Source organism: Vombatus ursinus, unplaced genomic scaffold (genome assembly GCF_900497805.2).
Source record: "Vombatus ursinus unplaced genomic scaffold, bare-nosed wombat genome assembly UNPS02014798.1, whole genome shotgun sequence".
NCBI lineage: Eukaryota > Metazoa > Chordata > Mammalia > Diprotodontia > Vombatidae > Vombatus > Vombatus ursinus.
In genome coordinates, this window is record NW_020954576.1 from 45,818,275 (window position 1) to 45,962,453 (window position 144,179).

At 41.5% G+C, this 144,179-nt stretch overlaps 2 protein-coding genes and 1 long non-coding RNA gene across 12 annotated transcripts; 1 reads left to right on the forward strand and 2 right to left on the reverse strand.

Annotated features, from left to right (window-relative positions):
- Positions 1-34,225: 34,225 nt before the first annotated feature.
- LOC114050004 lies at positions 34,226-44,383 on the forward strand. Of its 5 annotated transcripts, XM_027871511.1 has the most exons (5): positions 35,411-35,423; positions 35,948-36,054; positions 36,691-36,786; positions 38,204-38,314; positions 44,059-44,383. In XM_027871511.1, exons 2-5 carry the CDS (start codon positions 35,995-35,997, stop codon positions 44,158-44,160), a joined length of 369 nt encoding a protein of 122 aa, XP_027727312.1. In that variant the 5' UTR covers positions 35,411-35,423; positions 35,948-35,994; the 3' UTR covers positions 44,161-44,383. The 5 variants fall into 5 exon arrangements, with proteins under 5 accessions (XP_027727311.1, XP_027727310.1, XP_027727312.1 ...); XM_027871510.1 differs by lacking the exons at positions 35,411-35,423; positions 35,948-36,054; positions 38,204-38,314 and adding an exon at positions 34,226-34,615; XM_027871509.1 differs by lacking the exons at positions 35,411-35,423; positions 35,948-36,054; positions 44,059-44,383 and adding an exon at positions 34,226-34,615 and having other exon boundaries at positions 38,204-38,355.
- Positions 44,384-57,198: 12,815 nt separating this feature from the next.
- Positions 57,199-60,388, reverse strand: LOC114049962. Of its 3 annotated transcripts, none has more exons than XR_003569921.1 (4): positions 60,233-60,388; positions 59,958-60,050; positions 59,588-59,676; positions 57,199-59,240 (listed from the first exon to the last, which is right to left on the reverse strand). It is a non-coding gene; the product is annotated as an uncharacterized LOC114049962 (long non-coding RNA). The 3 variants fall into 3 exon arrangements; XR_003569920.1 differs by having other exon boundaries at positions 59,958-60,146; XR_003569919.1 differs by having other exon boundaries at positions 59,958-60,388.
- A 5,744-nt stretch (positions 60,389-66,132) lies between these two features.
- On the reverse strand, positions 66,133-116,789 carry LOC114050102 (membrane cofactor protein-like). Of its 4 annotated transcripts, XM_027871662.1 has the most exons (14): positions 116,481-116,789; positions 114,704-114,895; positions 102,512-102,703; positions 98,693-98,792; positions 96,588-96,673; positions 93,182-93,376; positions 88,333-88,515; positions 84,798-84,842; positions 83,019-83,066; positions 79,223-79,261; positions 77,680-77,715; positions 75,259-75,313; positions 71,037-71,141; positions 69,431-69,518 (listed from the first exon to the last, which is right to left on the reverse strand). In XM_027871662.1, exons 1-13 carry the CDS (start codon positions 116,617-116,619, stop codon positions 71,048-71,050), a joined length of 1,404 nt encoding a protein of 467 aa, XP_027727463.1. In that variant the 5' UTR covers positions 116,620-116,789; the 3' UTR covers positions 69,431-69,518; positions 71,037-71,047. The 4 variants fall into 4 exon arrangements, with proteins under 4 accessions (XP_027727466.1, XP_027727463.1, XP_027727467.1 ...); XM_027871665.1 differs by lacking the exon at positions 71,037-71,141 and having other exon boundaries at positions 66,133-69,518; XM_027871666.1 differs by lacking the exon at positions 83,019-83,066.
- Between the last annotated feature and the right edge of the window lie 27,390 nt (positions 116,790-144,179).

Here is a 144,179-nt window from a genome sequence, read left to right on the forward strand (position 1 = left end):
TTCCCCTCTTTAGCGCTGGTCTCCAACTCTGTGCCACTCAGTCAGTCAGTCAGCATTTACCAGGTGCCTCCTGTGTGCCAGGCATGCCTGGCTCCCATGTGACTTTTCCTGAGGGGAGTTTGGGAAGCAGCAGTTTGGTTTGTGAGGGGGCCCTGCAGCCACCGCCCAGCAGGACTGAGCAGAGGAGGAAAGGCAGGTTGGCCCTCCTTGTTCAGGTTGCTGGGGCAGTGCCACTGTGCTGCCCTTTGGCAGGCCGTGGCTCACGTCCATCCTGCTGATTAATGCCCGCTCTGGAGCTGTCTCCATTCCGGCTCCATTTCTGATCTCCTGCCTCGTTCTGTCTGCCCAGACTCCTGCAGGGGCGGGGGTGTGCTTTGATTGGATTGGCTCCCCTCGCGCAGAGTTCGTGTTCCGTCTACATGGATCCTTCATTTACATTCCGCCTGGGATTGTGCTTGGGCACTTTCCTGGAGATAAACAGCAGCTAGGCACACTGGGATGTAGTTAGCCAAAAAAAATTTTTTTAAAGTCTCTTTCCAGTGCTTCCTAGAGATTGCCATCCTACTTTTAAAAAATCTATTTATCTGTCATCTATCTATCCATCCTCATCTGTCATTTATCTGAGTTTTTGTCTGTTTGTCCATCTGTCTGTTCATCCATGTATGTATGTAGGCATCCACATATGTCTCTTATGTATCCCTGCATCTATCCGTCCATCTGTATATATGTGTGTGTATCCATGTATGTATCTGTCTGTCCACGTATCCATCTATCCATGTGTCCTACATATGTCCATGTTTCTGTCTACCTGTCCATGCATGTATGCATGTATATATGTTTCTGTCCATGTATGTATCCATCTATCTATCCATGTATGTATGTGTCTATCCATGTATCTATCCATCCATGTATCTAGATATGTATGCCCATGTATCTATCCACCTGTCCGTGTATATTTGAATGCGTATATGTATCTGGCTGTCTGTCCATGTATGTGTATATCCATCAGTCGGTCTATGTCTATGTATGTCCATGTATGCAGCCACCTGTCAATGTATTTCTACATGTATGTATGTATCTGTCCATGTATATATGTATCCATCTATCCATCTATCTGTCTCTCTGTCCGTCTGTCTGTCACTCTATGTATCCATCCATCTATCCATCACAGTGTGAGAGAAAGAGAGAGAAGAGAGAAAGGGGAAGACAGAGAGAGAGGGAGCATGCACAAATGTCACAGCTGTTTCTGTTCCAGGTTTTTGTTCTCTTCGCGTTCGAGTGGGAGACTGCTGAGGAGAAGGGATGGCGGTGGAAACAGGAGTGGCAGCCACCCACGAGTCCTCTGCACTGACCCTCCCTGCAGTTCCAGGGGGCAGTCCTAGGACAGTTTGTTCTTAATTTTCCAGGAACTGATTGTCCAGCACAGGCATCAGTGGGACTCAGATGACGCCTCAAGCCACGCGCATCTCTTTCTCATCCAGCTCAGCTTAGCAAATACCTGCTGCGTAGTAGCCTAGCGTGGGGAAAGGAGCACTTGATTCGTTTGTAGCCAGGAACCTGGGTTTGAATCTCAGCTCTGACCTTTATCTCCTTTGTGACTTTGGTCAAGTGTCAGTATACTTCTTTAAAATGGAGATCATAGTCCTTGGGGGGGGTTGTATGTGGGGAGGGTAGTGTTCCTAACAGGAATGTGGGCGGGCAGGGGGTATCCAGGAAGGCCTTGGGCAGGAGGTTGCCCTTGAGCCAATGAAGCTAGGGATTCCGAGAGGCAGAAAGAGTACTGTTTTGGAATCAGAAGACCTGGATTCAGATTCTGGCTGTTATTTACTCTCTGTGTGACACTGGGTAAATCACTTAACTTCTGTTTGCCTTAGTTTCCTCTTCTGTAAAATGGTAGGGCTAATAAAATAAGGAGGTTGAGCTAGGGCCCCTCTTCAGCCCTAAGTGCCATGGTCCTATATTATAATGTTTATTGAGTGAGTGAATGAGCATTACCTTGGAATTAGGGTGGGTGGGTCATGATAAAAAGGAGACTTGTCAGAGGGGGATGTCACGAGGTCTGAGGGTAAGAAACAGGAACGTGTGTGGCTGTGCAGGGGACAGTGAGGAGACTGGATGACTTTACCTGACGCAGTGTTTGGGCTGGAAATGTAAATTGGGGTCAGAATGGAGAGGGTCTCCAGAGAGTGTGGATCTTACCTCCAGAGACCACACCCCCCTAAGGGAGTTCACCTGATCTGCTCAGTTTGGGAGCTGTGCCCTGGGACTGAGCTGCCATGATTGGTGAGTGAGTGCAAACTCATCTAACCCACTGTATTTGGCCAGCGTCAGGCCATGCTTCACATCCCACCCATCCGTCCACCAGGAAGCTGGGGCCTCCCTTGGCATCTTGCCCTGGGCTCTGATGCAGCCTGAATATCCTTCCCATCCCCCACCCTCACCTCTTGTTCTGGGAACAGTAATTAGATCGATATTACTATTGCTTCTGGAAAGGGTGTAACAATTGACTGCCCTCTGGCTTCACCCTCAGTCTAAACAAAAGCTCCCTTCCCTGGTCACCATTTTTCCTTCTCTGTGTTGTCTCTCTCCGTCAGAACATGAGCTTCTGGAGGTCAGTCTATTTCCTTCTTACTGTTGTATCCTCAGCACCTAATGTAGTGCCTGGCACTTAGGACATGGTTGTTGTTTGGTTAATACATGCCTTCCATTCATTAATTTCGTTCATTTATCTTGTAGACAGTGGGAACCATGGACAGTTTTTGATCAGGACAGCGATGGGATGGGTGCATCGTTTGGGGAGAAGATCTGGCCGTGGTTTTCAGAAGGGTATAGAGTGGGATGCCCTTGGTAGGTCACAAATCTGGGAGCCAGGAGCCTGGGGATCAGCAGCATCATAGCTGCATTCATCCCTCCAGCACCCCAAGTAACCAGATGAGCTTGTTGTGACCTTCCCCTGGTCCGACCCCAACTGTTCCCAACCCTGGTACTTGTCTCTTGGCGTCGTCCTCACTCTGACACACCTTCCTGGGTTGCCAGGTAACGACAGCCCTGGGCTGCGAATCAGAGTGTCCATGCCACTTACTTTCTTTCCATCCTGGTTTCCTTTCTTTCTTTACCCGCCTCCCACCCTGCCTCCCCCTCGCCCCCCCTTTTAAAATGAGAAACAGTAAACGCTGCTGGAAATAGGCCGTGTGCTTTCATTTGTTCTCCTCACCAAGGACAAGTGGGTTCCCCAGGCAGGAGAGCAGGGGCTTGAGGCTGGGGGAGGGGTGTGTGAGACAGAAGGGGAGTGGATGCTCATGCCACCCCCGCACTGGCATGTGCGCTGAGGCTGACATGCGCCGCCAGCTGCTGGTGGCCATTTTAACTGTGGCCTCGAGGGCGGGCAGCCTCGGCAGGGGAAAGAGCCCCCTCTCCACAAGCCCTCTTGTCCTGGCATCCCGCCCCACCTCAGCCCCCAAGACAACACACATTGGGGTCAGTGAGAGGGTGGTGCAGGCTGGGGCTGGTCGTTGATGTTTGACCTGATACCATTGGATTTGACATCCATCAGGGAGATCTAGGTTCAAATCCTGCTTGAGACATTTATTACCTGTGAAATCCTGGGCAATAAAAAATTAATGATGGTAATTTATAATCATATATTGCACTATAATTATATTTTATAATTAACTACCTTTTAAAATTATAATTTATGATGATAAACTATAATTAATCATATAATTTTACTAATTATGACATTAATTATATCATATTATATACAATTGCATATGTTATATATAATATATTACATATGTTAATAACGATTAATTAATAGTAATGGTTATTATCATAGCTAGCATTTAGATAGCACTTTAAGATTTGCAAAGTGCTTTACATAAGTCACTTCATTTCATTATATAACAACCCTGTGAAATAAGTGCTGTTGTTATATTTGTTTTACAAATGAGGAAACAGACTAAAATAAATTAAATGACTCGCTCAGGGTCACATAGCTAATTGGTGTCTCAGGCAGCTTTTGAGTGTAGGTCTTCCTGACTATTCAGTCTGTCATTTAGCTACCCTAAGTGACCCTCGGAAAGTGACTTAACTTCTCTGGCCTCAGTTTCCTCATGGACTCTACCTCTAAAGGTCCCTTCCAGCTCTAAATGTGTGCGATCTTAGGAACTTCAATTCCAACCTCCAGGCGCTGTTGTACTGCGCCCCGAATCTTGAAGGGGCTTTCATTTCATCTATGGGATGGGGTGGGGTGGCATTGTTAGGTACAGAGTTCTGTAGTCATCACTATGGGAAGATGCAGAGTTAAGGAAAGGACAGTCCCTGCCCCATGGAGCCTCCTGCTTTTGCTTTACTTTGATTTCCCGGTGCTTTGCACAGTGCCAGGCACATAGTACTGACTGACTGTTGAGGAGAAAGGGCAAACACATGAGAAAGAGGCATAAATGTGTTTGTAGTGAGGAAGTGTGAAAATACACATACACCGACATATACACACATATATATTTAGCACAGAGTGCATGTGCTTAGTAAAGCAGAGGATTCAGCGCTAGAAAGGGTTAATTAGGGACAGCCTTTCAGAGGCAGAGTTTTGAAGGGGAGGAGAGATGGTTTGCCAGACAAGAGGGTAAGGGCATCCTCGTTTGGCAGGTTGGTGAGGAGGGAAGGATAGACGGATGGTGGCAGAGGATGATTTTGTGAAAGCATAGAGAGAGAAATCAGCACAGCCTGCTGGGGCAGAATGGGGTAAGGGATGGGAGGCTGGTGTGCCAATCTGGAACGGAAGTTCTGTTAGCAGCTTGACTTCCATGCGAGGTGATTCTAGCCTTCTCTGAGGAGGGAGCACCACCAGCTGGGGACCTCTTTCCCTTCCTCTCCCCCTTCTCCCCCTCCTCCACCCCCCATATCCCCTCATCAGCCAGAGCCACTTGGGGAACAACAGGACCCTGCCATTGCTCTGCCAAGAGCCCTTCTGCTAAGCAGGCGCTGTAGAAGGCACCTACCAGTCTCCAGGGAAATGGCTCCATCCTAGGAGCCAGCTGGCCAAGATCCAGTCCCGGCTATGAATCAGCAGAAGGGATTTCTGTGCAGGATTTAGAGTTAGAGGAATTGGGTTTAAATCTTGGCTCTGGTGCCTGTTAGCTGTAGGATCCTGGAGAATATCAGTTTCTTATTCTGTGAAATGGGGGCAATAATCAGTGCCCCCTTATCTCAATAGGTTTTTTGTGAGAAAAGTGTTTTGGAGACTTAAAAACACTATAGAAATGTGAGCTATTATTGTTCATTTATTTAGTCCCTATATTTCTTTAGACGCAGGTAGGTGGCTAAGTGGAGAGAGTGCCAGACCTGGAGTCAGGAAGACCTAAGTTCAAATCCAGGCTCAGACACTTACTAGCTGTGTGACCCTGGGCAAGTCACTTACTCCTGTTTGCCTCAGTTTTCTCATGTGTAAAATGAGCGGGAGAAGGAAGTGGCAAACCACTCCAGTATCTCTGCCAAGAAAAACCCATGGACAGTATGGTCTGTGGGATCACGAAGAGTCAGACATGACTGAACAGCAATAACAACCCTTTCTTTAAAAAAAAAAAAGTCTCCCTACTCATAGAGAAAATGCTTGCATGAGCTGATTTATTAATTTTATAATCAAGTGAATTCACTAATATCTTTGGTTTATAGCTGGAAAGCCAGAAGTCATCCATCTCCCTCATTTGGGTATTTTATGACAGGGAAAACCCCCAACAAAAAAAAACAAAAGGTCCAATACCCAGGAAATAGGGATCCTGTTCTATCCTGTACGTGTTGAAAGATTGCTCTGCAGTTCTGTCTGTTGTCGTACGTAGCTAACAGCTTTTCTCTTAGATGGTCAGCTCCTTGAAAAGGAGGACGATTTCTAAAACATCTTTTTATCCCCCAGAGCCCAGCACAGTGTTCCGTGTCTAGCAGGCACCTGTCTCTTGAGTTCAGAGGACCTGAGTTTGAATCCCAGCTCTGATACATATTACCTGTATGAATTTAAGCAAGTCATTTAACCTTTCTGGGTCTGTTTCCTCATCAGTAAATCAAGGTGGTTGGATTAGGCCATCCCTGTATTTCCTTTTCTTTCTAAAATTCTGTGATCCTACTTAAATCCCCTCTGGTTATAGACAGTCTCCCTCCTTTCTTCCCTGCCCTCTGTCTTTGGCTTTCCTCCTATGATCTTGTCTTTCTCCTGACTCTAGAACTCCTCCTCAGGGTCACAGGCAGGCATTTCTAGAGCGCCTACTGTGGGTCAGGCACAGTGCTGGCCTTGGGGGAGAACCTCTCAATAAGGCTTTGTTAACTAACCACATTAGAGCCAGCTCCTGGAACAGACCTCTGAGGACTTTGGTCCAGGCTGCCAAACGATGACCCATCCTTCCCATGCACAGGTGCAATTTCCTGTTTCTTAGTGCTCCCAGGAGCACTGGGTGGATGGAATCCATGTATAAAAACTCCAGAGAGGCAACAAGCTACATTTGGGCGTTTCTCTTTCTTATTTTTTTCATTGACATTTGGAGTAACCAAGAGAATTGTAGTTCACATGTAGCTCATGGTCCTGATGAAAGTTTGGGAGATGACTTTCTCTCTCTCCAGTCACCTTTGTCAGGCTTACTGTGAGCGTGCAGCAGAATCCTGTCCCATTGCATTTTCTTAGCTCAGATCCAGATGTCTGATGGGCAGTAAAGAACCTTTGACAACTATTTGGTGTGGGTGTGTGTGTGTGTGTGTGTGTGTGTTTGTGTGTGTTTGCAGTGTAAGGGTCTTGGACTCTCTCTTCTGCCTCAGCTCTTGAGAAGGAACAGGGTCAGGTGAGCATCTGGGGGTGCTGGTGGAGGAGCATTTCTTACATGGTGTGGGAGAGTCATTGTTTATTGTGGTTGTTGAGTTGTTTTGGTCATGTCTGACTCTTCATGACCCCATTTGGGGTTTTCTTGGCAAAGCTACTGGTGTGGTTTGCCACTTCCTTCTCGAGCTCATTTTACGAATGAGGAAACTGAGGCAAACAGCGTGAAGTGACTTGCCCAAGGTCACACAGCTAATAAATGTCTGAGGCCAGATTTGAACTCACGTCTTCCTGACTCCAGCCCCAGCACTCTATCCACTGCACCACTTAGCTGCCCCTTGAGTCATCGTTAAGCATATTTATTAAGCACTTACTGTGTACAGTGCCTTGCACATAGCAGGTGCTTAATAAATGTTTATGATTTATTGATTGATATAGACCTCAGTAGTAGCACTATAGGCAAATGTAAGGTTAAGGAAAATTGTGTGTGTTTGTGGTGGCGGGGGCGGGGGGGATACCTTAGTGGAGAGAGGTCAGTACTTTCCATTCACAGATTTACCAGTGAAAGACACAAACTTGATATGTACTTGGTTTAGGAGTAGGCTTTTGTGAGTTATGCATCCCTGCACCTATCTCCCTCCTATTGGCATTTTAACAGGTGATAAGGAGACCCTCCCTCTTATAATGGAAAGTGTACTAGATTGGAAAGTCAGGATATTTGGGCCAGTCACGTCCCTCAGCCTCAGTTTCTTGATCTGTAAAGTTACGCAGATTATACTAGGTGATCCCTCGGGTCTCTGTCCAGCTCCAGCATTCTATGATTCTGGACATTTATTGAAGAAATTCCAGGTACAGGGGAGAATATTGGAATAGGATGAAATAAGGCCTTTATCCTCAAGTAACTTACAGACTAGTTGGAAAGATGAGTCTCCTAACACGTAAACCATCAAAGAACAATGCAAGGCAATATATAATCAAGTGCCGAGCTGCATGTTATGGATAATACGTACCATAAGGAGAGATCAATATTGGCAGAGGCCCAGCTCACTGTCAGCACTCACTGGGAAAGATCAGATCCTTAGGATGGTTTATCTGAGACCACAGGATTCAGGTTTCAGTGCAGGTTCTGCCATAAATTAAACCAAGTCCCTTTCCCTTGCGGGCCACATTTTTCCCGTCCAAACAACAGAAAGGATGGTCCCAGCATTTTCGTCCACTGAGGAGTCTGAAGGGGATGCCACAGGAGGTTAAGGGAGGGACGTTCTGGGACAGCTGGCTCCATGTGTGATGATACTGGTGAGGAAGGGGAGCATGCCCTTCATGGAGGGTGGACCTGGGGAGGTAAAGATGTTAGGATTCAAGGGAGGTGATAGTACCATGTACTCTGCATTAGTCAGCACACTCTTGGAATGTTGTGTTCTGTTCTGAGTGTTATATTCTAAAAAAGGTATTGATTAGCTCAAGTGTCCTCAGGGGGGTGGCCAGTCTGATGAAAGGCCTAGAAACTTCTTATGTGAAGAACTGAAGAAACTGGAGATGTTAAGCCTGAATATGAGAAGGCTTGGGGGAAAGGCAAGGAGTCATGATTTTTTTTTTGTCATTCATTTTTGGTTGTGTTTGACTCTTCATGACCCCATTAGGGATTTTCTTGGTAAAGATCCTGGACTGGTTTGTCATTCCCTTCTCCAGCTCATTTTACAGATGAGGAAACTGAGGCGTACAGAGTTAAGCTCAGTATATCTGTCTTCAAACGCTTGAGGGACTTTGGTGTGAAAGACCGTTTAGGTTTACTCTGCAACTCCAGAGGGTGGAAGTTATGAGATAGTATGTTTCAAGAAGAACATTCTCATAATGCTATTTTTTTTTCATAATACTGTCTTTTTGTTTTTCTGTTTTTTGGCAAGGCAGTTGGGGTTAAATGACTTGCCCAGGGTCACACAGCTAGTGAGTATCACGTGTCTGGGACCGGATTTGAACTTGGGTCCTTCTGACTCCAGGGCTGGTGCTCCATCCACTGTGCCACCTAGCTGCCCCTTCATGATACTATCTTAAAGTGGAAGGGAATGCCTTATTAGGTAGTGAGTCCCCTGTCATTAGAAACCATAATAAATGAGAATTGTAAAATTTTTCAGAACTGGAAGGAACCTGAGAAGTCATCAGCTATGGTTGTATGTGTTGTGTTGTATTGTGTCGTGTTATTTTTGTGTAGAAGACAGACTTTATTTTAACCTTTTGAAAAATAGAGGTCACAAAGGATCGTGGGAGTTCATAATCAGATACAGAATACATTAAACACAGTGGTATAAGTTCCCCTTGGGAAAAAACCAAACTTGGATTTGTCAGTGGGCCACACCCTGACGTTCCAATGAAATAGTGCTCACCCAGTGTCCTACACAGTTCTTCTGAGACTCATATTGCTCCAGTGTGGTTTGGACTCCTCCCCAGAAAACAAATAGATTTTGGGGGCTGCTGGATAGCCAGTTCTTTTCCTTTGGCCCTGCGCTGTCTTTGTAACTTCACAGCAGCTGCGGCAAAGTACAGGTTTTCTCACGTCCCCTTTGTTGTGACTGTAAGCCCCTTACTGCTCTCCAGCAGGTCCCAGAACTCAGAAGTTCTCTTCTTCCTAAGAGATCAAACGTGCCAGTCATAACTCTTGGACTCGGGGTTATTCTTGAGGCAACCTGGCCCCTCCCAAGAAACTTTCCTGTTCCACTAGAAGGCGAGATTCTGAAATCACACTGCCTAGGAAATTAGGATTTCCTCCCTCACCCCCACCTACATAGGAAAGTGGGGTTCAGGAGCCTTGTCCATGAACTCTCTGCCTGGTTTCGTTTAAAAAAATTGAAGCCCTAGCCCCTAGCACGCTGCCTGGCACCTAGTAGATATTTAATGAATCCTGTTTTGAATGGGTGAATATGCTCCCCTCTCAGGCCATGTGGGCGAGCATGTGTCTGCTTCTTCCCATATCCTTCTTTAAGAATTTTTGATGCTCCCCCACTGTCCCGGTTTTTGCTTCCATCTCTTGGGCTGGGAATGTCCAGTCCTAGGGGTCTGGCTCCTGACTTGGTTCAGAAAGCCATGGGTGAGCAAATACAACTCTGGTGTTTTTCTGTCCCCAAGGGAATCACACATAAGGCCTAGATTAGAGGAGAAGGAGGTGCCCCTTTCCCTCCTATTGCTCTCTGGAAGGAAGGTGCAAGGGGAAAAGGTGCTTTGTTTTACAGATGAGGCAACTGAGGCCTGGAGCTCAGAAATGACTTGCCCAAAGTAATATTAGTTAATGACAAAGTGGGGATAGATCAGTGTTTCAGAGTTGGAAGAGTCCTTAGAAGTCATCTGATCTGGTCCAAACAGACCCAAACAGGAATCTCTTCTATAATGTTTCAGACGGTTGGTCGTTCAGCCTTCACTTGAAGACTTCAAAAAAATAGTGAACTCACTATTTCCCTCCTATCTAGTCAGTTGCCCCAGTCTTGTTCTGTGCCTTGCCCCCAACATCTCTCAGATCTGTCCCCTTCCATGACCATCCCCCTAGTTCAGACTTTATCACCTCTCTCCTGGACTACTGCAATAATTGGGCTGCCTGTATCCCATCCTTCCCTCTCCTGTCCGTCCTGCACATTGCTGCCAGATTGATGGTTCCCGAAGCATGCAAATGACCATGTCACTTCCCTGCTCAATAAGCTTCACTGGCTCCCTATCGCTTCTGGAAAAAAAAAACAAACAGACAACAACAACAAACTCTTTTATTTGGCATTTAAAGTCTGTCACAGTCTGACTCCAGTCCTGTATTTCAGTGAATCAACCAAGCATTTATTACATGCTTGCTCTGTCAGGCACTGTTAGAAGCTCTGGATATGATTTTGAAAATTCTATTCTGTAGGGAAGGCATGTACATATATAAGGATATATAGGGATATACAGGATAAAGACAAAGTAAATTCAAGGTCATTAGGGAGGGAGGGGGATCAGAAAAGACTCCATGGAGAAGATGGTGCTTGGGCTGAGTCTTAAATGGAATGAGAGATTGCTTGAGGAGGAAAGTACATCTCGGATGTGGAGTGTGGCCAGCACAAAGACATGAATACCAGTGATGGAGTTTTCCATGTGTGAGGGACACAAGGCCAGCTTGGCTGAACTGCAGAGTATGGGAAAGGGAGTAATGTATCATGGAACTGCCCAGGTAGCAAAGGGCTTTAAAAGCCAGGCATGGGAATTTCTATCTTATCCTAGAGGCAATAGGATGCCGTTGGGATTTACTGAATAGGGAGTATCGTGGGTAGTCCTAGAGCAGAAGAAAGAGAGGTACCCCTCTAATTTAGGACAATCACTTTGGCAGCCATCTAGAAGATGGATTGGGAGAGTCTGGGGTAAGGAGGCAAATTGGGAGACCATGGCAGTAGTGCTGGGAAGGGATGATGGCCCAGGCCAAGGTGGTAGCTGTGTGGGTGAGCATCCTTATTCCTTCTAAGGCACTCAATGCTTTGGCCAAACCAAGCCCATTTGCTCCTTCCCCATAAGCACCAATCCATAACTGGCATGTTCTCTCTCATCCCTAACACTCTTCAAGGCTCAGCTCAAGAGCCATTTACTTCAAGAGACTTTTTTCTAATTCTCTTAATTATTTAGTGCCCTCTCCATCACTTCATATTTTTGTATGTTTACCTCCTGCATTTTTGTAGCGATACTTGTCTGTGCCTAGCTCAATGCCTGGTACTTTATAGGCGCTTAATAAATGCTTGGTGATTGAATCCCAGCGTAACCCATTCTACTGTTGAAAAACTCAACCTAGTGGTTCACGTTATTAAAAAGTACAGAGAAGTCAAGGGGGTTAAGGACTGAGAAAAACAAATTTTTTTTAAAAGCACTGTAAGTTTACCCTGCCCTCTTCTTAGACTCTTGTTGTAAAGAGATCTCCCCTTTATTATTCTTAGGAAGAATTGCCCACCGTTTACTCCTGGAATCTGACTGCTCACCAGTCCATTCTATAGAGACCCTTCTCTCCGAGGCTGCCAATGATTTCTTAACAGTTTCAATCTCTTCATCCCCTCCTGCTGTCTCTGCAGCTTTAAGCCCTGGGGACCCCCTTCTCCTCGATCCCTTAACTTTCTTGACACGGCACTGTCCCTGGTTTTTCTCCTACCTGTCTGACCACGTCGTCTTAGTCTGCTCTGCTGAGTCATGCTGCCTGTCCAACTCCCTAATAACGAGTGTACCCACAAGGCTCTTTTCTGGGCCTCTTGCTGACTTCATTATTTCCCATGGGTTCAATTATCACTACAGAGATGATTCCCAAATCTATATATCTAATTTCTCTCCTGGATTTATTTTTTAAATTGTCTCTTGCCTTTTTAGACATCTCCTCCTTGTTGGTCTGGCATCCCTTAAAAATCGGTGTCCAAAACAGTGTTTTCTTTATTCCTAAATAATAACAATAGCAACGACATTATGTTCATGTAATACTTTGAAGGACAAAGTGTCTTCTTATTAAAAACAACCCTTTGAGATAGGGAGCAAATACTATTATCCCCATTTTAAAGATGAGGAAACTAAGGTGCTGAGTTGCTATGTGAACTGGCCATTATCACACAGCTGGGAAATGTCTAAGTCAAGAACTGAATCCAGTTTTCAAACTTCATATGTAGTGCTTTATCGCTTTAAATTTTGTGCCTAAAATGATATTGTATAATTTCAATTATATCCAAATATTTTCATCAACTTACAGTAAAACATTTTTAGCATGGAAAAAAAATTTTGTGCCTTTAAATTTTCTTTTTTCCATATTGTCTTTAAATTTTCCCCTTCTTCCAATGCCCTGTTTCTGCCATCTTACCAGTAACCCAGGTTCATAACCTTGGAGATATCCTTGGCTGTTCTCTCATCGCCATCCCCTTACTCTCCAGTCGTTTGCTATATCTTGTCAATTCTATTACCACACTCTCTTTGATCTCTTCCCTTCCATCCACATAGCTGCTGTTAGGCCCTCACCACCTCTTGTGGGACTCTTGGTGATAGCTGATTGGTCTCCCTGTTTCTAGAGCAGTGGTATCAAACTCAAATAAACTCAAATAGATACCATACCATACATAAGGATCCCTGTGGGCTGGATGTTGACTTAGTTATAAAGTGTAATATTATCTTTGTTTTATTATATTTTTATTTATCTTGTTAAATATTTCCCAATTGCATTTGAATGTGGTTCAGGCCCACTTGAGATGCAGCTGGTGGGCTGCATGTTTTGATACCTCTGTTCTAGTCTTCCCTCTGCAATCCATCCTCCACACATCCATCACTGTAATCTTCCTAAGACCTATGTCTGACTGTTACTTCCCTCCTCAGAAACCTTCAGTGAACTCCTAATTGCACATAAGGTAAAATAGAAACTTCTCAGCCTGGCATTCAAAGCCCTGCACAATTTGGGTCAGGCCTTTTTTCATATAATTCCCCTTTCCTGCTCTCCATATTTAGACAACCCAGTCTATTAGCTATTCTCTGAAACCACCATCCATCTGCTTCCCACCTCTGTGCATTCATAAAGCATGCCTTCCTCATCTCTGTCTCATCCCTTAAAGGGTTGGTCTGAAGACCAAGTGATATAATAAAATATAAAGCCCTTTGCAAACCATAAAGTACTATATAAATAATAAATATTATTATTACTATCACTGCTATTATTTGTATGCCTATATACATGTCATATCCTCTGATGGAATCAAAGTTTCTTGAAGTCGAAGATGGTTTTATTTTTGTCTTTGTATCTCCAGTGCCTACCACAGTGATTTGTATATGGTAGGAGCTTAATAAATGTTTGAGTTGGCACAATAATTTGTATATGATAGGAACTTAATAAATGTTTGAGTTGGCATAATAATTTGTACATGATAGGAACTTAATAAATGAGTTGGCACAATGATTTATATATGGTAGGAGCTTAATAAATGTTTGAGTTGGCACAGTGATTTGTATATGGTAGGAGCTTAAGAAATGAGTTGGCACAGTGATTTGTATATATAGGAGCTTAAGAAATGAGTTGGTACAGTGATTTGTATATAGTAGGAGCTTAACAAATGTTTTGAGTTTGGCACAATAATTTGTGTATGATAGGAGCTTAATAAATGTTTGAGTTGGCACAGTGATTTGTATGTAGTAGGAGCTTAATAAATGTTTGAGTTGGTACAATAATTTGTATATGGTAGGAGTTTAATAAATGAGTTGGTACAATAATTTGTATAGGATAAGAACTTAATAAATGAGTTGGCACAGTGATTTGTATATGGGAGGAGCTTAAGAAATGTTTGAGTTGGTGCAATGATTTGTATATGGTAGGAGCTTAATAAATGTTTGAGTTGTTATGGTAGGAGCTTAATAAATGTTTGAGGTAAGTTGACTCAGTGCCTCAAGTTTTAGGAGTTTTTTTTCCTCAGTATTAAGCTGAAATCTCTCTCTGAAGCTTCTACTCCTCGATCTGTGTTCTACCCTCCGAGGACAGATAACGTCAGCTCGATCCTCTCCAGCTTGAGCAATTCAACATTTATTAAATGCTTACTGTGTTTACTGGGAGCAGATGTAAAGTTTAGCCACGACCTGGGCCCCCTTCTTCCTCTAGGGGAGTAAAACCTATAGTGAGCTGGAATACATGTGTACATTATATTTCTGGATATCCTTTCCATCTGTGTCTGCCCCATACCCTGCATGCTGTCTCATCCTGTGTCAGCATTATCTCTGGCTTTCCATAAATCTTTCATAGAGGAGCTAGCCAGCATCTCTGAGTCCTTCCTTTGGGGCTTGTAATAGTTCCGGATACCAGGGCGGCACTCAGGCTATCCTGCTGTTACCTCCCACTCATCCTCCGTGACTAGCCTACCTTTCACACATGCCCTGGGTGATGCTTTTTATGCTTAGAGGCAGCCAGGTGGCCCAGTGGATAGAACGCCGGATGTGGAGTCAGGAGGACTCGGGCCTTGCCAGATCCCTGTTCTGAGCCTGTTCAATTTGCTAGGACCTGCTGGACCTGGACCTCTGCAACCTTTTCTTTCCAATCCAGTAAACATTTATGAAGTGCCTCCTATGTGCCAGGCACTGTGCTAAGCTAAGAAAGGCAAAAGGCTACGCCTGCCTTCAAGGAGCTTACAATCTGATGGGCTTTAAAGAAGCCTTGTCACTAACATTGTACTGATTGGAGGTGTGGCATCCTTTCAGTATTCACCAAGAGCCATCCTCTTGTCCCACCTCTTTCACCAGAGCCAAGGTGCTCTCTCTTCTATCCCATTGCAAGTATTCAGGCAGAGACTGAATAGATTGCATGGTGATAGGCTAGCTGGGATTTTTCCACTGCTTGGAGAGGTTGGATGAGATGACCTCCAAGGTCCCTTTCATTTTTAAATTTTGTAAGATTCCCCATCTGGTGGATCATTTCAGGCTATCAGGCTGGGGTCACTAGGTGTGAGGAATAGGGCTGGAAGGGGGAGAGGACGAGGAAGGAATATGTGCCGTCATAGGAAGGAAATACCTCTGGGGATACAGGTGGGAGAGGCAGGTCCAAAGGGAGGGCTGTTCTGCTGCCCCCAGGGTCTCGTAGCGCCCCTTCTCCTGCTCTTCCATTCTCTTCTCTCTGGCATTCTGGTGACTCATAGTGACGGGAAGCACCGTGTGGCACGAGGCTATTTCTGGGCTCTTAGGCTCCCAGGAAGCACCGCGGCCCGGACTACCTCCAACTGTGCTGTCAGTGTGCACCTCAGCCTGCCCGTGCTCCCCCACACACTCTATTCTTAGCGCTGACGCTCTGGGAGACAGTCGATCTGGGTGTCTTGGACTTCAGGAGAGCGAGCTGTCAGATTTGGGGACTGACTGCCTCGTGGCTCTATTCCTCCCCTTTTCCCCATCCCTTTACCCTCCCCACTTCACTCCCCTTCATTCCCAAGTTCATCACATTATGGGATAAAGCTTTAGTGTTTGGGAGCAGGGAAGGTGCCGCAGGACAGGGACAGGCAAAGAACAGTGGCTGTCTCCATCAATTGGACCGTCCTACTGTCTTAAAGAGACTAGCTCCAGTATCTACCTGGCTTTTGATAGAGGATTGGTAGATGTGAACTCTTAGCATGCGTCTGATTTGCATGGTGTTTGGAGAAAACTTTTCCCAGAATGATTTTTAGAGCAAAAGTATCAAAAGGGCAGCCCTGCTCCCTAAAGAAGGACGCTCGAAACAAGAGGCCTGGGCCCACTTCTCTCTCCCAGAGAGAGTGGGTTTTCATGGATCGTGGAACTGCATGGAAAATGACCCTCTGACGATCATCATGTCCCATTTCCTGCTGTAGGCAAGACTAGCCGTCCTTTGTAACCTAGATGGGTCAGCCAGGGATTGGAGAGGTAAAAGGGAGAGTAGGAACATGGGATCATAGATTTTGAGGCGGAAGAGAGAGATGGTAGGGGCTCTCCATCCCGAACCTCTAATTTTTACAGATGAGGAAACTGAAGGCCAACGAGGCTTATTAATTGCCTAGGCTCACATAGACTGTAAGAGTAGGAGAAGGCAGGACTAGAAGAGCTACAACATGGGGTCCCTCTGACTGGAGCACAGAGTATGGGAAGGAGGAGGATGTGAAATGAAGACTAAAAAGTGAAACTGGAGCCAGAGTTTGGAGGGCTTTGAATGCCAGAATAAGAGGTTTTTAATTTCATTTAGCAGCGGCATGGTGTAGCTGGCTCTCGGAGTGAGGAGGGACCAGGTTCCAGGCCTCCCTTTGTCACATACTGTCTTGGTGACCCAGGGAAATTTCTCAGCACGACTGGCAATTCTCTAGGATGGTAGATCGCAGAGAAGATACAAGAGAGTTCCTCAGTCAGAGCTCCGGTTTTTGTTTTTGATTTTTTGGCTAGGCGATGGGGTTAAGTGAGAGAGCTCCTTTTACTGATGAAATCACATGCCTAGTTAAAAACAAAACAAAACAAAGAAACAAAAAAAAAAAGTCATATTAAGCCACGGGGAGATGTTAATCATGGGGTGTGACATGGTTTTGTGAGTCACAGTGGCCAAAAAATTCATCATTGAAAGGTCAACTTTGTGATACCCTTCACAACCTAGTCTCCTTCTACCTGCCTAGTCCTTACTCCCTGACAAGTGGGCAGTTAGGTGGTGCAGTGGAGAGCGACGGGCCTGGAATCAGGAAGACTCATCCTCCTGAGTTCAGATCTGGCTTCAGACACTTACTAGCAGCATGACCCTGGGCAAGTCACTTAACCCCAGTTGCCTCGCCAAAAAAAAAAAAAAAGAAAATCCTACAGGATCCTTCCCCAACCCCTCTTTAATCTAGTGTCTTCTATCTCTTAATTATTTCCTGTTTATCCTGTCTCCATTTGTTTGTTGTCTCCACTATTAGATTGTAAGCTCCTTGAGGGCAGGGACTATCTTTGGCTTCTTTGTATTTCCAGCACTTAGCACAGTGCCTGGCACATAGTAGGTGCTTAATAAATGTTGATTGATCGACTGACTGACTGGTGATAAGTATGTCTACATTAACCCAGGCTGATGATACTGGAACAGCAGAATCTGTTACTACTAGGATTATATTGGCAGCTTCTCCAACCTACCAGAGCTTGCACACCATTAGGGTAGTCTTCCATCAGACCTATGCGTGCATCAGGAAAATCAGGCAGGCAGTATTCTGAAAGACAGCTTGGAGAAGGGAGAGACTGGTGACAGGAAGGTCAGAGAGGAGGGAGGCGATTGTAGGCCAGGCAAGATGTAGGCCAAGAGCTGGGGTGTGAGCTGTGAGAAGGGAAAGGAGAGGCATTTCTTTGTGCTGCTTTCATCTTTCCTCTCTGTGCCTGTGATTGCACACATCTGAGGAGGAGACGGTGTGGGTTTGAAAAATAAAGTACGTGAGATGACCCATGAAGAAATGTTAGTCAATCAGTAAACATTTTTGAAGCGCCTACTATGTGCTGGGCAGTCTGCTAAGCTCTGGGGTTACAAAGAAAGGCAAAACACAAGTGGCTCCTGCCCTTCTTGACATGTTAATTCCAGAGGTTTAGGGCTTTTTGAGGTTTAGGCCTTTGACTTGTCTAAGCAAATGCCATGTATTTTTGTTCCATTGTCTACAACAGAGCCTGGTGAATTATAGTAGGCTCCGACTAAAAACCTATTGAATTTAAGATGTCTCATTGGTAAAGCACATGGTAACCTGGTGCATCTACCCAGACCAATAATAATAATTAATAATAATAATAATAATAATAATAATATTTGTATAGCATTTACTTATATGGCCAGACATTGTGTTAAGCTCTTTACAATTATTATCTCATTTGATCCACATAGCAACCCTGGGAGGCAGATGCTGTTATTATCTCCATTTTACAGATGAGGATACTGAGGCAAACAGAGGTTAAGTGACTTGCCCAGGGTTACATGGCTAGTGTCTGTCTGAGGCTGAATTTGAACTCATGTCTTCCTGATGCCAGGCCTGGTCACTGTACCACCTAGCTAGCTGTTCCTTCTGAGCTCTGAGAGACACATCTCCCATGCTTTTACTCTCTGGGGATGGTGTGGGGAACCTTTTTCTTTGAAGAAAGAAAGAGGAATGGGCACAAGGAGGAGCCCTTGGGAAATCATAGACTAAAGCTGGACACAGCAGAGTTATATATACTTAAATCACCAGTGGGCCTCTCTCCAGGATACCACTGCCACACCTGGCTGACATTCCTTCTCTTGTCTGGCTATGGGTTGTGGGCATCTGTGCTTGGGGAGGGGGCAGCCCTTCCTTTCAGATCCCACTCATGTGGCACAGCAGTGCTCCCATCCCTCTGAAAATTATTTTGGTTACTGTTGACGAGGCCAGGGTTTAGAGAGCACAGGTTAAGAACCATGTTGAGTTATTCCGTGCTTCCAAGAAGACTCTGTCCTGCTGCTGCCCCTCGTAGTACTAGAGCCCCTAGGCCAGGCAGCTCTGGAAAGTAGCTTGTTCATCTAGCTCCCGCCCATCAGCAGGGCAGCAGGTGCTGAACCCGTCGCCAGCCAGGGTTTTGCTTGAGGCTGAGCAGTAAGCCATCTGGGGTGGGAGCACACATTTAATGATCCATGGCCTCAGAAGAGAGGGATATTTTGGCCTCCCCTGCTTTCCCAGGGAGACAATGGGATCCAGTTGGGGCAGGGCACTTTGAAGCCTTGAATTCTGACACCAAAGATCCTTCCTTCCTCCCCTTTCCTCTCTTCCTCCCCTTTCCTCTCTTCCTCTCTTCTCTCATCAGCCTGAGGCAACAGATGGGATAACTTAGAGACTGCTAGCCAGGCTACCCTGGGGAAACTTCTGTTCTTGAAGAGGGAGACAGAGGAGAGGTCATCCCAGGGAGATGTCCTCTTAGGGGGGAAAGCATTGGATTTAAAGGTGCAAAAGCCCAGGCTTGTTCTTGCTTAGTTCACTGTTTGACCTTGGACAAGCCATAGAGTCATAGATTTTCAGTGTTTAAAGGGGCCGTCTAATCAAGCATCCTCTTTACAACAGCCACAGTAAGTGGCCAGACAGTCTTTTCCTTGAAGTTTCCTAGGAACCTCCACCTTCAGACAGCTCAGATGGTAAGGAAGCATTGTTTTCTTTATATCAAGTCTTCAGTCTGATCCCTTCTACCTTCACTTGTTCTTAGTTCTGCCCTTCAAGGCCACGCCTTCTCCTCATGACAGCTAGTCTATACTTGAATAGGTAGCATTTCTCCTCTAGGTCGAGGAGAAATGCTAGCTTCTCCAGGCTTAATATCCTCACTTCCTTCAGCTAGTCTTCAAGGGGCATCATCTCAAGGGCCATTACCATCCTAGCTGTCCTCTTCAGGATGTCCATCAGCCTATTCATGTCCTTGAAGTTTCACTGTCTCTGGGCTTCAGGTTGCCCATCCAGAAAATGAGAAGGTTCCCCTCCCCTGGCCTAAACTATGGTAGTGACTTTGTGAATAAAGAAAAGAGAACTACGTAAGAAGTGTTGTGGAAATAGGACTGTTAAGATATTGGGAGAGGAAAGTGAGTTAAGGATGATTCCAAAGTTGTGAATCTGGGTGAATGGAAGGATAGTGGAGCCATCAGCAGAATATTTGGAAGATGAGTAGATTTAGGGTAGGAGATAAAGAATTTTGTTTTGGACATACTGAGTTTCATATTAAGCCATGACAAGCACAGGCTTTTGTGCCTCTCAATTCACTGCTTTCCTCCCCCTAATAGGTCACCTCATTAGGATGACCTGTCCTCTCCCTCCTTCATGAATAGAAGTTTCCCTAGGGTGGACTGGTTGGCAAGTCTTTCAGCTATTCCATCTGTTGGGACATCTAGGGGAGATAGCAAGAGTTCAGGAGAGATAATAGGTCTGGATATATAGAGTGGAAAGCCATCTGTGGAAAGAGAGTGATTGAATCCACAGGAGTTGTTGAGATTGCCAAGAGAGTATAAAGAGAGAATAAGGCATAGCCATGTTTAGTAGACGGGAGATGAAGATGCTCCAAAGATAACTGAGAAGGATGGGTCCTCTAGGTAGGAGGAGAAGCAGGAGAGAACAATGTCATAGACAGAAGAAGGAGGAGGAGGAGTTGGCAGTGTCAGAAATGGCAGAAAAATCAAGACATGAGGACTGAGAAAGGTCATTGGCTTTAGCAGGTAGGAGATCATTGGTGCCTTGCAGAGAATAGAACCCTTTCAATTGAGTAGTGGGCTGGAAAGCCAATCTATCAGTAACCATTTGTTAAACATGTTATGCCCTAAGTTCCAGGCTTATGGAGACAAAAACAGAACAATCCCTGTCCTAAGGGAGCTTACATCTTTTCAAGGGACAGCATGTACACATTGAAGTAGATAAAATTTGTTGCTGTTGTTTTTGCAGAAGACTTGTGAGTTTATTGTCGTAGGGAGCTCCAGGTGGAGAAATTCCTCTAGCAGTACAGATCAGCCCCTTCTCTGCAATTTAGGGCTTTGGAGAGTTGCCTAAGGCAGTAGTGTCAAACTTAAATAGAAATTGGGGGCCACTGATCAGTACATAAGGATCCCTGCTGGCCTCCTCTTGACTTAGTTTAGAATGTCATCTATGCTTTATTGTTTTGTTTTGCTTTTTAAAGTTTGCTAAATATTTCCAAATTCCATTTTAATCTGGTTCAGGCTGTACTCTAGAGCCAGGTGTTTGATACCAATGGCCTAAGACACTGAGAGGCTAAGTAATTTATGGGAGTGACACAGCCAGTATAGGGCAGAACTTGAACCCAGGACTTCTTGATTAGGAAGCCAGCTCTCTATCCATTATGCCAGACTGTCTCATGATATGGACTCTATGCAAAATAAATGCAAGATAATTTATCAGGGGAAGGGAGTAGAGGCTGGAGACACTGGGAAAGGCCTCATGGAGGAGCTGGTAGTTGATCTGAGCTTTGAAGACCCTAGGGATCTAAGAGGCCAGAGGTGAAGAGCGAATGTATTCTAGGCACGGAGAGAACAGCCTGTGCAGAGATGCAGAGACTGGAGACAGAATGTCCTTTTGTAAGTGACAGCAAAGAGTTAGTTCTGTTTGGCTGGACTATAGAGTGCCTGAAGGAGAGAAGGGTTTTTTTTTCTCTGTTTTTTTCTTTTTCTTTTTCTTTTTCTTTTTAGGGAGTGGTAGCAAAGACCAGGGATCTAGATGATTTTTCCTGGTAGTTTGACTGTGAAAGCAAAAAGAATTATAGCATGATAGCTTGAGAGATGGTAGAGTCAAGTGAAGGTTTTCCTAGGGTAGTGGGGAGGCCTGGACAAATTCATAGACATCTGGGAAGGAGCCAGCAGATAAGGAGAGATTGAAAATGGGAGAAAGGCAATGTCTGTGGGGGTGAGTTCCCTTAGAAGGCCATTCTAGCTCTGACATTCTGAGTCAGTGACTCTAAAAAATAAATGACTCTCACCACGAGCACTCTTCTGTCTGGTTTATGCTGTCCTGAGATCTTTTCTGTCATCTTTTAGTTTATGTACCATTTTTAAATTAACTTACTGTGAAGTCACTACCCTTTCCTCGACTTTTTCTTCTCCGCTCTTCCCTAGTGGCTGTATCTCAGGGACCCATCCCAGCCTGCTCCTCCTCATGCCCCATGTGTGCCTGGGTTCCTTGTGCTTTGCCCTGACAACAGTGTTAACTTCCCCTACCAAGCTGAGAAGGCCAGTGTTTGCCCTCCATGGGTATGGCAACCTCACCTCCTAAACCCCACAGTTAAGAGGTGTGTGTGTGTTCTGGGCTCTACAACCTGCTGGCCTCGTGCTGTTTGCTGCTTAACTTTGTTGCCTCAGCTGTTACGATCAGGGTCTTTCTCTGCCAAGGGTTTTCCTCCAGCACAGGCTGTCCTCAGCCCTCGTCCCTCCATTTTCACTTGGCTGGTAGGGCCGCAGCCTGTCCTCAGACCATGTGTTTTCCCTGTGATCCTCCTTAGCTCAGAGACTTGTTTCAACAGTCCCTTCATCTTGGTCCTTTGATGATGAGGAAACGTAACACCTAGAGGTTACCTGACTTGGATCTTCCAAAAACAAAACAAAACAAAACCAGATGAGATATACGTCTTCAAGGATCAAGTCTCCCTCCTGATCTCAGTCTTATTTTAATTGATTAAGTTATTTTTACAGCAGCTAGGTGCCATAGAGAATGAGAGCACTGGACTTGGAGTCAGAAAGACGCAAGTTCAAATCTTGTATCAGAAACTTACTAGTTGTATGAGCATGAGCAAGTCAACTTCAGTTTCCTCATCTGTAAAATGGGGATAATAATTGCACGTGCCTCACAGGGTATTGTGAGGAACAAATGAAATGAGTTACGTAAAGCACTTTGTAAACTTTAAAAGTTCTATATAAATGTTAGCTAGTATTATTGTTGCCAATAATGGTATTATTGTCTTCTGGAACACTGCCTTCATGAATGCTCCTCATTCTTTGGTCCACCAGCATGATTTGAGGCAACAAGGTAGCATGAGAGATAGACTAATGCTCTCGGAGTCAGTCCATCAATTAGAAGGCATTCATTAAGCACTTACTATGTGCCAGGCACTGTGCTAAGTGTTGGAGATGCAAAGAAAAGCAAATACATGGCCTCTGCCCTCGAGAAGCTCATATTCCAATGCCAGAGACAACATGCCATGACTGTATTACTAGATATGGAGACATTCAGTAGGAGGTAATTTTAAAGAACGGGCACTAGCATATGGGGGTGGAGAAAGGGGAAAACTGGGAGAAGAAGCCTTCTATAGAAGGTGGAATTTTTTTTTTAAGGCAAATGGGGTTAAGTGACTTGCCCAGGGTCAGCCAGCTAGTAAGTGTCAAGTGTTTGATCTGAGGCCAGATTTGAACTCAGGTCCTCCTGACTTCAGGGCTGGTGCTCTATCCACTGCGTCATCTAGCTACCCCTAGAAGGTGGGATTCGAACTGAGTCTTGTAGGAACCCGAGAAAGGGAGGTGCGGAGAGAGAGCATTCCAGGCACAGGGATGTCAGTGAAAGGCGTGGAATTGAGAGATGGCTGGTGGGCAAGGAATGAGGCTGGTATCACTGGATCATCAAACTTGGGAAGAGAAATCAGGAGTACATAGGTTAGTAGGGTAGGAAGGGCTCACATTGTGATGGGCTTTAAAAGCCAAAGCATTTAAAGTTTATGCTGGAGGTAACAGGAAACCATTGGGATTCATTGAGTCACACCTATGCTTTTTGATGCTAGTGCCTTGACTCTGAGAATGCCTCCCAAGTAATCCAATATTGATAATATTTTACATAGCCTTTTTCATGCTGTCTTCCTTATTAGGTTGTGAGCTTCTAGAGGGCAGGGTCTATTTTCACCTTTCTTTATATATCCAGGACTGAGCACAGTGCCTGGAACATATTAAATGCTTGTTGATTTGACTGAATGAAAGATGGTTTTCAACTTGGAGGGCTTTGAGTCAGAGAAACCAACCAAAAGGCAGTTGCAGTAGTCGAGGCATGAGATGATGAGGGTCTGCATCCTTGTCTGTGTGAGTGGACAGAAGAGGACCTATATGAGCATTTTGTGTCGGTCAAAGCAACGTGACTTGACAACAGATTGGATGTGTGGAAGTGAAGAGTTGAGGATGACATTGAGGTTTTGAACCTGAGTGATTCCAAAGGTGTAGAAGAGCTCATTATTACCAAAAATAAAAGACAAACGAACCCAAGGAAACCAAGAAGGTATCAGTGACTACCAATCTCTAGGCCTATTTTCCCATCAATATAATTTTTAATGAAAAAATCTACACGTGCATTAAGTATATCCTTGTCAAAGGTATGAAAAGGAAATAGGCAGGCTTTTGCAAACAATATTCTATAGTAAACCACATCTTTGCAGTCATAAAGTTGATTGAAAGGTATAAAGAATTAAAATTAAAGGACACGAGATCCCTCAGTGCTTATTGTTTGATGACAATTTAAAAAAAGCCTTTGATTAACTACAACAAAATGCCATCTAAAAGGGTATCTTCCAGCAAGTTCATTCATCAGAATTATACCAGACTCTTTAGTAGACAGAACAACAAAGATGATTTTGTTCAGTCCTTTGATTTTTAATATTAATCAGGCATGAAACATAAAGATATGTATTCCCCAAAGTGTTCGCCACTGTCATGCAGGATCTCTAGCAAAGACTTCGAAATGAAGAGACATTCTCTATAGATGATAATGTATTCCAGATGAACTTGGTTCTATCAAACCTAGGAAAATGGCGGAGTCTCACAAATGATACCCAGGATCACTCTAACAGTTTGGCCTACCCTTTCCACATAGGGAAAAAAAAGTAGATGAAGTTGTGTCAACTGTCCCAAGTATCACTTCTCAAAGAGTAGTCTGGATTCTTGAGACCCTTTCAGGGGCCCATGAGGTCAAAAACTATTTTCATAATACTAAGATGATTAAATTTTGAATATAGTAAATATCACTAAACATAAATCGCATAAACAAAAGCTCAATAATTTTTATGAGTATGAAGGGGTCCTGAGACCAAAAAGTTTGAGAACCATTGGTCCAGATGTATAATCAAATGTACAACTCATAGAGCTATTTCACCAAGACACATGTGTTAGATGCTACAGATAGACAGTGAACTGGGCTCAGAGTTGAACAGGAGGACAGTGGGCTGAATTGCTATTGGGAAACTGTATAGTTCTTTTAATGACCCCAAGCTTCTCCCTGAAACAAAGGCCCATCTTTATGCATTTATTTTCAGTTAAAGAGCAATTACTTTACCACCCTCCATTTAAAAAAATAAAAAAAAAACCTTGTAACAGATACTCATAGTCAAGCAAAATAAATGCCTATGTTGCCCATGTTAAAGAAATGTGCTTCCTTCTGCAGGATTACATTTAATCCCTCAGAATCATGGTTGATCATTGCATTGATCAGAGTTCTTAAGGCTTTCAAAGTTGTTTGTCTTTACAGAGTTGTTGGTTTTGTCATATTTCTCTTGGTTCTGGTCATTTCACTATGCATCAATTCATATTGATCTTCCCAGGTTTCTCTGAAAGCCCACCCTTTTTAAAACCACTAATCTTATTGGGATCTTGTATAGCTTTAAGTCATGGACCATTCCTGTCTTTAGAAGACTGGAGTTGAGAATCCACCAAAGGGCGAAGGAGAAGTGATATGTGGTAGAAGTGAGTAGGCTTATGAATGTGAAGAGGTATAAAGATTGTCATCAGAGAAAAGTATAATTGGAAACAAGAAGAGTCTGGTCACATAGAAATAGAGAGGGGATGATCAGTAGATAAGAGAACATGAAGATTGCCGCTAGCACATTGGGTGACACCCCATTCTATGGAGGGCAAGGACAATGACCCTTTCTTAGTATCGAGTGTAGTGAGCAGGAATCCTCCACATTCTGGCCTCACTTTACCTCCCCCAGATTATTTGCCACTCCCCCCCAACATGATCCCACTACTCCATTCAGGATGTTGGTTACGTATACCTTGCTCATTCTTACCTCCAAGTCTCTTTGCTCATGCTGCCCCACCTGGAATGCCATTCTCCTCTGCCCTGCCTAGGCTCAGTCATGCCTCCCTCCTCACTGAGGCCCAGTTCAAATCCTGTCTCCTCCAGGAAGTTTTCAACCCACTTCATACCTTAAGCACTTTATTATGTTCTTGTCATCTAATTAATTTCTAGCGTTCCTTATGTTTCAAACACCTTACTGAACATTCCATACTTAAAAATGACAAGTTGTTCATTGCTTTCCCATCTCTCCTCTCCTTATCCCAACCTCCTGCCCCCAACTCCCCTAGACAACAACCAGACCTTCTTGGACTAATGGTATAAACTGTTGGGGAGCCTGGAGACCTACCTGACTCAGGCCCAGCTGCCCTTCTCTATTCTTCATTAAGGAAATTATGCATTATTTGTATTATTTGTGCATCATTATTTGGATGTCGTCTCCCCCATTAGAGTGTGAGATCTTGGAGAGCAGGGACTGTCTTCTACCTTTCTTTGTATACCCACCTTAGCACAGTGCCTGACAGATAGTAGGCAATTGATTTATTGTCTGTCTCCTTTGTCTTTAATCACTCACAGATCAATTAATGCTCCCTTGGGCAACCTTTGACTCCTTCTACCAGTTTTTGACCACAGAAAAATTTTTCTCTTTTCCCGTCAGAGTCCCGGTCAAATGCCCTATTACAAATCCTTTGATGTCTTAAGGAGATGAATCAGAGGATCTTGAGAACACTTAGGCCCAATGAAAGCTCCCTACTCAGTCAACACGCATTAATTAAGTGTTCACCAGGCGTTGTGCCATCCTCTGGTGAAAGGCAAAAACAGTACCTGTCCTCATGGAGCTCACATTTTCGTTGGGGGACAAAATATGTAAATATTTAAATATAAATAAGATAGATGCAATAGAGAAGATTGAAGGTTATCTCAAAGGGGAAAGCCTTTGGAAAAGTGGAATCTGGACTAAGACTTCAGGGAAGCCAGAGAAGCTAGGAAGTAGAGGTGCTGAGGCATGGGAGGCAGCCAGTATCAAGACTCTGAGATGGAAATGGTGTCATGTTCAAACATGATAGGCCAGTTCGACTCACAGTAGAGTGCATGGGTGGGGAATAAAGTGTAAGAGGACTGGACAGATAGGGAGATCCCAGATTATATAAGAAGAACTTTAAATATCAAAGAGAGGAGGATTTTATATTTGGTCTTGAATGTAATGGGGAGCCACTGGAGTTTAAAGGGGGGTGACATGGTCAGACCTAGATTTTAGGAAAATCGCTGGCAGCTGAATGGCAGCTGGATGGAACTAGGAAGAGCTGGGAACTAGGTAGGAAGTAATGAGGACCTGCACAAACGTGATTACGTGGATGGAGAGAATGGGACAAATGGGGGGATGCTGTGAAGGTCAAAACAGCAAGATTTGGCAACAGATTGGATATTTTGGATTTTTAGAGTTGAGGATGGCATAGAGGTTTTGAGCTTGAGTGACCGAGAGGATGGCGGTATTCTGGACAGTAATAGGAAAATCTTCCTGAGAATAGAGTAACTGTATCTTAAGTCAGGCTCTGAGGATTCCTAGACTGAGTCTATTGGTGTGGCAAAGCTAGACCCCTTATGTGATCCAATCCCCTTTAAAATTGACTTTTTTTTACATCATCTACATTTCTTCCTGTATCCCTCTCCCTCCAGAGAGCCATGCATTATAATGAAAGGATAAAAAAGGGAGGGAGGGAAGGGGAGGAGGAGGAAGAGAGAGAAAGAGAGGGTGCAAGCTGAGCAAAAGTGACCAATTGACATGACCAAAAAAAGTCTAACTTGAAATACAGTGTTCCATACCCAGGGATTCTCATCTCTGCAAAGGAACAGGGCAGGGTGGGGAAGGGGGAGGTATCTTCTTATTGCTTCTTTGCGGCCAGGTGTGCTCTTTGTGATTTTTTTTCAATAATTCACTTTTGCTTTTGTTGTTGTTCTTTCCATTTACATTGTTTTAATCATTTTGTCTATCATTTACCTGGCTCTGCTTATTTTATTTTACATCAGTTCATATAAGTCTTTCCACCCTTCTCTGTTTGTTGTTTCTTACAGCACAGTAATATTCCATTACATTCATACACCACAATTTGTTTAGTCATTCCCCAATCAATGGGCATCTGCTTTGTTTCTGGTTCTTTGCTACCACAAAAAGTGCTGCTATAAATATTTTGGTGAATGCCTTTTTTTTGGTTTTGTTATTGGCATCCTTGGGGTATATGCCTAGCAGTAGGAACTCTGGGTCAGAGGGTTTGGAGGACATTTTAGTTATATTATTAGCGTAATTCCAGATTGCCTTGCAGTATGGTTGTAGCAGTTTGCAGCTCTACCAACAATGCATTAGTGTGCCTTTTTTCCCCCACAACTCCCCCCAACATTGACCATTCCCATCTTCTGTCATCTTTGCCTATGTCTGTATCTAGGAGAAGTGAAATTCGATATAACAAAAACCATTACCATTGACCTCTAATGTCCTTGAAAGTGCTCACAAATCTTCAGAATCTACATTAAAAAAAGATTCAGTCTACTGTATATTGACCATCCTCTTTTTAAAAAAAAAATTGAGACAGCATATACAAAACACTCTACAGGCCTTAAAGTGCATTATAAATGCTAGTTATTTTTGTTATTTATAATTTCTAAATATGTTCCTCTCCCTAGTGATCCTTCCCCTGTGACAAAGAAAAAGTTGAGCAAAACTAATGCAGCGGTAACCTGACAGTGTATGCAGTGTTCCGTACCAGTAGCCCCCTACTCTGAAATGCAAGATGAGATGCATTTTTCATGTCTTATCTAGGACCATGATTTAGCTTTTAATTACATAGTGTTTGGCTTTGTTTTATTGGGATCTTTTGTTTACATTTTTATAGTCATTGTTTATGTTGTTTTCCTGGTTCTGCTTACCTCAGTCCACATTAGTTCATACAGATCTTATTCATTTTTCTTTTGAATTTCTTATATTCATCATTTCTTATATGGCAATAATATTATTTTATTCATGTACTGCAATTTGTTCAATCATTCTCAAATTTATGGGCACTCACTTTATTCCTTGTTTTAGGTTTTTGGTTTTTTGCTATCAGGTCAACTGTTAATACTTTGACATATATGGGAATTTTCTTTGACCTCCTCTGGGTGTAGGTCAGACTGTGGGAACACTGGGTCAAAGAGTATGAATGGTTTAGTCACTTATCTAGCATAATTCCAAATTGTATTCCAGAATAAGTGGGCCAATCCACAGCTCCACAGTTTTTCAGTTAAGCAAAACTAGCTTCCCATAGTCCTACAACATTGACTGTTTTCATCTTTTGTCAGCTTCACCCGTTTTTCTGTGTGAGGTGAAACTCAGAGTTGTTTTAATTTGTATTTCTCTTATTTTTATTTGAAGCATTTTTTCATGTAGTTGTTAAGTTTGTAATTATTTTGAAATTTCTTTTGCTCCTATCTTTTGGTAATCTATTGGGAAATAACATATTCATTTTCTTCTGACCTATTTGATAGATAAATTTTTAGTGGTTCGATTTTTTTTTCTCCTTTCCTTAATCACAAACTTTTCAATGAACTTTTTTTTCCTACTGTTTTATCAGTTGACATGTACCCTTGCTTCAAAGCTACAGGTTAAATGTGCTTTTGAGGTCTAGCCAGGGACCTAGCCTTCATTTGTAACATTGTTTCTTTGGGAAAATATGTCCTAAATTTCAAATAACTGGCTCAGTAAACAACTTTTGGACTACTTGTTTGCAAATTGGGAGAATGCTTATATTTTAGAGGGCTTATGATGGAACACCTACGTGAATTAAATCATAGATCTATTAAAGTGTCAAAGTCAGTCTCTTCTCTTGTCTTCCCAGCTAGAATATAAAGTTTCTTATTGGATAGGCAGGGGCCATGTCTGATATTTCCCATGTATCTTCTGCAAATACTAGGCTTGCATTAGGTCACAATAATAATAATAATAATAATAAATAATTGTTGTTGTTATTCAGTCATGTTTGACTCTTCCTTTTTGTAACCCCATGGACTGTTTCACGCCAATGCTGTCCATGGGATTTTCTTGGCAAAGACACTGGAGTGGTTTGCCATTTCCTTCTCCAGCTCATTTTACAGATGAGGAAACTGAAGCAAAGAGGTTTAAGTGACCTGCCCGGGATCACACAGCTAGTAAGTGTCAGAAACCAGATTTGAACTCAGGCCTGGCACTGTATTCTCTGAGCCACCTAGCTGCCATAATATATGCAGTGCTTTAGTAGTTTAAGTTTTGCAAAACTTAGTAGTTTAAGGTTTGCAAAGTATTTCATATAGGTCACCTCATTTGATCTCATTTCCAGTGTGTTGAGAAATGATTGGTAATTGAGGTATTACCTCATGATATCATGTTTTAGTGGGTAGAGTGTTGGCCTTGGAGTCAGGAAGCCCTACATGTGAAACCCTTTCATATGCTCAACTAGCTGTGTGACTCAGAGCAAGCCATTTTTATCCTCTCTGAGCCTCAGTTTCTTCATCTGTCAAATAAGGGGGTTAGATGATCACTTGATGATCACTGAGGTCCCTTCCATCTCTAAATCTATGAGCCTATGATCCAAGGTTGTTCATTAGATGAGTTTACTAAATACTTATGGCCTCCCTTTTTCCCACAGAAGGTCAAGAGCAGTGATTCTTAACCTGGCCTTCCAAAGAGTTCATGGGTTAATGTCAGGCAGGGCCCATGAATCGGGATAAGAAAAATTGACATTTTTTACTTTCACTAACCGAAATTTAGCATTTTCTTCAGTTGCCTAAAAATACTACTCTGAGAAGGTGTCCACAGACTTCTCCAGACTCCCAGAGAGCCCCGTGACGGCACAGTTAAACCCTCCTCCTCTAGAGCCTGTTGTCTCCCAGTCAAGACTCCCCACTCCTTCAGCCGCACTGGCTTGCCAGCCACCGTTACTTAGCGTTTTGTCCATATTCTCCACCACTGCATTAGCTTTGGGGAAACAGCCTCACCCACCATTTAAAGATTCTTAAGCAAGAAGGCATTGAAGTAGTGATAACTTTGCTTTCCAAATTTGATGGGTACCATAGTTGGAGTTACAATTACACGCAGCCTGCAGTCCAGACCCAGAGTGGGGGGTGGGTGAAAGTTCAGCTAATACCCTTAAAAATATTCCTTGTCTTTCGCCCTTCCAAGTTTTGACCCAGATCAGTCAGAGGCCATTGAGTGCTTGCAATGTCTGAAAAGTTTGTTTAGTTCCCCGGGCCTCTCAATGCAGAGAAGCCGAGAGGAGCCAGTGACCTCATCAACTTGAGCTCCAGCCCAGCCTTTTCAAGTTAGCCTGACCCGGGTCTTACCAGCCCTCCTAGGACGAATATAAGGAGCCAAGTTCCTTCCCCTTCACACTGTGGTTATCGCTACCCCCCTGAAATCAAACAGTGTACACGGCACCCTGTAAAACTGCTTCCTTGTGGGCTTGAGTGTGCTTGCTAAGTAAACATCCTCCTGTGTTTTTGGAACTAAATTCATTTCTGTTTCCTGGTCATCCCATTTGTCGCTGGGTTTTTTTTTTCCTCCCCCCTCTGATGTCAGCTCCAAGCAAAAAAGTGAGATTAATGGAAGAGAAACCCAAATTTGGGAATCGGTACATGACATGAGCATTTTTATCTTACCAAAAATTGCCAGGAGAAAGCAAAAAGGGCATGGGAAAAGCACCGTATGTGTTTGTATCTATTTTTGGTTGGAACCTGTGATCTCCTTGGTATAAGTAACTTCCAGTGTAGAAACTCACTCCATCAAACAAGCAACCAGTATTTATTAAGCATAGTCACTCTGGATAGCAAGACAGAAATGAAAGCATCCTGAGCAGAGCATCAGCTTCTTCAAGGCTGAAGAGACTGAGAGGATAACCCCGGGGGTACCGAGAAGTTAGTGACTTGCTTATGGTAACACTCTCAGAGTCCCAGTTTCCTCATCTGTAAAATGAGGCATCTCAAAGGCCCTTTTTCCAGTTTAAAATAGAAGGCATCAAAGTTATCAGAGGTTGATACTAGTGGTTAGCCCACTAGCCACTCTACTCTCACTGTGCATATTTAGATTAAAAAAAAACCCCCAAAACTAAATTCTTCCATACTGTCATTATAACACCTTGCAAGTCACGGCTCATTTGATAGAGTCTGGGAACCTGATTCAACATCTCTAATAATTTTTCTTTTTGCTAATTTGTAAACGTTCGTGCTTGCTCCTGGCATCGTGAGATGTGCCTGGGTCTGTCTGCCTGCATCTCTTTTTGCCTCTGTGTCTGTAGTTTTCTCTGCTGTATCCTGCCCTGCTCCATCCCCATCTCTTGTGAGCTATTTGCCTTTTCTCTTTCTTGGTCTTTTCCTGTTATTTCCTCCCACCTATGACATACGTATCACTGGCAATAAGGCCGCCACATCCCTGAGGTTGGGAGGGGGGTGATGGCTATAGTATGATAGTTGACCCTTTCTCCCTCCAATGCCCCCTACCCTCATTTTCCAGCCTTTAGTTTTCCCTCCTAAAACAGGAGGCTCCCTGGCAGAGCTAAAAGTCTTTTGTTTATTTGATCCTAGGCTCTTGGATAAATCAGGAATGTCCTGATGTGAACTCAGGCATGTTTTTCTTCCATGGAGGAGGAAGCAAAAACATATGGGATTTAAATGGGCAGGCGACCACTCAGGGGGCACTGGTTTTGCTGCCATCAAGGCCTTACTCACTTTGATAGTCAGATCAGTAGGTGACTCCTTTATTGGCCACCTCTACCCTGGAGCCCAGAAGGTGCTAATTTGGAGCATTTCCCCCCCCACTGAGGACCTGGCACAGAGTACCTGGGCTTCTCTTGGAACCCTGTGGGGCTGAGATTAATTTCCATGTGGTCCTTGTTTCTGCTAGAGTGAGAGTCCCGTGCTCCTCAAACCCCCCCCCCCCCAAAGGATGATTGCTTAGGCCGGAGTAGTTGCCAGGAGAAGATTCTGACTGGAATTGGACGTGGGGTGCATTGGGGGCAACAGCTGGTCTTTCTGTTTCTTTGACTCTCCGATAGCTACAGTATAGGGAAACTCTCCCTTAGGAACAGACCCACTCTCGGTTCCCCCTCCATCTCCTGTTCCAAACACTTTTCCTAATTTCACACAGTATCTCTGAAGCCATTTTGCAATAGTGAGTTAAGCAGAGAGGCCAAGTGTGCTTGTCCGTGATTACTGCGGCCGACTTACTGGTCCATAGGAGATTCTCGTGACTTCAAGTTAGCATTTTGGCCTTCAGGTCAGGAAAATGGCAAACTGTTTAGTTGCCCATCTAGAAAGGGTTCCTTTCATATACCTAGGTGGGGGCCAGAAGGCTAGAAACTATCGCAAGATTGTGGCATTATCCAGGACCGGGTTTGGGACATATTCAGGCAAGCAGGGGTTAAGGTGCTTGATTAAGCATATTAATCAATGTGATGTTCTTTTTTTATTGGGGGTGGGGTGGGGAAAATGTCAGAGGGAAGTCCTGGAGTGGGGAGAGGGGCACTTGGTTTCTGCTAATTTTTTATAGCTGCCGCTCGCTCGTAGAGAGGAGAACCTAACAGAAGCCTAATTCTAACTTGAACCTGCTTGTTGTGCCGCTTTGCTGCCCCTCAGGCCTTCCGGAGAACTTTTCTCAGGAGCATATGACTCAGCAGTTGAATTCCCTGGGGGATGGAGGCCCCTGAAGTCCTCCCAGTTATGGTTGGAGTCCACACCTCTGGAACTTGGCACCTGATCCTGGAAGGACAGAGGGGTGAGTCTTTTTTATTTTGGATTCCTCAGGCTACAATTCAACCTGGCTCTCCGGGTCCCTGGCAGAAGCCCCTATGGTGGGGAGTGAGGGGGTGATCCCAGACACCAGACAGTCAGGTTGGGTTCTCAGTTCTTACCACGCCAGGCCTAACCTAACCCTGAGAAATCCAGAATGGGGTGGAGAGGAACCTGGGATTAGGGAAAAGCCAGCCCCAGACATCACGCCTGACCCCTCCAGAGCAGAAATAGTTAATGTGATGGTGGTCATAGGGTGGTGACTACTTGTGTGTTAGGGACTCCAGAAGATGAGGTGAGATGACATTTGGCTGAGCTCTGGGGACCGTCACTCAGAGTTAAGCAAGGTTCTGCCGAGGGGCCTCAGGGGAAGAGGTGAGCCTGCTGACACTAGGGGGAATCCCCTCAGCATCCAAGGTGGTGGGGTAGTGATGGACCACCCAAAAAGTGTGGCCAAGGAGGCAAAGTGTAGGCCCAACTTTTTTTTTTTGGTCTTGTTTGACCAGCCTTGGCACTGCCCCCCCCCCCCCAGCTCTCCAGGGGAAAGCTGCAATTCTGCTATTGCAACACAGGGAGCAGACTGGAGAATTTAGATCTGCGTCACACAGCTGAGAGAGAGAGGGAGAGGGGGAGAGGGAGAGAGAGAGAGAGAAAGAGAAAGAGAGAGAGAGAGAGAGAGAGAGAGAGAGAGAGAGAGAGCTCCGTCGATAGGTCTGTTAGCAACAGCCCTGCTGCAGCAGAGGGAGAGAGAGAGAGAAACAAGTAATATCAACATTGGGTACTAGGTTCTGCCAACCCACTTGTGAAGCTTCAGAGATGTATTGGGGACATCGCAGCCCATGGGAGCTCAGGCAGAGAAGATGCAAAGGTGGCTTGGGTGGCTCGGGGGGGGGGGGTGGCAGAGGTTGCGATGGTGGCAGGCTTCACCGGGGACAAAATTCTGGAACGTTCTGTCCTGCGACACCATACGGCAGGTTGGATGGAGAGCCGGGACTGCGCAGGAGGCGACAGGCAGTTGTGACGGGCTTCCAGACTTGGTGGTGTGTACCCCTTCTTCCCCCACGTACGTATATTCTGGGATTGGGGGCGATTCTTCTGTGGAGGGGGGTGCTTTCTCTCCCAAAACGTCTTTTCTCTTGCTTTTGGCTGTTTCCCTTTCCCGGAGAGAATTTTTCCACTTTAATTTTCATTCTCCTTAGTGTTAGTCCAAACTGACATGGGTCATGAGGAAGAGAACAGACCTGCCCCCCTGGTGTCCTATCTCCATATAGATCTTTAGCCCAGAAAGAGGTCCCTTTCTTTAGGATGGACGGATGACCCAGGCTGTTTTGGTGTCTGTCTGTCTGTAAGTCAGTAGAGTTGCGATGTAGAAATGTTGGGGGGGGGGGGAGTCAGGGAAAGAAAAGGTAAGGAACAAGTTACTTAGGGGCTCCCTCTCTCAAGGTTTGGCCATGATGGGTATCATTGGGGTTTGGGTGGAGTTGGAAAGTGGGGTGGGACCTGGGTGCCCTGGGTGGGGGCTGAGGCTGTGGAAGGTTTGTCACTGCGTAGTTGGGGGAACAAAGTGGTGAGTGGTGACGCAGTCATGGGTACATCTGAGGGGGGCAGGGGACCGAGGCTCCCCGAGCCTACCAAGCCTGGCTGAGAGGGTTAAGGATGAGCTGAGAAGGGGAAGCCAGCATTTAGAGATTAAATGTCATCCTTCTGGCGTTGCAAAGTTGTTTACCTTGCATTCTCTGTGTCTCCATGTTGGCATCTCTCCAGTTCCCATGTGATGGCCTTCCCTGTACTGCTGCATCATTAACTAAGTGGCAGGGCTGGCCCTTCATTGGCCAGGGGAGGGCTCAGGCTCCAGACACTTCCTCCCATTGGTGAGAAGGGTGATGGCAGGTGAAAAGCTCTTTTGGATTGGCCGAGGACTGGGTATCAAATCTGAATTTCCATTTCACTGGAGAAAGAAAGGGGGGTAGGGTGGTGATGATGGTTGGAGCGTGGAGTGGGGGGGAGCTGAGCAGTTCTGATCTCTAAAAGCTCTTCAGGGGTGTGTGTGCGTGCAACAGTGCCTGGGGGTGCTGTGGGCCGGATGCTTCCGGGCATTCGAGGGACTGACATTTGCTCCATAGGTGTAAGAAGAGCTTGCAGCTGTACAAACTTTTTTTTAAAAAAATTTTTTTTTGGAGGGGGGAGAAGAGTTGATTTTAGGCATGAGGGCGTCAGAAGAGTTGACAGCCTCTGAAAGAAAGCTGCCTGGGCTATTTGATTTCAAAAGAGGGAGTTTCCAGCTGTCACTGGCCGCACCTTGGTGTTGCAGCAAAATAATTCCCAACTCTCCTGGAAATGCGTGGGCAAGGTAGGGCTGCGGCTGCTGACTCCCAGGGCTTCCTGCTACCTCCAGACTGCTCCCCGGGGACCAGAGATTTGCATTGACGTCCAGAGATAGCCATGGTCCAGAGGGGCCAGCGGTGGGCCAGCCTCTGGGCTGAAAGGACTTGCCTTCCTCAGGTCAGTCCTTGGGTGGGTGGGAGGGTAGGAAGAGGAAGGATATGAGTGAGGAATGACCCATGGATGTTAGCCCATGCACTTGCCCACTTGGGTGGGCTTTTTATAAGAGTTGATAGAGGAAAGAGCTTTCTGACCTGTATCTTCCCATCTAAAAGGAGGAGGATTGGGAGAGAGAAACTAGGACAGCAGCTGTTGGCTTTTGGGGGAAGCAGGAGTTGGTAGGGGGGGAGACCTGAAAAAGAAATGTTTATAAGGATCTCCATCCTTCATTTAAATGGAGGGCCCGAGTTTGCCGTAGATATTCAGGTAAGAAATGGGTCCCTGGAGACCAGGTCTCCTCCCTCACCACACCATCCAAGTGTGTCACAAAAGCTCTACCTTCTCATCCACCCTGGCACCGCACTGCACCCCAGTTCTTTGGCTGAGGGCTCATGCCACGCCATGTCTTACGTAACTGTTAAATGCCTCTTCTCATCCTCTGGCATACCCCCTCGGGGTCCAGAAAGCACAGAAGAAGGGTCCTGGCCGAGGGAGAGACTACCAAACTGTGTTGCTGACCAGCCCCCGAGTGGTTGCGCAGTTAGCAACCACCCGACGGACGTGAGGGCAGACTCTGTCTTCCATCTTCGTCACCAGTGGTTTCTTGGGAACATCTGCCCTGGAGATAGAACAGTGCCTCTCAGCTTCCTTCTGTCACTCAGCTCGCTTGGGGAGATCTTTCCAAAGGAAAAGGTATGATGACTAAGAAAGTAAGATTTTTTTTTTTTTTGGATGGGATGGGATGGCCCAAAGTTGTCTGGCCCTCTTTCTTTCCCTTGTCCTTTTCTGTTGTTTGTGTCTGGGTCCCCAGAGTTCTTGAATTGGGATTCTTAACTGTTGCTCCTCTTTGGGGGCTTCCATCGGCCCCTGCCTTGGTGGAGTGGGCTTCTCTGGTCCTGCCGAGCCAATTGCGCAGAACGGGCGGGGGCCGGTGGGGGGAGGGGGAGGAGGTGGAGAGCCCGGAGAGCTGCAGAAACTGCCGCAGAGGATGTAGTGGAGATTGCGGCAGTGATGGAAGGTTCTCGGAGACAGAGCCGGGAAAGTTTTGTTGTGCCCACCCTTACCCAAAAGACCCAGACTTAGAGAAACATGTTTATTGCCCTTGGACCCGGGACCCTGCCTGGGACTTCTAGCTGTGTTGGGTAGGGCCCTCCCAAGACAGAAAGTATTTGGAGGCATAGACTGTAGTAATCCCCTCATCAGAGAAAGTCCTGAAGCAGTTTGGGGTGGGGTTGTGAAGACCTTTGGGGTGAGTGACGTAGCACATAACAGAAGGATCAGCCCTGGGGGCTGGTGTTCCCAGCAGCCCATTCTCCTGTGCCTGGCAGGGATGGTATGTGAATGAGTGTTTGCCGGTTTCCATGATGTTTTTTGTATGTCAAGAATCACTGAATCTTAGATCTAGAAGGGACTTTGAAGGTCACCCCCTCATTTTACAGATGAGGAAATTGAAGCCGAGGGTGGTTGAGTCTCTTCTGTGGTGACGTAGGTAGTAGTAAATACCAGAACCAGGAATCAGACTTGGGTCCTCTGACTCCAAACAGAGCTCTTTCTCTGCTACACCATGTAGACTCCTATGTTATGGCTATGGTTCTGGATAGCTCTTGATTCTTCTCTCTGCATCCTCCCATAATGGAAAATTGGGAGAGTTGTTGGGAGTGAGGAGAAAGAAGCTAGAATAAAAGGGCATCTGTAATACAAGGATCGGTGGGTCGATTCTTCTCATGGGGACCCCCTCCTGAGATCCCCCTTTGTTTGCTACATCATCTCTTTTTTCCATCGTCCCTGAAATTTATTACCCATTGTTTGCTACATCATCTATTTCTTCCATCGTCCCTGAAATTTATCATCCTTTCTCCCCGAAGAGCCTCTAGGGGGCCACCTCTCCCCCTGCACCTTGGTTCACAGCTTTGAGGACTGGCCCCCAGGTGGTCTCTTTTGGTACTGTGGCCGCCCGATGATCCCTTCCCCCACCTTTGCTCCTCCTCCCAAGACTTCTCATGGAGTGGATGAGATCCTGGGTCCTCAGAGCCTATGCCCTGACAGAGTCTATGGGGAGGAGCCCATCAGCAGATTGCGTGTCTGCTAAGACCAGCCTGTCTTAATGCAGAGATGCACGTCACCAGAAGAGCGCTCACCAGGTGATGGTTTGCCGCAGGAAACTGGGGAGATCATCTCCGAAGGGTTGATACCCGTGTCAGTGGAGGGAGACTACCCAGGTGTAAGGACAGCCTCTTGGTAATGTTAAACTAAGGGTGATGATCAAGGGTGGTTCAGTTTCCCCTGAGGCTCTTTCTGCAGAAAGAACAACAATGCCTCAGAATTCTGAGTCTTCACGTGCCCTCTCCTGTTTTCATTTAACCAATATTTATTAAACAACCTGCCATGCGCAAGGCCCTGGGGGAGGGGGCATCGTGCTGCCTTTGACCTTGAGAAGTTTACAGTCTAGTTGGTAAATGATGTAGGGGGATCGGATGGAAGGGGGACCTCTCCTGCTACCCATGAATGCACATCAGCACCTGTTTTGGCACTTTGAGAGCCTCCTGTAACCCCAAGAAGTTCAGGGACTTGTGTGGGATCATACTGCTAGTATGCGTCAGGCAAGACTTGAACTCAGCTCTTCTTGTATCTTTCCACTGGCCACCTTATCTGTAATGTAAGACATGTACACAGATAATTCTACAACTTAGAAAAGGCACACAAAGTACCATGAGATCTAATGAGGGAAGGATTGCTTCTAGAGGTAGATGGTGGGAACTGATCCTATTTGGCAGCTGGGTGGTGCCTCTTCAAATCCAAAAAAGAGGATAGACCTCTTCAAATCCTGCCTCAGACACTGCTGGCTAGGTGGACCCCTGGGCAAGTCGTCGAACATCTCTGTGCCTCAGTTTCCTCATCTGTAAAGCAGGGAGAATAGTAGCATGTACCTCCCAGCGTGATTGAAAGACTCCAGTGAAATGCTAATTGTAAAGCCCATTGCAAACCTGAAAGTGTTCAAAACCTGAATGCTAGCTACCGCTCCTTGACTGGGACATAGAATACAGGAGAAGCAGGAGGGGCAGATGAGGCTGGAAAGGGTGGGTTGGGGGCCTTTTCCTTCCCAACTCAGAGGAAGAACTGTCCCTCCTCCTTTCCACCTGCATTCTTGATGACATGGGTATTGTGCCTTGGGATCAAAAAGCGCTTGACCCACATGGTTTTGTTTGATCCTGCCCTGAGAGGTAGACAGGGCAGAGCATTGTTACTGCTGTCCTGCAGATGAGGAAACCAAGGTTCCAAAAAAGACTGACTAGCTTACCAAGGTCACAGAGCAGGACTTAAATCCAGGTCTTCTGACTCTGAATCCTGTTTTCTTTCCACTGTTTCATGAGGCTGCCCTTTCCCTTCCGAGTCTTCCAGGACTTCACTCCATTCATTATTTCTTTCCTCTCTTACCTCTTCAATCTTTCTGTTCAGTGACTCCTTTCCTGTTTCCTTGGCCTGCATTTTCAGGCTGCCTGTATTCTTAAAAAAAGAAAACAAAAAATTTTCCTTCGACCCTGAAACCTTCTTTTGCTATTGGTCTATCTCTTCCCTTCCTTTTGGTGCCAAGTTTTTAGAAAGATCTGTCCACACTGGCTGGTCCACTTCACCACCCACTCACACCTTAATCCCTCGCAATCTCTATTTTAGCCCTACCACTCTACTTAAAATGCTCTCTCAAAGGTCACCAATGACCCACCAAATCCAATGGCCTTTTTCAGTCCTTATCCTACTTAAGCTTTCCATGACATCTGATGCTTTGCCAGCCCCTCCCTCCTGAAATGCTCTCCTCCTTTGGCTAACGTGGCACTGTCATCTCTTGGTTCTCCTCCTACCTCTTTGATCCCAACCACTCTGCCTGCTGCAGTGACATCTCTTCCTTCTCCCAACCCTCTTAATCTAGGTATTATTTCCTAAGGTTCTGTCTTTATCTCTCTTCTCTTCCATCACTACACTCTCCCCCTCAGACCATCTGTCTCCCTTAGATTCACCACAAACACTTCCATAAAGATAACTCTCAAATCTTTATCTCCAACCCTGGCATTTTATGGCTATTCTTCCAAAATCCATTTATCTTTTGGTAACTATCTGCCGGAGACATATAGCAAGATGTAATGGATAGAGAGTCATGAAGACCTAGACTCAGGTCCTTCCAGACCGTATGACCCTGGAAAAGTCAGTGCCCTAAGCAACTTTCTAAAACAGACTATAAATGGTCGAGAAAGTGCTGCCCTGCATTTGTAGAGGAAGTTTCCTCGTAAGATATTCCTTATACCAGTGTAATCAAAGGTGGTGTTTAAAAAAAAAAAAAATAGATAGCCGGTGGACCTCTCCACTTGGGAGTCCCACTGCTACCACAGATTCAACACAGCCAAAATTGAACTGGTCATCTCTCTCCTCCCCTACTCGTACATCAGATTTTCTTATTCCCACTAATGGCCCCGTTGGCCTTCTGGTTACCTAGGCTTGAAATCTCGTCGTCCCTCCTCAAGCTTCTTTACCTCTATGTACAGTCAATGACCAAGTTTTTTTCTAGTCTCTCTTCATAATATCTTATCCCTTCCTATACCCGCCATGTATTTTAGGATCATAGGTTTAGTATAAAAAGAGACCTTCCAGGCCATCCAGTCCAGCCCCCCTCTTTTTACAGATGGAGAAAGTGAGGCCCAGAGAGCAGCCTGTAAGTGTGGAAGGAGTTAGGTAATCTAAAAGGCAGAAGTTAAGACTCTACCCTGCTCAGACATTTATAACAGTTCCTGATTACTTGCAAGATCAAGTCTAAGGCATTCTAGTTTCTCTGGTTCCAGTTCTCTTTCCAGCCTTGGTTCTTATTGGTTCCCCCTAAATATATCTGACAGCATAGTCCTCAGGGTATGAGACTCTAGGCCCGCAAGAGTCAGCTTTTTGTTTGTTTGTTTGTGTTTGTTTTTGTTTTTAGGCAATTTGGGGTTAAGTGACTTGCCCAGGGTCACACAGCTATAAGTGTCAAGTGTTTGGTCTGAGGCCAGATTTGAACTCAGGTCCTCCTGACTTCAAGGCCGGTGCTCTATCCACTGCACCACTAGATGCCTCTGTAGAGAATTTTGGTGAAAGAAAATAGTTCCATCAATTATTGTTGGCACTTTAGTTTTAAGAGTACTTTGCATGTGTTGTTTCACTTGATCCTCATGACACCCTTTTTATAGATGAGGAAATTGAGGCTCAGAGATCTTAAGTGACTTGTCCATAGTTGAGCAGTTAGTAAGTGTTTGAGACAGGATTCAGAGCCAGGTCTCTTGACTGCCATGTTGCCTCTCACTTCCGTGTTGCCTGATTTCATCTAGTAGACCTTTGGGGGCCAGGAAATGGCGTTCCGCAAGCATTCTTGGTAGAAACAGAGGAGATGAGAGCTTGTGTGTGGTACTCAGTCCTGCTGATGGGGAAAAAAAATTCTGAGAGGGGACCCACTTACCTTGAACCCCTTTGAAGTTGAAGGCACATGCTCCAAGCCTGTCCCATGTGTCTTTATCACCAGGTGTAGTGGAAAGAGCATTACATACAGTCTGAAGACCAGCATTTGAGTCCGGATACTCCAGTACTAACTGCCTCAGTTTCCTTACATGTAAAATGGTCATAGGCCTATTGGTGCTACTTGTCTCACAGCCCCTGAGGCACTATATTACATGCGTGCTTGGGTTTCTACGTCAGGTGGCTAAAGCAGCATTAGGGTACAAAGGCAAGGCGGGGGTTCACAAAGGCAGGGCATAGAGAATTAGGGAGAGTTAGTCAGTTCTGTAAAAGTCCCATTGGGAGCCAAATTAGTTTTCCCTCTAAAATCTCCCCTCCCAAAGTGTCAATAATGACTGTCTGGTTCCTGAAGACATTGAGCCCTGTGGATGGAGAGAGTCCAGGGCTCCTCCCTTTCATTTCTGGGGCTTCAGGAGCAGAGATTGACAAACAGCTGTTGGTAATTGTGGGAAAGGAGAGAGGCGCACTGGTGATGGATGCTGGGTTTTTGTTTTTTTTTTATCCCCCTTGGAAGATGACTCATTATGTCATGAGCCCTGAGAGGGAGCTTTCAGCCTTATGTCTGATGCTCCGTCAACGTGAAAATTAGCTTGTCTGGGGTCAGACTGAAGAAGGGGCTGGACCTAGAGTCTCAGGGTCAGACAGCACAATAGCCCAGTGTATACCTCAGAGGAGAAAATGCCAGCCCTTGGGGCTTAGAAGTGAAACCTGCCAAGCAGTGTTTTTTCCCCTAGATCTTCACATTCCCTCCCCCAAATGTCAGGAGTGTTCCTTGGGCTAGAAATCCTCTGAGGAATTTTCCTGTGGCCCTGTTGGCCAGTCCTTGAGCAGGGGGCATCTTGCAGACATCTGTCTTGGGCAGTGGGCCTTTCTGGGAGTCATCCATGTCACCTTCTGTCAGGGTCGGGGTGGAGCAAAGCAGCAGCTGGGGAGGCACACCAGTGTCCCTGTATCCATCTATGTTTCATTGAGGCACTGAGATGTGGCCTCTGAGTATGTCAGGGCTTGAGTCACTGGCTTCTGTTGGAGGGGAAACCAGGGCTAGGCTAATGGTCGCTTTACTGGTTAAAACCAGTCTTGGGCTCCCATTTTCCTTCTTTGTCCAAATTTGGAGCAAGATTCCACTCGGTCATTCCTCTGCTACTTCTCTCATGATGTAAAGGGTTCTCAACAGGCTGTTTTTTTTTTCTTCTGCATATTGTCAATAAATATTTATCTGTTAAGCACCTACTATGTGCCAGGCACTGTGTTAGGCGCTTCAGCCATAGGATTCTAGCTCTTTCTAGAGCTGGCTGTGCTGGACAGAATTTTGTTTCTAGTTCCTTTTATCCATCAGCCCAGTCATCCCAAGGGTATGGGAGAGGATGGGTAGCCCACTGCCCCTGAACCCTGGCCAAACCATTACCCAGGCAGCTGGGGCCCTCTGTTTTCTCCATTGCTTCCCGGAGTATTGGATAAGGGTGGTTCATTTGTGGCATGAGCAAGCATCTTCTGCTTGGGGACTGAGGAAAAGAACCAGATCAGGCTTTATTTAGCTTGGTAGCACCCATCTTTCTCTGTCCCCCTTCCACACACACTGTTTTTGCCATGCCCTGAAAGTGAAAGTTAGAATCAGGTCTCTTGCCTCCTTGCCCCGTGGAGCATCCAGAAGGTTCATTCAAAGTTTCGTCTAGAATTTGGAGAGGATATATATGTGCAGAGCATAAACTTTGAAATCTGACCAAGATGGCATTCACTGCAGGAAACCAGGGACAATTCAGTTTAGCTCAACAAGCTATGTGCGAGGTACAGTGCTAGGCACCAAGGGTATAGGGTCAAGAGCGAATGGTTCCTGTCCTCAAGGAGTTCACAAGTCATGGCCCAGGAGGGACTGGGTTGGTCTCTTTTGGCTTTAACAGCAACAGCAACAACATCCACTGGATCCTTTCCTGTTTCTTCCCTGTCCTTCAAAGCAAGCCTCCATGGCGTGCATACTAGCCCCCAGATGTTGTGGGGGGCTTTTTAAACACAGCAGGAGCCATCAGGGAGACTCTTTGATTTGCTGGATTGGGACACCTTTAGCAGAGCTGAATATACTTTCTGATCTTTGTTGAGGATTCCCCTGATCATTCCCTCTCTACAAAGTATTTACCAGGGGTGCTTTCAATCCTGTTGCTCAGGTCTGTGTAGCATGATACGAGCATCTTTGCATTTCAGAAGGCTCTGCAGTCCGACTGACCAGTTCTTATCAAGAGAAAGAAATGGGCCCCCTCAAATGTAGACCTGCTTCAGATGGCGTAGTAGGAACCAATCACAGAGCAGCTAAGGCTGTGAGAATTCTGGTTCCAGTACCACCGCTCTGCCCTTAGTTATAGGTCCTCACTTGGATCGTGAACGGTCAGTCCGGGGTCAACTGCACAAACCCGAGCTCACTTCTCTCCCTTCCCCTCCTTGCAGGGATGCAGGATTCATTCATCTCAGAAGATCCAGAACCTCCCCACCTCCATGATGGATACCAGTCCGCACAAGCATTGCTGGAGAAGCTTGCTGGTGAGGTGAAGCCGTCATGGCCCAGGAGGGACTGGGTTGGTCTCTTTTGGCTTTAACAGCAACACCAACAATTATAACTAGCATTTGTGTAGTGCTTTAATGTTTACGATGCATTTTACACACGTTATCTCGTTTGATTTCATTAGAGGAGATATCCTGCAGGCCTTCTGTGGTTTTGACTTGTCTGCGGTCCGTGTGTTTGCCAGATTCTTTTAGGCCTTCAGAAATACACCTTCATCACTCTTTCATCCTTTCCTGCCTGTGTGTGGGCTAGATTTGCTATCGTGCTGTCGTAGGTTTAAATACATGGAAGAAGGCTTGACCTTTGATCCTCAGTCCATTCCTTCAGCTTTCAGAAGCTTCTTACTTTTTCTTGCTACTCTTGCTGTAAGAGTAGATGCCCATTACCCACCTTGGGGGAGAGGGGTCAGGACACATTGTTTTCCACCATGGTCTCGAAGATCCTGTCTATCCTTACTGTCTTCGGGTCTGGGACTGTGAAAGAGTTTGTCTGTTAATCCAGGCTAATGCCCCAAATATGGCTTCTTGCCAAGTTCTAGTATCATGCTATAGTCTTGCTGGGAACCTTCCATGTATATGTGGCCTGATGTTAAGTTGCTGTTATCTAATGTGGCTGTCCCTCTCTCCATCCCGAGGTGGACCCTCACAGGTGATATTATCAGTAAACTGGTAACTAAGAGGGAATTGCAGCCTTTATCTTGGTTGGATTATGTGGCTAAGAGACCTCGTGTCTTCTTTCACATAACCTCCCTTACGGCAGATGCTGATGTAGTGGAATCATGGTTCCCCTTGGGAGCGAATGGGTTAGTCTCTTTTGGCTCAAACAGGAGAGAGAATATCCCACGGGCACCTCGTGGCTTTGACTGTCTGTGATCAGTGTTCACCTACAAAGCCGGTTAGATAGCATCTCTCTGAGGCTCTGATCTTGGGGGCCCAGTGCGTTGTGGAAAGTGCTGGGGGTCAGAAGACAGCTTGAGTGCCCGTGATGTGAACAAAGACCCAGCTGTATTCCATGAGGGATCTCAGCTTCCAGTTTCTCCATTTCCTGTTTGCCCAGGGAGCCTTCTGACCTGCCTCCTCATATTATGACCCACTGGGTCCCCTCGCTTTCCTTCTTCTTCTCCCTTTTATTTTTCATTTCGATGCCTACGCCTCTTAGGAGAAGCACAGAGGGGTATGAGCAGAGAAGCTGCTGGTTGGAGATCAGAATAGCCTTCGATAAAAGCCTTGTTAAACACTGTCCCCGGTCTCCCTCTACTCATTTTTTTGAGTTTCTGAAACTAGTTTTCCTAGAACAGAGAACAGAGGGCTGCCCACAGAAGGAAGCTGGACGTTTGGACGAGCATGTCCTGCTCCAGGTTTGGATGGGGTGGGCAGTCTACTGTCCTCTGTTGCTCTCCCTTTATGGCTCCCCTGTCCAACTGGCCCCAGCCTCACCCTCAAGCTGAGCTGTTTAGCCCAGGACCTTGTATGTCTGTGCAGAGGGAACTTTTTTAATGTGACACGAGCTGACCAGTGGGTCATTGGGCTGCTTATTAGAAAACTAGCCCTGGTCAGACTACATGGGCCTTCACTCCTTGCATTCCTCCCAAATGAGTGAAGCCTGCTGTCACTGTTTTCCCCCTCACCAGATTTTGACCAGTTAGCTCATTTGGTGGGGTATGGTATTCAGTGGAGGATATTCTAGAAAGGGAGGGACAGTATGGTACAGTAGGAAAAAAAAAAAAAAAAACACTGACAGTGATGCAGATGAGGGAAAAGCAAGAGATAGCAATTTAAAAAAATTTTTTAAAGGAAAAATGAAAAATGGGCCTGGCTCTGGCGTCAAATGTCTTGGGTTCAAATCCCGCCCTGATGCGTCTGATTTTGAGAAGGATCCTGCTCAGGCCCAGTTATCTTATCTGTGCCTAGCTGGCCTCGGGGGTCTTCCACAGGATGATAAATAATTGCCCTCCTTTCTTTACCCATGCTTTTGCGGAAAGGGGGTCAGAAGGGCTGTTGAGGCGGGTGGTGGGGTAGGCTGAAGGGGGTTCCGAGGAGGGGAAAACCCCGCTGCAGTCTCCTAGAACAGGCAGGGTGGGGAGGTCTGGGCGTCGTTGCTGGGTGTGTCGGTTTGTAACTAGAACTATAATGGGAAGAGGGTGGTTGGAGGAGGTAACTGGAGGACTCGGAATTCTCCTGAGTAACTGAATGGAAACTTTGCCCCACCCCATCCCTTTTCCCCAAAGTTTAGGACTTCAGGCTAGTTTTAATAGCCCAGTGGTCCTTACAGCCCACTTGGGGAGATGGGCATTAAGGAATGCGATGCCAGGAGCACAGAGCATCCTTCTTTGATGCTTTTTGCTGGTTTTCTGCCTGAAAAATGAATGACCTTTGTCCTAGTCTACAGCATAGCTGGGGGTTGTGGTCTGTAGGTTAAACCGTGGACATGAATGACCGGACCCTGGGCTTCCATCCCTAAATTGCTGGGTTACTGCCTGAGTCACCCTGACTCCCAAGACCCTGATTGCCCTCTCTTTAAAAAAAAAATTGAACCCTGTCCAGCAGGCCGATTACAAAACATTTCCGAGCAGTTGACACAGAAGTAATACCAGTAACAATAATAGCAACAATAATAAAAATAATGACAATTGGCAGAGCTGGGGGTGGTGGTGGTGGTGGGGTTTATCGGTCATGTTATGGTGACAGTTGAGAAAGCAGTCCTTTTGAGTGCTGGCCACGTCACAAGGAAATCTCTACCCCACTAATAAATCACTGTAATGTAGTTGGCCAATAGGACCTGTTTTAATTAGCCACACCAAATCCGTCTGCGTCAAGAAAATAAACATGCCTTGTATTTTGATAGTGCTTTTGGATACTGTGAGAGGACGGAGCCCTTGATCGGATGGCTCCCCCCACCCCAGGCACTCCCCAGCTTCTGTCGGACTGATCTGGCCCAACTTTGTCTGCCTTGGAACATTTTCCCCTCTGACATAGCTTGTCTGAGACCTTAGTCTTTGTGGGGTCTGAGCTCTGTGTGGGGCTTTGAGATCCTCCCAGGAGGAGGATTAGGAATAGGTTTCAGGAACCCTGCTTTTTATATTCACTCTTATTCCTTTCTTCATCCACTCCCCCCACCTCCACTGCCCCTGCTTCTCTCCCCGTTACCCAACACGCACATAGACAAAGAACTTGGCAGAAAGGAGTTTCTCCTAGATCTAGGTGGTTGGGGCTTTTTGGAATGAAATTCTCTCTGTGAATAACTGTGCCTTAGCTGGGAACATGCGAACGTGGAAGCTGACCAAGCCCCTGAAGATGGCTCCAGTGGGGCCTGCCCTTGGCTAGGTAGGAACCGGGGAGCCGGGGGTGGGGCTGAAGCCAGATGTGTCTGAAGCTCCCAGTGGGGAATGGCGCTTTTTGGGATGCCTGGGTTAGCCCAGTGGGCAGCTGGCTATCCCTGTGGACAGGGCCTCACCCTGGGCAGAGTTGGCCATTGTCTCTGCTGGAGTTTCTGATGTCGCCCTGGTGTTTCTACGTTTTTTCCTCTAATCATACCCCCATCACTCCACTCTATCTTTATCTCGCCCCAGTCTTCCACCTCCAGACCGATGACTTCCCCTTCCCCCACTTCTGTTATGGGATCCCAGAGTATGGAGCTGTCTTACGTTGCATCTTTCTTGGAGCACATTGATAAGGGAAGAGTCAGCATTGACTGAGGTTGACCCCAGAAAGATCTGGCACTTTCCTTTTGTTCTTGTCGCCTCGAAGGCTGGCAGCCTTGGAGACATTGTTTGGGTTTCCTCCGGGGTCTGGCTGAGGGCATATGGATCCACGAGATGCTAGTTGGAGGAAGAAGGGAGGGAAATGGTGTCTGAGCCTGGGGTTTGGCTCAAAAGAGGAAGGAATGTCTGTGCATTGTGGACTTGACTGGTCAGCCCCATCTTGAGGGTTAGTCACGGTTCTAGGCAACCACAGGCTGGAGGGTATTGTGAAATGTTCAGGAGGGATCTTGGCCCTGGCCAGGGCAGAGGCCACCTTGGCAAGATTGAGCCTCGGTTCAGCGGCAACTGCAAGACACACTCTGTCTGGTTGATGCTGATTGCTTTCTCCTTTGTGCTGTGTTTCCCAGAGATGCAGCGGCCACCTCTTGCCATTTGCATATGGGTGACCGTGGGGTCCCTTCATTTTGCTTTTCTTTTCTTGGGCTTCAGGAGTCTGCAGAAAATGATGTTTGGGCCTGGTTGGGTTTCCTCCTCAAAGAATTGTACAAAGAGGGGTCCGTAGGGTCCTGAGGAATGATGTGGTCTCTAGCCCTAGGGCCTGTGCAGGGCTGATGGTGAGGTGTAGGGGACCCAAAGCAAATGTCTAGCAGGGAGATAGAGTGGGTGAATCTGGGGGACCAGCCTGTCTCCCAGCTGCCCCAACACAGTAGAGGGGAGAGGGTATGTGGTGAGTGTGTCCAGTACCAACAGTGTGGCCACTGCTGAGAGAGAAAAACAGAGGCAGAGACAGAGAGAGAGAGAGAGAGGAGGGGGAGAAGAGAGATGGGGAGAGACAAAAGAAAGATAGGGGAGAGAAGAGAGGAAAAAGGAGAAAGGGAGAGGGAGAGGGAGATAGAGGGAGACAAGTAGGGATGAGAGATAAAGGGGAGAGAGAGAAGAAAGGGAGAGACAATTTGTCTTTCTGAAGCAATAAGGAAATGCAGATATAGGGTCCATAAACAAGGCATGAAACTCTGAAATGGGGGTGGGGATTTCGAGGTTTGGAGAGGAAAGACAGAGGAACAGAGGCCAGGAAAGCCTCAAAATAGGACGTGTAGACCTGGCATGGGCTGAAGCGAAGGAAATCTCAGGCTAGATTACAATCTGGGGAAAACTTTCCAGCTTCTAAGGGCTGAGACGTTGCCCAGAGGGAGGAGAGCTGTCACCTGAAGGACATTTAGCTGTGAGTCAGGTCCCCAAGGACAGAGTAGCATGACCACGGAGAAGAGGCACATAAACTGTCCAGGAACCCCCAGAGTGAGAGAGGGGCCCAGGTGGTCGCCGAGACACGGGATCGATTATGTAGGGAGTTGCTAGCCTGGGCCGGGGGGGGGGGGGGCGCGGTGCTGTGGTGATGCCTGCACCCTCGTTTCTGCTCCAGAATACAAAGCAGGATCATAAGACTTTGCCCTGAAAGAGGCTTTAGGACTCATCTAGTCCCAAGATAATAGGATTATAGATTTAAGACCGAAAGGCTCCAGCCCCCTCGTTTTCACACAAGGAAACTGAGGTCCAGAGAAGTTAATTGACCTGCCCAAGATGACACACAATGAGGGTTCTTACCAATGTCCTCTAACTCCAAACCGCAGGGTTCTTTGCACCACCCCACACTGCACTCATGGGACTTATTATTTGCAACAGGAAGGGTGGAGCTGATTCTTTTCATGTCCTAGTCAGGAATGCCAGGCCTACAGGGGTGAAATGACTTATTCAAGGTCGCGCAGTGAATCAAGGACAGCCGCGGCTGCCTCTGTTAGATTTTTAAGGCCCCACCCCCAGACACCCCAGCCATTCCCCACCCCCCCCAGTGTCAGCATGGCCAGTAAGAACTTTGCACTTGTCAGGGCAGGGAAACATTTGGGTTTGGTCTTTGCCAAGTCATTGGTGAAAAATGCACCCACAGGCCACAGGCCTCACAGCTCAGCTCTGGCTGACCCAGATGGCTGTGGATTGATTATCCTGATAGCACAGGTGCCAAGGGATTAGCAGGTGGGGGAGGTAGCATTGGGAGGACTGTGCCCATTATCCTGACATTTTGGGGGGGGTCATAAAGGTCAAGGTAGGACGGTGTCTTGGTGATTGAGGGTGGGACGTGTCATGTGTGGGTGGTTCGGGGTGTAGGCCGCTAGCTCGGGAGTTATTTCCTCCAAGGCGGAGGCAGGTCAGGCTGAACTTGAGTTGAGCCTTGAATTGTTTCATTTCTGGGATCCCCATCCCTGACAAACTGGCTGCCCACTCAGGCCAGGACGGCTGACGTCAGAGGTTGGCATTGTGGCTGGGGAAGGGTCACAGGGGCAGTCGAGGGCTAGGGCAGCCTTGGCAACTTTTTATGGAGTAAGGCATGACTTATCTGAAATACAGAACAAGGGGAAATGGACCTAGGTCATAGCATGTGAAATTTGGGCTGGCTGAAAGGAAGGACTCCCAGATGAGGGGGGATTGGGGCCACCAGGCTGAGGGACCCTGGGGAACTCTCTGAATAAAACCCTCCAGCTCTCTGGGCTAGGGCAAGGATAGTTCTACCTGGTAATGGAGATGGAGGGGAGAAGCCTCCTTAAAGGAGTCTTTCAGGATGCAGCAGGGGAAGGGCCAGAATGGGGTTGGCACAGTCCCTAGAACTGGGGGGCAGGTTACTAGTTCATGAGTACAGCTGGGGTCACAGGAGCATAGGGTATAGAGATGAAAGAGACCTTAGAGATCAGCTAGTCTGCCCCCCCTCCACTTTACAGAGGTGGAACCTGAGGCCCAGGGAGACTAAAGACCGCTGAAAAGTGTTCATTAAGGAGTAAGTGCTAGGGACTAGGATTCAAATCCCAGTTTGCCACTTGCTACCCAGTAGCCCTGAGTAGCCTCCATATTCACACAATTTAGCAGCTGAGTATATAGCCTTTCATAGAACAGAGGATGATTTCATTGGTACAGGGAACTCTCAGGTAGGGAAAAATCCTCCTCCTTTCTCAAGAGAATGGCCTAGAGCAGAGGTATCAAATATGTGACCCGCCACAGTGCTCTCCAGTTGGGGAACATTTGACAAAATAAATTAAAAAATACAACAAAAATAATATTGCATTTTAAAACTAAGTCAGTATGCAGCCTGCAGGGATCCTTCTGAAAGGTTTAGTGGCCCCTGTTTTCTGCCAGAGAGTTTGACACCACTGAGCTAGAACCCTGAGAAAGTAAATAATTTTCCCGGGATCACACGGCCCATATATGTAGGAGACAGAAACTGGAACCCAGGTCTTTTTGGCTTCAAGACAAGCTCATCTCGACTGTACCTCCTTTCCTTTATGGTCCCTTACATTGTTGCCCAGTTGCTTGATTTATTAGGAGTCTCATTTTTCATGATGAAGACCTTATTTCATGGTTCTCACATATAACTCATGGTACCATTTAGATGCTCAGTAAAGAATAAAAATGATAATAATTAGCATTTATATCATGTTTTAAAGTTTATAAAGCACTTTACACATCCTCTCAAAAACCCTAGGAGGTTGGTGCTATCATTATCTATATTTTGCAGGTAAGGAAACTGAGGCTGTAAAAAGACCCCAGGGTCACACAGCTAGTGTCTAAGGTAAGATTCAAACTCAGGTCTTCCTGAAATTGCAGAATCAGAGACTCTCAAGACTGGAAAATGCTTGTTTAATTCACTTAATAGAGGCCACCCACCACTTTTCATGACACCCTCCTGGGTGGTGAGTTTAGGGAAAAGGAGATGGCTAGGGAGTACCAGTTGCCTGGGAAGATGGGTCTTTTTTAGGGCCCATGGAAGAGACTGTTGGGTTGTTGGATAGAGATTCCTGTGGATGCTGGACAGAGAGTTCAGAGAAGGCATTTTTGACTCTTTATTCCCAGAGAGGATTTGCCTCCTTGCAGAGTCACCATCTTCTACCGCATCCCTGCCCTACTCTCAGGAAGTTCTCTCTTTTAGCCCAACTTCAGAATGCATCTATGATCCCATCCATGGGGGAGAAACAAACCAACCAACAGCCACCATAGCCGCTTCATTTTTTTGGTTTTAAACCATTCTTGGAAAGTATGGAAAGGTCCATTGACTGGTCTTTCCCAAGTGGTGTCTTGGAAGGTGGGAGAGTGTGGCCCCCTAGTGGTGTACTTCTGTCACTGCCCTGCCATCTCAAAGGTTGCGTGGGCAGGAGCCCCTGGGGGTCAGGGGGCCTGCAAGAGCTTCTCTTAAGAGTGAATGTAGTATTTCAAAAGCCATACCTCCAGCTGCCACCGTTAAAGCTCTCCTCTAACAGTAATAATAATAACTCACCTTTCTATAATAATAATAGTTAACATAGATGTTTCTACAGGTACATGTATGAGATTATATGCATGTGAGATATACATACGTGATAACTTATGTAAAATACTTTGAAAACCTTAAAGATATATATATGTATATATACACACATACATACTATATGATTACTTTGAAAACTTTAAATATATAATATATATGTGATGATAGGTGATGATGTCATGATGATGATGATGTGTGTGAGAGATGGGGAGGGGGGAGGTGAGGCAGGCCGTCCTTTTTCATTCTGTCTTTTTATCTCCAGGACCAGCACAGTTCTTTGCACATATTAGCCACTGACTAAATGCTTATTGGATTGGAATGAACTGATTAAATCACTGATCTTTTGAATTCCTGAAGTAAATTTCTGCAGAAGCCATCTGTCAGCCTGTATTGGAGACATTTACCAGGTAATGATTGTAACCTGTGAGTTTCTCTTCTAACTGAGAGGAGCTGTACTGGATTGGGCCAGGGTCAGGAGAACTGTGTTCTAGTTACCATTTTGGCCACAAACTAGCTGCATGACCTTGGACAAGTCCCTCTCTGCTCCCCCCAGACTTTGGTTTTCTCGTTTGCAGATCAAGGATTTAGACTAATTCTCTCTAAATTAGCCCTTCCAGCTTGGACATTCTGCACTGCTCTGACCATCTGGGCAGGTTAGAACTGGAATTTTATTTCTTGGCTGGGGGAGCCAGGTTGTAATATTATTTCCCTCCAGTGGTTTTGCCTTTTCCCTACTCAGCTAAGTTGCACAGTTGGCACGAGGCAAAGTTAAGATGCATTTTAGCTTTGCACATTTAATACTGGGAGGATTGGCTGGGTTTCTTCTCACCACTGAGAGACGGTGCTCACTGCTGAAGCTCCTGAAGACACGGAGTTAGCCCAAGCTCATTCCCATTAGGAAAAGATTCCATTCATTGGGTGTTTATTTATTAAATGCCTATTTAAAACATCGTAGCGGGGTCCTTTGAGATATGCATCTTCCCCTTAAGTGAGGTAAGTGATGCTATGAATCTCCCCTAACATACTTCCAAGTTGTGGGTTATTGGAGTTAGCCAGCAAATGTCTGACCTTAGTCTGAGGAGCTGGCTAATGTATCACAGGAAGACAGGAGGGTGGGGGGAGTGAATGCACCACCTTCAATATCACAATTATATTTTTGAGAGTGCTTCAGTTTATTAAATTAAACTACATACCTGAAGGGGATATTTTCTTTTTAAAAATTTCCTTTTAATTTAATTTTCTTACGTTCATTTTTAAAATTTTGAGTTCCAAATTCTCTCCCTATTGAGAAGGCAAGCAGTAAAATGCTAAAGGGGATATTTTCTTGTACTTTCATTTTCCCTGAAAAAGGAACAGTATACTAACACACCATAAAGGAGGCACTATCTCTGAAATCTTCAGGCCTCTGGTGGATTTTGCTTTTCTGAACTTTTTAGGAATAGGCTCATAGAATCATAGATGTAGATCTTGGAAGGCTTGTTGGGGGTCTTTGAGTTCAATCCTCATAGTTTATAGATGATGATGCAGAGACTCAGAGAGGTTGTGACTTGCTCAGGGCTCCACAGCCAATAAGTGTCTGAGGCAGGATTTGATCTCATCGCTCTATCTACTCTACCACCTGACATAGATACCCATTAGTCCCCGACAGTTAGGTCCCATACTCAGGTTTGCAAATGATCTATGTGGCCTCTTGACCACTTTTACCACTACAACTGGCATTAATTTAAATATGCTCTGTTCAGGTCAATAGTGTTTCCATAATGATGGGGAAGGGCATTTGCTTTCATTGATTTGCTCTTTAAGAGAATGTACACTGTTATTTACGGGTTTGAATGGATTTATAGGCTTGATGGGTCTGAAACAAAGGCCTCTTCTAACAACAGTTTTCCAAGGATGCCATGTGGCCATGAGTCATGGAACACCAAGTCTCTGTAGAGTGAAAGTTGTGGGTCATGCAAAGGGCAATGGAGAAGTGATGGTGGGCGACTTGAGTTGGCTGCAACGTGTCACCAGACATGAGTTGTGCATAGAGAAGTGGCATAAAGAATGTTGTCGGGAAGATGTCTAACCAGGGAAAGTGGGCCAATCATGTGGAGAGTGAGAGAGAACCAGTGTGCAGTCTGCTGGCTCTGTTGGTATCCATCTGAAGGTAAGCAATCCCTGTGAAAGATTTCTGGTCCAAACCAATAAGCATTTGTTAGGCACCTGCTGTGTGCATGGACACTGACTGGTGCTGAGGATGCAAAGCCAAAATGGAAAATGGTCCCCATCCTCAAGAAACATAACTTTCTACTGAGGTGGGGGTAGGATACAACATGTAAAGATAAATATATAGATGATCATTTGGGATGAAGGGAGAAGAGAAAATCAACAGTTAAAGAGATCAAGAAAAGTTTCTTATAGAAAAGGGTCAGTGAGCTGAACCTCAAAGGAAGCTAGAGATTCTAACAAGTGGCGGTAAAGAGGGGGAAGTCACAAAGACATGGAGGTGAGAGATGGAAGGGCCCACTTCAGGGAACAGTAGTTAGGCCAGTTTGGCCGGAACCAAGAGGGTGTGAAGGAGAGTAAAGTACACCCATCCTGAAAAGGTAGATGGGAGCCGTATTGGAGAGGACGTTAAATACCTAGGGGAAGAATTTGTGTTTCATCCTAGGGATAATAAGGAGTCCCTGACAGTTTTTGCGCAAGGGAGTCACATGATCAGTCTTAGGGTTTGAAGAATTTATTTTGGCAACTATGTAGAGAATGGATTAGAGAGGAGAGAGATTGGAAACTGCAAGTTCCATTAGGAGACTGTTGCAATAGTCTAGGCTGAAAATGATGACTGCCTGAACTAGGGTGGTGATCTAATCTTGGAGAGTAAGAAACAGATGCAAGAAATGTAAAAGAAGTAGAATCAAGAGACTTTGCAACTGATTTGAGTGTAGGGAGTGAAGGAAGAGGAGGAGTCATGGGTGACTCCAAAGTTGTGAAGAGATAGAGAGGATGGCTAGGTGTGAGGGTTAATGAGTTCTGTTTGGGGCATGTTGAGTTTGAGAGGCCTATGAAACATCCACTTGGAGGTGTCCAACAAGCAGTTAGTAGAACAAGCTTGGAGCTCAGAAGAGAGGTTAGGGCTGGATATACAGATCTGAGAGGCTTCTGCAGAGGAATGATATTGGATTCCAGGGGAGCTGATAAGCTCACCAATATAGTACATAAAGAGAGAAAAGAAGAGGGCATGCAATAGAGCCTTAAGATATACTAGGCAAAGTTGGTGGAGCAAAGTGATTTAAAAGGAGTGGTTTGACAGGTAGGAGAACAAGGAGAGAACATTATCATCAAAACCCATGGAGAGGAAATGATTTCCAAGAAGAGGAGAATGGACCAAGTTTTGAAACATAGAATAGGGGGGAAAGGGAGCTCATGAGGAATGGGCTCTTTTTTTCTTGGCAAGTAATAATCAAGATCTTCTTTGGGAAGGTAAGGGTGAGGGAGATTTATGGGGATGACATGGGTTACGAGAAAGAGATGGCATGCGTAGTTGTGGGAAGTAACCACATTGATGAGGTCACAGGTCCATTAAAGATTATCTAAAGGTTATTTCCAGTTCATTGGCTGGATCTTCCTTGAATGACTTGGAAAGACAATGAGAATGAATGACACAGGAGGAAGAGGCATGGAGGGTTCATCAGTCTGCCCTGATGAGAGAGTTATACTGTCGAGCTCAGAGATCCATCCAAGTCTCAAAATGTTATATTTAATTGGGCCCTGTGAAGGCCTGTATGGCTGTCTTCCAAAGATCAGCTTGGAGAAGTGCTGAGAGGCTCATCAACCAGAAGGCTGGTCACTAGGTGATGAATTCTTTTGGCTACAGAAGCAAATAGACTATGTCTGCTAAGGTGTGGAGAGGCTGCCATCTGCTTCCTTGGAGGGTGCAACCACGCCAATTAAATCATAGATCCCTGAAGCACTGGAAGAATTATTATTTAACAATTCTGGTTTGGGGCTCATTTAAAGATGGATTTTGAGTGACGGAATCCCTGCTTTTTGGGCCTGGGCTTGGTGGGGGGAGGAGAGAGAGAGACAGAGAGAGATAGAGAGAAAGAGTTTATAAAGTCCTACTTCTTGTCAACTCGCATTCCTTGACCAGTAGGCTTTGGGTGGTAGAAGAACTCTGAGCTGGTGGGATGCTCATGGGGATGGAGTGAAAGAAAGAACTGCTGTGGAAGGAGTATTGCTTTGCTGAATCTTTGGGATGACCCAGACTGAAGAGTTGTATTTGGTTCCTATTGTCTGAGGTCCCTGGTGAGGTTTTGTTTTCAAATGTGCGGAAAGAAGTTGGGCTAAAGCAAGTCCACTTTCAGTGGTGGTGCTCAGTGACTCTGTGAGGCTGGGGAGAGTGAGAGGGGAGAGGTGGGGCTTCGAAGTGACCTCTTTGGGAATCTCTTGAAATATTGTTCTTATCTGCTGAGCAGCAACCTCCAGTCTCTGAGGGGATGCTCCATGAGGGACAAGGAACAGCTCATGGAGCTGGATAGGCAGAAGGCTGCACTGTAGTGGATTTCGGTTAGACATTGGGCAGAACTTCCTGATCAGATCAGGAGAAACTAGATCAGTAGACAGTAGCTTGGGTTTTCTAGAAGAAGGGGCTGATTTATCAGAGTTGACTTCAGGATAGGGATTTGTGGAAGTGGAGTGCTAGGTGTAAGCGGCCTTTCAAGAACCTTTTTTGGCCCTGGCGTGGTTATATGACTGCCATATTTTCAGATAGCTCTAAGACTATAGGGGTACCGTGGCACTCACCCCCTTTCTGGTTCTGGGCTTCTCTGTAGCTGCTAAGCCAAGAGGCTTGAGCTGTGTTGTACTAAAGTAAATAGCTTTGTCCTGGCAACCCACCCCCTAACCTGACTGTGTGGGCTCCTGGAACTTGCCCCAGAAATAGCATTTTTTATGAGGGCAAAAAAAAAAAAAAAGAAAGAAAAGAAAAAGGCCCAAGAGGGCATGTTCCCACCAATCCCTCCCAGGGAGGAGCCTCAGGCTGGGTGGGAACCTGTAGCCACAGGCCTGGGCACTGCCCACCTGCCCCACAGCCAGGGATTCTGAAAATGTGTGGGAGGGAGCTCTGTGGTCTGACACGGTGGAAGGTGTGAGCCTGGCACCATTGAAAGGGGAAGGGACAGAGGTAGAATCGTTTGCGTCCCCCGCCTGCCTTGTAGCCCTACCTGCGGATAAGGTAGAGATCTACAGGAAAATGACAGTCTCTCTGGCTGAAATGGCTTGGGTAGTGGTAGATGAGTATTAGCGTTTGAAGGTGAGGCCTCACCTGGGGAACATAAGTGTGTGGGCATGTTTCTTAGATATGACTGGAGGGTCCAGAGACTGAAAAAATAAATAAGGCTACAGGTAAGTATAGATTTTAATAAAAGAGCAAAATCTGCTGTTTGTGTGAACTACTTGAAAGCAGGAACTGTCTTTGCTTTTTTATGTTTACCATAATGCACAACACATTGTAAAGGCCTAATAGATGCTTCTCCATTGCATTCCATCACCCGAGGATCAAGGGGCGGCGCAGTGGCATGAGTCTCTCTCTGTCTTTGGTGTTTCCCTCCTGGGCTCCTGGAAAGTGTAGGAAAGGAGCCAGCAGCGTTTTAGTGGACAGTGATCAGGATAGCTCACGGTTCTGGTATGCTGTAAAGTTTCCAAAAGTGCTTTCCTTCCTAACCATTTTAAAAATGAGAAGATTGAGGCTCAGGGAGGTCATGGCTTGCCCAAGTAGCAGAGCCGGACCTAAAACCCAGCTCTTTGGGCTCAAAATCTAAAGTTCTTCCCATAGTCTGTCTTTCCTGACTCTTTATTTTTCTTCCGCTCCATTCATAGACCACACCCACACCCATATGAACTTCCTCTGACATGTGCATGTAAGTTGATAGAGGTATATGGATAGGGCCAGGCTGTGTGTGGATAGATATGTGGATGAGTTTGGGGGCAGTGATATCATTGTTCTAGAGAACGTTCAGTCTCTAGGTCTTCAGGTGTGGCCTTGAGGCCTCTTCTGTACTGAGGCAGTGAAGGGTTGAGTGACCTGCCAAGCATCACACCAGTATGTGTCAGAGGCAAGAGCTGAATCTAGGTTTTCCTGACTGAGGCCAGTGTTCTGTCCCCCAGCCCTTGCTTCCCCTCATGTTTGTGTGTAGAGAACTGCTCACACGTGCACTTCCCCTAATTCATTCATCATCTATCCAGTATATTGCATTATACTGATTAATGTGCATTAGGGCACATTTTTATGAAAATGTCTTGGGTCACTTAACCTTTAAAAAAAAGTTTTACATATAAGCCAGAGCTCATTTCAGAAGCTAACCATCTGCCCAGACTGAGCTCCAAGGAGCTGCCCATAGGACCCCAGGATGGTCCAGGACCAAGGTGGCAAACCCTTGGGGAGGATGAGCAATCACATCCTAATGATAGGAGGGCCTGGGGCATTTTCACAGGGTTCAGTGATCTTCAGCTGGTCATGGGGAAGTGGGGGAGGGACAAGTCGGTTTCTCCACTCCTATTCTCCTCTTCAGTTGCTTTCATTTTGTCTTGAACCCTGGCTCATTGACTGTTAAAGCTCCAGCCCTTGATCACGCAGCCAGGCACGTCCTTGTCAGACTCAGGGTGCCTCCCCAGGACAGGACGAGAAGGAGGGCGTGAGGGTAGAGGGCAGAGAGAGAGAGAACATGTGTTCCTGGCCACTGGTCCCTTTCCAAGACAGGTGAACTCTGTGTTCAGAAAGGGGCTAATTTAATCTCTTGGCTTCAGTAGACTTTCTCACTCTTCTCCAGCCCCCCCCCCCCAACCTCTAAAGAATTTAATCTGCTCAACAACAAACAATACTGTTATAAAACTTTGAAAACAAGAGGGCGAGGTCTCCCGAAAGAGGCAGAAGTGCATGTTGGGTAACGGCCAGAGGGAGAGTGCCAGGCCTGGGATAGAGCCGGGCGAGAGCCCAGTTGGCTTGGTACCTGGGCTCCCGCCCCCACCAGCAAGCGTCATTCCTGACAGGAGGGGAAGAAATGAAAGGGGAGACATCAGAGTTCATTGAAGAGAAGTGTCTATGTATGTTTCTCTCTTTCTCTCCCCCCCCTCTTCCCTTCTTCCTTCTTTCTCTCTCTCTCTCTCCCTCTCTCTCTCCCCCTCCCTCCCTCTCCCTTTCCCTCTCCCTTTCCCTCTCCCTCCCTCCCCTTCCCTCTTTCTCTCCTTCCTTCCCTTCCTTCCCCCTCCCCCTTCTCTCCCTCCTCTCTTTCCTCTCTCTCTCTCCCCCCCTTCCTCTCTCTCCCGCCCCCCCCATGGGAATGCACCAGACTGTGAAACTTCCTCCTCCACCCCTCCCTCCCCCACTCACTGTTCCTGGTCATAAGACTGGCAGAGACAGGTCCCGATAACAAAGTGGGGCTGGTGGGCAGCCCGGGTCCAGCTTCTATCCATATCATGCTATAGGGGAAGCAGGCAAGAGGGAGTGCTTGAAAGTTGGCGCTGAGCTCAGAACCTACCCCATGACTGGCCCAGCCCTGTCCCTTCTTCCCCCCAAAGAGGAAAGTGGAACAGCGTCACTGGGCGTGCCCAGCTTCGTATGCTGTCTTCCAGGTGTGTGCCCAGGCAGTGGGCAGAACTGCCAGTCTGAGGTTAGTTAACATGCCCAGTACCTCCCAGTACAAGAAAGAAGGTGGGCAGGAGGGGATTGTATTAGAGAGACAGTGGGGAGAACATCTGACCTGTCAGAATGCCCTTTCCTTCAAGACACAGGGTTCTGGAGTTGTCCGGAAGAAGTTGAAGCTGTGCTGGGGACATTGACACCTGGCCGACTCCTGAGAACGTAAGGGTAAAGGGGAGGCAAAGACATGGGCTCCTTCAAGCAGTTCCCCCCAGCTCTTCTGGTGAGCCGGTACCCAGCAGTAGAGGCCCTGGTAGGAGACAGAGCCTGCTGGCCATCTCTCGGCAGTGGATGGGGGCAGGGGGATGGGGGTGGAGGGAAGGAAAGGGTGCTCACCCAGCTCAGGGGCCATTAAGGACCAAGCATAAGCACATGGAGGTGGAGGATGGCTGAGATGAGGGCCTCGTTATTCTCCTCCCTTCGGTGCTTCTCCTGACATCACCCCCAACCCCTCAACTGTTAGATTTCACCCACAGCCAGTTTCACTTTTGAATCTACCTTCCCCAAACTGAAATAGCCTACCCCAGAGAGGATGTTGGTGATTCTTTGGTGTATGTTTGAGAATTTGGACCTGAACTTTGAAGAAAAAACGTGTTTGGGGAGCGTGTGTGTATGTGTGTGTGTGTGTGTGCGCGCACAAGAAATGGCTATGGTGAACTTATGCATGCATGCACACACACATGCCTGTTCTCTTCTGGGAATGGCGCCTCAGGAAGGGGTCACTTAGCTTGGTCTGTTAGAACCAAGCCATCCCCCTAGGAGAGCCTGCCTCACATCATCTTAAGGAGTTGGGGGCACCAACTTAGACAGCTAAGAATTCCAAAATTACTTCCATATCCCCCGTATTTGAGTCTGATGTTAATTAAGGGCCTACCATGGCGCTCTAACAGTTTGTTTACCATCCTGGGGGGAAAAAAAAAACCCAGTGAAAACCTGTTTAGGAACTAGTGTCCTAGAAGTGTAGGCTTTCCCCCTTGCTGCCCTTAGGGAAACCAAAAAAAAAAGCTGGTTTTAGGGATCCTCACTTAGTAATTTCATGAGTGTGGGATCTTCTGCTGATTTAGCCTGCAGCTCCTCCTATATTTTATAATTGGTCTTTGTGAGTTGTTGTGGCCTATGACCAGCCTGCACGAGGGCTCCTTGCGCACCGATGGAGGCCTTGGCAGTCACTGCTTCCTAGAAAAGGCAAGCATGACTTCTCTCTGTATGGTTCCTATGGTAGGTGAAAGCCACATAAAAGCTTTCTTAGGGTAATATGCCAGTGCAAAATGGTTTGTTTCCCATTGAGTCACAGTCCAAAGCAAGCTAGCTGTGAGTGCCAAATGAAATGTCTGGGCCTCCTCTTCTTCAGAAGGAGAACTTGGGGTGAATGGCAGTGTGTATTCTGAATTGGTAGCGGGGGCCCGAAGCCAGGGTGTGCTGCAAAGCAGACCCTGGTCCTCTGGTTTTGGCCCCTTATTTCATCCTTCCTATTCACAACCAGGAATGCCGAAAGCCTCTCTGTCAGTGGCGAGAAGCAGGGTTTCCTGCCTGGCCTCCTGATGGACTGGCCAGAAGCAAGACTTTTTTGTTTTGTTTTGCTTTTTGCATCAATCACGTTAAGTAGCTGTGACTCAGCACTAGAGGCAAGAGCCTGATGGAAAAGCTGCTGCCTGGGTGAGAGCCTCCATAATGAACTAGGTCAAAGTCTCCTGTTTCGGCCCAGGGAGGATGGCCACGGTATGGGCACATGTAGCTTGCTGTAGTGGGTGGCTAGCCAGATGTGCCCAATACACATCTGCACTGTGTATTTGGTTTTGCATTCATGTGTAAGGATTCCTCCACCTCCCTTTCCTCCCTCCCCACATTTCCCACAATGTCTCCATTTTCTTCTTAACCAAGTATTTATCAAGGACTTGCTGTGTGCCTGGCACTGTGCTTGGCACTCTGAGGAGGCACAAGAACTGTGGAAAGCACAGTCCCTACTTGAAGGGCCATATCATGAGCAAAGACACTAGACCGCATTGATTCTACAGCGAGGGGGTCCACCCTTTTAGTCTGGTTGAGATATCCAAACCTACTCTTTGTCCCAACCCTGACTTGGCTTTTCCTCAAAGACAATACAGATAAAACCCCTCTCCTCCCTATTCCTGCCCACTCACTTTTCTTATTATTTTGGTTGACATCACCTAGGAGGATGGTTTGAGAGAGCCCACCACCTCCTTGGTCAGTATGTTGCCAAGTTGGTTGGTTTGGTTAATCCTTGGAATGCCCCCTCCCAGCCCAGGTCATTTCTTCTTGGCCATATTCTAAGGCATTGGGGAAAAAAGCCCAACTATTTGAGTAAGATGTAAAGTTCGTGAGATCAGGGGCTACTGTTTTGGTCCTTGTATCCACAGTGCCTTTAGTGCCTTGCACATAGTAGGCACGTAAATAACTGTTAAATTTAAGGGGGTGAGAGTATAGCTTGGTTGGCTGTGGCTCTAGGAAGGCCGGAGTCAATGACAACTTTGTGATAGGATGGTAATATTGAAGAGGTTAGTGTCAGCTGCACCTCAACCATGGGCAGAGAAGGCTTTATAAAGCAGGGAGCCCAGGCTGTGCAGTCTCCATAATCCCTGTGTGAAGGGAACATGTTTAATCTTGCATGCCACCGGGAAGATTTTTTTTTCTTTCGTTGTTGTTGCCTGCCAATTAGGAGATTAGTAGAGAGATTCAGGCTTGATGGAAGCAATGCCACTGCCTTCTCGAAACAAAAAATTTTTGCAGAGGTGAGATTCTGATCAACAAATTGTTTCCAAAATGTAAGATGGTATTTCCCAGCAGTGACAAGGTCCCTTAGGCCCTTAGCCTAATGAGAATTAGCAAACATATTTTCCCTCCTCTTCTGTTCCCTTTGGATTTGGTGTCACGAAAGTGACTCTGAATAAGCCTGTGTGTGTCTGTTTTCTTAGCCTGGTGATTCGAGAGTGACAGAGAAGTTCATTTGGGTGAAGGGTTCTTAATCCTTTCTGTGTCATGGACTCTTGGTGGTTGGGTGAAGCTTATGAACCCTTTTTCAGAATCGCATTTTTAAATGCTTAACTTGAAATTAAAATAGGATTAAAAAAGAAACAAATTCTATTTAATTATCAAAATAGTTTTGTTTTTTTTTAAAGTTCACAGAGCACAGGTTAAGAACCCCTGATCTAGGTAGAAAGGGGAAGGAAGGGAAAGTATGGGGAGAATTAATACATGGCATATGACCTGATATAGAAAAATCCTTTGGGAGGCCCATTTACAGGCAAACCAGGAAAATCCCCCCATCTATGTTATACATGAGATGGACTCCTCAACTAAAACTGTCAATGGTTTCTGCACAGACTGGAGAAGAAACCACAGGTGGGTGCTAAATCTCCTTCAATGAAAGGAGGCAAAATGGTGGTGTAGGTGGGGAAAATGTCCTTGTCATGTGAGAGCTAATGGTGCATTGCAGTAAGAGCTTTTAACTCCTGTTTATATCTTCAATAACATGATTAATCTGATCTCATTTGGCCTGATAGTATAAAGTTAATACAGACAGGCTTTTGTGTTCCTGCCTCTTAGAAAATAGGAGGGTGGTTTCTGCATTGTTTTAGTCTCCATTATGCTAACTCTTTCTCCTTCTGTGCCATCATCATAACTGCACCTTTTGTCACCAGTGGAAGAGCAAGAAGACCCTCCATCTCAGAACAGACTGAGGCTTCCCCCTCTTCAGGATGTTCCTCTTCTTCTGGAAGCTGGTTTCACATGGTGGCTTAGATTTTTCCATCTCTGTATCTAGCACCATTTGAAATCAGTGTTTTAGGAGTAAGAATTGCGGCAAGGGAAGGACATACGAAGACGTTTCAGTGGCTCACCTGCTTTTTAGATTTGCCATTTGAACTGGGAAAAGACTCCCTCCACAAGAGGATGATTGTCGTAAAAATCAAATTAAGGGGTAGGATCACGTTCAAGGTGTTAGCTCCAATGATAATGCTGTAAGGAACTGAGACCAGTTTTGCATAACTCAATTGAAAAAAACAAAACACTGGATTGAGGATCTCAAGACCTGAGGTTCTAATCTCAACCAGTTACTAGCTGTACGAGCTTGGCCTAGTCAAAGGCTCTGAGGCTTGGTTTTTTCTTCAAAATGGAAATTATACTCACCACCTACCTACCTCACAGGGTTGTTGTGAGAATGTATGACAGTATTTTATAAATATGATAATACTCTTATTGAATGTTAGTTAACAGTCCTGCCCAAGCATGGTAGGGTCCTAATAGTTTCATAAAATAAACACTTCCTGGTTAATGAATGTCATGATTTTAGTCTTCAATTGAGTGGTGATGTGTTTTTCTGGAATAATGAGAAGGGTAGCTATAGCACCCCCCCGGGGAAAAACTGTTCTATTACTTGCTTGAAAATTTGAGGTTATTTGTACATGCAAAGATGTCAGCCATTGTTATAATACAGCAGAATTCCACAAACCCTACTGGACCTCTCTCTTACACAGGCTGACCGATTTCTCTTGGTGTTCAGAGTCTGTTTTTGTCTAGCACCATTTGAAATCGGTTATGATGTAGGGGGAAAAGCAGCAGTCCTGGAACCCTATGCAAGGCTGGTTGATTAGTCGTAGCATGAATCATGGGGGAACAAAAAAGACCACAGTTCTTACTAACCAACTGCAACTGCATTGAAGCTTCTGAAACTCAGAGGTAAGAGACAACATAATGGATAAATGCTCTCTGGACACATGAATGAATCCTGGTGATTTGATTCCAGTCCTCTTTTGCCTTTTCTTTGTAATTTTGAGGTGCTATAAAACGATTAAATCTATATAATAAGGTTAAATACACTAATAAATTTTTTTCCGCATTGCTTGTCATGTCTATTTTTCAACTCCTCCTTCCCATTCAATTCCATGAGGTTGAGAATAAGAAGGCATAAAGGACAGGACGAACAAAACTGGGAAAGTAAACTAGTTTAACCTTGCTATATACATTGTATATATGGCTAAGGGGTGTAGTGGATAAAAGCACTGGACTTGAAATTGGGAAGACCTGGATTCACATTCCACCTTGGACATTATGTGACTCTGGGTAACTCATTGAAACTTCTCTGGCCCTCAGGTTCCTCATCTATAAAATGAGGCTTTAAACTTACGATTTTTCTGTTAGTTTAACATATGAGGCCAATTTCCCAATTAATTTCTTCCTCCCTTTTCCTGGCAGTCTGGGGAGTTGACCATTTAAAGTCACTCACACTGTGATGTCCACATGGTTTGTGGCGACCTCACCACTAGGGGGGCCCAAGATAGGAAGATTTTCACAGAATCCTACATAGAAAAGAACCTCAAGCAACAATATAGACGGAGGGGTGGGGAGTGAAGTGTTCACCTTTTTGTGCTCGCCATGGACCCCTTTTCTGAAGTATTTTTAAATGTATAAAATACATAGGATTGCAAAGGAAACCAATCAAAATATCAAAATGCAGATGTAATTTTTTTTTTTCCATATCCAAGTTTACAGGCCTTCCTTAAATTATCCAGGTCTGTGAACACCAGGTTAAGAATTCCTGATCGAGATGAACCTGTACCTAAACAAAACTCCTCCAAACCTGACAAGTGGGTCTCCAACCTTTGCTTGAAAATCTGTCTTAAGTCTTCATTCCAGATACTTGAGTAATTACTGTCTTTTTAACTTAACAATTGTCAGTGGCTGCTTTGCAGAAGTAAATACACTGACAAGTAATATAGAATATTCCCAAATTAAGGTAAGGCATGGAGGGGGAGGTTACCAACTTTATGGAAGAAATGATAATTGTTTTAAAGTAAAATGCTGTGACACCATAAATATTCAATTACCAAGTAGTTGTTGTCAAGTTTTAAAAGGGTTGCAGACATAAATCTAGAAAACTGTTAAAAAAAATTTTAAGCCTCACTGAACACATGTAAAGGGATCAGCCAGTAGGCCTTTTAAAAAGAATCTTTAAGAAATACAATGAAACTATAGGAATTCTGAATAGTAGTGTATATCAACTTTGGGAGCAGCCTTCATTCATGCCATATTTGAATTGTCTGGAATTTGAGGTTTGCACAGCTTATCACTTATTCTTAATGAAACAGAAGTCATGGCTAATCCTGGCTTTTCTTCACCCATCCTATGTGTCCTGATACTGGAGAAAATCCAATTCAGCAAAAAAAAACAAAACAAACAAAAAAAAAAACCCCAAAAAACAAAAAAAAAGGCTGTTCAGATAAAGATACAACTTTGTTTTTATTCAGTTTAGAACCACCCTTTTCAAGGACATCATCCGTAGTTTTTATTCAAGTAGGAAGACCTTCCTTTTCCCACAAAATCTTAACAGAGAAGGCACAAGTTGTTGATGAATAGCCAATGTTCATATAAAACTGATTTTCCTAGCTATTTCAAAGCACATGTGTACAAGGAAAATTACATTTAATCCTAAGTTAGATTTAAAGATATCCAAGAAGCTTAACAAAGATATATATTACACATACAGTAGAGAACTTAGTAAGTGCCTGCATAAGAGAATATACTTAAACACCAAAATTATGTTTAAAGAAACCTCCATAGAAATCAGTTTATTTTGCAGAAAAATCTGTTTCGAGAGTCATCTACCCAGTTTCAAATAGATATCTCCCCCTTCACTTTAATAAGGCATTTCTAAAAACCTGAATGTGAAAGAGTCAGTTCCTGACATCACAAATGCAAAACTCTCAAATTCTTCATAAATAGCACAAACAAGATTACAAGAAATACTGAAGCACTCCTTTACATACAAGTTATGCTTATTGATACATAACAGCACTATTTCCTAGCTTAGCTGGAGCTACTAATTGTCCTTCAAAACAGAACTGTTATATATTTATTTGTAATTCAAAAGGAAACTCCTCCCTTCTGTGCACTGGTCCAAATTGGAGAGGTATATATTGAATTGTGTCCCCACTTATTTCTTTGAAAGTATATGTGTATATGTTTGTAACGTTATGTAACTCTTGCATAGACTCTGGATATAGTTACTGAGCTTTTAACAAAAACAACCTTAAGTCAGACAAATTAATGGTTATCTTAGAAGGAGTCTTTGAGAGGCACCAAGAGCCAAAATTCATTTCTGAAGAGACTTGGGACAGTCAATTGTCACGAAAGAATGCACCTGTGAAAGGCTTGTAGTCTAGAGAGACACTTTGAGGGAACTGACTTAACTGGATTCTCATGTCCACAAAGCTGTTCTATTCTGAGGAGAGATGATCAGTTAATAGAATTTTCAGAACGGAGTAAAATGTCACTCTGAGAAATTTGTTACTAAGATCTGGGAGAGCTTGGAGAAGCCAGCAGTTACTCCTGAGAGTCTCAGTCAGCAACTTCTCTGTTCTGCTGTTCCAGTACAGAGGGGTCTCTGGCTGGGACACTGAGATATTGCTTAAATATTCATATATTGTATTCTTTGTTACTGTTATTAAATTATATAGGCAGCAACTGATGTTCCTCTAAGCCTTTAAGTTTGGGGTCTGAGACAAAGGAAAGAATTTTACAGGAAAAGAGATTTCCTCTAGTTTACCACCTCACTCCCCCCTGGGGTATGGGCTCAAAGCTAGTGAATTAGTAGTGAATGTTTGTATTTTATGTAATTTGGGAGGTGATTTTATTTACAACCTTGGAATCTAAAGAGAGAGAAAGAATTAAGGTCAGTAGTAACAGACTGAAGAGTGAGAATGGTGTATTTGTTCCCTAGAAGACTTAAGAGGTATTTCTCACACACCAATTACAACCCCAAAGGAGTGCCATTTACGGGATTATGGCATGGGGGCGTTGACCAAAACCTGATGGGTTTATTCCTACATATGTGTACACACACAGACACATTCTGTACCACACCAAAATTTTTAAAAATCATGCATCCCAAGTGTGTGTACACTTCAAATATATATAGGTAGATACACATGTATATACACACACATACATGAAAATATATAACACAAAATCCATTTTTTCATGACCAAACATTGATACCCAAATATTCACACTCAATTAGGGATTGTAATCTGCAGGCTGGGCTTTCTAGTTAGGAAGAGTAAGGCAGGTGATAAAGGATCTATATAATTTTCTGAAGTTCACAGCCTCCCTCCTCCAGATACCTTTAGAAAATGTACAAACTATATTTTTCATTCTCCTGGCCCAGCTTAAGTCCTGAAAGAAGACTTTGTCTTTTTTTAAAAAAAAAAAAAAGCACTGAGGGGCAAGATGGCATCATGGATGAGGGTATGCCCCTAGAGAGTATATTCTAAGGCTTTTAGTCCTTGTTTGAGCTTATTCCCTGATGTTAAAAACTAGCTACATGGTGGGGGAGTCTGAAGTGCCGGGAACTCCTGGTGTGGAAATTTTCCCCTTATGGATACGTACTGGTAACATTTTGCTTATAGACTGCATTTTAGAGAACAGCCTAGAGCAGAAATGTTGCACTCAGGCCTGAGGGCTGCCTAAAAAGCTCCTTTGCGTTGTCCAAACCAGACTAAAATTAAGAAGAAAACTATAAAACAACATGGATATTAATTTGTGGTTTCCTAAGTTTCTATATAAGTGTGACAACACTGGCCTAGAGCAAGACCAGGTTAGTTAGGGGTTCTGCCCAAGATCACACAGCTAAGTATGTGTCATGCTGTACTCCCTTCTATACTGCCTCTCAGGCTTTAATAGGCTTTAAACATGGGTACATTCAGACCACAAAACACCAGCCCTATTTGAAATAAGCCAGATCTAAACCTTAGTACATTTCCACCCCCATGACTCTAGAATTCTCTGTGAAAAAGATGGTAAGGCCCCAAGTATTATTCATTGTGTACATTGTGCTGAAATTCTTGGCTGGAGACTAATGTCCCTTACTTACTTTCACAGAAATAGCTTTTTTTTTTTTTTTTTGTATTTTGCTTAAATTAAAACCATTTCCCATTGACTGGTGAAAATAAATGTCACCTTCACAGCCATATGCACAAGCTGGTTTCTCAACTTTGTCCTGAATTAGTATATTGGTTACCAAAAGAAATGGTTATAAATAGGATAAAGTACCACTGTTTGACAAGAACGTTCCTTACAAAACTTTTCTTTAGTGATCCATGAAGTTGATCGTAAGCAACCTCCCTCGTTTTCAGTCACTTAATTTCTTAAACTACTCAGTGAAAATATTGCATGTTTCTTATTCCTATAAGTGCATTTGCAAAACTTTTTTTCTTAAAATAGTATTTTGCCATCATCCTTCTGACAGCCTACACAAAATGCAGTGATGACCTGGGCAGATCCACAATGTGTGTATTATCTTCATTTACATTTTAAGCACCATACAGGTGTAAGGGTGTACGTATTATCTTCATTTACATTTTAAGCACCATACAGGTGTAAGGGTGTACGTAAGGATGACTAATAAGCCTTATCTTAACAGCTTTGTTTTCAGCTGGCAAAGGAGCTACATTGAAAGTAACAAGAAAAATACTTATTATTAAAACTAAAATATAGGCCAGATTGGTGGTTACATTAATTTACTGAAACCATACACTTGCTTTCCTCAGAACGGTTCCCTTGTTCCAGGCAAGCTTTGTAATCAGCACTAACAGGGATCGTATTTTTCCTGTAAGACAAAACAAGAAAAAGAGGATCACAGTCAAACAAGATTACCTAACGGTAATAAGTTAAACTATAAAAGAATTTCTAAAATGGGTATTATATAGAAAAGAACTCTTTCTAAATGATTCCTAATTCTTTTTAGAGATTCCCCACCCCAACCACCAAAGAAGAAAATCTGTTAAAAAATAATTCTGGCTCTGAGCAATTCTCTTCTCACCCTAAGTAGTAGTATGTATTACTTTACACAAAGTTCGTAACCAATCCACACGTGTTGAAACTGAGTTAATTTTCATTTAGCTGCAATACAAAAACAACTCAGAGGGACAGCTGAATAAAATGATAAAATTCAGAAATCTGTGACTCAACTGAAGCTTTTAAAAAGATAATTCATTCAGAAGACAGGAGTCCTTGAGGAATGTCAGTTTATCTAGCACGGATGGGAGAACAAAACATTCTGTATAAGTGAATTCTGTGGCTAATTAATGCCTAACATTTTAAACAATAACTACTATGAAACACAAACCATCTTAATGGCAGTCTTTCTGGCATATATTACAGATTTCCATTTCATAAATAAGTTGGATATAAACCAATTATTTACCAAGAAGTTTTTTTCTTGGAAGGTACAATATTCCTGACAACCAACAGCAGCACAGGAGCACCCACCAAATGTTGTAATTCCTTCTTTGGAAGGAACTTTTTTTTGAAAGTAAACTTTTAAGCTCAGGTTCAAACTTCCTGGTAAATAAATGTTTTATATTTCTAAGACAGGAAAAGATGTAATCTATTTCATAAAGACTGAAATAAAAAATGTTTTACTGATGCCCCCAGGCTGTGATGCTGTTCTAGTGTCTCCTGCTTCAATGAAGCCCTCAGATGGGGGAGGTTCTTGACTTCTCCCTAATTCCCACCCCATTCAATACAATCACTTCCGTTTTATTCTTCTGTTCATTGAACTTGTATTAACTGGAGGTTTCCAGAGAAATTAAGATAACTATGCTTTCTGTAAAATAAACAGTAAACATAAGCTTCCTGAGGGCAGAAACTCTTTTTTATCTCTATCTCCCTAGCAGCTAGCACAATGCCTGGCACATAGTAAGTGCTTACTAAATGCTGTCAACTGATGAATTGCCTAGGAAGGGACACTACTACCACTATTAATAGGCTTGGAAGCAGATAACTGACCCAGGATTTTTCAGTTCTGGATCTGTACCTGTGTAGGAAGGCTGAGGGACCGATCTCCACATAAGTGGAACACTTAATTTTTTTTTGGCCCTTTCCTCCAAAGCAATAGTCTGTAGTGTTTTAAAACTTCTTCAGAGAACTTTTTTAGAAAGCATGTTTTATAATCAAGTACAGTTCAATGCCAGAAGATTCAGTAGTTTAGCAAAGAAAACATGGCACAAGTTTTTCCTTTCTGTCCCCTGCAAATATGCCACAACTTTGGTTAGTTCCCAATGAAAATTTCTGAACCCTTTTCAAGTTGAGTATAACTTAAAGATACAATTTGAGCTACAGATACCTTTGAATGATTTAAGTAAACCTTTCTTTCATTAAGGTGTCTTCTTTAGCAGTGACAGAATTTAAATGTGTTTCTTCTTTGTGGATTTCATCAGTTACGTATGTGCTGAACAGAGGAAGGGAAAAAGGTCTGACTGAATAAAATATGAATGATCAATCATACCAAAGAAAAGGAAGAAGTGGGGATAGGAAAAACAAGCAAAATCAATTAAATGAGAAAGATGAAGTAACGCTAAAAAGTTAATTTAGGTTTGTCTCTGCTTTGTGGTTTTACTAAAAATATAATATAAATTCAAATTAATGTGTGTTCTTAATTTGAACAAGATTAAAGACGATCTAACCAAATGGAGAAATTCCAAACTTCTGCCTCTTCAGTGATGACCTGTGCATGAGCATTAAGCAGTTATATGGTCTAAAATTATTTCATCTACTAAAAGATCGTATCAAAAGAAATAGTACTGGGACCTAATGCTCCAAGTTTTTGGTAAGTTATTGAGTATGCCTATAGAGGAGATATGCGTTCATACGGTTCAATTTTATGGCAAGAAGTTTTTCCAATATATTCAGTTCAGCTTCAAGTATGCCTACTACTGATTATCATGGGCAGACTAACTATGAAAAAAAAATTTGCTTTTAAGTAATATCCTGTAAGAGCAAATAATTCATCACTTCTCAAGTTCCCAAAGTGTGAATTCTAGAAACAGCAGTCAGACTTGAATTTAAGTCAAGAATGCACCACAAATAATTTTTGCACTCTTGTGATACTGTTTCCTTTTACATGTTTATATGCGTAAGTCAGAACAGGATGTACTAATATGGCATACATTATAGTGCTTTGTCTATTTCAGAACCAGAGGCAAGCAGAAAATAAATTCAGGCTCAGATTCTTAAAATCTGGCCAATACGGTGACTCTTTAATAAACCTTGTCTCTGGCTGAAAAAAAAATTACTTGCACTGTTTTTCAATATCTTTCCCAACTCAACTTCACTCATTTTTGTCTCCTACAAATCTTAGTTTGGCTACTATGACAGTAAAAACGAGTTTTTCCATAAACACTTGTTTAAGGATAGGCAAGATGAAATTTAAAATAAGAAAGTAAAAAATTATAAGAATATAGCAAGAAATTATGTAATTATTAATGGGTTCATTTTTCTAACAAAATCATAGGGTGATTTAAGAAAAACTAGCTAGTAACACAGAAATGTAAAATAAAAAAGACAACCTATTGACAGTTTTCTTTAATCCATTAACACTCATCATGGACAAACATATACTCTTCTGTCCAGCTATAACGAACAATCTTTTAATGAGGAATAAGATTTTATCTATAGTGGCAAAAGAAAGAGAAAGCTTTAATAAAGTCTCAAAAGGCAAATTGAAATAAAACTAAAAATACTTAAGCTCTTTATAATGATAATGCCTTTTGTGTAAGTATAGCATTTCCTCTATTGTTCAGTAATAAATAAATAAATCTGGTAACATTTGAACTCACTAGGTTTGAGTTAAAGGTGATGTCCAAGTTATTAAAGTGGCGATGTTATTTCTATAGGCAGAATCAGTCAGAAGACACAGTATTCCTCAGAAATAATTCTAAAGCACAGCTATCTTTGTTTCACCCTAATAATTACTTTCAAAATCTGCTGGCAATAAATATATTCATTTACATCTTCTTATTTTCTTATTCAGTAAATTACACATTTGCTTTTCAAGCTTTCTGCATTTGTAAAAGGCTAACAAATATGCTATTAACTTGCTAGGTTTTCTAGATCTTGCCTCTGTCAACCACTACAATTAAGTTTAACCACATCATTTTTAAGTGCAACTAATTAATTTGCAACTCCTCCAAATTAAGAGGAATTTAAGAAAACAAATAGCAATTGAAAAATCTGCAGATAGTCCTTATGAAAGACAATTCTAAAATAAATTTCTCAGATGGGATTACCATATTGCTTCTACACCTACATAGGAATTAGTCCCCGAAGTTGTATAAGGGGCAAACATGGAATTTGTCACCAACATACCAATATCACAACCGTCAAATTTTCCAAAAGAAAACTTCTCATATCTGTATCTCACAGGGTTGTCGTGAGATTTAAATAATGAAATAAATGTAAAAAGTGGCTTATACACATAAAGTGCTAAATAAATATTTGGTATTATCATTAATATTATTGGTATTATCATCATTATTCTGGGTTGTTGGGTTCATTTTGAAATATGAAATAAGCTTTGTTTTGAAGAAGTCCATGAGTCTCTGCAGAATTTTAATATCTAGTTACAAAGAACTGCCTTTTGTTTTGAAAATCTAAAGCAACTTTACTAATTAATTCTTGTGCAATGATTACAAAAGAAGGCAAATGGATAAAAATATTTTCCTTCAACAGCTTACCACAAATCATGGGTACCAGGTTGTTACGACACTGAGCTACTTATTTCATTGTGGTACCTCTTTAATTCACTTTTACCTAAAACTTCAGAATTGTACATTGTTCTTTCTGCTTTTGCATATTCAGTTTACTATAATGATAATCTGGAAAAAAAAAGGCAATATTTATGACACTGGATGGTATCCCTTGTTACAGGTAAGAGTATGTGAACCTCAAAATGACTATTATGAAAGTGTTTTGCATGACTACACATGTACAACCTCTATCGAGTTGCTTGCCTTCCCAATGATGGTGTGTTGGGAGGGAGGAAGGAAGAGAATCTGGAACCCAAAATTTTAAAAACACATGTTAAAAACTGTTTTTACATGCAATTGAGAAATAAGATATACAGGCAATGGGGTATAGAAATCTATTCTGCCCTACAGGAAAACGGAAGGGGAAGGGTTAAGAGAAAGGGGGGGTGATAGAACAGAGGGCAGATTAGGGGAAAGGGTATTCAGAATGCATGCCGTCTTAGGATGGGAGGAAGGAAGAGATGGGGAGAAAATTTGAAACTCAAAATCTTGTGGAAGCGAATGTTGAAAACTAAAAATAAATAAAATAAAAGAGAATATTAAAAAAAAGAAAGAAAAAAAAGAGTATATGAACCTGCCCTAAGAGTTCCTTAGATTTCTTAGCTACCAAACTATGAATTAATCTAGCCATTTGTATCTACATTCAAAAAGATCATTAAACTATGAACACTTTGACCTAGAATAGAAATACAAATACTAGGCCTATACCTCCAAAGAGATCAAGAAAGAGGGAAAGGACCCATATTCACAAAAATGTTTATAACAGCTCTTTTTGTAGTGAAAAACAACTGGGAACTAAGTGGGTCCCACTGGGCTGGGGATAAGTTAAAACAAATTATGGTATATGAATGTAATGGAACAGTACCGCCCTGTAAGAAAAAATAAAGGAGTTTGATTCAGGAAGATATCTTAGACTTCAGAATGAAGTGAGCAGAACATACAGAACAATTTAAATAATAACAAAAAAATAACTAATACTTTAACAACTCAGACTAATATGACCAGCCATGATTCCAGACGACTAGTGATTAAATGTTATCAAGTGGTGAAGTCAAAGTGCAGAATGAGACATACATCCTCAGACATGGCCAATGTGTGGATTTGTTTTCTTTCTTTAAATTCAGTATGGAATATTTAGGTTACCAAAATGGGGAGAAGAGGTCACCAAGTATTTTTTAAAATGCACATAAGAAACAGGAGCATCAACAGAAAACAAAGAGCAGCTCTGAAAGTAACATGTTGAATTCATCATATACCTAAAAGAAAGCAAAATGTAATATGGATCTGTAGCTTCGTGGACTCCTTCCCCCCAATAAAAAGACTTGTGAAGCATCAATGATATGATTCTGGTCTAGCCTGAGGTCCACTTGCTGAGGGCACCAGCATGGGGTGATCTGGCCACTGATGGTCCTACTGGTTCCATTTGTGGCTGTGATCAACGAACCAAGTTGTGCACGTTGAGAGGGGCCCTTTCAGTGCCCTTCTGTAGATCCTAGATTGGCACTTTGACTTGAGTTTGGAAGCCATCATCTTATGGAGTGAATTGCCTTTTTCTTTCTTTGAAAGCCTGTGCCCTTTCCCCAACAAAATAAATTTGACCTGGCTCTTAAATACAAAGCAAATTTGCCAAGTCTAGTATTAACATTAATATACTGGAAAAAAAGGAAAAAATACTGATTGTACAAGTCAATGCAAAAGAAAATATTCTGGATGGAATTGTAAAAAAAAAAATGATCCATTTTAAAAGATACTTTGACTCACCCTTTTTGCATGTACTGACGATAAAGGATAAAGCCGATTATTGCAAGCACAATACCTATTAAAAAAATCGAAATATCATGGAATGTTGAAAAACAGCAAGCTTCTTAATTTAATGACAGAGCTGGCCACTGTGAACACATAGATAGGCACATATACTACAAATTCATACTAGGTACTAGGTAATACATTACTCATCCAGTTTCAGTGTATAAAATACTTTTTGCCTGTCAGGCATTCTAAAAATCAGTAAGAACGGATTCCTAGCAGAATTTATAAGGCTACCAGAGCACAATGAAGGGAAACTCACTTAATTCAACATTAGGGGGGAAATTACTTTTTAAAAGACTGAATGGTTGTAAGTACAAAGAGCCGTTCAAAATCACTATGACAAAGTAGAATCGTGTGATTCCGTGTCAAAGAAGATTTGTTTATTTCACTCTAGGTTGATGGTCTCCAAGGTGGAATGCATCCAATATGATCCTTGTAAGGTACAGGAAAAAAATGCATTTCAAATGCATTTTTATCTAAAAATAAAGAACTTCATGGATTAACACTGGTACCAAGTAGATCTGTATGTCATAGAAGAAGAATGAAAATTCCACCACTCAGTGGTGTGGTGTTATCACCTGTTCATTCACTTACCATGATGCATGTAGTTGAGATGATGCCCAATTCAGTGGATTTATAGAATATATTATCTAGCTTTAACCAAACAATCTTCACAAAATGGACAAGAATTTTTAAAAAGATATCTGCAAAGAAACTGGATTATAGGTTCGCATACCACACTCTGTGTATGTGTGTGTGTGTGTGTGTCTGTGTGTGTGTGTGTGTGTGTGTCTCTCTCTCTCTCTACTGGAATGATTCAAGCATAGTAGCCTTGGGTGACTCAGATTTAAAAAAAAAAACAAACAAACCCCAAAATGCTAAAAGGTTAAAAAAAAGTCGATTTCCAGGGGGGCGCTGAGTAATTTTTTTTAAAAGGGGGCAGAAGGCCAAGTAACTTTGGGAACCTTTGCTATAGATTGAAGATAATAATGTAAGCACAGACAAACAACAATAGCAGAGGTTACACGTCTATTTCTGAAACAATCTTCATTAGTCATATAGGCAAGCTAAAAACGATCTGATAAAATGGGACAGCTGGTTGAAAAACTCAAATTAAAATTATTGGAAATATTAGTTTTCCTAAATCAAGTGTATGCTGAACTTCAAGATATTAGCTAGTGATAGCATGAAACCATCACAATTTTAAAAAATTGTTTTTAAACAGTATTTTAAGCCATCACAACTTGAAAAAGCATAAACCTAAGCTTCTATTTCCTTAAAACAGTATGTGTCACAAAAAATTCATTTATGGACATAACCTGGAAAGAGAATTTTCTATCCTGTTCAAAAATCTTCCAAAAGTAGAATAGAATGCAAAACCTTTCAATTAGTTTGCAAGAATAACTGACATCAAGGAAGATGTAAAGTTACCAATGCAATGTCAACAAATTGGATAATTGGTGGATAAGACCAAAGAATAGCTCGACTTGGTAAACTAGTCAATATGCACTTCTTCCATCTGTATCTACATATCTGAGGCTCTAGACTTCTTTCTCCAGCCTTCTCGTACAGGAAAATCATTCAGCCCTCAGCAGCCTTCTCCTCCTAGCAGATCACTGGGGCACCTGCCTTTAATTGGTCAGTTTCTCCAAGAACTTCTATTTTAAGCAAAGTGCTCACACCTGTCAGGGTCACTCCTTCATTCCACTCCTAACTTCTTTCTCCACCAAGTCCCCTCCTCCCCCTTATCAGCTTCCTTTTCTGTACAATCTTCCCCTATTAGAATGTAACCTCTTCAAGGGCAAGACTATCTTTCTTTTTGCATGTATTTGTATTCCAAGTGCTTAGCCAGAGGGTTTGGCACGTAAGAAGTACTTAATAAACAACTGTTGACTTGACAACTTGACATATTTTTGTGTAGCATATTTTTCAGCTACGAAATCCATTAAAATCAAGTATTAAACTGAGCTCAGAGCCATACCTTTAAATCATTACTAACAATGTTTTCACTAAAAATGCTAATAATTTTAGAATGAGCAAAGTTTTTTTTTGCATTAATGACTTTTAAAGTAAAATGTTTAAAATATTATTCCATTTTTTAATCTCATCCTTAATTTCCACTTTGTGGCTTATGTGTACAATATATTAATATAGCACATAATTTATAAATAAATGTATATATTGAGGAATGCAAACTCAATAAATTTTCACTGATACACAAAAGTAACCAAAAATGTCTGGAGACCATTAATCCACAAGACCAAATGATAATTGTGAACAGTAACAAAATGACACAAATAATTCTGCTTTTTTCCCATTAAACCATGTAGGCTTCACTTTAAAACAAGATTATTAAGATTTTGTGCTACTTACCTGCAATAAGAACTATCACGATAATGATACCGACACCTAAAAAAATTAAAGTAATTCAGCATGAAATACTGTGCACTTTTTCATCTCTATACTATATGAGGTAGAACACTAAAAATGGTTAATCAATTTATAACGAGCTTTTAGAACTGCTCTTAAAGCCCCTAGTTCATTGAACTCACTGAACTTTTAATTAGCTTTCAAACTGTAATATAGAAAACTGAGAGCAGCAACCTAGTTTTATATTTTTCTGTGCATTACTAACAGCAGGTGCTTAGTAAATGTTAATTACAATGATTGAAGTAGAAGAAAAATAAGCTAATACTTCACTATGCTATTGCTGTATCCATTTCTACTATTTCCTGTATTATCTGGTTTAAACTTGGTTTTCACATTAATGAAAAATGTGTCCCAATTACAATTAAGTTTAGGAACCTCAGAGGACGTGTCCATGAAAATGTTTACTGGAGTTCACTTAAAAGAGCATTAGCCAAACATCTAAAAAGATGAGCAATTCTAAAAATGCTCATAAAATGTCAGAGCATATACACTGAGATCGTATCTGGGAATCTAAACAGGCACCTGTGAAAATTCAAGAAGAAATATTTATATACAATTCAACTTACAAATTTGTACAAGAAGTACAAATGAGTAGTATGTGACTCAGTCCACCATGTACCATTAACAAGGCTCAACTTTTACTGCTCCCCAAGAAAAAAGACCAGAATCAAATTTAAATGGGACATCTTTCTCCTTCACTAACAAAAATGAGGTATGAAGAATTTTTTGTGAAGAATTTATGTGAAGAATTAGGGCTTTAACCTAGATCTGGAATGAATGAAGGCAAAGAATGTGACAGAAGGAAAAATAAGTCCCTGAAAAACCAGGGACCATTAGTCAAAAATCACATAACTTAGTTTGTGAACTTTCATATTATTTCTTCTTGCCTACTATTTCCAAATTATCATGAAGAGAACCCTATAGAGAATGTGCACATTAAGTAAGGGATGAGGTAAATATTAGAGGATCTGCTTAGATGACAGAAAAATTGTTTAACATTAAGAGTACCTAAAGGTCCAGGAGGCAACAAAAGTTCTAGGCTGATGGTGCACCTCACTCATTAAAGTAAGGGTTTTTAACCTAGGGTCTATAAACTTTTTTTTTCCATTTTGTTAACTGTATTTTAATAACTAGTTTCCTTTATAACTCTATATATTTTACTTAAACTAAAAGTATTTATCTAAGAACAGATTCATAGACTTGCCTACCACAGTCAACATTAAGTATTTATTGAACATCTATTATGTGCCAGACACTGTGCAAAGCCACAAATGACCCTAACACAAAAAAGGTTAAGAACTCTTGCATCAGAAGCAGCTTTACCAAGGAATAACCAGCAAGAGCCACTACACAGAAGTGAAAACAGGAGAAGACTGAAAAAATATTCTAGCCTTTAACATTTTCCTGTTCATTACAGAATAATTTGGGCCATAGCAAGTAACTTTTCCTGTCTGCATGATTATTATTACATGAGGAGTTACTGAACTTAGTCCTTGTGGTTCTTTATTAGGAGGAAGCGGAGGCCCTGGAAAAGACAAAAAAGAAAGCAGATTCAGTCAAAAATTGAGATGAGTAAAGTGATTCCCATCAGTATTTGTTTTACCTTTCATCTGTTAAAAGGAAAACTCTTGCAATTTTGTTTTCCCTTACAAACTTTTTATCAGCTGTTAAAGTTTTATCACTGAAATTCTGTAAGTCAATTCTGACATTATATGCAGTGGAAAAACGCTAGTAGCTTTCCCAATAAATATAGGAATAAAGTCTCTGTAATTTGACACAGTTCCAGAAATACCAACAAGAACAATCAGACAAAAAAAAAAGATATTAAAAGGCAAAGAGTTAACTAAACTATCCCTATTTTCTGATGACATGATTTACTTAAGAAGCAATAAACTCTAATAATTGATTACTTCAGTAAAGTATAAAGTCACAAATAAACTCACAGAAATTAATAGCATTTCCACATAGTGATAAGATCCAGAAGGGAAATGTAAAAGGAAAAAGTCTCATTTAAAATAATTACAAAATACATAAAATACATGGGAGTCAATATTCCAAAGATTACTGAGTAACTACAAAGATACAATTATTCATTTAAGGAATATTTTTAAAAAATTTAAATAACTGGATAAATATTGATCAATTCTCCGTGCATTTAAAAAAAATGGCTCAATGACTCTTTTTTCTTTCTTTTCTTCTTTTTTGGCAACATAATCACTCATACACCTCTCCCATCTAAATCCCCTCCAAGGAGGGGGAGCCCAACTTATAGTAAAGAGAAACAGTGTCTTCATATGTAACTTTAGTCCATCATCTCTCTTGTGAGGAAGGGAGTAAGAAGACATTCTGGAGTCATAGCTGGTTGTTATATTGATCAGAGTTCTTAGGTCTTTCAAAATTGTTTTTCTTTACAATGCTGTATAAAATGTCCAGATTCTACTCACTTGGCTCTGCATCAGCTCATACTAGTCTTCTCAGTTTTCTCTGAAAATGTCTCTTTTATCATTTATTAATGATAAATAATAATCATTTATTCCATTCAAAGTCCAACTATTCCTCAATTGAACACCTTTAGTTTCTAGTTCTCTTCTAGTTTCTTGTAGCTTTCTGTTTTGTTTTGGTACTTTGAGAGACAAAAGAAGATCAAAGAATAGGACATTTGGGGCAGCTAGGTGGCTCAGCAGATAGATCTCAGGAATACCTGAGATGAAACTCAAGACACTTAACTAGCTGTGTGACCCTGGGCAAGTCACTTAACCCAGATTGCTGCCTTCCCCTACCCCCCCAATAGGACCTTTCTTTGGCATAAATGGGTAATGAAAACTGACAACAAAGAGAAGGCAGGGTGCTCAACCCTTATTTGGTTTTCTATTTCCTTTGCAAAAGAGGATAGCCCTCACATTAGAAATGAGCAAACAAAAATTACTACCAGGGAGTTAATACTCAAGTTAAAGAGCTAGAAAGAGTACCTAGGGGCAGCTAGGTGGCACAGTGGATAGAGCACTGGCCCTGAAGTCAGGAGGACCTGAGTTCAAATCCGGCCTCAGACCAACACTGGACACTTACTAGCTGTGTGACCCTGGGCAAGTCACTTAACCCCAATTGCCTAAAAAAAAAAAAGAAAAAGAATAAAAAGAAAGAAAAAAAGGTGAAAAAAAAAGAGTACCTAGCTGACCTTAATGAATTCAAGTTACTTGGCCCTTGAGTCCAGAAAGAACCGGCAGATATGTGATCGTTAGGTCTCTGTCAGCGAAACTTGAAAGATCATGGAAGGACAAACCACAATATTGAAGAAGGGTAAATGTTGTCCTGATTTTTCACAAGAAGGAAAATAAGAGTCTGGAAACTATAGCTTGACTCTGATTACTGGGAAAATACTACAACAGATCATTAAGAGACATTAAGGCTGGCAAACATCTAAAAAGGGAAGTAATGATTACAAGGAGCCAGGCACAGCTTCATCAAGTGCAGGTCATAATCAAACTAATCTCATTTCCCTTTTTGATAAGATTACTAAGCTAGTACACTTGAGGGGAATGCTGCAAATATAGCTTACTATATTTTAACAAAACCTGAAAAGTATCTCATACTATTCTTGTGGAGAAGATGGAAACACATGGGTTAAATAATACAGTCAGATGGATTCAGAACTGTTTGGACTCAGACAGGAGTTGTTATTGTTTCAATGTCAATAAGGCGGGAGGTCTCCAGTGGCATACTCCAGACATCTATGCTTTTTAACACTTTTAATCAATGCCGTGGATGAAGGCAGAGATGTTATACTCAAACGTGTAGATGACAGAAATCTGAGAGAGATACTAATACAAAAAATGACAAGATCCAAAAGAATGCTGACAAGCTACAACACGGCTAAATTTAATAGGATGAAATTCAAATAGGATAAATGCAAAATTCTGTACTTGGGGACAAAAAAAAAATCCACTTCGTAAGTATGAGATTAGTAAGCCATAAATGGACAACAGTTATTCTGAAAAACAACTAAGGCTTTCATTGTAGTACAGCTTAATGAATCAATGACATATTGGAACAAAAAAGCTAACATGATCTTGGGCTGCACTAAGAAAAACAGGGCTTTCAGGATTTCATAGTCCACTGTACTCTGACTTTCAATTGACTATCTAGAATACTGGGCTCAATTCTGGACACCACATTTTATGAAGGACACTGACAAGTCAGAGTATTCAGGAGGGCAACCAGAATGGTGAAGGACCTTGGGTTCAGGTCATATGAAAATTAGTTGAAGAATCTGGTGACAGCCGGAAAGAGAAGACTCAAGGGTGATGTGTTATCTGTCACTGATATCTTGAAGGGCTGTCCTTGTAAGACAGATTAAACTTGTTCTATTTTGGTCCCACTGGGCAGCACAACAAGCAAAGAGCTCTAAGTTGTAAAGAGGACACATTAGGCTTGCTGTCATACAAACTTCCTAATGATTAGAGCTGTCCAAAAGGGGAATGGCCTGACTAAAGAGGGGGATGGCTCCTCCTCTTGGAGGTCTTCAAGCAGAAGCTGGACAAACAATGTTATAGTGGGCTTTCCTTTGGTATATGGGATGGATTAGATGACTTCTGAGGTCCCTTCCAACTCTCAAAATCCATGACTATGTAAATGCGGAGATACTACAATGACTGAGATATGAGAAATGTAGAAATATGAGAAAGCACCTTTTCCTTCTGCTATGCAGTGGTGGGCACCAAAGGTGTAGAAAAATCAATGCGTTGGTTAGTTTTGTTGAACTGTTCCCCCCTCTTTTTAATTTACTGTCATAGAGGACTCTTCTCTGGAAGGGATGCATTGGAAAATGTGAGTGAGTGATAAAAAGACAACAGATGCCAATATTTACTTTTTTTTAAAAAGGATCAGTCTATTCTGAGGTTCACTTAAGACAAGAGAATGGGGAACTTCCCTGGTCATCTCAGAACAGCTCTAACCTACTACAGAAGTTTGCTCATAGTAGATATTTAGTAAGTGTTTGTTGAATGAGGAATATACCAAACTACATGTATTCTGAAAAATGGAAAATGCCCTGGAAGAGCAAGGCAGCTTTGTCACTTCTCCAAGGATAGCCAGAAAGAGCCATTGAGCGAATCACTAAACAGAGACACAGGAGTAGAATACATCGTTTTACACTTCCCTCCTTACTGATAGTATAGTATCATTTAGAGTGTCATAATGCTTAGGATCATAAAAGATGATGGGTGAAAAGCAGCATAAACAACTACAATTTGTATAAAAAAATGCTAAATGAGGAATTACTGAACCTGGTTGACTTGAGACAGGTGGTTCTGGTTGGGAAGTATTACGTAATCCTAGAAAAGCCCCCCCAAAGAAATGCAGATTTAATTAAAAACAACAACAAAAACCCTACTTTACAAACCATTGCTCTAGCTTCATCAGTATAATGTTAAAGTTTTTTACTTTTAAACTCTAGAAATAAAAACTCCAGTGTCTCTTTGCCTAATGACCTCAGATTATTATTAACCAATTCTTATTCTTTTCAATGCAATAATTTGTAAACTCCACTTATTACCATGGAAACTTTACAAACATATAGAAAGCACATGGGTACTCAACTCCTATGAAAAACTAAAAAAAAAAAAATCAAATTAAATACACACTGGGTTATTTATTAGGGTGAACTACATTAATAAACATTTATTTATAATGGACATGAAAGTATAAGATGAGTTGCCAATGAGTAAAAGTGACAGCCAATAAATAAAAATTAATCCTTATAAAATGTAAGCTATTATTTTATATTATAACCCACAAAAATCCATAGAATCTATACCCATAGCCTATTTGGGTATTACCATACCTATATCCTATATGGGAATCCTAGACGAAAGATTCTTTCAATTACAGTAGTTACTAGCATATAAGAATAATTCCTTGCCCAGATACTTTATAGCCCTTTCTTAGGGCTATAAAAAAAATTCAAGGCGAATTTTTTATCACTGTTGACGGGAACTAACATTTATGTAAGCATTTTAAGATCTGCAAAATACTGGTATGTTATCACATTCGATCCTCAAAACAACATTCAAGTGCCAGAGTCAGAGGTACATTTCCCCTTGGACAGAGTCTGGAAGGCTTGATCAGAGCTGTTGACAACGCAAGTCCTTTTGTATTTACTTCTAGAAAATAGTATTTACCCCACTTCGTCAATTACCAAATACTTTCTACTCTAACTGCAAATCAAAGGCCCCCCAACATGGAAGAAATCAATCTGGAAGAGGTGAAAAATAACAGACATTTCCTCTTGAAACCTTGGGGCAGAGAGATAAATGAATGTTGGAAATGGGATAGTATTTACGGGACTTATAAACTCTACCTAAGCATTTCACTGAGTGCTTAGTCCCTAAAAAAAAAAAAGAAAGAAAGAAAGAAAGAAAAGAAAAAGAATTTTAAAATCTTATATATTTACTTGATAAGATTTTGGAGGGTGTTTGTACTTCAATGGGAATTTAATCCGCATTACCTGTGTGATCATACCTTCCTTGGGCCTCATTTTCCTCATCTATAAAATGAGGGGACTGAACTAAATGGCCTCCAAGGCCTCCTTCCAGGTATGGTTCTGTGACTAATGAAATGTCTAGGTGTCATCTGCAGAGGTACACTGTTATTCCTATTCATTGTCCCAGCAACAGTAAGGTAGGGGAAGGTTCTGAGTAAAATCAGGAGAGAGTATCAGGTGAGTGCTAGGAATACTACATGGGTCATATGAGAACAGTTTCCAAGCTCAAAGCACCTTCAACAGTTCAGAACACAACAAATGAACTGAACTCTGAAAAATGAAAAACTCTATGATGAATTTACTGAAGATTAGTCAGCAAGGGTCATTAAATACCACCAGAAATAGACATGGGGGAGGAACTGAACCTTAGCCTTTTCCCCTTCCCTTTTCACTACATATCTTACTTCATTTGTATCACCACTGAATTTTCAGTTCAGTGAAGATGGTGAATGAATGATAACTCAAAAGTACTGTAAGATTTTTTTTTTTTTAACAATATACACTAAATGAGGAATTACTATACCTGGATGACTTGAGACAGGCGGTTCTTTACTGGGAGGTTCTAGAACTTCAAAAAGAAAAGCAAATGTCAAAAAGTTTAAAAGCTACCTCTCTTATTAGTAATGTTATGTTTTGCCTTTTAATTTCTTAAATAAAAATTCCTGTAATTTTTCTTTATTGTCAGTCAAGTCAACAATTCCTTATTAAGTGTGTACTATGGGCCAGGCACTGCATTAAGAGCTGGGGATACAAAGAAAGGTGGGGAAAAAAAACCATACATACATAAACACACATATACATAAAACAAATCAGAGATAATCAACAGACAGAAGAGATTAGCATTTAGGGGAATAAAGAAAGTTTTGTGGATAGAATTTTGGCTCAGCCTTTATGGAAGCCAGGAAGGCCAAGAGATGGAGACAAGCCAGAGGAGGGGGACAGTCAGAAAAATGTCTACAGTTGGGAGACGGAAGTGTCTTGTGCAAGGAACAGCAGGGAGGTCAGTGTCACTGGATCTCAGAGTATACAAGAAGGAAAGTGCATTTAAGAAAACTGAAAACAGAAGAGGCCCAGGCTATGAAAGATCTTAAACATTAAACAGAGGATTTTATATTGGATCCGGGTTAAATAAATGGGGACGGGGGGAAGCAACATTACACCTGTACTTTAGGGAGATCAATTTGACAACCGATTGGAAGACGGACTAGAGTCGAGAGAGACCTGAGGCAGGGAGACTAACCAGAAGGCTACTACAAGTTTAGGCATAAGTTAATGAGGGTACTAGGATAGTGGCAGTGTCAGAAGAAAGACAGTGTCATATTCAAGAGATGTTGTGAAGATATAACAGACAGAACTTGGCAACATATTAGATACGAGGAAATAACAGATAAGTGAGGAGTCAAGAATGATACCTACATTGCAAGCTTGGTGAACTTAGTGATCATGCCTTTGACAGTAACAGTAAAGTTAAGAAGAAAGGAGGTTTGGGGTGGAAAGATGAATGCAGTTTTGGGCATGTGGGGTTTAAGATATCTGTGAGATATCTATTTGAAAATGTACAACAGGCAGTTGGAGATGAGAAACTGAAGGTCAGGAGAGGTTAAAGCTGGAGAAGTGGATTTGGGAATCATATGAAAAGGAATTATTCCTTTTCAGTCCATGAGAACTGATGAGATAACCAAATGAATTAGTAGAGGAAGAAAAGAAGAGGGGCCCAGCACAGAACCTTGAGAAACATCCACAGTTAGAGGGCATGACCTGGATTAAGAGACAGAAAAAGAGACTGAGGAGTGACTAGACAGGAAAAAAACCAGGAGAGACTGGTGTCATGAAAACCTAGAGATAAGAAACTATCAAGGAGAAGAGGATAATCAACGGTGTAAAAGGCTGAAAGAGAAGTCAAGAAGGATGAGGACTGAGAAAAGATTATTAGATTTGGCAATTAAGAAATCACTGGAAACTTTAAAGAAAGCATTTTCAGTTGAGTGATGAGTTCAGAAGTTAAACTACAAAGAGTTAAGAAGAGAGTAAGAGGAAAGGAAGTGGAAGCACCAATTGTTGATGGCCTTCTCAAGTAGTTTAACCACAAAAGGGAGGAGAGACATGGGATAATAGCCAGGAAGGATGAACAAACCAAAAAAGGGATTCTGGAGGAAAGGGGAGATGTGAGAATATTTCAAGGCATCAGGGAAAAAACCAGTAGACAGGGTAAGATTAAAGATTAATGAGTGAGCTGGGATAACAGAATGGTCAATCCCCAAGACGAGATGGAGCAGGATCATTTCTGCAGGAGGAGGGGCTAGTCTTGGCAAGGAGAAGAACCACATCTTCATGCGAGACAGGAGTGAAGGAGACAGCAGCACAAGGCATTTGAGTGATACAGGATGAAGAAGAAGGGATAAGAGGGAACTCTTGGCAAACGGCCTCAGTTCTTTTCAGTGAAATAAAGGTAAAGTTCTCAGCTTAGAGAGTGAGGTAAGGGAAAATAACTCAAGTTTGAGGAAGGATGAAAGGTCTGAAAAAGCTGCTGTGGTGAGTGGGATGGTGAACTGATTAAAGAGGTATAAAAAGAATGCCCTGCAGTAGTGAGGGCCAAGTTGAGATAATGTAACATAAATCCGTAGCAGACCCAGTTAGCATAGTTGTGTGATTTTCTCCAGCTTCATTTAGGAGCACATGAGTAGAAGCAGAAGACAACAGGTGGTAGGAGAAATCCAAGGCTGAGATTTGGCAGAGAAAGACTAGAAAGGAAAAAAAAAGGCAAGGGCCTCAAGAGGACAGTGTAACATTGCATTAGTTCATCAACAGGTCAAGTTGGGCACAGAGGGCAAGGGAAGACAACATATGGGTGATATCCTGGAAAACAACTGAGAGGTGGAGGGACCGGAGGTCATGGTGTGAACAAAGAACAAGATTTGGGGCTGCAAAAAGAAGGAGAGGTAGAATGACAACTAACTGGGCATTCATGGACATGAAAATGGAACACTTATAAGTGAAGACAAGATCAAAGGTATGACCATCTCTATGTGTAGCTGAGGTAGGGTAGAGAATCAGGTCATGGGAAAAGAGTAAGTTGAAGAAAATGGAGGTAAGGGGGTTGAGAATGTATCAATAGGTGTGCTGAAGTCTCCCAATATGAGGGCAGTAGCTGGGGAGTGGAAAGATGTGAGCCAGACACTGAACTCAGTGAGGAAAGAAAAAGAATGTTCTAGAAGTTGGCAGAAAACAGCTACCAATCTTAATTAGGTAGTAGATGTGATGTGAATGAACTTCAGAGGAGGAGAGGTTACTAATTGACAGTGGTAAATAAATCGATAGCATAGAAGAGGCCACAGGGAGCAAAGGGAATCTCAAATCCCCCAACCACGACCAGTGACATGGAAGGCTAGAGTGAAACTACAACTAGTGCTAGAAAGGGCAGACAAGTTAGCTGTGTCACTAGAAGGGAGCCAGGTTTCAGAAAAATGAAAGAAGATGGAAGGAGTAGGAAAGGAAAAGGTTTAAGACAAAAGCAAGTTTTTGCCCCTATAGAGCTGCTAACATTGCAAAAACAGAGTGGAAAGAGTGGGTTGATCTTGAATGGAACATTGAAGTGGTAGACAGAATGAGGGAGATGAATAGGAATAAGGGAATGGGCAGTGGGGTACAGAAAATAGAGTTTACATGACTGTTAGGGGCAAAGAATTACTGGGATTGATAGAGAGCTTGTCTGAAAGCCAGAAAAGTCTAGGTCAAAGTCTGAACTGTGTATGAAACACCAGCTTCCAAGTACTAAATAAACACAAAATATATAAATACAAATGGAAATAGAAAGTCTTATTCTGGGGGGAATGAAAGTGAACACAAAAACTAGGAGAATGAACAAGTGTCCTCAAATAATAAGCAACAATTGAGGTGAGGCTTGAAAAATATTAAGTTAAATCAAGATATATTGGCAAATATATACACCACAGCAAATGAATACAATGTGACAAACAATGACTTTTTTAGAGTCACTATGTATTGTTACTCATGTCAGAAGTAGCAAAATGAAAGAAGTGAAAGACTGATTTTTGTACCTGCATGACAAACTGGAAGTGCAGGGCTCCAATTATTATCAGCTTCACAGGTAATTCTGCTGTTACTTTTAAAGACATAACCATCTTTACATTCAAAATCAATTGTGTCCTTGTAAGTATGAAAGGATCCAAATCCTGTTATCTGGATTGCATTGTCAACTTTTGGAGTTTTACATCTGACTTCTAAAAAAGAAAATTTAGAAAATTTTGAAAAGTTTGCTTTGAAGAAGCAGGAGTAGATCAGTAAAAGCAGAACTAGGAAACTATTCACAACAAAAAAAACACATTAAAATACAAGACAAACATGATTAAAATATAAAATAAATGACATTTTGATTTCAGATATATCACATTCCAAAGAACTCAAGGTGTAGTAAAAAGATGACAGGATTTGAACTAAGGGTACTTAGGATCAAACTGCTTTTCTCCTACTTAAGACCAGATCCCCAACGTGGGCTTAGACATACCACCTCCCCTCACTGGGGCTTAGTTTTCTCATCTATAAAATCAGAGTTTAGATAAAGTGATACTCATGGTTCCTTTAAGCTCTTAAATTCCATAATGTAATAAATTCTCATTTTAGGAGCAAATGCAAACTTAAAAAAATTTTTATTTTTAATTTTCACTTCTGAATTCTCTCTCTCCCTCACCCATTGAGAAGGCAAGAAATACAAAACCAATTATACAAATGAAATCATATAAAACACACTTTCATATTAACCATGCTGCAAGAGAAAAAAAACCAAGAAAAATAAAGTGAAAGAATATATGCTTCTATCTACACTCAAGAGTTCACCAATTCTCTTTTTGGAGATGGATAGCATCCTATATTATGAACCCTTTATATCGTGGAACATTGTATTGATCAGTGCAGCAAAGTCATTCACAGTTCATTCTTGTTACAATATTATTATTAAGTAGAATTTTTGCTCATTTCCTTTTGTGAGAGTTCATATAAATTTTCCCAGTTTTTTCTGAAACCATTCTGCTTGTCATTTCTTTTACCACAACAGTATTCCAGCACAATCACATACCACGACTTGTTCAGCCATTCCCTAATTGACGAGTATCCTTTTAATGTCCAATTCTTTGACAACACAAAAAGAGCTGCTATAAATTATTTTTGTACATATGGGTCCTTCTCTTTTTGTCTCTTTGGAATATAGACCTAGTAGCTGTATTGCTGGGTTAAAGTATATGTACAGCCTGATAGCCCTTTCGATGTGGTTCCAAATTGTTCTCTGGAATGGCTGGATCAGTTCTTAACTCCACCAACAGTGTCCTGAGTGTCCCTATTTTTCCACATCTGCTCCAGCATGTCATTTTCCTATTCTGTTATGTTAGCCAATCTGATGGGTTCATGGTATGTAGGAGCTGTTTTAATTTGCCTTTCTCTAATCAGTAGTGATTTAGAGCATTTTTTCAAATAACTAGTAATAGCTTTGATGTCTTCTTTGGAAAGTTACCTGTTCTAAGTCTGCCTGACCTTTTATCAATTGGAGAATGGCTCTTATTTTTATAGATTTGGCTTAGTTCCCTATATAGTTGAGAAATGAAACTATTACCAAAGAAAATTGCTGTAATTTTCTCCCCTAGTTTCCTGCTAGCCTTCTAATTTCGGCTGCATTGGTTTTGTTTCTGCAAAAAACCTTTAAATTTAATGTAAACCAAGTTATCCATTTTACTTCATGTGATCCTCTCTACCTCTTGTTTGGTCATGAACTCTTCCCTTATCCATGGATCTGAAAGTAATCTGCTTATCTCACTTTTTATGTCTAAGTCATGTACCATTTTGAGCTTATCTTGATATATGGTGTGAGATGTTAATCTATGCCTAGTTTCTGCTGAACTGCTTTCCAATTTTCCCAGCAGTTTTTGTCATATCGTGAGTTCTTGACCCAACAGCTTGGATCTTGGAGTTTATCAAACACCAGGTTACTGTGGCTATGTACTAATGTATATATGTCTATTTCTTATCCAGTATTAGGCTGTTTTAATGATTACTGCTTTGGAGTATAATTTGAGATCTGGTGCTACTGGGTTGCCTTCCTTTACTTTTCTCCCCCCCACTGATTCCCTCGATATTCTGTTCTTTCAGATTAATTTTGCTATTTTTTTCTAGTGTATAAAATAATTCTTTGGTAGTTGATTGGTATGGGCAAATGCCATCTTATAGTTAACTTTTCCTATTCATTTTTTTTTATCTCCTCTGGTCGTTTAAGCCTCTGAGACTTAGTCCTATTGAATTAGGTGTTCAGTAAATGTATACCAAGCTGAATTTAGTTTGGTTCATGAAATGTTTTTTTTCATGCTGAGTTGATGGGTCAATGAAACTATTGATATAATTTATGATAAATCCCTACCAGTAATTAAAAGAATAAAATTTTGTAATGAAATCATTGAATTTTTTTTTTAAACCTTAAATTTTCTATATATTTTACATATCAAGACAAATGGTCTGTGAATGGAAATACAAATCCCTTTCTGAAAGATCTTGAAACAAAGGCAGTTTGTAAAAGGTAAAGACTTCCAGGGGGAACTGAGGAAAATCATCTGCAAAAGAAGCCACTTACCAGAAAGAGGAAAAATTTGATAGATTTCTCTTTAAAACAACAACAAAAAATAAAGGTCAAATGAAAATAAACTTTCTGTGATAGGAGCACATGGGTCATGAAGGGTTTTCATATAAAATGTAGGCATATCCTGCATTGGCTGTTCTCATCTTTCAAATTCCCCAATTACCCTGATCTAGCTATTGTTTTTGATATATCATATGAGAGGAAACATTACACCTACCCTGACATCCAATCAATCCTTAACCTAGTCTGCTCACTCCCATCTTGCCCCTAAACTCTCACAATAAATCTCATGCAAGTTTGGGAATGGAGGAAATAGAGTTATGGTTCAGGTTACAGAGGAACTCAAGTCTGCTAATTTTCTGCCTGTATGTATGGTGGGGAAAGTTTTTTGTTTTTTTTTTTTAAATAAATTTATTATCTTTAGCACTGATTTAAAAAAAAAATTACTAAGTCCAAATTTTCTCCTTCCCTCACACCCCTCCCTATTCACTGACAAAGCAAGAAATATGGTATCAATTATACATGTGAAATTATACAAAACACATTTCCATATCAGCCATGTTGCAAAAAAGAAAAACAATTAAAAAAAAAATTATGCTTCAATCTGTACTCAGACTCCATCAGTTCTCTCTCTGAAGGTCCATTTTCCAAGTCCTTTGGAATAGTCTTAGATGACTGTATTCATGAGAATAGCTAAGTCATTCACAGTTGGTTATTGTATAATATTGCTATTACTGCGTACAATGGTCTCCTGGTTCTGCTCATTTCATTCTGTATCAGTTCATATACATTACAGCACAATAGTATTCCATCACAATCACATATCATAACTTTCAGCCATGCCCCAACAGATGAGCATCCTTTCAATTTCCAATTCTTTGTCACCACAAAAAGAGCCGCTATAAATATTTTTGTACATATATACATATTCTTTTCCTTTAAAGCCTTTGGGATACAGTAATGGTATTACTGGGTCAAAGGGTATGCACAGTTTTATAGCTCTTGGGTCACAGTTCCAAATTGCTCTCCAGAATTGGACTAGTTCACAAATCCATGGTGGGGAAATAATTTAAAGCTTTATTTTTTTAAACTATTTGAAAACACATTATGTTTAAAAAAAAAAAAAAAGAAGGGAAAGGGGGTATCTGTCTGGGAAGTGGTGGACTACATCCTAGTCCACCTAGGACCTAGTATCCTAGATACAAAACTATTTTGTTAAGTACTGCCTGAAACTAAATTATCACCAAGTTTACACTTGTAAAAACCTACAAGGGTTTTTGATGTTACACTCTTCTAAAGATCCAGAGTTGTGGGTAAGTCCTAGATGTAAGGACTCAAGGAAGGTTAGTAACGAGCTATCTATTTAAGCTGTCTGGAAATAAAACCAAAGTCAGATCAAAACTATGCCTTATAACAATCAATCAATATAATATCAATTTAACAGTCAATCAATAAATGAGGGAATGAATGAATAAGAGACTCAAAGACACAATGGATCTTTTCTTAAAAATTTTATATTATTATTAGCTGTTAAATTAAAAAATTTATACTATTAGCTATTACATTTATATGTAACATCATTAACTTAGAATTTGTTAATACTATTATTTAATTTTGGCTCTTTTAATGTAGTTATATTTAAGGTAATTTTAAAAATATTTGTAGAAAAAGGATGTTCCTTTCTCAAACTTAACCATGCCTATAGTTTAAACCCGTTAGCATGGTCCAAGTGACTAAGGCACTTACCATCACCAAGTAACATGTATCCTAATACTAGCTCTGGTTCTTTGGGTGATAAATAAACTTCTTTAAAGCTGAATCAGTAAACTTCACTCAACATACAAGCAAGCAACACAAATATAAACCTACCATTTAGGGATATAAGTGAAAATTTTCATTCTGTTTGTACTGATGATATTCTCACAATTAGTAGTGAATTTTTATGTGAAAATATTGGTACAAATTTCTTTTTCTTCAATTGAATTCTAATCGAGTACCTTGAGTATCTACACAATCATGGTACAGACCCCAAAAGCACACACTATACAAATCATCTCCAGCCCTGGGAATATATAACAACATTTCCAGAAACAAAATTGGTTTTTAGTCTATACCTGCCACACTGAGTTAAGTTAAAGTCAGATTTTAAAAGAAGCATGAGACAGGCATTGCTTCTACTCACACACTGCTAAACCCATTATGATTATTTTCAAAGTAGTCTTTTACTATTTATAGATCAAGAAGGAAAAAACTCTAAAGAAATCCATCACCTTTACATTCAGGAGGCGGCTTATTCCATTCTCCATCTTTATCACAAAAAATGGTGGCCTCTCCAATAAGCGAAAGTTGATTTCGACCTCTTGAATCGCAGCGGTAAGTCACTGCCTCACCATAGGTAAAGATATCCTTGTTGACACCACTGTGCTTCCCATCTTGGATATTTGGAGGTGGTACACAATTATTAACTTATGGGGAAAAAAATTAAAAGTAAGAATTTTCTTTCATTCACTTGCTGAGCCAAAAATATTATATTCAAGGGGACAGAAAACCTTAACCATTTAGCTGAAACTCAACCTAAGGTTGTACTGGCCCAATGACCGCATTAGGTGAAAGGGTAGGCTGAGAGAAAGAGAACACCAAGAGCAGCAGCTGCCCACAGCCCCCCAGGGTATCAAGCCAATTTTATCATAATTACTGGAATCTGCTTGGCGGGAGCAGAGAGACGGTGCTTGTTCTTCATGCCCTGGAAACAGCCTGTGCCAGCCTCCTAGGTGGGAGCATTATGAGCACCATCCTAGGAAAGCTTTTTTGCTGGGTAACTAAAATATGAGTTTTGCTTTGGAAAAAGGATCCAGGCAACAGAAGGGAATGTGAGAGAGAAGACCTGGAGTCATGCTTCTTAGGCATTAGGACGCTTATTTACCTATAGCTATGTACAGTGGATGTACTTTCCAAGAAAGAGAAAATTAAAGAGGCTTAGTGAAATCAGAAGAGGGTGAAGGAGGTGAAGTGAGTCTTTGAAGAGTGTGGCTCCAGAAGCAGAGGAAGAGAAGGAGCTCTGAAGCTTCTCTATTATTGTTGTGGGTACCACCATCCTCCCAATTACCCAGGTTAGCAACCCTGAAATTTATCTTTAACCTATCCTTCTCCCAAACCCTTTCCTTCATATCCAATGACTTTCCAAGTCTTGCCAATTCTACCTCCACTTCCCTGACATCCATTTTCTTCTGCACTCACATGGCCAGCCTCATTACCTTTTACCAGCTGTCCAACTTTAGTGTGCTTTTGTACAGTCTGCCCTTTGTGCATGAACTCACTTCCTCAGCTCTCACTCATCACTCTTCCCCACCCTCATACATTCACACCTCTTAGATTCCTTCTATTCCTTTTAAGGTTCAGCTCAGGTGATATCTCCTCTCCTCTGGGAATCCTTTCCTCATCCCAAAGTTGTTAGTTTGCCCTCTCTTCCCTCAAATTATCTTATATTTACTTTTCTGGGTTCATCTGTTATTAGGCATACAATGTAAAATCCTAGATGGCAGTTCTGTCTTGATTTCAGTGCTTCTGACTTCGCACATAATAGGTATTTAATAAATATTTGCTGCTCTAAAAACAGGAATAAACTGAAGGGAACAAAGCCTGACTAGAATTCTTGTCTCCCAATTCAAAAAGATGTTTCTAAGTTGTTCCCCCCCCATTTCACTATATCAAAAAAGCCTGAAATTTCACCAATTAAGAGATTTAATGTAGTTAAAATACACTACTTCTTTTTAGAACACAAATCTCGTCAGAGGGCTTAACAAACAATTAGCATCTTGCCCCCAATCCCATCTCTCTTCTCTGTGAAACTTTCCTATTTCTGTTGAGGACACACCACTATGTTTCCAACCAATTAAGTTTGCAGCTTGTCATCTGGAACTCTTTACACTCACTCATCCCCTATATCCAATTACTTAATTCTACTTTCATCCCTTTCTCTCCACCCACACCACTGTAATCCAACTACCACCTCTTACCTGGATTACTGTTAAAACCTTCTGAGAGAAATGATTAGTAATAACCAGTTATGGGGAAGATCCAGGCTTTTCTCAGGTTGTTTAAAGCTAAGTCTTTGAAGGTCATTGCTGACTTCGGCCAAAAATTTACCCCACCTAGACCATCTTATCTAGGTGAATTCTGCAGCACAGTGTTCTACACAGGTTTGGGTGGGGATAAATTCCTAGATTAAACTGCCCAAGGCTGGGGGTGATTTGGAAGTAAATTCATCAAAATCATGTGCCCTACCTTCATCAGAATAGGTCCACCTCTCTCATTAATTCTCTCATTAATTGTTAACCAATCAGAGTTGATTTCCACCCTCAAGAATATGACTCTTTCAAGGGCATATAAGTATTAAGTTATTCATTCCATGATTTGTCTTTGGTCTGAGAGACAGCCAAATGACCATCCTTTTATTAATAATATGCTAGCATTATTAATAAAATGATTACCCAAAAATTATGTCTCTTAAACATTTTATATATCACACTTCTACTTGATCACCTTGCATCCAGAGCTTCCAAAATAATCTTCCTAAACCACAGTCTGGTCGTGTTAAAGAAGCCTCAATAGCTCCTTATTATCTTTAGGATCAAGATAATATCAACTCTTTAGCTTTACATTTAAAGTCTTTCACAGTCTGGCTCCAGCCTACATTTTCAGACTTATTTCAAATTACTCCCGTCTAGGTTTCAGTTGAACTCAGAATTCCATTTCTTATCTTCATACTTTTGTGTAGGCTTCCCCTTGTGCCTGTAATGCCCACCTTCCTCACTTCCAAAAGGCTTTTGACTTCCTCCCTGGTCAAACTCAGGTGCTATCCTCTCACTCTCACCACAGAAAGCGTTTCCCGATACCCCTAGTTGTTAATACCCTCTCACTCTTCAGCTCAACTTACTGGTTACTTAATGTTATATCCCATCCTCCTCTTAAATGCTGCTCCCAAGCAAAGGCCTCAGAGGACAGAACTGTTCTTTATCTTTATATCCCTGGTACTCAGCACAGTGTGTTCTATACCGCTGGCATTCAATAAATATTTGCATTATTGAACTAAAGCACTCAGTGTGAACTAGTTCTGACTGTTGTGTTCCTAGCTGAGATGGCAACATCAAAGTAACAGGATAACTGATTGCAGAAAAGGCAAGGAAGAACAAGTATATAATTTCAGAGTAGGGAGTATGTTGGAAGATGGGCCTGAATACAGAGTGTCAGAGTCTTTGGGCAGCATGAAGGGCATGAGGAGATAGGAAGATGTAAAAGGAAAAGTGGCCTATTTCTAAATTTTGCTATGGGTTTGGTCTTTTCCCCAAGAAATGATACTGTTTTCTCTAAACTTTTAAGACACAGAATTCTGGCTGGTATTATTAGCATAAGTCAGTTACATCATGAGTAAATGTGTTTTGGTAGGCTAACCTAGGACATTGTTATAGTTCACAAACGAATTTTAGAAACATAACCAATTACGGTAATGGGGATTACTGCACTACCACGTTAGACCAAGACCATCTGAAGATAAATAACATTTTAATACAAATTTCAATTTACATTTTGAATAACAGATTAAAAGACAAACACCACACAATTTACAAATATATATCCAAAAAATTCTTTAAGTGTATAAATCCATTATTTACTTACTTTTGCAATATGGAACACTACCACTCCACAGAACTTGGTTTCCATTAACCTCACAGTTTCTAGTATCATCACCTATTAAAGTGTAGCTGGAAATAAGAGGAAATGTTATAGGACAATAAGACTTCCAGGATAAGCCAGGAGACTGGTACATTACCTTCATCTTGCTAAACTACAGTTACACCAAAGTTCTGATAAAGGTTTAAGAAATACATCAGGGTGCAGCTAGGTGGCACAGTGGATAGAGCACCAGCCCTGGAGTAAGGACCTAAGTTCAAATCCAACCTTAGACACATAACAATTACTAGCTGTGTGACCCTGGGCAAGTCACTTAACTCCACTGCCTAGCCAAAAAAAGAGGAAAAAAAAGAAAAACATCATAAAAGTAACAACTGAAACTCCTACAACTTAACCAAATAAAGACACCTATAGTGTCCCAATACCTAACCTTTAAATAAGCGAAGAGTAAACATGCTTAACATGAATTTGACCTTGCTAAATAGTTTTTCTCAATGTCACCTGACCTTATTTTTAAAATGCCTTGCTATTATATTGTTTATCCCAACTTGAATATCTTTCCTCATCATATCTACTTCCTACCAAATTTTCCACATCATTCCAGGGCTAGTTATTTATGAAATCTTTCCTTGCCATCTCACCCAAGAGCAATCTCTAGAAATTCTAGTACCTATCTGCATATGTTTATTTTATGTATTACTATCACACCAATCTTATTCAGATAATTAATTTTTTTACATGGCTATAACATATCTCCAAATAGACTGTCAGCTACTTGAGAGCAGGGACCACACTTTGTATGTCTGAGTATACACTACCAAATGTATTTATTTAGTACCTACTATGTACAAAGGATGTATTAACTCAGTTAGATTAGGTAAACAGTATCTAGAGGAAGGATAGTTAATGAAAATACCTTTACAGGGTTATCTATTTCCATATTCCCATTAATTTCCCCATATTACTAATGTAGAGAAAATATTTAAGTAACATGAGGACTCCAATTTCATCTTTGTATCTCCAATATGTGCACAGTAGGCATTCAATAAATATTTGTTGAATAAAATGTATTACATTTTATTACAATTACAATTAATTGTACTATGATTTCTTGCAATAAGTACTCGATTCTCTCCAACATTTGCTTTGGAATTATTCTGAACAGAAAACAAAACAGTTCTTGAATATTTAACATTCATAGGATCATAGCACCATTATTTTGCAGCAATCTAATATTCTGGTGGATCACAATCAAGCAAATGATGACCATTCAGGCTGTAAGGCACTGACAGAACTCCCTACTCATGTCTTATTATGGGCATTTCCAGCACAGAGAGGAGGCAGGTAAGCACCATTAAGGTCTTACCCTAGCAGCCTCCTTCAGAAATGTGAAGAGTGTATCTTCTAAAAAAGTAGCAAATTCCTTTGTAAACACCTTCAGGAATGCCTCCTGGGCTGAACCTCAAGTTAAACAAGACTAATCACTGCTCCCTTCAACAGGCTCAGTTGGTTGTCTCTGACAAAAATCATCAGTGACCATTATCAAACTAGTTTATTTGCAGTAGGTTTATAATTATAATTAGTTATGACAGTCAATATGATAAAAGGATAGAAACTAGACCTCTCAGACAAAGTACCTCTCTCATCCAACATAACAAACTATATCCCATCCTATGAGATGGGAGATACATACATATGAAATGAGAGTCTCCCTCTCATTTTTCTTGGGACAGGGAAAAAAGGATTGCAAATAGCAGGAAATATGGAGAGTAGTTCTATTTTAATGACATATTCATGTTGTCAGTCACTTCCAAACTTCACTGGACTTGCCTTTGAGCACTCAGTATACAGGCCACCACTGGGCCATACCACAATGCCTTTCCAGGTTAATGGGATCATCAGAGCCTGTACTAAGAAAGGGTTGGCCTTCAAGATTCCACACTATGACAGTATTATAAAGCCATCACTGAATTACAATCAACCAGATAAGGATGCCTATTATAGTGGATGTTTTACAAGCCCTAAAAATTGTGAAACAAAATAGCAAAAGTGAATTAACTCACACTCCATTTTTTTAAGAAACAACTTACCCTTCATCACAAGAATATACAATCCGTGAACCAAACAAGATATCAGTTGCTATATGAACTTGACCATGTTCTAAATCTTCTGGACGTGGGCATGATTTTCCTGGTTTTAAAAAAAAAAAAAGTTAATATTTACATAGCACTGTAAAGTTTTAAAAGTGGTACACACACATGAATATAGATATCAATATCTATACAGCATGCAAAATATTGATATACCTTAAATTAGGTGTTTTATAGATATTTTATCTAACAATCTATCATCCATAGAACACCTAATGTGAACCTCAGAGTGACCCAAGGAGGAAAGCACAACAGGTATCATTATCTCTATTTTAAAGATTAGGAAACTGGGGCCCCAAAGGGCTAAGTAACTCGCCCACTCTCACTCAGTTACGAAGTGTCAGACACAATGCTCAATCATAGATTTCCTGCCTCCAAATTCAGCATCACAAGAATATTAATGATGCCACTTGTTGGGTGCACTGAATAGAGTACAAACTAACCAACCAACAAGCACTTATTAAATGCCTACAACATGCTGGGAATTGTGCTAGGTGCTGAGAATAAAGAGACAAAAACTCAACAGCCCCTGCTCTTAAGGAGCTTACACGCTCCTTGATGTTTTCCAGTATGACTCAAGGACTGAAAGACTAAAATGAGTTCTTTCTGTGCCCAAATACAAACTAAATCCTCAATTCATCAGAATATTTTCTTGATTCATCTGTTATAGATGTCACTACAGGTCATAGGTAAGGTTCATAATTACAAAGAAAAAACTTATCAAGAAATGCAGGGAGAGCTGAAAAGTAATATGGAGGAAGACAGATTATTTACAACAGTATCTTACACCATATACCAAGGTAAGATCCTAATGGATGTGCAAAGTAAACATGAAAGACCATGTCATAACAAAATAGAGGAGAATGGAAGGAGACCGTGGCCAGAGACAGAATTTTTTTTTTCTTTTTTGGTGAGGCAATTGATGTTAAGTGACCTGCCCAGAGTCACACAGCTAGTAAATGTTATGTGTCTGAGGCCATATTTGAACTCAGGTCCTCCTGACTTCAGGGCCAGTACTCTATTCACTGCGCCACTTAGCTGCCCCTCAGAGGCAGAATTCTTAATCAACAAAGTGGTCAATAGAGAGAACACAGACAATATTGCCTACATAAAACTAAGAAATTTTGCACAAACAAAATCAATACAATTAAGATAGAAATGAAAACTCTCAACTACAAAAAGCGTGCGTCAAACATCTCTGATAAAAATCTAGCAGTCAAGATATACATAGGGAATTAACATAAATATGAAAGACCAAGAGCTATTCCCTCCTAAATAAGGTCAAAAGATAGGACGTGTTCTTTTTTAATGGAATATAATTTCATCATAAAAAGTTTAACTTTTAATTGATTTTTATACAATGTTCAATTTCAAATAGATCCCTCACCTTTCCTTTAACAATGGAACCAACCTTTATAACAAATTTTAAGAGAGGTAAAAAAAGGGGCAGCTAGGTGGCACAGTGGATAGAGCTCTGGTCTTGGAGTCAAAAAAGGACCTGAGTTCAAATCCGGCCTCAGACACATGACACTTAGTAGTTGTGTGACCCTGGGCAAGTCACTTAACCCCATTCCCACAATTTAACTGAACTCTTCATATTGTTTTTTAATGGTACCATAACATCCCACTGCATCTCTATACTGCATTTTGTTTATCTACTCCCTAATGAATACACATCTTTGCTAGCACAAGAGAGTGTTTTATGAATATTTGAATGATAAGACCTGTATTTCTCTGACCACTTTTGGGTAGGTACCTTTGTTGTTGTTCAGTCATTTCAGTTGTGTCTGATCCTTCTTCATAAAGCCATTTGGGATTTTTTTTTGACAAAGATACTAGTTTGCCATTTTCTTCTCCACTGGATCCATTTGACAGGTAACAGAGGTTAAGTGATTTACCCAGAATCATACATCTAAGAGGTGTCTGAGGCTGGATTTGAACTCAGATCTTCCTGACTCTGGGTTCAGTGCTCTATCTACTGAGCCATCTAGCTGCCTCATAACAGCATATCTATTTACAGCCCCTCCAATAATGACTATGCCTATCTTTAGTCATCTTTGCCAGTGTGAGGTGAAACCTCAGATTTTTTTTTATTTTCATTTTTTGTATTATCTGATTTGCATTTCCTTTATTATTAGCTATTTTAAGCAATCTTTCAAATGCTTAACGGTTTGCGATTCTTTTGAGAACTTTATGCTCATATTCTTTAACTACTGATTTACTAGAAAATGGTCTTAACATTTGTGTGAGTTCCTTATTTGGATATCAGACTTTATCATAGCATGATATAAAGATTTTTCCTCAATCAAAAGCTTCCCTTCTTTTCCTAATTGCACTGATTATGCAAAAACTTTTCAATTTCATGTAACCTAAAATTACTGATTTTATCTTTTGTGATCATCTCTCTTTTTACCTTGTTTGGTTAAAGAATTCTCCCTCTAGCCATAGCCGCAAAAGGTACCTATCTAGTTCTTTTCTAATTATTTTATGGTCTGATCTTTAATAACCAAGTTGCACAAGCATTTTGGATTCATTGCGGTATATGATGCGTGGAAGGAGCAATATCCTAACCCCATCTCCCACTCAGGTAGGCAAGTTTTACACCTGAAGCCTTTCTCAAGACCTAATTAGCTCAGGTATCTTAAGGCTCAGGCTGTCGATATCACTTCCTCACTGCCTTAGAAGTCACTTCAGGGAGCTCGGATGCTTGGCTGATGATCACCCTAGGCATCTCAGACGGGAGCTTTGCTCAGCTGAATCAACTTGAGGTACCTCAATGCCTATTTTTACTGAACAGCTTTTTGCTAGAGCTAAATATTGAATGGCCAAGTAGCTCATTTTGTTCCAATTCCAAAATATTCACAGCGGCAAATTTGTGGTAGCGAAAAATTAGAAACAATATAGGTTCCCACTAATTGGGCTATGACTAAACAAAAGTATATGAATGTCATGTGAATATTTAGGTGTTTCATTGTTTTCCTAGTTGTGGAATCTCTGGCTCAAAGATTATTTAGAATTTAATTACTTTTCTCACGTAATTCTGAATTGTTTTTCAGAATGTTACATCAACTCATAGCTCTATCAACAGCATATTAAAGTGCCTGTCTTTTCACACAGCCCTTAGAATTGTACTCTTTCATATGGTTAAGTTTGCAAATTTTTCAAAAAACTTTTCATTTTTGAAAAAAAAAAATGCATCTGATGACCAGAGATACATGGGAAGACTTCTATGAAGTAATGTTGAATGACATAAACTGCACAGGAAAATATACTCAATAACAAAAGAAAAGAGCACTAAAATGAAGTCAACTGCTAAGTCATTTTAATCATTAAACTTGCACCAAAGGAGACGAAGAAATGAATCTCCCCTTTTTGGTGGAGAAGTCGGAAATTACGGGTGCAAAATAGTGCAAACAGTTGGATGTGTTCAACGTGAAGTAAATGTTTTGGGGTTTTTTGTTATAGGGACGGATCACTGAATACACAGGTCCATCATGGGGGTGGGGTTGGGGTCAAGGGAAGAACATTCTGAAATAAGTGATGTAAAAATAAAACGCATCAATGAAAATTATTGCTGAAAAAAATCAACAGTACAAAGATTCTCTGTAAACAATCAAAATTTTAAAAGTATATGGCAGCCTGTAATTAAGTATGAAAATATATCACAGGAAAGAATATGGATTCAGTAGTTCCACATAAATGAATGGAAAATTCCAATAATAATGACTAAGATACAATATATGTGACAGAATTACTCACTTTTACAAGACTCTGAGACAGGTGACCATGTTGCATCATCTTGACAAGTACTGATAAGAGGCCCAAATTTACTGAGAGTATATCCTGGCCGACATAAATAAGCCACAGTGCTGTTAATAGGAAAGTAATTTTTATTTATGAATGTGGCATTCAGCTGCATAGAAGTGTAACGATTTGGGGTACCACAGCTACCTGAGAACAAAAGGGAAAAGGACATGAATAAAGGAGTGGAGTCATGAATAGTTGATCAAAATATTTTCCTCAAGAAGCTTACAAAGGGAAAAAAAGCCCTACAATATACCATGGTATGCTATATAGCAAAAAAAAAATTCTCTACAATGTCTGTATAGGAATGAGTTTCTAATTCAACATTACATGCAAAAGAGAGATGTTATTCTGGATTTTTTATCACTCTTACCATATTCAAAACTCATTTCTTCCAGGAATCCTTTGATAATCAAATGAATGAAAAAGGCCTTATTAAGCACCTACTATGCAATAGGCACATATGGCAGGCAGTGGAGATATAATTATGTAAGTTTATTTCTAATAGGGGAAAATAACACACACAAGAGAAGTTGGAACCAGGGAAGGGAGTTTTGACCTGCAGAAGGAAGTCAAAGGAACTGTGGGTAATTCTACAGGGCAAATAATTGTTATATTCACTCTAGTAGCAATGGTATCACTGATTTAACTACTTTTCCTAGGACAAGATAACAAGTAGGAGGGTCATAAGGAAGTGAGAGCACTCTCATAGTGGCAGAGCAGATAAGATGCTTGAACTGGACAAGCCCTAGTTTCCTTATGGATAGATAAATGGGAGGTCAAACAGGGGTCTGCAGCAAGGCAGATATAAACAGGCTAAGTGAGTTTTTAGTCACTCATCAAGTAATCAGGATAGCTCAGATTAGGTCAGAGTTGAGTGGATTAACTGGGGGAGAAGATAGAGTTCCTCTGGAGATCCAGGTCTCTACTGGATTGATTAGTTTATACTAATTTCAATGATAAATGGCATTGTAAATATTCTTTAATTATTACTTCAAGTACCTGTTAGACCTTCTCATAAAGACTAATGTACTGGAGACAGCAGACTTGTGTTCTACATTCTCTTATGCCTCCTGTATTACTCTACACAGTGTGTTACCCAAGAAATGTAAGCATGAAGTAAACTACTAGTTGCTCAAGAAATACCTACTGAATTGAAAATAATTCACACTTTAAACTGATAACACATTTAAAATATAGTATTATTTCTATTTATTTGGTACTTCCAGGGAATGGGCAATTCCATATGAATAAGCCTCCTGGGTAACTGAAGTTCACCCCCTAAAACACCAAAATTGTTTAATTTTTTTTTACAAAGTATGTTGGGTAGAATTCTAAACTGTATTACAAATTTCCTTGTCTCCTTAAAAGAATATGCTGAATAAAATTCAATTTTTTTTTGGTAATCTGGTATCACCATCATTAATGATAACAATAGCTATCGCTAAGTGTTATAATACCATGTAGAGCCCTCTCTGGTAGCACTTTCTTCTAAATCCAGCATTCAAAGGACATAGGTTGGGTCTCAAAAAGGGGAAACCATTACCTCCAGGGTTCAAAGGAACTTGATGGGTTTACACTACTAAAATTATAGCTCATGAGCCCCAACCAGTATACTTATTTTTAAATAGTTAGCTCATAGATACAGTAAGCTCAAGGAAAAGACATTTACTAAGATAGGATAGTAAAAAAGTAACTACCCAACAGTTCTACTTCCCATAAGCTTGGGGTGGATTCTCCCCAGAAACAAAAAGCAATAGTTAAGAGTGAGGAAAAATGGGGTAGAGCCAAGATGGCAGAGGGAAAGCAGTGACCTGCTTGAGCTCTCCCCCAAACCCCTCCAAATACCTGTAAAAAAAATGGCTCTAAACAAATTCTAAAGCAGCAGAACCCACAAAAAGACAGAGTGAAACAAATTTCTAGCCAAAGACAGCCTGAATGGTTGATAGGAAAGGTATACTGCGCCAGGCTGGGAGAGGAGCACAATTTGGCGTTGGCGCACAGGCCGCAGCGAACCTGCAGTAGGCCTCAGAGGGCTGAACCGTGGGCAGCTTTGGTGGTTTCCAGACTTCTCAACACATGAACACCAAAGACAACCTAGAAGGTCACTGGGAAAAGTCTGTGACCGCAGTGAGAGAGAGAAGCTAGACCCCAGCCACAAGTCCAGGGCAGCGGCTGCCTCCTGAGTTTCTGGCCCACAAACTGAGGGGGAATTGAGTGGCTGATCAGAGAGGGGCTGCAAGGATCTCTTGCTTTTCCCATGCTTGGATCTAGGTCACAGTTCTGAGGGGCAGTCCTGGGGCTCCTCGAGGAGGAATGCTGGCATGGTGGAGCTTGTTGTGGCGGTGGAGAGGAAACACCTTACCCCTTATCACACCACCTTGGAAGAACTGAAAATTTACAGGTCCCTAGAAGTAGCTCTGAAAACAGCTGTATAAAACCCCCGAAGCTTGGGACAGTACATTCTCCACATTGGAAGCAGACTATTACCTTAACAAAGAGTTTAAAACTCAAGTAACTGGCTGGGATTATGAGTAAGGAGCGCAAAAAGAGTCAGACTATATTATCTTACTTTGGTGACAAAAAAGATCAAAACATACAACCAGAAGAAGACAACAAAGTCAAAGCTCCCACATCCAAAGCCTCCAAGAAAAACATGAATCAGTCCCAGGCCTTGGAAGAGCTCAAAATGAATTGTGAGAAGCAAGTAAGAGAAGTAGAGGAAAAACTGGGAATAGAAATGAGAGTGATGCAAGAAAATTATGAAAAACCAGTCAACAGCTTGCTAAAGGAGACCCCAAAAAATACTGAAGAAAACAACACCTTAAAAAATAGCCTAACCCAAATGGCAAAAGAGGTCCAAAAAGCCAATGAGGAGAAGAATGCCCTAAAAAGCAAAATTCGCCAAATGGAAAAGGAAATCCAAAAGCTTACTGAAGAAAACACTTCCTTAAAAATCAGAATAGAACAATTGGAAGCTAGTGACTTTATGAGAAATCAAGACACTGTAAAACAAATTCAAAAGAATGAAAAATTAGAAAACAATGTTTAATACCTCATTGGAAAAACAACTGACCTGGAAAATAGATCCAGGAGAATTTAAAAATTATTGGACTATCTGAAAGCCATGATCAAAAAAAGAGCCTAGACATCATCTTTCAAGAAATTACCAAGGAAAACTGTCCTGATATTTTAGAACCAGAAAGCAAAATAGAAATTGGAAGAATCTACCGATCTCCTCCTGAAAGAGATCCCCAGAGAAAAACTCCTAGGAATACTGTAGCCAAATTCCAGAGTTCCCAGGTCAAGGAGAAAATATTACAAGCAGCCAGAAAGAAACAATTCAAGTATTGTAGAAACTCAATCAGGATAACAGAAGATTTAGCTGCTTCTACATTAAGGGACTGCAGGGCATGGAATATAATATTCTGGAGGGCAAAGGAGATAGGATTACAACCAAGAATCATCTACCCAGCAAAACCGAGTATAATCCTTCTGGGGAAAAAATGGTCATTCAGTGAAATAGAGGACTTTCAAGCATTCTTGATGAAAAGACCAGAGTTGAATAGAAAATTTGATTTTCAAATACAAGACTCGAGTGGACCATGAAGAGGTAAACAGGAAAGAGATAATCGTAAGAGACTTATTAAGGTTGAACTGCTTGTATTCCTGCATGGAAAGATATTTGTAAATCATGAGACCTTTTGTCAGTATTAGGGTAGTTGGAGAGGAAAAAATTATATGTATGTATATATAAATATAGATAGATAGAGGGCACAGGGTGAGCTGAAAATGAAGGGGTCATATCTGGAGAATAAAATTAAGGGGTGAGAGGATTCTAGTAGGAGAAGAAGAAAGGGAGAGGTAGAACGGGGTAAACTATGTCACAAAAAAAAACAGAAAAGAAAAGGCTCTTACAGTAGAGGGGAAATGGGGAAGGTGAGAGGGAATGAGTGAATCTTATTCTTATAGAATTTGACGTAAGGAGGGAATAACATACACACTCAATCGGGTATGGAAATCTGTCTTACCCTACAGGAAAATGGGGGGGGAGGGGACAAGACAGTAGGGTGATGATAGAGAGGAGGCAGACTGGTAAAGGGGGTAATCAGAAGCAAATACTTCTGAAGAGGGAAGGGTCAAAAGAAAGAACAGAATAAATGGGGGTACAGGACAGAATTAAGGAAAATAGAGTTAGTTTTTCACAGCATGTCTACTATGGAAGTGTTTTGCATAGCTGCACATGTATAACCTAAAAAAAAAAAGACTATAGATATAATAAAGTAAAAGTCAAAAACAAAAACAGAAACAAAAAAAGAAGTCCCATTGGGGCACTTAACTACAGTGGTGTGACCTTGGGCAAGTTAATTAACATCTTGGGCTCAGTTTTTCCAATGCAGAATGAAGGAGGTTGAACTAAATGACCCCTAAAGCCCCATCTACCTCTAAATCTATTTCAAAGGTACCTAAGTGAGCACTGCCTGTGTGGTTAACCACGGTTGTCTTTTAAATTACTGCCAGCATCAAAAGCATTCTCATAATCTGGACCAACAAGTAGCAGAGAAGTGGCTGTAGATAAGGAAAGGGCAAGTGGAGAAGCAAACAGCTGAAGGTAGGGTCCTGAGAGGAAAACAAATGCTCCTTCTTCAGTTCCCTGTAATACAAAAAGCCTGTGTCAATTTTAGTTCATCTGAGCTACCTCCATCTTAATAATACACAAGAGTTAGCAATCATGCTGCTACAATGCCTCGTCCTCCTATCTGTAAGAGTTCACCCAGGATTTTCTAAAAGTAAAGTCACAATCCCTTTCCCCAGACAATACTGGGAAATACTCTTTAAAAAAAAAGAGTGAGGCAAAACTAAGAGTATACTGGTAGTGAAGTACACATGCAGGAAACATATTTAGCCTAAGTAACTAATGCTTCCAGTACTGTAGGGCCTCCATGTCGTTTCTCTTCTTACAGTGTCCTCAAGCTGCACCACTGAGAGTAGCATCTCTGTCGAGCAGGTTGCTCAGATAGGTTCTCTTAGTCTGCTCCTCTCCTCAGTGCCTGGGCTAGGTCCTTCTTGAAACCACAGTAGGCTCTCTTCTCTGCTGCCAGGGGTCATACTCCGTTGAGCCATTTCCACTGATTCTCTGTTCCATGCTGGATTCAGTGGACCAGTGGACAAGATGCTATGAACAGTGTTACACGGCTGAGAAATATAATCCACCTCAATCCCTTGCTGGGTGCTCTGGTAGAGTGCTGGGTCATACTTCACCAATCTACTTTCTGACTTGGTTTTCTCCCTCTCTCTCTCTCTGCTCCCTAAATGAAACAGAGTATTCCACTGGGTGAGTCAATCTGCTCCAAGACACCAAAGATGAGTAAGGGAATGGGTGAGTGGGGCTGTGTCCAGGACTGGCAAGTTTAGCTTTTGAAAGGATTGTGACCAACTTTTTGCCAGCCAACTGCAGGTTGCCCTTCCAATTCCACCAGTGAAACTGAAGATTTTATAAAGGTGCAATTAGGTATAAAGTCTGTGTTTCATTTAAAACACGTTATAAGCCCCTTCTATTATTACATCAGCTAGCTTGAGGGGGATATCAATTGGTTAAGGACCAACTCTACACACACCAATATCTACTTCTTCTCAAGGCAACTGAGATGTATGTAAGATTCTTTGTCCTGATGCTAAACATCCCTAGACTTATGTTCGAGTTCGTGTCAATTTTTAATCTGTATCCTACCCCATTTACAAGGTATCAACTTCTACTATTGCCTCTAAAAGCCATTCTCCTTTATCAAAATTGGCTTAATGAAAACTTCACTCTTCAAAAGTAATACAGAGAAAACCATCAGCAAGCATTATATACAATGAGGATAAGCTAGAAGCATTTCCAGTAAGATCAGGGTTGAAACAAGGATGTCCGTTATCACCACTGTTATTCAATATTGTACTAGAAATGTTAGCTTTAGCTATAAGAGGAGAAAAAGAAATGGAAGGAATTGGAATAGGCAAAGAAGAAACAAAGCTATCACTCTTTGCAGATGGTACGATGGTATTCTTAAAGAATCCTAGAGAATCAAGTAAAAAATTACCTGAAATAATAAACAAATTTGGCAAAGTTGCAGGATATAAAATAAACCCATATAAATCACTGGCATTTCTATATATTACTAACAAAGCCCAACCGCAAGAGATAGAAAGAAAAATTCCAGGAGCAGCTAGGTGGCACAGTGGATAGAGCACCAGCCTTGGAGTCAGGAGGACCGGGTTCAAAATCTAGCCTCAGACGCTTACTGGCTGTGTGATCCTGGGCAAATCCTTAAAAAAAAAAAAAATTTCCATTTAAAGTTACTGTAGACATAAAATATGTGGGAGTCTATCTGCCAAAACAAACCCAGGAACTATATGAACATAATTACAAAACACTTTTCACACAAATAAAGTCAGATCTAAATACTTGGAAAAATATCAGTTGTTCATGGGCAGGCTGAGTTAATATAATAAAAAGGACAATTCTATCTAAATTAATTTACTTATTCAGTGCCATACCAATCAAACTACCAAAAACTTATTTTATACAGCTAGAAAAAACAGTAACAAAATTCATCTGGAAGAACAAAAGGTCCAGAATATTAAGGGAATTAATGAAAAGAAATGCAAGAGAAGGTGGCCTTAACAGTACCAGGTCTTCAATTTTATTATAAAGCAGTAATCATCAAAACTACTTGGTACTGGCTAAGAAATAGAGTGCTGGATCAAGTACACAAGACACAGTAGTCAATGACTATGGTAAATCTACTATTTGATGAACCCAAAGACTCCAGCTTCTGGGATAAGAACTCACTATTTAAGAAAAACTAGCGAGGCAGCTAGGTGGCGCAGTGGATAGAGCACCAGCCCTGAAGTCAGGAGGACCCGAGTTCAAATCCGGCCTCAGACCAAACACTTGACACTTACTAGCTGTGTGACCCTGGGCAGTCACTTAACCCCAACTGCCTTTAAAAAAAAAAAAAAAGGAAAAAGAAAAGAAAGAAGAAAAACTAGAAATCAGTATGGCAGAAACTAGGCATACACTAACATCTTACACCATATACCAAGATAAAGTCAAAATGGGTACATAATTTATATATGAAGGCTGATAGTATAAGCCAACTAGGAGAGCAATGAATACTTTACCTGTCAGATTTACAGTGAAGAGAAGAATTTATGACCAAACAAGAGATAGAGGATATTAGGAAATGCAAAAATGGATGATTTTAATTACATTAAATTGTAAAGTTTTTGCACAAAGCCAATGCAACCAAGATAAGAAGGAAAGTAGAAAATCGGGAAAGAATTTTTACAACCAGTCTCTCTGATAAGGGCCTCATTTCTAAAATATATAGAGAATTAAGTCAAATTTATAACAATACAAGTCATTCCCCAATTGATAAATGGTCAAAGATATGAACAGGCAGTTCTCAGCTGAAGAAATTAAAACCATCTATAGTCATATGAAAAAATGCTCTAAATCACTACTGATTAGATAAATGCAAATCAAAACTACTCTGAGGTACCACATCACATCTATCAGAATGGCCAACATGATAAAACAAGAAAATAATAAATGCTGGAAAGATGTGTGTAAATTGGATCACTAATGCATCGTTGGTGGAATTGTGAACTGATTCAACCATTTTGGAGAGCAATTTGAAACTATACAGAAAGGCTATTAAAACTGTGCATACCCTTTGACCCAGCAATAGCACTTCTAGGGCTATATCCCAAAGAGATCACACAAACGGGAAAAGGACCTACATGTACAAAAATATTCATAGCAGGTCTTTTTGTGGTGGCAAAGAATTGGAAATTGAGAGGATGCCCATCAACTGGGGAATGGCTGTAAAAGTTGGGGGATACAAATGTAATTGACTACTACTGTGCTATAAGAAATGAGCAGGCAGACTTCAGAAAAACCTGGAAAGACTCATATGAATTGATGCCAAGTCAAATGAGAAGCACCAGGAGAACACTGTACACATAACAGCTACATTGTGCAAAGACTAACTTTGATAGCCTTAGCTCTTCTCAGCAATGCAAGGACCTAAGACAACTCCAAACGACTCATGATGGAAAATGCTATCCACATCCACAGAAACAACTATGGAGTCTGCATACAGGTAGAAGCATACCATTTGCTCTTTTTTTTTGAATTGTTTTGGTTTTTTTTTTCTCATGGTTCCTCCCATTGGACCTAATTCTTCTTTACAACATGACTAATGTGAAAATATGTTTAATGTGAATGTATATAAAGAGCCTTATCAGATTGCATGCTGTTTTGGGGAGGGGTGCAGGAAGGGAGGGGGAAAAAATTTAAAACTCAAAATCTTATGGAAGTGAAAACTAAAAATAAATAAATTTATTTTTTAAAAAGTAATACAGAAACCATTAAAGGAACAGCTATTTTATACTTGGTTCTAGAATTCATGATTGAGAAAGCCAGGAAAGCTAGAAAGTGGCACACACCCTAGATTTTAGGAGAAGATTTCTTCTTCAGAGAAAGGAAAGTAGCATTCCATGGCCTAAAAATTCTATAGAGAAAGTTATCCCAGAAAGAATGAGAAGCTCAAGAGGAAATTCTAAAGACAGAGAAATCATTCAGTTGTGGAAAAAAGAAGGAGTGTCTAAAGAACTATGCGGCTACCTATGGAACCCAACTATTCACTAATTTGGATTTTTTTTTTTAAATGTTCAACAATCACTACAATAACAATACTAAAAGGCAGTGAAATTGATGCACTGTCATAAATAATATCAATTCAGGAAAACTCATATTGAAACATTATTCTCCTCTGAGAAGAGGTGGAGTACGATATAAATGGAATATGGTACATGTTGTCACATGCAGTTTTATCAAGTTGGTTTTGTTCAAACATTTTTCTTTGTTACAAGGAGGAGTTTTAGCGGTGGTAGTAGGGTTTAAGAAGGAATGGCTATAGTCACTTTTCTGCAGAGACATGTGCAAAACAAAAAGCAACTTGATAAAAATTTTGTTTTTAAACAAAATGTACAGAACCTTAAAATATTGTTAGATATGGTTGAAGAGGCACTGTGATCAATGAAATATTGTAGGGAACAGAAGAACTGTCAAAGTACTGGAAGAGGGCAAACGTCTCAGTTCTTAAAAATGCAAGGAGTGACCTGCAAGTTAAAAATCAGTAAGTCTGACTTTAATTCCTGGCAAAAATTCAGAATGGTTAGTGAATAATCTAGAATAGCATCTGGTCATCAGGAGAAGTCCACCTGACTTTATCAAAAACAAGTCATGCTATACGGACCTTATTTTACTTTTTAACAGGGTTACTCTTTTAACAGGTTTCATGTAGGGAGGAGAGAGGGAAAAAGCCAGGTCAGAAAGCAGACTGGTACAATATGAAGCCCAGCACTCTACCAGAGCACACAGCAAGGGGTTGAGGTGGATTATATTTCTCAGCCCTACTGTCCACAGCGTCTTGTCCACTGGTCTAGTAGCAGATACTGAATCCAGCACAGAACAGAAAATCAGTGAAAGTAGCTCGAAGGAGTATGATCCTTGGAGGCAGAGAAGAGCCAACTGTAGATTCAAGGACTTGGCCCAGGCACTGAAGAGCAGGGCCAAGGGAATCCAATGCCCTGCTTGGTAGATCAAGCAAATATTGCAAGTATAAATTTACCTAGATTTTAACAAGCATTTGAAAAAAGTCTCATGTTATTCTTGCAGAGAAGATGGAGATGGCGAATAGATTTTGTGGATTCCTAACTGCCTTACTTACTGCCAGACCCCAAGAGTAGTCATTAACAGCTTGATGTCAACTCGGAGGGAAGTTTCCAATAAAACATCCTAGGGACCACTCTAGCTTAACATTTCAATCAACAAAATGCTCATCAAAGGTGCAGATGACATGAAGTTTAGGAGAGGTATAGCTAATAACAGTGAACAAAAAGTCAGGAACTGAAAAGAACTCGAATGACTAAATTGCTGGTTTAAATCTAATAAGATTACATTTATCCCTGTTAAATTTCAATTTTCATACTTATTTTCAAAAAATACTTCTTGAGTACATGATTGGAAAGGCAAGCTTAGAGTAAAATCTGTTTGAAAAAGATCAGAGGTTTTAGCAGACTGACAGTCCAAGGAATCAATAGTATAGAATGGCAGCCAAAGAAGTCTGACTTCTTTGCCCAGGACTGCATTGCCAGACCACACTTGAATAAACACGTACAGTTCAGCGTACCACCTTTCAGGAAGGATCATTGGAATGTAGACTTTGAGGTGGAAGGAAGCACACAGGAACCTGAGACAGAGAACATAGAGGGAAGGGTGGCCAGTACTGTGAAGGGCACTGAAATTATGCCATACCGGAACAAGTAGAAAGAAACAAGAATTTTTTAGTTTGACAATGTGAAGATTTGGACTAGGAAACATGATCACCATCCTCAAGTTTTTAAAGAGTTTAGACTTGTTCTCCTTGGTTTCAGAAGATAAAACTAGGAGCAACAGGACAGAAGTTACAGAGAGGCAGATCTGGGTTTGATATATGGAAAAATTTCCTAATAATCAGAACTATCAAAAGTGAAATGGGTATATATGTAATATAAAATGGATCACTCTACTCTCATCCCAATGCAGGTCTTTAAACAAAGGCTGGATTATCACTTACCAATTGCATTATAGAAGAAATTCTTATTCAAGGATGGTTTGGGTTATATGGCTTATAAGGTCTCTTCCAATTCAGATTTGATTCTGTAATTTGATGCTTCTAACCTAGTATGGGCTTTCAAATCAGACAACTAACAAACTTACAACTGTGTAGAACAGAACAGCCTGTGAGGAAAGGGTTAATCCTAATGTACATCAACCACTACTGTAAAGACTTCCTGACATCCATTTTTGCCTCTTAAGAGGCCTATGTTTGCTTACTTTTGGGTTCTCTGCTATATTCCACCTCATGGAGCCTGTTTACTAAGTGACTTTAAATAAGTGAGTTGTAAGTCAGAAAACAACTTACTGAATGTGAATACTTCCTCCAACAATGGAAGATTATTACATATACATATCCCTTCTTAATCCTGTTCAACTCTTGTCTATGTCTTCCTATAAAATCTTTAATTGAGTGGAGTTTCGTATCAAAATTACTTCATTCTTGGGATGAAAAAAGACGAATAGGATAAAGATCACAGAAACAGAACTGACACATTCAAATGTGGGTATGTTTGATAGAATTTGTGGAAAATAAAAACTAGGTTAAGGATTATTTAACAAATATTTTTGGAAAACCAGACAGCAATATGACAAAAACAAAAGTTGAATCTCAACTCATACCATAAAAAATTGCATCTCTATTACAGATGTAAACATACAAAAGTAATCGTTAAAAATGAAAAGGGGAACATTTTGTCTCAGTTGCGAAGGGCATATAAAAATCATTAAGTAAATGAGATATTGTGAGGAACAAGACAAACTGATTTAACTGCATGAAAAAATTATAAACAAAAAATACCCAATAATTCAATGGAACAAACATTAAGTGCTTACTATCTGCAAGGCACAAAAAGAAAAACAAAAAATTAGGAATACTGCATCAAAAATTATATAACAACTTAACAAATAGTAAAGAGTGATACTCAGTTCACTTTGCATAGTCAAAGGATAATTTATAAAAGTGAAAGCATGTCAGTAATAACCTGAAAAAAAATTCAACCTCACTACAGATCAAAGAAATACAAATTAAACAATTCCAGGTACTACTACATAGCTTTCAAACTGGTCCTACAGAAGGAAAAAAATATAACAAATATTGAGCATTGACAAAGCACAGGACACATAAGGAAAAAAGAGTAAGATGTTAGGGATATTTAAAGCGTTAAAATTCACAAGATTATAGATTTAGAGTGGAAGGACCTTCCACTGAGCCTAATCCCTTCATTTTACAGATGAGGAAAATGTGGCACAGAAAGTTTTACCTACCTTGCCCAGAGCCACATAATCAGTAACCCTCTGAGGTAGAATATGGACTCAGATTTCAAGATCAGTGTCCTATCTATAAGGCCTTACTGCCTCTACACAGTTTGTTAAGCACTTAGTTTTTAACAATCAAGTTATTTACCTTAAAAACAAACCTAAATTAAACAACTTACGATCACAAAATTGTGACATTTTTGACCATTCCACACCCTGGCAATAAATTATGTCTGTTTTTCCGGGTAGTTTAACATAACCAGTATCACATTTGTAAACTACAGAGTATCCAGGAACAAAGGTTTTATCAGCATCATATTCTTCTGGATGAGCATGAAGAATTACTGGCAGAGTAGCAGCACTACAATCACCTAAAAAAGAGTGATTAAATATTACAAACTATACATAATTCCAGTAAGAAGGAAGACATTCATTAAAAGAATCTTAATTATCTTTCTAAGAATACTGTTTTCAAATCCAGCCTCAGACATTTACTAGCTGTATGACCTTGGGCAGCTCACTTGTTTATCTCAGTTTCATCAAGTAAAAAATGACCATAATATAACATCAGAGAGGTAATATTTGTAAAAGTGCTTAGCACGGTGCCTAGCACATAGTAGGCACCATTGCTGATTCTCTTCCCTTCTTTTTCAACCATGACACCAGGTTTCCTCTCACCCTTGGCATAGGCATTCAAGAAACAAGGATTGATATAATATGGGTCATATCACAGTCAAAGCACTAACATGAGTTTATGTTTCAGGGAGGCAAAATGATAATCAAAATTTGATTTCAAAACCTCATTCACAAATCTCTAGTTACTTTTCTAGTGGTATTTCAATAGAAATAGCTCCAAGATTTGGGCTTTCAACTGCTGTGACAAAGTATGAGTTATCACTATAAAACAAATGTGGAGTCCTGAGTTCAGCCCTAATTATTTCCAAATTTTTTTCCAAATAGTTTTAAAAGGAAGGACACCCGATGAATGGTTGAGCCAATTGCGAATACTTTTTGTCCCCCATTTTGATTCAGTTAACCTCACAAAGGACTAGCAACTGTACATTAATATTAGGACTTAAGTAACTTCTCTCCCAACTCAGGAGCCATACAAGATAACATTACTGAGACAAACGGGATGCTCCATACTCTCTCAATAATATGGTTTGCTCAAAAACCCTTCAGGAGAAATGAGGATTAGTGCTAACCTACAAATAACTGTGTCTGAAAGACGTTCTCAAGCAACTTAAAGCAAAGATACCTAGCCCACTCAAGCATTCTGCCTTCTGTATATGTATGCATATGTGTATATATGTATATATACACACATGTATATATGTATAACTTTCCTTATTTCTGTTATGGTAGTCACGTGGTGAAACTACTTCGGTTATTCTAAGGATTCTTCCAGCGGCCAAAAACCTCCCAACAAAAACAAAAACAAAACAACAATTGGAGTGGAGAAAGCGTGGCGACACCGACTTCCCCTTTAGTCAATTTAAAGGCCACCCGCAGCGCCGGCCTCGCTATTTTATGGTCACACCTTTACAGATGCGCCAGCTCCATTATCCCTCGCATTCATTAGACTGAGGTCTCCAAGAGCCGTTTCATTTTTATCTTCAGCTCCAGTCACCAGCCTGGCACACAGCAAGTGCTCAATAAACGCTTGATTCGTTTTAATGGCTCGGGATTCCGTTTCCATAAATCAACAGCGTAATTGTGAGCATTATGAAAGCACTAATAGAAAGCGTTCCCCCGAGCTTGGACCACCAGAAAGGCTCGTCGACCGCCGACCAAGCCCCAGCTGGAAGCGAGCGCGGCTCAGGACCCGGGGCGAGGCGCGGTCTGGCGGGGAGGGACAGCGGTCTGGGTCTGCGGCCATTCCCCCGCCCCCCGCACCCTCGACCCCTCCCCGCTTTGTCTTCCCTCCCTCCCCACCCCGCCGACGCCCCTCCTCACCGCTGGCCCGCGGCAGGGCGAGCAGCGCCAGCGCCCCAAGGAGCCCCACGGAGCGGAGCCAGGCTCCGCGGCGTGGACACGCCCCCATGGCTGCCGCGCGCTGGTCGAGGTGGACTCGGGCTCCTCGGACCCGAAACATCGCCAGCGGTTGCTCTTCTCTGCCGACTGACGCCGAGGTGACTCTATCAGCATTTAACAGACAGCGTCAGGTGCTGGCGCTGGGTGGGACCCGCTCCGGAGGAGTCCGCGTTTATCCCCGAACGGCTCCTCCTGAGGGGCGGGGGAGTGGAGCTCTTCCTGCTGGAGACGGCCCCGCCCTAACATTGACCGTAAATGACGCTCCGCCCTCTGGGAACGTTGTGGGGGAGGGGGAGGGAACCGGAAGCTGCGGGAGGCCTGGGGAAAGCCATTTCCGCTGGTGTCGGAAAGCTGCCGCATTGCCTTATTGGTACAAAGCTCCTCTACACCCCTTACACCTCCCCCCCCCACCCCATGTGTCTGATACAGGCTGGGAGTCTGCGCCGCTTGGTGGCTCCTGAAGCGACCACGCCTGGACCCTCTGGGCTCCTGACGGGGGGCCGCCCTCGAGCAGGCCCCAGGGCACCTCGAGCTTTCTTTTTGTTTCTGGAAACCTCAACAATAGTTTTCCCTTTCCGCCCTTCCTGTTTTCTTGTCTCTTGTGCACTCCGCGCCCAGGCCAGAGGGGTCACCGTGGGGTTCCCTGCCCAAAGGGGGAAAAAAAACCAACAGGAAAATGCGTCACAATTTCCAAGGGCCCGACTGTCTGTTTTTGAGGAAAACATGAGGAGCACCTGTGGCCTGTATCCCTTGGGTGGAAGTTATGATAATTACATTTGACATTCAATTATAGTCACTCAGCCAATAAGCGTTTATTAAGCGCCTACTATGTGCCAGGCACAGTGCTAAGCCCTGGGATGGGAAAAAAGACATTCTCTCAAGGAGCTCATAATTTAATGGAGAAGACAAATGTGTGCAAACAAGGATAACTTGGGAATAATTAACGGAGGGAAGGCACCAAAAATAATAAGGCTTGGGAAGGGTTACCTGTAGAAGATGGGGTTTTAGTTGGGACTTGAAGGAAGTTAAGGGGCAGAGATGAGGAGGGGAAGCCAGAAAAAAATAAAAATACCTGGAGCACCGAGATAGAGTGTCTTTGGTTTGGGAAACAGCAAGAGGGATCGCTTGATTAGAGTGTGTGGCCAGGTGTAAGGTGTCAGAAGATTAGAAAGGGTGAGGGAGGGGGAGGAGGAATAAGGATCAAAAGGAATTTGTTAGAGGATTCTGTACTTGATTCTGGAGGTAACTGCTCCTGGAGTTTAGTGTGTAGGAGGTAGTATGGTAGCCTGGAGGTACTGGAGGGTGGATTGGAGTGGACAGAGTTCTGAGGCAAGTAGACCCACCAGCAAGCTATTGCAATGTCCAAGCATGAGCTGATGGCAGCCTGCACCAGAGTGGCATTTGTGTCAGAGAAGGGGGCATGATTGAGACATGTTACAAAGATGAAATGGATAGGCCTTGGCAGCAGATCAGATATGGAAGGTGAAGGGATAGTGAGGAGTTGGGGATGACTGTAGGTTGCTAGCCTGGGGTACTGGAAGGATGGTGCTGCCCTTGTCAGTAATAGGGAAGTTTGGACTGGGGGAGGGGAAGGGTCTAGGGGAAAAGACAGGTGAGTTTAGTTTTGGACTTGTTGAGTTTAAGATGTCTTAAAGAGGGGGCAGCTAGGTGGTGCAGTGGATAGAGCACCAGCCCTGAAGTCAGGAGGACCCGAGTTCAAATCTGGCCTCAAGCCAAACACTTGACTCTTACTAGCTGTGTGACTCTGGGCAAGTCACTTAACCCCAATTGCCTAAAAATTAAAAAAAAAAATGTCTTAAAGATCATCTAGTTTGAGATAGCCAATAGGCAGTTGGAGATGCAAGAGTAGAGGTCAATCAACAGAGAGGTTAGAGCTAGATGAATAGATTTGAAAGATATCTGCACAGAAATGATAATTGAATCCATGGCAGCTGATGACATCACCTAGTGAAGTAGTATGGAGGGAGAAGAGAAGGCCCAAGAGAGAGCCCTGTGGGATACCAGTGGTTAGAAGGTGTGGCTGGATGAGGATCCGGCAAAGGGGGACTAAGAAGGACCAATTTGATAAGTAGGAAAACCAGGAGAGAGAACCTAAAGAAGCTACCAAGGAAAAGGGGATGTTCCATAGTGAGCAGAGAGAGATCAAGAAAGAGGACTGAGAAAAGGCCATAGGATTTAGCAACTGAGAGATATAACGAAAATGTTTGTTCCCATAAATTTGGAGCAAACAGCTAGAGAAGTAACTAAGTAAAACAGGATACAGTAGGTCTCTTGTTTTGCTAATAGAAGTTAGTTAATCAGAACAAAAGATTCCATAAAATTGAAACAATTGCTAAAAGTAACTAGGTAAAATAGGACAAAGCTGGTCTTATCTTGTTTTACTGATAGAAGTTAGTAAGACAAAGGTTAAGCTTTGCTTAGAGTGCTTAATAGGCTTATAAATATTAGCTTCTCCACCTCCAGGAGGGGCTAAGACACCATTTTCTAAACATGGGATGTATGAAGGAGAGGTGACATGTCAAGGAGTAGATGTGTAATAGATATACCAGAAAGTTGTACACTCCGGAGTACTCAGCCAATGAGGAAACACAGGAGGGACTTTGCAGCCAGGGTTAGAGATAAATATTGAACTCCTGCTTTGGTACAGTGTGTCCTAGTCCATAGGACACCCGAGGTTGCAACTTCATAATAAATTGAGCTTTTAACTTCATCCCTCCTGAGTCCGAATGAGTTATTTCTCACAGCAACTAAGAGATCATTGGTCACTTTGGAGGGAACAGTTTTGGTGGAATGATGAGGTCAGAAACTAGATTGTAAGGGGTCAAGAAGAGAGCAAGAGGAGAGGAAGATGAGGCACCTATTGGAGACAGCTTTCTCAAGGAGTTTAACCACAAAAGGCAGAAGAAATACAGGATGATAGTGGGCATGGAAGAATCAAGTGAACATCCTTTTAGGAGAAGGAGACATGGACACATTTGTAAGCAGTAGGGAAGGGGCCAGTAGACAGGGAGAGATTCAAGATAAGTGATAGAGAGGGGTGACAAAGGGAGACAGGATGGAATAGGAACCCTTGTGCAGGTGGAAGGGTAAGGCTGTCTCTTCATGTGAAATGGGTGAAGGGGGAAATAGTTGCAAAAAAGCTTCTGAGATGAGGAAGAAAGAGCTCACAGTGAATGGCTTCAGTTTTTTTCTGTAAAACATGAGGCCAGGTTCCGAGAAGGTGGGGATAGGCAGAACCATGGAAAGTTTGAGAAGGAATGAAAAGCTTTGGAAGAACCCCTATGGAGAGTGAGTTGATAAGGAAAATATAGTGGGATTGCCTAGCAGCAGTGAGGGCCCAGTGAGGTTGTGTAACATAAATATGTAGTGGACCCAGTCAGAATGGTTGTGTCATTTTCTTCACTTTCATTCAGCAGCAGGTATATAGGAGTGAAGGAACTAAAGATCAGGGAGGTGATCCAAGGCTGAGGCTTGGCTAGGTACATTTGGTGACATAAAGGTACCAGAGACTCAAGAGAAGAGCACAATGTAGAGTTTAACTGGTTGATTAAGGAGTAAAGACAGGGAAAAGAGTAGAGAGTGGCTAGTGCAGGGGTGATAGCTTGAGAGAGAACTGAGGGGTTGAGGGATTGGAGGTCACAATGTGGAGGAAGAGTAGGGTGTGGTAAGGAAAGGCAGAGGGAGAGGTGAATAGCTAATAGATTATGGTCAGTTAAGAGGATTTTGGAATTAACGAATTATTGATTGGAATTATTCAAAATAATTATTCTAATGGAGGTGGTGCATTTGTGACAAAAATCAAGTGTACTACTATCTTTGTGTATGTCTGAGGTGGAGGAGCAGGTCATGGGAAGTGAGTAGGTTGAGGAATTGAATGGTTAGGATATACTACATAATTGTCTCCTTTGATTCTCACAACTGCCCTGTGAGGTAGGTACTGCAGGTGTTTTTATCCTCATTTCAGTGTAACATACTGCCTCTCCTTCCCTGTTTTACATTGATGTAGCTTTGGCCTCTGCATGTTATCTCATTTGTTCCTGCTGGACAGGTATGGCAGGTACTCTAACTTCTGTTTTACAGATGAAGAAGAGAGGCAATAGAGGGTTGGCCCTTACAGTTGGAGGCTGATGCATAACAGAAGTGTGACCACGGGCAAGTTAATTAGCCTTTCAGTATCTCTGGCTGCTCTTTGTGACATGTGCAGGTGATTAACTGATTCTGTTTTGTATATGTTTTGCACTAACTTATCTGGTTGATTGTGTAGGGTCACAAAGAGGGGATTATTTGTCCTCAGTAGTCAGTCAGCAAGCATCTATTAAGTTCTCACTATGTACCGCAGTCACCTAACTAGACATTAAAAAAAAAAAAAGTAAAACCAATCCGTGCCCTCATGGAACATGCATTCTACAAGAAGACACAACATGTGAATCATTAGGTCCATACAAGATGTATTTTAGAGTAATCTGAGAGGGGAACATGGGTTTGGAGGGAGAAAGACCACCAGGAAAGTTCTCCTGCAGAAGGTAGGCTTTGGGCTGTCTTGAAGGAAGCCAAGGGAACTAAGAAGCTGAGGTGAGGACACAGAGCATTTGAGGCCTAGGGGATAGACAGTGCAAAGACATCAAATTGGAAGATGAGTACTGTATTCAGGGAATTGACAGGCCAATGTAATGAAATCATAGAATGCCTAGAGGACAGCAAGATATAAAAAGACTGGAAAGGTAGGATTATGAAGAGGTTTGAATGCCAGAAGACTTTATATTTGGTCTGGTGATAGATATATATGTGATCTGGTGATCACAGGATCTTACTGAGTAAGGGGATGTAACATGGTCAGACGTTTGATTTAGAATAATGACCTTGGCAACTGTGTGGAATGGAGAGAGACTTAAGGCAGGGATAGCCATTCAAATGTAAGCTCTTTGTGATCAGGGACTGTTTCATTTTTATCTTTGTATCGTCAGGGGTCTAGAATGCCACTTTCTCCCAAGATAAGCATCACACAGAGGGCAATGGAATAGTGGATATAGGCAAGTTATAACATAACCAGCAAGGAATTTTAAAGAACAGGAGCAAAGTATGTCATCAAAGAAATATATGACAGAAAGAAAAGATGGGCTGGTTATATGGAGAGAGCAAAGGATGCCAGGTATACATCCAGATAACTCCATTAATAAATTGAGAATGTCACAAATATCGAAGACGGCTTCTGGCACATTGGGTGGGCTCCCTATGTTGAACCTGTTGGGTGATGTGGACCAGAATCTCACAGGATAGGAAGGTGTGGATAAGTTTCAATCTGTATTATTGGAGCGAACTCAAAATAATTGAGATCACAGATACATTTGAGTGTCCCTGAGACCTAGCACATAGTAGGTCCTTAATAAATGATTATTGAATTAATCTCCATCAGCAGAGCAAGTTTCCACATTAGGAGTTCCTGACAATGTTGAAATCACGCATTCCCACCAATAACTAAGAAAATGTTAAAAACAATTTTTACAAAACAGTTTCAGCAAGGTTAAGAACTGGTTGAAGGTGTTTTGTTTTGTTTTGTTTTGTTTTTTAATACTGGTAAATGACAATGGTAGGACTCGAGGCCAGGCTTTGACAAGTCCCTAACCTCCAAAGGAGATGGATGTGGGTGGTACCGTTGGAGTCAGAAGACCAAATTCAAATCCTGCCTCTGGCAATACAGCTGTGACCTCTTGTACAGTCATGTCATGTCCTGTCAACCCTCTGGGCCATTTGTGAAGAACTGATGAAAGACTTTTGAATTTAATCATTAGAGCTTTTGGAGCATGCATTTTCATTAGAGTGACAGTCAGAAGCTCAATTTCAAGAAATTAAGACAAGTGTGAGGAAAGGAAGTAAAGTCAAAGTGTAGATGGCTGTTTCTAGGAACTTAGCAGTGAGATGGAAAGATGAACGACTTAACGAGGTAGCATAGTTAAATGATTTTTTAAGGGTAGGGAAGACCTGAACATGTTCTATATGGGAGGATGTGATTGATGGCCTTAGTGGAGGGTTAACCTCGGCAAGAAGGACCAGCCAGTATTGACCCAAAGCATTGACCAGTTTTGAACAGTTTATATGCAAGGGGCTAAGGGATTGAAGGGTAAAGGGCAGTGACTATTTAAACTTGATTACAGGACTAAGAATGTGAAAGGAGGAAAGTGAGGCCAGAGCAAAGGTGATGGACTCAGCCAAGAGGGAGGGATGGAAGGACTGGAGATTATAGTGAAGGGCAGGAAAAAGGTTTAGAAGTAATGAGGCACAGGGAGAGGTGGAAGAACGAAAGATTTTGATTAGAGACAGGAATTTCATAGTTCAGCATTATCAGGGCTCTTCAATATTCTGTGATGGTGAGACTTAAGGTCCTACCACTTCTGTGGGGAGAATGGAGATGGAAGTCATGGGAGTTGAGATTGATGAACCTCAGTTCAGTACCAGAGGATTTAAAGGGACATCAACATGACTATTAAAGTTCCCAAGTTTGAAGACAGTGTTGGAGTAGAGAGGGAAGATTATGAGTCTGGTAATGAAGTCCTTGAGAAAAATTGAAAGTAAACTAGAGCCAGGTAGATGGCAACAACAAGAATTTGGACTGGTTGATATAGACTGATGAAATAAACCTCAAAGGAGAGAAGGTTCTTGAGTGAACAGCCTCAGAGGGAAGGTCTGTAAATGGCCTTGGAGAACAAGAAATATGCCGATTTTTCCTGGCTCAGTGTGTTGGAGAGGAAGGAGAAATGTGAGAGAAGAAGCAGTCCACACTGGAAAGAAATGTCTGTGACTGTCATGGCAAATGACTCTGAAACACTCTGATAGAGGCCTTGACCAGCTGTGATTCCAGGGAAAAATGATGAAAAATGTTACTTACCTCCTGACAGAGAGGTGATAGACTAAATATGCAGGACGAGACATATTTTTAGACTTGGCCAGTATGGGAGTTTGTCTTTGCTGTGTATATTTGTTAAAAGGTGCTTTTTTTTCATGTTCCCCCTCCTCTGTTCCTGGGAAGAGATTAGAGGAGGTCGAAGTAAAGAGAGAGAAAGTGAGAGAATGTAAGAGAAAGTGGGGGAAGTGAGAGTAAATGCTTGTTAATTGAAATGAGATAAAAGTTAATTTGAAAAAATCCTGTCAGATTAAAAAAAAAAAGGATGAGAGAGATCTAAGATTAAAAGAAGTTTATTAATGATAAAGTGAGGGATGCAGAGAGCCCAGTAGAAGGAGAGGTTAGAAAGGAGGACTAAGGCTTAGTTGGATAGTGATTATCAAACATTAGTTAGAGATAACTAATTATCTAAGACAGAATGTGATGATGGCAAAGGAAGAATCTAAAACTATTCCTAAGAGATTTTAGGACAGCTTATATTCATGTGGGGAAAATCAGGGGTGGTTGCCTGGATAGAGTCAAACCTGAGATGGGCCTTAAAGGAAGAGAAGTCACCAGGAGAGATGTGGAGGGAGTGTGTTCCGGGCACAGGGAATAACACACTCAAATACAAGGAGGGCTGTACAGAGTATTATCAGGAAACAGTAGTATGGGTCATAGGAACTGTGAATAAAGGGATGTGGAATGGAAAAGAATAAGGTGTGTTTGAGATGCACTAAAAAACAACCTGCCTTGAACAGAAGGTAGAGATGTGGAAAATAAGTTTGAAATAAGATAATTAAGGGCTTTATATGTCAGACTCAGGTGTTCAGACTTAGACAAAAGACCTATTTAAATAGAGGAGTGACAGAAATAGAACATGACAGAAATAGAACAGTACTTTTGAAAAATTCATTTGGTATGCTTAATATGAATGTATAAGTAGAGGCAATATCAGATTGCATGCTGTCTGTGGGGAGGGAGAGGAAAGGGGAGAAAATTTAAAACTCAAAATCTTATGGAAATGAAAGTTGAAAACTAAAAATAAATAAATTATTAAAAAAAAAAGAAAGAAAAATTCGTTTGGAATATGTAAGTAATGTGCCGAAGCACATTAGTAATGTGGCTCCAGAGTCAAGAAGACCTGAGTTCAAATTTGGATTCAGACACTTAGTAGTTTGGTAATCCTGAGAAAATTACTTAACCTCTCCTTAATCCAGTGGAGAAGGAAATAAACCACTACAGTATTTTTGCCAAGAAAACCCTATTGGCAGGATTGGTGTGATATGGTCCACAGGTCATGAAGATTCATAAATGACTGAACAACTGAACAGCAACAAGTAATGTACAGAGTATATTGGGAGTTGGAAGAAGTCTGGACACAGAAAGATTAATCAGGAAGCTGCCGTAGTGATGAGTGAAAACTATGTTGGGGTGGTGGTAGACTGAAAAATGTTCATTTTTGGAAAGGACTTTTAGGACATAAAGCCCAACCTACACTTGAACAAGAGTCCTTTCTACAATATAGTTCAAAATTAGTTATCAGAAATGGACAGAGGATGGAGAGAGAGGAACAGTGAGTAGGCCAGTATCACTGAGTTGTAGAGCACAGGAAAGGGAGTCAAAACAGAAGAAGAAAGGGGCAGAGTATTGTTGTGCAGAGTATTAAAGGCCAAACAAGAATTGTCTGTTTGACAATAGACAATAAGTGAAGGGGGAGGGATGACATGGCCATACCTATATGTTAGGAAGATCATGTTGGCAGCAGAGTGGAAGATGGGCTGAAGTGGGGAGAGACTTGAGGCAGGGAGACCCACCAGAAAGGTATCACAGTATTAAATCTAGTGATGTGATAAGGGTCTGCACCTGGCAGGTGGAAGGGGGCAGACCCCCGAGGTGTTATGAAGGCAGGATTGACAGGACTTGGCAGCAGATTGGTTTTGGGGTGAGGAGTCAAGGATGACACCTAGGGTATGAGCATGGAGGCTAAAGGGCATAGTAAATAGAGAGCCAGCCTCAGAGTCAGGAGGAGCTAGGTTTAGGGCCCACTTCTGCCTCAGACAGGCTGTGTGACTCTAGACCAGATCTAGCAACATCTCAGTGCCTCCAGGCAACTCTAACATAGTGTGGTGCAGAGTAGGTGCTGATCCAGAGGGAGTGTCTTATACCAATGAAGTTCAAAGGTCCAATTCAAAAAGAAAAATAAATCCTCCCATACCTAGCACTGGGCTTTGTGCAGGTGATAAGCATTTAATTAATGGCTGCTGAATAACAGAATATCAGAGACAGATTGTAGTTCTTTGGTACTTAGGACTCAAAAATGATCTGACTTCGCATTATTTTGTAAATTCAGAACAGAATGCATGTGTTTGTTGTAAAACAGCAAACACGTGTGTGTGTGTGTGTGTGTGTGTGTGTGTGTGTGTGTGTGTGTGTATGTACTGCATGTAGGCAGCAATCAGTGGTAGCTTGGCCAGCACAATTCAATGACTGAAATATATTTAGCATACTTATTTTTAATGCATATCATTAAACCTACTTGCTATGTTAACTACGTTATCATATGATATGTGATTAAATCTTTTAACAAATTTTATAACTGTGAAATTTTGTAAATTTTTGGTACTTTTATGCCTCTTTGTAATGCCTTCTTTAGCTGGTGGGTCAATCTGGCACTGAACCTTATAAAATATGACCAGGTGGGTGTGGGTGTGGGTGTGTGGTATTTGCTTTGAAACCTAACATGAATAGGTGAAGACAGCTTTAATAAATGAAAAGTGCACTCACATGGAGGACTGCATTCCAATGATTTATAACAAGACTAAGAATCCCAGATAAATGAAAACATTCAGAAGAAAAACTGAAAGATGTTGGAAGAGAAATATGGCTCTAAAGGCTGTCCAAAAGTAAGCATTAATGATAAGGATATGGTATTCCTGCCTGAAAAGTGTCCCTTCCTTAACACTGTCTTTGGATTCCCTAGTTTCCTTCACAATCCAACTCAAGCATTTTTACTGATCACCCACAAAAAGACTTGGTGTTTATTTTGTATATATGCATGTCTGCCAGGGTAGGTGGTAGACTCCCCAGGAACAAAAACTGGTTCCTTCCTATACAACAATAATAATAATAATAACAAACATTTATATATAACTTGGTATGTGCCAGGCATTGTGTTAAATATTTTACATTTATTACCTCATTTGATCCTCACAACAACCCCAGAAGATAGGTACCATGATTATCCCAATTCTACAATTGAGGAAACTGAGGCATACAGAAGTTAAGTGACTTGCCCAAAGTCATACAAGTAGTAAGCATCTGAGGCTGGATTTGTATTAAGGTCTTCCTGACTGTAGGCCCAGTACTCTGTGCACCGTGGGATCACTTTGCCACCTTTACGGGCAGCTTTCACAGGACGATGGCATTTTCTTCTTGTTATACCTGATCATTTAGATAAAGTGTTAGGTCTCCGTTGTTCTACTAAGTATACAATAAATGCCAGAGAAGCATGCCAGGGAAAGGCAGTTCTGAAGAGGCTTTCATATGTCACAGAATATATAAGCTATGATTCCACTCCTGTCTTGGTGACCAAGACTACCTGAGGGCCTATTTTATGAGCTATTTATCCTATGTGTTTCATAGCTAAATTCCCAAGCTTAGAATTGAAACAAAACATGAATTTTTCTTTCTGCCCTTTAGGCCACAAAGTTGCCTTTAATTTATATTGTTTGAAATCACCCAGTGTAACTCAGAGAGAAAGAAGCCGGCCAGCTACTGAGGCTATGTTTCTCATCCTTCCTCAGAGTCCTACCCTGTATGGTCCAGGAGCTATGTTGAACGCACAAGCAATGACCTGCCCAGATGCAAAGAGGGGAGTGCAGATTAAGACCAGGAAACAGCTGTAATCTGATTGGTTGACAGGGAGTATGAAAGAAGGGACATAGACAGGAAATTAATTAATGGAATTTGAGAAAGAGCCTGACTTGAACAGAAGGTTCAAGGCATAAAAGAGTGGAAAATAAGATTGGAATCAGATTACTGTATATTCCAGACAAAGGTGTTTAAACTCTAGAGAGAGTACTCTTGTAGCTTCTGGAATGACATGAAACATAAAACGGTGCTTTCAAAAAATTGATCTGGGAGTAAACAAGCAACATACAAGGTATATTGGAGTGGGAAGGAGTCTGGCCACAGAAAAATAAATGAGGAGGCTGGTATGGTGGTACAGGTATGAATTAGTAATGGACCTCTTTTGGGTGGAGGTGGTAAGAACACTAAAAGTCAGAGTTGGAAGGGAGCCCAGAGAACATCTAGCCCAACCTGTGCCTGAAAGAGAACCCCCTTTTACTTGGTATCGTTGTTGGTCCTTCATTTTTGAAGAGGACCAATGACTTGTCTGTGAACTGGATTTAAGTGAGGCAGAGCTGCACAAAGTCTTCAGCCTCACTCTCCCTTCCAGAGTCATCGACGTCCAGTGGAAAGACAAAAATCATCACAACTGGCAGTGGCCTAGGATGCAGTGGATGATCTTGGCATCTTTGATATCTGACCAAGCTCTAAGTGCTAGACAGTACCTGCCTCAGCCGCCTTCATGGCCCTTGGAATAAGTTGTCTTCACCCATTCTGCTGGGGGAAGTCTTCACATGCTTGGAGTAGACATCCCCCTAACTCCCTGACAGGTTTGAGGTCCATTGCTTACCCTCAACCTGGTTTAGCCTGTCTGCTGAGATGGTTTTACTGGGGTGTGGCAGTCACAAGTGAGAGTTGGGTAAAGGTGGACACCAAAGGTGGATGAGCAGCCCTGAAAAGGGCTTGACAAGTCCTCATACCAAAGGTGCTAGACTTTCCTGAACACTCCATACACTCCCCTCCGCTTTACTATATACCTAGACAAAAGGTCATCAGAAATGGACAGAAAGAGGGGCTAGTCTGAAGCTCTTTTGTAGACCCCTAAATCTGTAACTTAGGTGGTGGTTGGACCTGTAGTCTATTCTGACAGAGGCAGTTGATGGATAGGGCTTCTATGAGCCATCAGCTGAAAGGGACAAGCACCACAAGAAAGAATTACCTCAATTTTGTTTCTGCTTTCTCTGCTAAGGAGAATTATCTTCAGGTCAGGAAATGTAACATAAAAATGATGAACTAGAAACCAAATATAGAGTAGGAAACAATAGGAAATAGTTCCCTAAGTTTATGGCACACAGCCCTGAGAAATTCTATATGCCAGACTATTCAAAGACCTTGTAGACGTGATTGCTTATCTTTGAAAAGTTGTGGAAAATATGACCGGGGCCATAGGAAGGGAGATGAGCAAGTGTGTTTAAAAACACTGTGATGTGATGGAAAGAGAGTCAGACTTGGGGTCAGGGCACCTAAGTTCAGATTTTGTTTCTGAAAGCACAAACTTTGTGTTCACAGGCAAATCATTTACCTCTTCGAGTCTCAGTTTCCTTAACTGTAAAATGTGGATAAACCTTGTATTTATTGTGAAGAATGTACTTTGTAAACCTCAAAGAGCTATTATTATTAATTATTATAACTATATATTATTATTATTATAACTATAAGCTAGTGAGTTTGACTTTCTCATTTGTCAAATTCTAGAGGACATTATTAAAGGGGCAATTTGTGAGTACTTGGGAAAAGGAAGCAGCGATCACTATAGTCAGCATGGCTTTATGAACATGCTGTAGTAACCTCCTTTCCTTAATTCTTCTAGTAGATCTAGGGAATGCCATAGACATAGTGCTGGAGGCCAACCTGAATCAGGCTGGACTTATGGTATAGCAGTTAACAAAAAGAAGTCAGTCAGTCCACAAGCATTTATTAAGTATTTATTATGTGTCAGGCACTATACTAATCCTTGGGGGATACAAATCCAAACAAGATAGTCTTTGCTCTCAAGAGGCTAACATTCTAATGGGGGTAGACAGCACATAAAAGAGTAACATAAAAAAGTAGGGCTAGGTTTCCAGGTACGAGCATGGTGGCTAGGTCCAGAGAAAAAGAGATGGTTCATCTGGTACCCTTTCCCAAAATGCAGGTTCCAAGAACTCACCAATGGGAGAAAGGGACCGTAGAAGTAATCAAGAGGCAGCTGAGACATGGTGGCACAGTCTGAAACATTTACTTAACCATATCCTGGGAAGGATACTCAGCAATGAGATAGCACTGGTTCTGGTAGACACAGACCCTCTCATCGCCATAGATGCATAGAAATGCATCTGGTCAACTGATGTCAGATGGATATAGTGATTAGAATGGCAGTGGGATATACTTCAAATCTGAGGGGCACTGACTTTTTATGTATTGGTCTTTTTATGCCCCAAGCACCCAAGAAACCACATTGTTGTTTTGTTTTGTTTTGTTTTGTTTTGATTTTGAACCATGTGGTAGTGCCAAGAACTTTGACATTGATAACTTTCTTTTCTGGGTCTTCTGAAAGCAAGCTTGGTTGTCTAGGGGGCACTGCTATTCCTGGGAGCACTGGGGGAAGAGTTCTGGGCTGTCTTCACCATGGTTTGTGTAGAGAGAGCGGTCAGGGTGGTAGCAGTGGCTTGACTTGGCTGTCATATGCCTGCTTTTGTCTCTCCGTCAGGGAGACTTGCTGCTTTAGCTCGATTAGCTTGCCTGACCCAGTGGTGATAGTTGGTTGACAGCTGGTATTGATAGTGGTGGGGATGGTAGCCCTGGATGGTGGTTGCAGGGAAGTCCAGAAACGGAGACAGGGAGTGGTCTGGGGAAGCATTGCTGTTCCTGGGGTTCTTGGATTTACCTATCATGGCATTTGGAATCCAAATGAAGGACCTTAAAAAGCTGAAGTATGTCCAGAAAATGTTTTTGTGAAAGCTCATGACACGATTAGTTGAAGGAAGTAGGGAATTTATAGTAATATTTAGAGAGATGTATCAGAGGTCTTCATATAGCTGAAGGACAGGTCTGTGAAATAGGGATTATACTTTTGTTTGTTTGTTTGTTTGTTTGTTTGAAAGGACAGAACTTGGAACAATAGAAATAAGTTGCAGAGTCGAAGATTTTGGTTCAGTAGGAGAACATCCCAAGAACTGTCCAAAAGTGGAATAGCCTCCTTCAAGTTAATGAGCTCCCTGTCACAGGAAGGCTCTAGGCCGAAGCTGGATGAGAACTTGTAATAGTTGTAGATGTTGTAGGCTAGGTTTCTGTCCAAGTACATTTGTACTGCATGAACTCTGAGGTCTCTTCAAATTGTGTAAGTCTATGGTTTTACATTCATGAGTACCCACTCCCAAGACCCTAAAGTTTTCACCACTACATGTTGGACCCTGCATTCCTTGGCTGGAGCAGTGGGTAGAGTACCAGGCCTAGAATCAAGAGGACTTGAGTTCAGATGTGACCTAAGACACTTACTAGTTGTGTGACCTTGGGCAAGTCACTTAACCTCTGTTTGCCCTAGTTTTGATAACAGTAGCACCTACCTCCTAGGGCTATTTGAAGATAAAATGAGATAATAATCACAAAGTGCTCTTAGTACGGTACCTAGCTCGTAGGTTCTATGTAAATGTTAGCTATTATTATAATAATTATTACTATATTCCAACAGAGGTGCTGTGACAAAAGTCTGGTGTACATTTTAAAATACTACATAGATATTCATTATTATCATTATCATTCTTTGAAAATCCTTTTTACCTTAAAGATGGGGTTTCATATAGAAACAGTTCAGAGACATCACTGTCCTTTTTTACTTTATTTTAAATTTTCTATGAAATATAACAAAGATGGATAAAATAGCTGCTTTTGTAGTTGAATAAAAGTATTAGGATGTAAACTCATCTTCTGTAGGGTCATTGAAAACATCCTTGGGATAATTCTAGTATTTCCAGCACAGGACAAAAAGAGGACATGTACCTCATCCTGTTCCCATGTGATTTTAATATCTTTTGCAAGGTCTATTATCATAATAATCATTGTTAATTAACAATAATGTACCATGACATTCTCTCTACAACCTCTGTCTAACCCACAGAACATGTTTGTATTCTTAAGACCTTAAACAACTCTTGAGGTACCACCTCACACTTCTCATATTGCCTAGTATGACAAAAAAGGAAAATGATAAATATTGGAGAAGATGTGGGAAAATTGGAGCATTAATGCATTGTTGATGGAGTTGTGAACTTATCTAACCATTCTGGAGAGCAATTTGAAACTGCCCAAAGGGCTATAAAACAGTGTTTATCCTTTGATCTAGCAATACTACTAATATATTTGTATCCCAAAGAGATCATAAAAAAGGGAAAAGGACCCACATGTACAAAAATATTTATAGCAGCTCCATTTTTGGTGGCAAAAAATTGGAAATTGAAGGGATGCCCATCAATTGGGGAATGGCTGAACAGGTTGTGGTATATGAATGTAATGGAATACTATTGTGTTATAAGAAATGATGAGCAAGCAGATTTCAGAAAAACCTGGAAAGACTTACATGAACCAGTGCTGAGTGAAGTGAGCAGAACCAGGAGAACATTGTACACAGTAATAGCAACATTGTGGGATGACCAAGTTTTATAGATTTAGCTCTTCTCAGCAATACAATGATCTAAGACATCTCCAAAAGACTCATCATAGAAAATGCTATCCACATTCAGAGAAAGAACTATGGAGTCTGAATGCCGATCGAAGTATACTATTCTCTCTCTTTTTTTTCTTTCTTGTTTTTCCCTTTGTTCTGATTCTTCTTTCATAACATGGCTAATGTGAAAATATGTTTAACATGAGTGTACATGTAAAGCCTATAGCATATTGCATACCGTCTTGCGAAGGGGGAAGAGAGGGAGGAGAGAGGGGAGGGAAAGAGGGAGAAAAAATTTTGGAACTCAAAATCTTATAAAAGCAAATGTTGAAAACTATCTTTACATGTAATTGGAAAAAATAAAATGCTATTAAGTGGGGCGGGGGGGGGGGGGGGTGGGAGACCTTGTAGATTTCCTGGACCAGAATGTCTAAACTTGTCTTAAGTCTTACTCATGAGCCCCTCCTACTTCCCTACTAGTTCCTGAATAATCGTACTCCTGCAGCTGACTAATGTCTAGATTCCTAAAGTGTTCTTAGTCACCATTCATAGAAGTATAATGTCTAAATATTAATCAGATGATTAGTTCAGCTTTATATGGGATAGCATAAGCCATGAGGCATCATCCTGCAATATTCAGGGGAGATCTTGACAAGAGTTCAGCTTTGAGTACCTCCGATAGAGGCTGAGGGGTAGGTCTTGCTGTTACAGGGTTACATCATTTTTCCAGGTGGCAGAATTACACTGGAAACAAACAAACAAACAAACCAAAAAAACCAAACCTGTTCCGAGAATACAATGGGGAGTGGTATAATGTGTTCAAAAAGGCAGAGCTTGTAGGGGTGGGGACAGAACAAATGAAGTTTGGATTCCATTAAAGGGCCTCACATTTAAGGACCTAGAGGGCCACATGTGGTCTTGAGGCTGCAGGTTCCCCACCCTTGGCCTAGGGTGACATATTCTGCATGTTTGAGCTTCACCATACATGAAAAAAAGATGGATATAAAATAATAAAGAGTTTAAAACATTTTTTCGAAAGGAAACTAGAACTGAAGAGATTATTTGCTTCTTGAACACCGCAAACAATAGAAATGCAGGTGGAGTGAATAAATGTAGCAGGCACGATATCTACAGCAACTGAGCGACAACAGAGAAACCAGTAAGAAACTTCTTTCTATATATACATGTGGAGATGGGGTGAAGGTGGAAATCTGGTAGAGGTAATGGTGAAGATAGGAACGGAGGGCATTATGGACAGAACCTGGCAATGCCCTGCCTATAGGTGAATGAATGTTTTTTTGTTTGTTTTGTGGTTTGGGTTTTTTTTTTGGTGGGACTACATAACAATATGAGAGGGTTCATAAAGTGATGGGAAGAGAATTAGGGGAATAGAGAGGAATGTATGATGTGCCAGGGTCAAGGGCTAACAATGAGGGGAAGGTGACCTCAATGGGAGTAGGAGAATGAAGACTGAAGACGTAAGAGAAATCTTTTTTGGAAAGGAGCACAAAAAGTGAAATTTGAAAAATAATGAACAGAACTAGTTGAAGAACAGAAGAGGAAAATAATCTACTTCATTGACAGGAAAAAGGCGAAGTGAAGAATTACATAATCAAATAAAAGCCAGAGAAAAAATGAACTAATAAACAAAATCCCAAAGGGAAAAGGGTAACAAATAAGAAGGGATCAGAATGAGGAGAAGAGAGCCAGTGGGAACAAGGCTACCTTAAAAACAGATTAAAGTAAAGTAATTGAAAGAATATAATACTTGTTCATAGCAGAAGAGGAAAACTCATAACTTGAAAAAAACCATTATTAGAGAAAGATGAAGGAAAATATAAATCTAACTCTTATTACTTTAAACATAAATAAACAATCAGATAAAACAAAAAAGAGTGACAGATTGGGTGTGAAAAAACTCTCCAATCTATTGCTTACAAGAAACACATTCTAAAAAAACAGACATATACAAAATGAAACGGGATGGGGAAAAAATGTACCATGCATCACGTAAATCAAAAAAGTAGGAGTTACAATCGTGCTATCAAGGAGAGCAAAAACAAATATTCAAAAAGTGAAAGGGATAAACAAGGAAACTATATTATACTGAAAGGAGCCATAGACAACAAGTTAATATCAGTAGCATCCAAAAGCACAAAGAAAACATTATCTGAGCTTCAAGAGAGTACTCATAGAGAGTAACACAATAGTGACAGGAGACTTCAATATCCCTCTCTCAATATGTCTATTTCTATTTCAATATCCCTATCTCAGAAAGATAAACAAAGGGAAAAATATGAAACTGAACAAATTTGTGGAGAAATTAAAGTTGAAAGACTTATGACATCTTCTAAATGGCGCAGAAAAAGAATATACATGTTTTTCAGCACCACATGGAATTTTGACAAAAATTAACCTTGTACCAGGGAACAGAACTATTAAAAACAAATACAAAACAGCAGAAATTATTATTACTTCCTTTATGGATCATAGCACAATAAAAATAAATATTGATCCAAGGACATCAAAGAAAAGATATAGACCCAACTGGAGTCTTATTTCACATATACTTGTCTGGTAGAATATAATAAGCACAGACCTAGACCCTGGGAATACAGAAATAAAAACAAAACACTTTCTTACCATAAGTAAGTACCATAATACATTTTACTAAGACATGCATACATATATATGTACATATATGTAAATATGTGTGTATGTATGTATGTATACATATATATGCATATACAAAATTAATGCAACTAATTAGTTGGGAGAGACACTAGCAATTGGAAATCAGGAAAGGCCTTATATAAGAGGCTTTGTTTGAGTAGAAACTAAGAATTTGATAGAAATAAAGGTAGGGAGAAGGAAGGTAGTCTATTCCAGACATGAGACAAACTAGACTGTAGAGTATGTGAAGTAATGTGTAATTAGGCTGGAAAGGTAGGTTAGAACCAGGTGGTAAATGTCTTTAAATTCCTAAAAGAAGAGTTTGCATTTAATCTTAGAGGCAATAGGAAGCCAGTGGAATTTATTGATCAAGGGAGTGACATATCACTTAGGCCCTTTGGATACAAAAAAAAAGGATCAATCAGAGAGAGGAAACACTTGAGGTAGGGAGACATATTAGAACATTATTTCAAAATTAGAGCAATTATTACAATAATCTGATTAGAGCCCAAACTAGTATGATAGCCATGTGAGTTGAGAACAGGGGAATAATACAAGAGATGTTGTAGAGCTAGTATCAGCAAACTTTGTCAACTTGATTGGGATATGTAGATATATTAGAAAATTCAGATATTGCTTAAATAATTCCCATGCCGATCTTTGCCCACTATTTGGCAGTAGCATGGTGTGAAACAGCAGTTCTCAAACATTTTGGTCATAGGACCCCTTTACATTCTTAAATTATTGAGCATTGCACCTCTCTCCCAAAGAGGTTTTGTATGTGAGTTATATAAGCTATATGGGTTATAGCTTGATATCTATCATATCAGAAATTAGAATGTCTTATTTTTATGAAAAGAGTTTTGACTCACAAATTCCCCAAAAGGGCCTCAGGGACTCTGAGAAATCCTCAGACTACACTTTGAAAATAGCTGGCATAGTAGATATTGATAATGGGAGTCAAAAAACCTCAGTTCAAATCCTGCCTGTGATATTAGTTATGTGACCTTTGTACAAGTTTCTTCTCTCTGTGTCTAACTTTCTTCATCTGTAAAATAAGGGAGTAACTCCCTATGAGATCTCTTAAGGTTCTTCCTAGCTTGAACTCTTATGATCCATCATCCGTGAAGTATAAGCTCTGCAACTGAACATGGATCTCACTTAAAACATTTAATATCTTATTATTACAGACCCATGAGGCTTTGCTTCTTTACCTGACTTCTTGGAAGTTACCTCTCTCTTCACTAGAAATCAAAGACAAAAGAACCCTTTCAAAGTAATGTTTATTGAACCATGTGTCAGTAGGATAACATCTAGTAACCAGCATCATCACAACATGTACATAGTTATCTTTAAATAAACAAGGAAATATTAGTATAGCCCTTTATTCCAGGAAGACCTCATACCAAAGCAGTGTTTTAAGCTTTTAAGAACCTTGACATATTGGTATGTAAAACAGTCCTAAGAATTGTGTTTTTCTGATTCCTGGGAATTTTGAATTTGGGGGAAAATTAATAAAAGTTGACTAGTCACCTTTTCTAAGATAGCTAATTTTAAAATTTGTTTGTTAGTATACACAGTGTGTAGAGAAAACTTCGGAGGCAACTAGATTATGCACTTTATCAGCTAATCAACGCGTAAATATTTAACAAAAATTAACAACAAATTAAACTACTTAAGTAACAGTAACATATCTAGGGTTTTTAAAACAGATCAACTCTAACTCTTTGATCTAGTGACACTAGCCTCTTTGCTGTTCCATGAACAAGACATCCAATCTCTCAGGTCCAGAATTCTCCCCCTTCTCATCTCAGCCTCTTGGCTTGTCTTGCTTCTTTCAAATTCCAATTAAAATCCCATCTTCTACAGGAAGCCCTTCCCAACCCTTCTTAATTGTAGTGCCTTCTCTCTTTTAATTATTTCCCATTTATCCTGTATATAACTTGTTTTTACATATTTGTATGCTTCTTCCCTTTTAGATTGTGAGCTTCTTGAGGGCAGGAAATGGCTTTTGCCTTTTTTTTTTTTAATTCCCAAGGGCTCAGTACAGTGCCTGGCACATAGTAGACACTTAATAAATGTATATTGACTGACAAGGAAGCATACGAAAGTAGTTGGTTTTAAATAAAATTCTTCCCCAGAGCAACCTTTATCACTTAATCATTCTTGAAGTTTTATTAAAGTAAGAGTTGCTGCCTGTATCTAAGGAAAAGCCAAGATAGATGTTGAATAAACTTCAATCTAAGTGGTTAAAAACATTGTTCAGTCATCCAGTGGGAAAGAAAAGCAGCCTCCAAAGTATTCCTGGGGCATCTGCAAAAATGGTTTCTTTTTCTGTAAATCCTTGAATCCATTTCTTTAGTGCACTTAGTGCAGGCTAGTGCCCTGATGTGTTTACATTTCCTTTTCTTTTAATAAGAATACTTTTGTCCTTCAGGAGATTGAACATTCTGCCTTTTAACTATTTAGATTGCCAGCACAAGATAAAAAAGAAGAGAAAAATAATAGGACAATATAAAATAGACTCTTTTGGATGTTGTAGAAGTTTCTGCCAAGTTCCTTCTTGAGAAGAGGTTTAAAGCTTCCAAAAATGCGTAGTTTTACTCTGATAACATTCCAAATATTGAAAGAACTTTCTAAAAGTCATAGAAAAGGGTGTGGTAATAGAATTAAAATTTCACCGAAGATTTCAGGTGCAGAAAACTTCACCTCCTTGGAATTCCAAGATCTTAAAGTTGTGTACAGATAACCACAGAAATTGGATTGGTTCCTTTCCAGCAAATATTCATGAGTTTGACTCCAAGAGTATGTTCCAATTTCAAAATACTTCAGCAAAAACAAACAATAATACTAGCTAGCATTTACATAGCACTTTACAGTTTGTAAGATACTTTAAAGATATCTCATTTTATCCTCACAACAACTTTGCCAGGTAGGTTCTATTATCACCCCTATTTTACAGATGAGAAAACTGAGGTAGACAGAAGTTAAGTGGTTACTCAGTGTCACAGAGCTAGTAAACGTTAGAAGCTGGAGTTGAACTCAGCTCTTACTGACTTCAGATCTGTACTTTATCCACCATACCACCAAGCTGCCCAGCAAGCATACTGAAATAATAGAACATTTTAATTAAAGTAGTGATACAGACAGTAACTTTACTACACAGTTTGTGTGCTACTCATCTTGAGGCTTGATTTATCTAGTATAATAGAGGGATTGGTCAGTGTACTTGAAGAAAGCATAGATTTGCCCTTCCTGGTGGGATATACAGAGCATGAGCAATATTCTCTGCCTGGTTCTAATCCAACAGATGGGGGCTTGGTGAGCCTACTTCTGTCAAAGACTGAGAAATTAGCACTGTGGGTTGTTAAAGACTCTTCTGACTGTCCAAGGAGCTCAAAGGATTGTTGACTAAGGAGGCACTGAGCTGGAACTGAGTTCATATATAAAAGGCCTTCTTGGTTTTTTCTCCCTGCTATAGAGTGAATTAAGAACTTCTATGAGCTCTGGGAGTGTTCCAACTCTCCCACCATGTCACCATGTGCCAGAGAATACATGCCCACTTCTCTTTGGTGTTCTTTCTTAATCTTAGGTGAATGGGTATATTGAAGGGAAAGTGCCCCAGGTGACTTTCAAATTCAGGAGAACTGGATCTCCCAAAAAGATACCACTCACAACTGGAGATAGTAGCATTGGGAGCTGACTTTGATGAGGAGCCAGGGAAGTAGCTGAGCAACATACTTGATTCACCCTTGCTATGGATTGCTCTGCCAGAAGCCAGACCAACTGAGCAAGACAGCAACTCCATACCGAGAAATGAACTTAGGGGTGCTCCATAAAGGAAGAAAAGGATGCTCAGGCTCCTTTGTCTCATACGTTACCTACACTATGTTTCATTTTTTTTGTCCTTCAAGCTTGAGGCCAGTCTCCCAAGGAACCCTGTGTATGCAAAAGGAGCGTGCACTTACAGTTTGGGTGCCATTTTGTAATTTCTATCCTTGTTACACTTTCTCAGAAAAAATCCTTTTGTAAAGGCTACTTGATACTAACTGGTTGATTGATATTGGGAAGTATATCTATTGGGGATTTGTGAACAATAGTACTACAAACTACCACTTTTTTAGGGTTATCTCTATAACCTCTAGGGTCTGGAGGAGGGAAGCACTTCTTAGGACCTCCTTTCCTAGTTCTTGGTCTAAATTGCCTTTCTGAGCCTGGTGAGTTGTGGGTAGAGTGGCTTAGGAAATAGATCTTTTCTGCTTTGCTACATCTAAACAGTGAGGTTGGGCAAGTATGTTCCCCCTCTTTCTTCTGCAACCTTACTTCCCTTTATTAGGTTCCTTTCTTCCACCATATGACCTGGAGCAGATGTTAACAACTAGAGGCAAAGTGGGGGAAAAAAGGTGGAGGTTGGGTAGTTTGGCTTAATAGAAGCAGTTGTGATTAATCAAGCCATCCAAAATGTCCAAAATGCTATACTAAGGTCTTTGATTGGAGCAAGTTGTGGTTGCAATGAAAGAATGAAAAGCCAAATTAAAATACGAAAAGAAATAAAGGAAACACACAGTCAGTAGGGACATTCATCCCACAGTATTTAAAAGGTGCTACTTAAGGTCTTGATCCATTATTTTTGAGAAAGCAGACTATGCTTTCCATAAAGGCAGGGGCAATATCCATTCTTTGAATTCCTCACAGCACCTAGCACAATGAACAAATGAGTTAAGTATTTATTAAGCACTTACGTATGCAAAGTTCTGTGCTAAGTGCTAGGGTTTCAAATGGAGAAGTCAGACAGTCCCTGCTCTCAAGGAACTCTCTTTCTGATGGGGGAGATAACACCTCTGGGAGTATTTCAGCTGTGAGTCAGTGGAAGAGTCTCATAGGCCTTCCAGTACAGATGACAATGTCTCTTTAATGTGATTTCCACATTGAAATCCATATCAGTTTCTGATGGTAAACCACTTGACAGTGCCAGGGACTTTGATGCAAGAGGCTTCTTTTCCAGGTCTTCAGTAACTATGGCTGTAGCATCTGTAGAAGCAGTTGCCAGACTGCATGTCATCATAGGTTGCTTCCCAGGATGATGACTGAGGGCACTGGGCCGGAAGCCAAGCTATTCCCAATGCTTTTGGGTTAAGAGTTCTGGGCTATTAAGGTCTGAGGGGAAAGGGTGATTAAGAGTGGCCTGACCTACTTCAAACACGTGGCCTCCTGTCTCTCCCCCAAGGCTGGCTTGTCTGCCCTGGGAGTGCCAGTTGGTGGGGGTGGCTGTCTCCTTATTCACAGGAGTTGCTTTCTCTAATGATGGGTATAAGGACTGGTCTGGAAGCAAGAGCAGTGGTCAGGAGGGTGCTGCCATGCTCAGAGCTCCTGTGCTTATCTGCCTGTTGCTGGTGGCTGGTCAGCAGTTGCAATTGGTGGTGATAAGGAAAGTGGGCCCCTTCTCCACAGTGATTTCTCCTCTCAATGATGGCTGTGGGGACTGGGCAGGAATGTATGTACAATGTCTTGTACATAGAACCAGAGTGGTCTAAGCCTACTGAGGCTGCCTCAAAATACAGAATGTCCCAAAAGCCCTAGTACAATCTTAAGGTCTTAAAACTGCATTACGATCTTTGGGATATTTTTTATTAGCAACAGTCCTAAGTGAAATCTTGTTGAAAGAGGAAACAAAACAGATAACCACTGAAAAATACCAAGAATAAGAAACCTACAAGTTTTAGTTCACCAGATGTGGGGGGAAATATGATTTATATTTAGGTCAAAAATAGTATGTGCTCCATAAATAAATGGTTATTCACTAAAAATTGGAAAAGGACGGATGTTTTTATCTCATTAAAAATGGTTAAGGATAAGAATGATCTCAGAAATTAGAGACTCATCAACTTCCCATTAATACCTGGGAAGAGTGTATTGACTTGAAAATAAAATAACTTTGAATGGAAGGCAACTATTACTTTCAACAAATATTTATTGAATGCCCAGTGGGTTCAAATCACTGTGCTAATTGCTGTGGGAGACAGAAGGACAAATATCACAGGATCTTACAGTGTAAGCAGAAATGAGAGGATAAGTACAGAAAATAACAGTAATTGAAGACAAACTATGGTAAGTGCCATTAATGAAATAAAAGTGCAGTGGAATTTCAGGGCAGGAATGGAGATCTCATTCAGTTCAGGAGGGAGTATAAGCAGAGGGCTGCCTGCCTTATGCAGGAAAGCAGGAGCTAACATAAACTCCTAAGTACACTTGACATCTGTAAATTCAATATTTATTAGTATCCTCTTATCAATTAATCAAGCATTGAGTGCCTACTATGTGTAAGGTACCTTACTAGCTGGAAAGGATGTTAGAAACTATCCAGTTTGCCTTCCTCAACACATTTTACAAATGGGAAAACTGCATCTCAGAGACAAGTGATTTACCACGGTCACATAAGCAGTCAGTTGCAGAACTAGGATTCTAACCTTCATCTTCTAACTCCATCCATTTGTCTTTCCCCTGTAACATGCTGCCTTGCTTTTGGGGTGTGGCTTTCCTTCTTTTTCTCTCCATAGAACTAACGCCAGAGTACGCTTTGTCTATGTATTTCTTTCTAACTTTCCCTTAGCTCCAAAAAAATTTTATTGGCAAGTAAGGGAAAGTAGAAACACAAACTCACAGACAGTTACAGAGTTGTTCAATAAGAGTCAGGAGTCCTGTCTTCAAGTCCTCCAATCAGATCCCTGCCCTCATGTGAATAGAATTGGGTCCTGGCTCCATGTGGAGTTGATGTTTTTTCTGGGAAGCATGTGTACTTATGAAAAAATAATTTAAATTATTAAATAGTTGAAGTATAATTGTAAGATAAAGGGCACTGAATTATTAATTATAGCACCTAAAAGACTCAGTATTATTGTGAATTCTTTCTAAGGACAACAGCTCAAGATGTCATTGTAACTTGGAAGGTCAATAAAATGTTGGCCCCGTCAAGAAGGAAAACAGGGACTTACATTGTTTTTAAAATTTAATTTTTATTTTCAGTTCCATATTCTCTCCCTCCCTCCCACTTCCCCTATTCATTGAGAAGGTAAGAAATGTAATACCCATTGTACAAATGAAGTCATTCAAAACGTATTTCTACATTAGTTATGTTCTGAAAAGAAAAAAGCAAGAAAAATAAAGGAAAAAAAAAAAAAAACTATGCGTCAGTCTGCACCCTGAGTCTACCAGTTGTCTCTGTAGATGTGGATAGCATTTCACATCATGAGTCCTTTGGAGCTGTTGTGGACCTTTGTATTGATCAGACTTGTAAATCTTTCAAAGTTTATTGTTTTTTACAACATTGCTGTTACTATGTAGATTGTTGCCCTGGTTCTTCTCACTTCACTTGGCATCATTTCATACAAATCTTCCCAGGTTTTTCTGAAACCATCCCCTTCATGATTTCTTACAGCACAATAGTATTCCATCATAATCATTCACCACAACTTGTCCATCTGTTCCCTCTTTGATAGATATCCCCTCAGTTTTCAATTCTTAAGCCACCACAAAAAAGCTGCTTCTTATAATACTATTGTGACCTATCAGCACCTGGAATATACTGTATGCAGTTTGGTTACTAGACCTTAACAAAATTATGTGATATTATATAAAGTTCAGAGATAAGTGATTAAAATAATGCTATAAAAAAAGGTTAAAGTGATGAGCAGTTTCATTCTGAAAAAGAAGGCTGAGTATAGTGGAGATAAAGATTCATTCATCAAATCTCAGTACACTAAAACAAGCAAGAAGGCCTTGGGAAAACTGGGCCAGGAAAGAAGTATTTTTTCAAGGTTCTGAATAGAGGAAATACCAGAGCTGGTATGTTGACTTCAAAAGACTTCAAGTGTTCTTATTAAAGGTTAGAAGTAAAAAAGGAAGTATTACTTCACCCCATGAGTAGTTGCAACCATTGGGGGACACGCGGGGGAGGTGAAATGACAGTTTCCTGGATTTCCTTGATTGTACAGTACGTCATTCCCAGGGCACTTCTACTCCTCCCCTTTCTAATCCCTTAGGCCACTCCCTAGTTTTGGTAGCTTTCTTTCTACTGCTAAACCACATTCTGCTCGCAAACATACCGACCACCTCTCTTTAACCAGGATAAGGAGGAATCTTCTCCCTTTCCAAACCCGCAGAAGTCTTGAAAGCTTAAAAATAACTTTTACTAAGGAAATAAGATAAAAATAAAAGTAAAAAAAGGAAAATCTGATCACTACCTGTGACTAACAAAAAAGGAAAGTTTTGCCTAGTAATTTGCTTTGCTCCTTTGAAGGAGTTGTGATTTCATTCCTTCCTCCTCGAGCCTCAGCCAATGCCCTCCCAACACACACCCATATACATATGTACACACACCCAAATGAGTTCAGGCTTTTACTTCATTCAGTTGTGCCTTTCCCATATAAATTCTCTCAGGGACCCTGGGTCAATCTTTAAACCTTTTCAGAATCATCACCCATTCTTTCCTCAGCCAAACTCTTTGCTAATGCTTATCCATCTGTGTCCTTAGGCCCATTTCCTCCTGCCTCTGCCAGACTTCCAGTTATCATGCCTTTTTTCCTATGTATCTTAAATCTCTCCCTCTCCCCAACTCCTTCCCTTCTGACAAACAAAAAATTCTTAGGTTTCCTCAACCTTTAAAAAGAATCTTTTCATTACCCGTTCATTACAGGCAGTTATACCCCATTTCCCTCCTCCCCTTCATGGTCAAAATACTTTCAAAAGATTCCTCTACTTGACACCTCCTCCATGTCCACTCTCCACCCTTGTGATCTGGCTTCCACCCCTATCATTCTCCTAAAATTATACTTTCAAAGGTCACCAGTGAATTTCCAAAGCTTCATATTTAATGACCTTTTCCCCCTTTGCTTCCTTCTTTGACCTCTGAATAATTTGACAATTCTGGGGAATCTTGGAAGGCTTCATGGAAAAACTAACATGTGAGTTGGGCTTAGAAGGAACAGACAGATTTCAAGTGAGGGAGGGGAAAGGATGGGGTAGAATAAGAGGAGTCCTTAAATGTCTTTAGACATTTTTCACCTCTTCTATCAGCAGGCCCTGGTTACTAGATAAATACCCAAGGAAATTAGAAAACACTGCAGCTCACCAGCTCTTGTAGATTCCCAAGCTGCTTCATGTAGATTTTTTTGCTAATGATTTGGATAAATGGGTTTCTTGGTTAAGTACTATGTGTGTGTTCATTGTGGAACTTGTCTTCAGTGGAAAGGACGTTAAGTCTTGGATATAAAGCTTGAGGTCCCACTGCTCCCAATAATAAAACAGTAATTAGAAGTTAATTTGAGTATGAAAATCACATCCCCTAGACTAATAATATTTAAGGGAACAGATAAATGTGATTATATCCCAGTGCCTCCTCTCTCTAAGGGGAGCAGAATGGTCAGCCTCCACATCCTATTTCCCTTCCTGGCAGGAACTAAAATCTCCCTTGGAGAAGGGTTGGATCAGGATCCAGGAA

Bases quoted from the DNA above. Each gene is read 5' to 3' on its own strand.
- LOC114050102 (XM_027871665.1), bottom strand. From the start codon at position 116,619: ATGTTTCGGGTCCGAGGAGCCCGAGTCCACCTCGACCAGCGCGCGGCA. The intron at 114,896-116,480 runs GTGAGGAGGGGC...ACTCTTTTTTAG, and splicing joins CGCCCTGCCGCGGGCCAGCG to GTGATTGTAGTGCTGCTACT. The intron at 84,843-88,332 runs GTACAAAAATCA...TTCTTTTTGAAG, and splicing joins ACTTCCAGTTTGTCATGCAG to TTCTAGAACCTCCCAGTAAA.
- LOC114050004 (XM_027871507.1), top strand. From the start codon at position 36,298: ATGTTTATAAGGATCTCCATCCTTCATTTAAATGGAGGGCCCGAGTTT. The intron at 36,787-38,203 runs GTATGATGACTA...GTCTTAATGCAG, and splicing joins AGATCTTTCCAAAGGAAAAG to AGATGCACGTCACCAGAAGA. The intron at 38,315-44,058 runs GTAAGGACAGCC...CCCTCCTTGCAG, and splicing joins TGGAGGGAGACTACCCAGGT to GGATGCAGGATTCATTCATC.